Below are 112,356 nucleotides of genomic sequence, written 5' to 3'. Positions count from 1 at the left end.
GTTAGAACGCTATGGAATTAGGGGAGTAGTTTCTGACTGGATGAGGAGTTATTTAAAGAGCCGAAAACAATTTGTGAAATTGGGAGATGTGGAATCTGACTGGCAGGAGACTGTCTGTGGAGTACCACAAGGATCAGTATTGGGACCAGTTTTATTTAATCTTTATATAAATGATATCAGTAAAGTGTCCAATGTGTTAAAATTTATCTTATTCGCTGATGACACAAATATTCTAGCCTCTGGCGACAATTTAGAGCATCTTCTCTCAACAGTCACCTCAGAGATTAGTAAGTTAAAGATATGGTTTGACCATAATAAATTATCCCTAAATTTGGACAAGACGAAAATCATGGTCTTTGGGAACTGTTATAAAAATACTGAAATCCAAGTTCAAATAGAGGACGTAACTCTAGAAAGGGTTTTTGCTAATAAGTTCCTCGGTTTAATAATAGATGACAAAATCAGTTGGAAACCTCATATTAAACATTTACAGAGTAAACTCAGTAGAAGTATATCCATATTGGCTAGAGCTAGACATGTATTGAATGTTGAATCACTTCATATTCTATATAACTCTCTGATTTTACCATATCTATCATATTGTTGTGAAGTGTGGGGAGTTAATTTCAAGAGCTCTTTACATCCGGTAACCGTCCTACAGAAACGAGCCATTAGAATCATCCATAATGTCGGTTATTATGAGCATACAAACCCGCTCTTCATAATATCCAGAATTCTCAAATTTGAGGAGCTTGTAGAATTTAAAATGGCTCAATTTATGTTCAAAGTATCTAAAAAGTTGTTACCTGAGCACATACAGAGCATGTTTTCTGAAAGAGAAGGGGGGTATTACTTAAGGGGTCACTCAAACTTCAAGATCCGCAATTTTAGAACAACAAGAAAAAGCTTCTGTATTTCAATTAAAGGTGTAAAGTTATGGAACAAGTTACATGAAGATTTAAAACAAAGCAATAGCTTAACACAATTCAAAAGAAAGTACAAGGAGGTAATTTTCAATAGATACACATATGGGTGACAGAAAGCAATAAGGTGTGTATTGCAGATAACAACTTGGTGTAAGGGTTTAGAAAGACAAACCAGCATAAAATGGGAAATGTATAGGTAAATATTAGTAACTGTTACTTCTGACTGCCACTTTGATTTTGATTTTTTTAATGACAGTAGGACTCTAAAGTTTCAAGTGTTTAGGGGGTAGGAGTTTATAAGTTCTCACTTCTTCCTACCCCATTTTGAGCATGATATGTTAACTGAAACAAAAAATCTGTGTTTTCTCTTCTTTTTTATGCACTTCTTGTTACTGTGCACTATTTTATTTTTATATTTGTATCATGTTCGAATAAATTTCATTTCATTTCATTTAATTCCATTCAAAAAGTCAAACTTTAATAGATTCCAGATTCAGGACCCACAACTTTAGACGATTGGAAGTATTTCTTTATCTTTACACAATTTGGGCTATCAGGAGAATTAAATGCAAAGGTTACAGCACTACTACAATTTTTGTTTTCATTTCCACAACAGTATGCATATTGACAGTTTTGAACTGTATACTTTAGATTAATTATACATGTAAAAATTACGATATACACTGCTAGAAAAATTATAGTATATTTTTGTAATTGCCACAGCAGTATGCATATTGAACAGTTTCGAACTGTATACTTTATAATTATTGAATGCAAAAACTACGGTATACATTGCTAGAAAAATTACGGTATGTTTCTGTAATTGTCACAACAGTATGCATTTTTAACAGCTACTAACTGTATTATTTAAGAAAGATGACTGCAAAAACTACAGTATGTACTACTAGAAAAATTACAGCATATTTACTGTTAAAAGTATTACAAGATTTTTTTTAACAGCAGGGCAATGTAAATTTTCTGAAAAAAAACCCCCAGTAAAAATTACATTTTTTCCTAATTATCTTATTTACGGTAATTACTTGTTAAAGAAACAGTCTAAAACTGATTTCCAATTTACGGTTTTAAATTTTCATGGTTTACTTTATTTAACTGTAAAATTTACGGATATTTTTTACAGTGTAGGAAGAAAGCAATGTTCATAGTATGGTTTTATTTTCGTCTGAAATAACACTTTGTCTTTTCTAGCTGTCATAGTAACTCAAAGCGGAAAAAAAGAGCCGCATTTGCGCATGCGGTTGTGAAGTCAGCGCGGCAGGTGCAAAGAGCCCACTGTAATAACAAAGATGATTTTCTTTTTGTTCCTCTACCGCCCTCTTGTGGTCGCAGCTGATAATGATCCATCTAGCAAGCAAACGCTAAGATGACGTTCGGCGTCCAAACAGCAATGAGAAGAATCGTGGATGAAAAAGCCAAATTTCAGCACAAATTTTAAACATTATTCAATAAACTTATTGTTTCTATATTCTGTTTCACATCTTTCAGAAAGTAACCGATAATAATAACTAAATGTCTATAATACTTGTGGTTTTCTTTACATAAGTTCTAAACAAATCAAATCATAAAAACGCTGATGACCGCAGACCGCTTCTGTACTCAGAAGCTGAGTTGATGCTTCTGAGTACGATTCGCGTATTTAAAAGCGAATCGTGTCCAATTTCCAGCACCGGGCTCACTTATAGAAGTGAGGATTTTTCTGTTCTAATTTGAAAATGAAATGAGAAAAGAACTGGGAACAAAAACAAGATAAAAAAAAAAAAAAACACAGAAGGTGCAACAAACCTTCAGCAGCCTCATCTTGTTTATGTCAGCTAATGACGTCATCATTTACAATAACAAATAGCCCATAAAAGCATGACTTGGACCCAGAATCTACCTGACTTTTGTCAATCGAGTTGTTCTACATTAAACCCACAGTCCATTTCTTATTCTGTGGTAAATACCATCTGGGGCCCGATTGTTATCCTGACCGTATGGGTCCGATTTGAAGTGCTGTTATTTATTATTTAGCATTTGGTGAAATATGCATTTTCATATCAGTCAGGTAATTATAAACCCTGTATTGTTAACTATTACATCATAAATATACCATATATGATGCAGTTTTTTCCTATTTCTCTCTTTAATGACACACTTCCACCCCTCCTAGATGAATTCGATGAATCGGTTCATTTCTACAGCAGGTAGAGATAAGAGAGAACCAGCAGGACACTGACCAGCCAATCGGATGTTCTCCTGACTGAGAAAGTGGGATAATATCTCATCTCTGCGGTAAGTTGGGTTTTTAAAGCTCTTCGTAGCCTCTTAAAACATCCTGATGAAAAATGAATCAAACCTACTTTAGACAACTGAGAATCAACAACCAGACAGTCAAGACATAATGTTAGATATCACTGTTTTAATTTAGGTGGGTTTCCTTTTTTTTTTAAAGAAAAAAAAGGAAAACTAGAAAGAAAATGTATTTATAATAAAGCAGATGTTGAGTTTCTCTAATAAATGAAACCTGGACTCTGAAAACACTGATATAAAGGTCTAATAAAAACACAAGACATTTATTAAGTTTTATTGTTACAGGAGCAATGAAGAAATATTTTAGTAAACAATTATATGGTTTCATTTCAACGGTTAAGTTTTAATGTTTTAAAACTTTCCTCTGACAACTCCTGATAGTTTTTTGTGTTTTCTAAACTCTAAGTGTTTAGAAACACTAACATGTTGTACATATGTGTAGTTGTAAATAGTTGTCTCAGAGCTGAATCCTCTTTGGTTCTGATTGGTCCATTCAGAGAGAAACCAGCCGCTGAGCTGCAGTAGCGTCAAGGTCCAGTTCTCCCAGTGCAGTAGTTCAATCAGCCACTAGAGGGCGCCGGACGTCTCCATCTCCTCGTGGTTCTTCTTCAGCTGATTTTCTGCAGGTTTTCTGCTTTCTTGGGTTGATAAACAGGAAGTCTGAGGATGGCAGCTTCACCTTCATCGTCCTCCTCTTCCTCAGCTGCAGCATCAGTGATCCTAGAGGTCCAGTTCATCTCCTGCTGATGCTTCCAGTTCTTCTGGGTTTCTGCTGCTCAGCTTCTGATCTGCTTCACTGACAGCTTCAGCTTTTCTGTCTGGACCAACAGATGATTGATTTGCTGCTGGAAACGGTGATGGTGCAGCAGATCCTGCAGGGGGCGCTCTGGGGCCTCAGTGTTCAGGTCGGTTACAGTCACATCTCCCAGACTCCTGAATCTTTTGGTTCCTTCCTGAAACGATTTCCTGCAATAAAATGTTGGCTGGCAATGACCTGAACACTGAGCAAAACCTGAAAAAGTTCAAATCTGACCTACAGTTTTACAGCTCAACTCATACAAAAGGAAAACATGACAATAAAGGTGTTTGTTGTCACCTGAAAGGGGGAGGAGCCTAAGGTGTTGGTGGTTTCAAACAGACCTGGAGCTCAGGGTCTGAAGAGAGCAGCGCTGGCCGGCATCCTGACCAGGGTAGGTTAGGATTCATCCTAATTAATGTGAAGTTTTACTCATCTCTGTTTTTGTCTTCCAACAGGTTGTGGATCACAAGCTGTATGGCAGCAGAGCTGAGTTTGATGCCACCATTGACCTTCTCCTTAAAGAGTTTGGAGTGGAACTGGTCTGCCTTGCTGGTTTCATGAGGATCCTGACTGGGATCTTTGTGAAAAAATGGCATGGTAAAAGTCTGTTTATGTGTAAAGTTTTATTGTGTTTAAAAATAAAATGTATTTTTGTGCTGGTTTTTTCTTTTGTACCCAAGTAACTGTAACTTTAACTTTAGGGAGGCTCCTCAACATTCATCCCTCCCTGCTGCCTTCATTCAAAGGGGTCAATGCCCAGCAACAGGCTCTCCAGGCCAGAGTGCTGATAACTGGGTGCACCGTCCACTTTGTAGCTGTAAGTGTTGCGCTAACACATATAAAGCTCATCAAATAAATCCACACAATAAAAGTTCTTCTGTTCTTCTAGGAAGAGGTTGATGCAGGCGCCGTCGTGGTCCAGGAAGCCGTTCCGGTGTTGGTTGGAGACACAGAGGAAAGTCTGTTGGCCAGAATCAGGGAGGCCGAGCACAAAGAGTTCCCTAAAGCTCTGGAGCTGGTGGCCAGTGGAGCGGTGCAACTGGGACCAGATGGAAACATAGTCTGGAAGCAAGAGCGTTGAACTGTCTCTACTAATGCATGTCTGACTAATGATCAGAAACCATAGTTTACAATAAAGTACATCACTGTCAATTGTATTCCTTACATTGAGGACTCTTACCTGTCACCTCTGCTGGTTTCTATGGAAACGCAGGACCGACAACCTCTCATTCCCAGCTCTAGTTGACAGGCGGGTCTCTCCTTCCAGCCCAAACTGGCTCATTAAACTGATAATCTCCTCTGTGGGGAAACAAAGCCTTTAGTTTCTCATTAGGATTAGTTTTTGCATCATAAGCTATTCTACTGACCTGGCTTGTTCTCGGCGATGGTGACGAGGTAAAACAGGCCTTTACTGGAGAGCAGCTGAGGAACCAGAGGGAGGAACCTGTCGGTGACCCGTCTGCCTCGCTCTCCTCCGGCCCAGGCCGCCTCTACACCTCTGCTGCCCACCTGAACGGTTCAACAGGTCATTAGATACTCATCTAAGAATTTATCTATCTAGCTACATACATACATACCTCTTCTGATGGACTGACCACATATGGAGGATTGAAGAGGACGACGTCCACCTTCCCACTAAGCCTTGGCAAAAGACTCTGCACCTGCAAAACAGAGATCATTTTACTATTTCAAACATTACTAATTGCTTCCTTGGACTTACAATGACACTGTGTAACTCTTTCCTTCATAATGCTTTGCTAAAGTCACACTTTCATTAAAAAACATATGCATAAACTTCTGGAACTTTTCTCCGTGATCTGTACCAGGTCTGTGATGACGGGCTGCAGGGCGACCCGGTTACAGCAGGCGGTTCTGGCTGTGCACTGAGCTGCAGCTGGATTCACGTCGGTGCAGCTGCAAGTCACAAATAACATTACAAGAGAGCTGGTTTGACTTTACTGTCATCATGCAGCACTGCTTACTTTTTTAGTGAGTTTCTACATTGCACATCTTCAGTTTTTGTAATGACGTTCTTTTCTGAAGCAAACCATCATACTATGTCATTCTTTATCTGCATTAAGAACATGGCACTGTCTCTTCAACGATTCCTATCAAAGTAGGCTTCATTTCACAAAATAATCTCCATGTTCTTAAAGAGCAGATTATGCTCTAACATACTTTAGTGTTACAAGATTAATACGTAGCTCTTCCTGAAACCTTTTCTGGTTATTCTTACTCTATTTGAGGAATTTCTTTTTATTTACTACATGTATTGATAACAGAGTGAAGTGAGGTGAAGGAAGCAGTAACTTTAACTCCATCTCTTTTACTCATTTGGAGTCTAGAGGCCCACAGAAAGAGCTGAGACCACATTTGACTTTGAAACATACTTTAAGGTAGATCAATGACAAAATAATATATTTACACCATGGCCTAAACAACTCTACATACAGAATCCTGACGACTCTCAAGAGGGAGGAGTTTGTCTGCTATCCCCAGGCTTTGTGTTAATTGTTGCCTGCCACCATAGAGCTACTACTGACAGTGAGAGGGAAGCTGTGAGGTCACATGAAACATCTCTGGACCAAGTCTATTGAGTCTTAATGTGTGGTAAATTCACTACATATTTATGTATGTAAAAGACACACTCTACTGTGATGACACTACACTTTTATATAATAATAGATAAATACACACATACATAGACTGCTCTAATCCTAAATACACAGAGAATCAGTTGTGTCATTCATAGTGAAAATGCTGCGCTGTGGCTACATATATTAACATTAACTACCTACATTCATATTATTATGATCTTCAGTATTTGCCAATAAACACCACTCATTATTTCACAAGCTGGACTCAAACACAGGATTCATGTGTCCAAAGCACAGACAGTCTCCATTGTGCCAACCGAGCAACTGAAAACCGATCGATTCAAACTTGTACAAGTATCCACTGAGCAGATTTTGCTTACAAAATTATGATAACAGGTCACAAGCTGGACTCGAACACAGGACTCACTTGTCCAAAGCACAGACACTATCCATTGTGCCAACCGAGCAACTGAAAACCGATCGATTCAAACTTGTACAAGTATCCACTAAGCAGATTTTGCTTACAAAATTATGATAACGGGTCACAAGCTGACCCAGGGTCACTCACTCAACCTAAGTAGAGGGAGAGACCCAGGGTCTCTCTCTCTCTGCATGCGTGCATGGGACTCGAACCCGGGCTAACTGGGCCGCATGCACAGACTCAAACCGCTGTGCCACCAGAGCGCCCAACACATGCATCGCTCGAACGTCTACAAATACTATGCTGCTTGACATAAGATCGAAAAACCATGCAAGGACCTGGACTCGAACCCAGGATGCATGTGTCCAAAGCACAGACGCTATCCGTTGTGCCGACCGAGCGATTGACAACTGATGCCTTCAAACTTCTACAAATACCACCACGTAGGTTTTAAATTTTCACAAGGAAAACTGGCTATGTGGTATTGGTAGAAGTTCGAGCATCAAGGTTGCCAGTTGCTTGGATGGCACACTGGATAAAGACTGTTGTTTGGTCCCGATGATTCTTAGTTCAGGACCTGCATGGTGTTGAATTTTCACAAGGAAAACTGACTATGTGGTATTTGTAGAAGTTCGAGCATCAAGGTTGCCAGTTGCTTGAATGGCACACTGGATAAAGACAGTTTTAAATTTGTAGTAGCGTCCAACAACACAGAAGCAGAGATAGTCACTTTAACATAAAAACAAAAAGGAGGAAAATGTTTACCTGATTTAAAAAAAAATTAGAGTTTCTTTGATTCTTGCAAAACCTTTTTATTCGTCTTCCAATTATTTTGTTACCAACACAAAACGGACCAGAGGATGGGAAAAAAGGATCAATAGCGCCACCTGTTGGATGACTAAGAGAGGTTTCAGATGGGATGGTGTGGTCAAGTGTATATGAACAAAAAAAGATTTTAACACAAATAATAACCATAGCTGGGAGTGATACCCCAATGATATTTTTTATAAATAAAATAACTGAAGGTGATCTGGTTTTTTTTTAATAAATCTAATTAAACCTTTACAGTGAAAATAATAAATAATAAAAATAAACCTTAAGTGCTGAGTATGGGAAATAAAAATCAGACCGCCACATTTTATTTCACATTTAAAACGGGGAAAATTATACTTTTACACAGAAGATAACGAAGGAAGACATTTTTATTCAACTGCAATCTGAAATAAATAATAAAACTATGACAAACGATATTCTAGGCCATATCACAACCTTTCATATTTCCATGCATAGTTTTTTAAAAATATATATTAAAAAGAAAAAAATACTTTGGCCTAAGCCGCTGAAAAGTCCCAGTTTGCTGTGCTGAGGGTTTTAGCTGCTTGTCTTTAGCAAAAACAGAATTCAGAATTGTTTCTAACTTTCACGAGATAAAGATGTGCTACATAGAAGACTAAACAACAGATGGTGAGCAGGAATCTGTTTTCATTATTCATTTCACAGCTGACAGGTTCCCTCAGATGCATGCAAGGTCGCTAAATAGATCTAACATAGGACAGATGTACCAAATCGGCCTGCATGCTGACAACATCACAGCCCACACTAACTTAATCGGAAGTCACTTAAAACTAAATGCCAATTATTTAAATCATCTATCTGTAATAAGCATACCTGAGCAAGTTTAGTTGCATGTCAGAATAAATAGTGACTTTAATACAGTTCTGTTGCAATACCTAAATTATGCATTACGATGCTGCAATCCTTTCTATGTGCACGGGTAAATCTGTTTGTTGAACACTTCAGTAGTTTAAATGTGTAGATCACTAATATTTCTAATATAACTGTATGTTTTTCACCCTTTAGATTTCCATGCTCTACTAGTCTGTGTCAGAACTTCTAAATTACACTAGTGTGGGAAAAAATAAAGGTCAACCGTAACCAGTTCCTAGTTTTTTAACCTTGATCAGTGCACCTCGATGGGAGGCTATACTTTATAAGGCACATGCAGTTACCTGACTCCAGGGGTGGTAGCTTTAGGGAGGGATGAGGGGGCACTGGGGAGACATTAGACAAAGTGATTGATCCATTGTACATGAGCAAATGTTGAGCCTGTTCCAATCTTACGGAGAGAACAAAGAGTCCGAGCTGCTCCCGTTTTCTCAGAGACACAAGCAGATGTACGACAAAAATCTGCACATTGACATTGGTAAAGTAAATAGTTCAAGAAGTCATGCTATGCTTTGGTTCTTTTGACATCTTCATCAAACTGGATTATAAACGGTCTCTGGCATGGTTTGCTCACAGCGTGTTCAAAGCAACTATGAAAGAACTCTTCTTCTTTACAAAAAAGCCTTTTTTAATAGTGGACCGCCGAAGGGGTCGTTGGGTGTCTTGGTCTCATCTTGAGAATGGTTTTCCTAATCTAGGATGTACACTTTTCAAACAACTTATGTTCTAGTTTTTTTTATTTTTTGATGCCAAGATCAAACAGTCTTATGTTAATAAAGTAACCGGATATATAGTCATGAGAAAAGGATTTCTCGGTTTCATGCCACTGGTGTCATTATTCCTTCTAATAACACTGTAAACACTCAATTAAGGTGGCATTTCCTCCTTCTAGCCACTTGTTATTATCTCTAACCAGGTCATGGTCCTTTGTACCAGTTTGGGGAGTGGTGGGTCTATTAGGGCTGGGTTTGTAAACATGCAAATCTGAGCACCCGACATTTGCAAAACTAAGCATCTTAAAATGAAATGGCGACATCGCCACCTATCAAACACTAACCATTGTTTTCTATAAAAGAAAGGAGTTTTTATGTTTTCTTATTATGTCCATTTTAACTAAAGTGATGGTTGAGCATCCTTTTAAAAAAACATCGTCTCTGGAGTAACATGCATAAAAGCTGCAGAGCAGATTATGTGGTGCTTTAAAATGCATAAGAAGTTCCAACAATCAGCTGCATTTTTACTTGTTTTTTTGTTCATAATTTGTTTCTGTGCCTTTTTGGCATCACACTGCCATACAAAGTGCATACAATTCTGAGAAAAATCCCTGGGATTTGATGCATAGGTTACATAAAGTAATATTAGCATGCAGTCACGTTATTAGTGTTTAAAATGCCTTCCAGTCCAGCAGAAATATGCAGGTTGCTGATCAAAAATATACAGATGCTAAGTCACAAAGATTCCTCTTCTGCTTTCGGTGCCACGACCCTAGAGGCCATGACTATGTCGTGACTTTTTATTCTCGTCTTCGAAGAAGTCGGAGGCAGCGAGAGTCTCCTTTTGGACGACAGCAACCTGAGGACTTCGCTCACTTGCGACTCGAGGAGAGACAGTCGACTGCTCAGTTTCCTAATGTCTCCTTTCAGCTCCAGCTTGGCCTCATGCAGCGTCGTCTGAAGCAGGGATTGTTCAGACACCGGCTGGAGGAAGGAGTGCCTCAGGGACACCTCTGTGTAAACCCCCAGGCTGTGCTCGAAGGGACTCCTGTCCAGTGGGCTCTTTTCCATTGGGCTCCGCTCAAAGGAGCTCCGGGAATCTCCAGCTCGGTCGATGCGCAGGTCACTCTTTGTGATGCCGCTGTCGCAGGAGTCGGTTTTGTGCAGGATGCTCGTTTCCTCTCCTGCGTCTCCTGCCGTGTTGCCGCCCTCCGTGCTCCCCGTCTGTCCTCTGCCTTCTGATTCCTGGGTCTTTTTAGAAGCTGCAGGCTCCTCTGAGGCCTGTGGTGCTTTCGGACACTCCTCTGCTTTCTGTGTGTCTTTTTCCTGCTCAACGGCAGGAAGCGCCGGTTCAGCAGATACGGCGCTCTTGAATCTCGCCCACCCTCGCCCCCCTCTGCTGCTGGCTCCCCCTGCACCCGTCCCACCACTCTGTGCAGGTTTTAAACTCCTCTGACTAGGCCTCAACTCCATGGTTACTTGGGTGCATAACTCCTCTGACTTTTCAGAGTCATTGCACTCTTGGTGAGGAGAAGTTGTGCTGCCTCTCCTGCTTCCACTTCCTGCTTCTGAGCGTGGCGTGGTGCCGTGCTCCTGCTGCTGATTGCAGGAGTTGGAGTCAGTGTGACGGTGGTGCTGCAGCTCCATCTGGATGCAGTTTTGGTCGGAGTAAGGGTGCGTTTCTCCTGGCACTTGAGAGTCTCTCTGCTGCCTGAACCTCTGGAACAACTTGCGAACAGGGTGATCCTCAGGAATGGAGAGCGCCACCTCACTCCTCTGCCGCTCCTGCTCTCTTTTCACGTCAGCGATCTTCCTGAAGATAACCTGCAGGGCAGAATTGAAAGCAGTCAACAAAGGCAATCTGTGAGCATTAATATGCATTTTGACAGATGCAGCTATGACGAGAAATTGAGTCCAAGATTAATCCAATTATTTTATTTTGTAAAGTATTATATATTTAGAAAATATACTTTTTTTTTTTTATTACAAATCCAAATATGTTGTGGGCAGTAACTTTCAACAACGCCTTTTCTATAGCCAGTCTTGTCTCCAGGTCGTCTTTGTGGAGCATAAAACTAACAGTCACCCCATATATCTGAGTGGTTTGTCTTTGCAGCTCTTCTGGAGTTACTATAGGCCTCTTAGGTTCTTCCATAAATCTGATGTCAGCTACTTATTTCTACTGAGCACCATGTACTGTTTTCTTACTGAGTAAAGGATCTAAATTACTTGGGGGTCACTTCCTTTCTCTATTTATTTTTCATGCTACATCTTACAGGATTTTTTTTTTTCTTTTTTTGTGAATCAGCAGGTTTTGTCCTCACAAAAGCAAACTAAACACATCTAAAAGGTTTATGGGTAAAAGTTAAGTCCGTGCAAACAACAACATCAACAACAAAAAAAGCGCTTAAAGCACCTTGAATTAATAATATATGATATAAAATCTATATAATACAATCAAAGTGCCATGAATCTTTTAACATGCAGCTATTTGTTTGGATTCAGAGCTGCTTCACTGTGCCTGGAACTCGATGTTATTTTGATTTGTCTGCTTTTGACTTGTTATGAAATAGCTCCTTGATGTATTCATGACTGAATTGTCTCAAAATGTTTCAGTAGCCTCCATATAAGCAGAGACCTGAATCGACTTTGTTAAGGAAAAATCCGTGAATAATTCATGAGATGTTGATTAAACAGGGTATGTTACAGGATCATCTGAGCAACTTACCCTAAAGATCAGAAAGTAAAACATCTTACATGTACTAGGATCTTAGTAGAATAAATAATGCAAGGTGAGTCTGGAAAAACCAGTGTCTCCTGTGCCATGTTTTTTTTTTTACCCGTTTTCGTAGGTTACAGGTCAAGATGAGATTGCGGGAGAAGGAGTTGGCAAATGCGGTGTAAAAGTCCAGCACCCTCATCAGAGCTTCTCTCCTGATGACGTGCAGGTCGCAGTAGGTCAGCGCTCGCACGTTGGCGCAGGCCCGGGCCGGCGTGGTCTCCTTCCAGAAGACGTCTCCGAACACGTCCCCTTTACCTGGACGGATCCAGACATCGTCAGTTTACAAGTAAAAAGACAAAACATGTTTTCATGTGAAACCATGTTTTCTCTTCTCCAAAATTAACTATGTAGCACCTTGCAGAAAGCGTCATTTATTTGTATATACTGAAGTGTCTGTTGTGATAGAAATGGCATGAAAAAAGAATCTTTATAATTCCGTATCCAAAATAAGATGGTAGCTCTGGAGGAGCTGCACAGATCCACAGCTCAGGGGGGAGAATCTGTAGAAAGCAAAATTATTATTAATAAACTTCACAAACCTAGCCTTTATGAAAAAATGGGTGAATGAAAGTCATCGCTGAAAGAAAACTGCAAGAAATTTAAAGTTTGCCCCAAGTCATGTACAGAATTCAGTAATTCAGTCTTGACCAATCTGATTCAGTTTGACCTATATTGGTAGAAATGTTAGTTTCTAGGTGAGTATGGCGCTTACATTCTCCTAAAAGACTTGAAGCTGAAATTGCAGCAAGATATGGTGAATCAAGGAGGTAGGGTATACATGCACGCCACACTTTTCAGATTTCTATTTTATTTTCCTCCTACTTCGTCAAACTTAATTGTTTATGCAACATGTCAAAAAGTGGTGAAGCTCATTGGAAGTATTCGTTAACGGCAAGATCAAAAGTGGATGTTTACTGGCGTAAATATGACATAATGAAATCTCTAAGTTTGTAATTTCAACATAGGTCCAAATAAAACCCAGCATGGAGTTCGTCAACAAATTACCGAGTATTGCGATGACCTCGTCGTCCTGGATGACTTCGAGGGAGCCGGAGACAACAAAGCAGAGCGTGTCGACGCTCTCTCCGATGTGGAAGATGAGGTCTCCCGGCGCGCAGTGCGTCGTCTGAAACTCCACGGCCAGGGAGCGTAAGCAGCCGTCGCTCGCCAGACGAAACGCCGGATGGTCGTTGAACACCTGCCTGTTGAGGTGCACACAGATGTCGGCACGCATGTCTTTAGGACAGATGGAGAGGACCTTTGGGAGAAATGGAGAAAAAAAGGACTGTTGTTAAAATTAAATTAAAAAAAAATAGTCAATTATTGCAGATGGGGCACTCACAGAGTAATTACTGATGTTTTGTTTTGGTCTCATCAAAAATGACATAGATGAATAAAACCGTTATAATGGCTGCTTTTATGTGGTTCCTTAACCACAGTGTTTGTAAATAAATCAACTGGCAATATTTAGGAACCCTCACTATAAATTACCTCCATTTTACAACAAACAGAAAATTATGCTTATATAATAATATATAATACACGGACTATAGCACTTCAATAATTAACAAAATCCTCATTAATAAGAGATATAGTACGTGCAAGCATTTAGGCAAAATTGATTTTTTATGCAAATAAAAAGACAACCTATAGGTACATTTTGGGAGAGAGGAAGAGAAAAGATGATGTTAACAGTTTGTATTGATTTTTTTTTTTGCTTCTTGTTGACTCAGCTTTGAATAGACATACCATTTTTTCTTTTTTTTTTTTTTTTTTTTTGCTGCCTAAAAGGATTAAATAGTTGCTGTCGGTGCTGTGAGTGTCGGCCTGGGTACCTTGTCTGTGTCGATGCCTTTAGACATGGCCCAGGTGGAGACGATGAAGTCCATGACCCGCTCGCTCAGACCTTTGGGAACCTGATAAAGCTTGAGGAAGTCGCGCACATTGTTGAGCATCTCATGGTATCGGTTTGTGTTGGTGTACATCTGCTGGAAGATGGTGGTCACGTTTCCAAAGATGGTGGCATAGAGCAGCGCTGAGAGGGAAAACAAGGGAAAATCAATGCACACATCACTGCTAGGGAATGAGTTCTCATCAGGTTTTTAAAAGAAACGGGTGTCTCTGCCACATCTAATTTTGTACCACAGAGAAACACAAGATCACGATCTAAGAGGGTACAAGTACTAGGATACACCAAACATTTTGAAGGGAAAGAATACATTTAAAATATACTCCTGTTACATTTACTTCATACTTCTAAATGACTAAATGCACTTGAATTAAACCCTGGATTTTACATCGTTTCAGTCAGAGATTATGCTGCGGCAATGATACGTATATTTAAGAGCTTTTTAGAAATACTTACCAGTTGACAAAAAATGTGTGGCATGTCAGCTAAACAATTCTTTCATCTCATGTTAACAAAAAAACTGTTTTTCAATTCTTTACACTTCATAGTTATCTCTTTTACTCTTATAGCAATCATTTTGTGCACATTTTACCAGAAAATTTGAAACTGCATTACCAGTCGCATAAACCCAGTGAGTGCTGCATTAAGTCTTTATGATATAATTTCCACTGAACGTTTCTTCGGTGAAGAGTGCTGCGCTGCTGTGACCTAAAAGAGTCAGTCAGTATCTCATATAGTGACGTTTTACCCACTCAAGGAGAAAACTTTCCACTCATCACAGCAGGAGCACAGAGGTTAGGATGCATATCTTTCGTGAAGGCTCATTGTCCACTTCCTTCCCCGTGGCCTGCAGGCAACTCTCCCTCTCTGCAATTGTTCCCGTGGTTAATAATCGTATCTGTAGCAGGAACTTCATCAGCTGCAACTGAAGCGGACATGGCGTTGTTTTTGGACGGGGTCCTAGTCCGATCGGGCCACCAACAGAGCAATGGGTGTGAAGTGTGGGATGCACAAACCTCGGAGTGTGGCTGTCACTTTCTGAGTCCTCACTGGTTTTGCTGCATCACTTTTCATGCGGTTTTACTGGAGTCGTTTAAAGGTTAAAGGTACAGCGATGCTACTCAATGGATGGTGAAATTAAAGTGAGCAGTTGCTGACACCAGTTTATGTTGCAATTTTTCTCTTTGGTGGATCTTTCTAATATGGGTCTAATGTCACTCCAACCTCCGCAAGATTTAGTCTCTGTGCTTCTTAGGAGCAGTTTGTGATTCCTTACAACAAATTGCAAATCCTTTTGGACTTGCATCAAACACTTCCATACAATTATCTTCTGTTTTATAAAATTACAATTTTTTTTATGTCACGTCAGTCAAAAAGAACTACACTTATGGATGATAAACAGTCATTCACTCTAAAACTAGTTGTCTTCATTGCTTGGGTCATTATAGTAGCTGTCAAAAGCTGTCAATTTTATGCTTTTCGCCATCATTCTTTCCTCAATATTTATCCCAAATTCAATTAGACTTTCTCTTAGTTAGACCTCAATTTTCACTGATTATACTATTTAACATAGTATAATTGTTAATGTTGTGCACAGCTTTGGTCAACGGGTCTTTCTTATGTTTGCTTTAAATACATGTATATTTTGCATCTGCAAAATGCTGTGACCAAATTAGAACCGCGAGGAACATATGCAGTAAAAATGCAGTAAAAATGACACATTCAGTGTCTGACATTCATTTCCCTCACTGTAGATTGGAGACATTCTGTAGATTTCAAATGTCTGCGCAAATAGTCCGTAGCACTGTGTTGAGGGTTTTCAGCAAGTGTCACCAAGATCTGACTTTTCTTGCATGGGGACGCACTTTTAGATGAAAACATAACAAAGCCGTCTGACTGCCTCGTTCATAAACAATACTGTCAGGGCTTTTCATTTTGATGACACTTGGCATTTTCATTGACAAGAATGCTGGCTTTTGAGGAGTGAAGCATCTATTTTGAGCAAGTGACACACTCTTGCAGATAAATGTGGATGCTGGTGAAGGTGAGAATGATATCACCTCATTTCTGTAAGCGAACCAAATACTCATAGAGTTGCATAAGCAAAGAAATAAAACTTATAGAGCGGCGTATATGCTGAGTTGGATACGAGTGACGTTACGCAACAGCACAGAACATGATCTGTGGTGTGATGAACTGCATCCGCTTCATGCTGGTCTAAAGGTTTGAGGTCAGCTTTGTGAAAAAAAAAAAAATAGCTGTTGTTTTTGATCACAGGAGAGACTTGCAAAATAAAATCTGATTTAATTCCTTGTTTGAAAGTAGTTTGAAAAAGATTAATATGAGAAACTTAGCACAGAGACAATGGTTTTGTTTGAGATGGAGGAACCTTCAGACAGACAGGCTGTGATGGGCGCTGAACATGTCACTTCTTATTATCAACAAAATGACTCTTAAAAACTCAACTGGGGTTTAAAGCTCCAGTGAAAGAGGAGAATCCTGTAATTCTCTTTGTTGAAATAAGATCTTTTAAAATTTGTGGAAACTTTTGTCAGGTTAGTATAATTATATATATATATATATATTTTTTTTTTTTACTTATTCTTAAAGCTTTGCACATTTGTGTCACTTATTTTCGACAAGCACGCCTCAGTGTTTATGCATAAGCTGATTTCAACTGCAGATCAATATATACAGTATATAGGTTAAATAAAACAATCTGAGCACATAGTTCATGTAGTTTAGGCATAAATTATCCACATGGTGATAAGATGATTGTAAGAAGATATACAACCTTCCCTGTCTAACATATGCACCATATGTTGCTTTACTGACAGCTGTTACGTAGCCAGCAGGACCGCAGAGAGCACACTGCCGTGTGCAAGCAAGTGTGTCCAGACTGTTTAATCTCTTTTTTAAGATTCTGCTCACTCATTATGAATGGGTGAATGCGTGAATGGGATAAAAACAGCATCAACGAATGCACGTTTGAAACCAGACGTTTAAGTTCATCCATCATGAGCATGTAATAGCATGTTAAGTTTGGCCTTTAGTTGATGATTTTCAACCATTTTTCCAGGTAATTTAAGAAGAAAAACGAGGCTTTTGTTTGAATTTGTTGCGGATTTTTCTTTAAACAAACCAGGATTAAAATTACTGTTACAGTCTAAGCACACGAATCCCTAACTTTCTTTAGCAAGTTATAGAGAAACTAGACACTTTTTTGTAGCCAAAAATGAAGGTTCTGGCATCATTTTTGGTGGATATTTGAACTTTATTCTTGTGGGAATAGAATTTAAATTAGTTGATTTCCTGCCGCAGACCTGATTTTTTTAAAGTCTAGTCCACAAATTTTTAATTGGTCTGAGTCTGAGTCTTTGGCGAGACTATCCAGGAAGCTTTCAAACATGTGTTTAGGATCACTGCTGGAACACACACTTCCAGTCATATTCAATAAATTACAGTCTTGTTTGTCAGATCAAAAGTGCCTTTGAAAATAACTATCTTTAAGTCGGTATTAAAATAAAATTTTTAATTAAGCCCACATTTCCACTTTTATAAATAGCATTTTCTTTATTGGTCTGACGTAATATTCTAATTTTAAATGTTTTCATTAGCATCATAAAGGCTTTAAAACTCCAAACACTGTGTAATTAATCTATTCAATGTGATAAATTCCTGACATGACTGGACTTATTCTAACTTATTGAATAGGTCTGTGTATCTAAATTTAAAACATCTCACACAAACTGGCACCCAGAGATGTAAAGAAATGGATTAGGATGTTCAGGAACAACCCAGGTACCATCAGGTTTCAAGCCTATAAATAAGTGGAAACTGCCAGGAAGCCAGGCTCACGCTTTAACAAGACAGATATTGAACAATTTGAGCTATTTTGAAGAAGGTCAGGGTAAGGCTTTCACACCGCAAAACTTAATGCATGGTGGCGGCAGCGTCATGCTTTTGGGACTGTTTTGGTTTAAGATGCACTGCTACAATATATAAAGATACTGTAGTAAGATAATGAAGGAGGGCTGAATCCAGATTCTTAAACTTTACCACAAAGCAACAGCTAGACGGGAAGCCAGAGGACTGTTGGCCAGAAAATCAACCAACTGAAAGGAGCGTTACTACTTAGGGTTGAATTATTGGTTAAATATCCAGCCAAAATAATGTCAGATGTTTGCTACTGTCTATGAAAGCATGTACAATTTGCTACACATTTAAGATATTTGATATCTTAACCAAATATTATGTTTGTATATTTGAGCCTGTGAGGATGAGAGAAACAGTTCATGATGACGATGGCTACAAACAGCTGAGTTGTATGCTTTGTGTTTTTCTAAATGTTTATCATTTTTCTAAATGAAATATCTGCAGATGTTGTTTCTAGATTCCTCCTCTGACGAGTTTAAACATTTTGTCTCTGCCTCTGTTTATAGCGGCACAACGTTATATCACCCATTAATTCCTTGACGTCGTCTCACTATCTCCACTTACAGTCACTCAGATCAAGCTACGGTAATGATGGTACTGTAAGACCATTGCGTAACATCAGACCTATTAGATTTAGTTCCACTTCAGCTGACGCATTGCGTCCCATAACGATCTATATGAAGGAGTAAATATATTCCAGAGGAATTTCTGCAAACTTTAAAAGACTGTGGATAAATGAGTACTTACAGCCCACCATCATCATAGCCACGGAGAAAATCTTCTCTCCATCTGTTGTTGGCGCAATATTGCCAAATCCAATGGTGGTGAGACTCGTCATGGTGAAATAGAGAGAGGAAACGTACAGGGTGTCTTTGCCGGGGCCGCCTTCCCACCGACCCGTGCCGCTGGCGTTGTAACGGTAAGGCTTTCCGATGCTCAGGGCCAGCTGGTAGAGCCAGCTGTCCGTCTTGATGCTGTTGGTGGTCTCGTCGATGACCTCGTAATCCCCGATGCTGTACCAGATGCAGGCGAGCCAGTGGGCCACCAGGCCAAAGACACACACCAGGAGGACCAGGACGGCCGCCCCGTACTCCAGGTAGTGATCCAGCTTCCGGGCCACTCGGCCCAAGCGCAGCAGGCGGATCACCTTCAGGGAGCTGAAAAGGCTGCTGAGACCCTGCAGGGCAAAAACACACATTATTCTAAAGGTTTGATCTGTTCTGGAGAGAAGAAAATGAATGTCTTCTTTAATTTACGGTGAGGCCTTGCCTTGTTTTCTTTAATAAATCACTTTATTCAAGATATTAAATTATTTACAGAAACTGTAAACCCAAAAGAAGCAAATTTTGCACATCAGCGTTTAAAAATGAGTTATCAAACAGAAACCTATTATCACATCTGGCAAACAGGGAGCAACAGCTGTTAATGTAGCCACCTGGTGAATATAAGCTCAATATTGACCCTTTAGTTAGCTCTGTTTAGCGTCCATCAACACCAGTTGGCAAAACATATATGCTTCTTTCATCCAGTCTGCCAACATAAATGGCTGAGTCACTCATCTGTTCCTGCTGTCTCATTCTTCTCATATGTTTTTAAATAGCACACAAGTGTTTCTGGCCTAACAGTGAGCAGTAGGTTCTGTATAAAGAAGAAGAAAATGTTTAAACTTTTTCCTCAGTCAAGGTAAAAATATTAACCAGCCCATGTAACTGCAACAGCTGATTTGGTAAAAAGTCTTTTTTGCTTTAACAACAAAAATTATGAGCTTTTTAATGCAAGTCTGGAAACTGGAACTGGAAAAAAGGACTTACTGGAAGAACAGAGTCCTCTGCGCGAGTTGTGTTTCTGTGGAAATTTGAAAAGTCACGGAGATGACTTGCTGGCGAGGCATGAGGAGTGACGTCCTACAACAGAAAATAATAAATAAAATATGTATAAATATCCATGACGAGATTATCTCAGAAAGAATAATTAAACATTAAAATTCTCCAGCAAACAACCGCAACAGCAATTTTCTTTTGATTAGAAAGCTAATATTCATGCTTTAAAACTAATGAAATACATTTTTAGAACTTTGCACTTCTCAATATATTTTTCTTGAATATTTTTCTTTTGTAAATATTTGACTTTTTAAAATGTTGTCTTAAACTCTTTAACGTTCTGAAAGGCTTTGAAAATAAAATTTAAAAATATATACTAAATAATAAAATGTATAACTAAAGCATTTGCTTTGTAAAATCAAAGTTCCCTATTATTATGAAAATTTGATAATTAAAACTGAATTAAAAAAATTCAATGCTCCGTGTAAAATTTCCAATCTCTGAGCAGGTAAGACTACCTGAGCTGACCCTTGAACTCTGAAATCTGACTCGGTAAACTAGGTCATTTTCTTTTCAAACCTGACTTAAAATTCAATATGGCTGCTTAAAACATGGTAAAAGCTGTGGTAATAGGCTGTTTACTGCTTCAGAAGTTACCTCTTCTACATTTTCAAAGGCATTGATGATGTCGTAGGGCAGACAAGACAGCAGGTCGATGACGAACCACGTCTTCAGGTAATTCATCCGGATCAGCTTTGCGTCCGAGATGACTTCTCCAGCCGGACCTACGAAGGTTGTGTGGAAGTTGAGCACAATGTCGATCAGGAAGATGACGTCGACCACGCTGTCCACCACCAGCCAGGCCAGGTTGTTGTGCTTGGTCCTGAAGGAAACGTTGTAGGGAACCATGATGGCCGTGTAGAACGTGAGGATGAGGATGACCCAGTCCCATGTGGTCTTAAAGGTGCAGTAGTGAAGGATGATGTGTGGAGGGGTCTTGGGCGCTTCTTGTTTATACTGAGGGAGGATGTCTGAACCCAACTGGAGAGCCTGTTATTGAGAGGAAGCACAGGATCATGTGTTAAATGCAGGCGATGCAGAATTATTTTCTCACGTTTTCAAGTGGGATTTTTCTGCTCACCTCAACCAGTCGGGAAGGCTTGTGGCTGACCTCAGGCTTGTTCAGAGGCGCTAACTGCTGCACCAGGTTACGATTGTTGGTGAGTGCCCTTGTGAGCCTGGCAAATTTGGTCCAACCTAAGGAATAAGAGTTTCATCAAGGCAAATGTACTTGAACATGTTCTCATTTTGTCAAGTTACAATCTTATTAGATTTTATTAGACAGACAGAAAGATTAATTTGCATTTATATTCACTAATGGCTGCTCCGATGCCTTTAAATAAAATCCAGCTGCCTTCACCTGATCAGTAAATAGAATTCATCTGTGAGTTCTGTAATATCAGTATCAATAAAGCTGTTCATGGAAGGCTTTGGACGTTTGTTTGTTTTTTTACCTTGCTGAACTAATAGAACAAATAATACCCCAAATGTCAAACATCTCAGGGAGCCAAATTCAATATGAAGTTACTATTATTCTAAAAATGAAAAAGTATATACCTGCAAACCTACCAAGATGTTATAGAACTGAATGATTTCATACACAAAAGGAACAAGAAAATATGTCTTACAACCGTGATGTTACCTGCAAAGATCTTTAACATGAGAATTACAATAATGTCACAAGAACCGTGTAAAATTGTTGTTTTAGAGAATAGGAAATAGAACATCGCTTTGTTTATAAAACTGTGATTCAATGAGGCTTAATGAAATATAACCAAAAGGGGAAAAAACATTTTGACAGAAATAAATCACTGAATAAGTGATTCCAAATCCACTTTTACACTTTTGAGGATGTTCTGAACCTTACTGGAGAGGACTGCATTCTGGCTAAACCTGCTCTTGTTTTGGGTTGTTGTTGTAAAACCTCTCGACAGTATGTTCACACTGTTTTCTTTCTTTAAGCTGCTTGATAAGCACTCTTCCTCCTCTCGGAAATGGCCCTGCGGAGACCCTGAAAAACCCACTGTTCACTGACCTGAACACACAACACCTGGCCAGTTCTGTACTAAACACCAGGAGAAAAACGTCAGCGAAGTCACCCATGTGTGATCAAGAGGTCTGAATGGACTTTGTTTTCCTTCTTTCATTCAAGTAGTTGTGTTGTTTAACTATGTTTTGTTAAAGCAAAGTGAGGTAAAACCCCATTTGAACTCACCTCTGGCTGAATCATCTTCTATTGGCTGTTTAAAAAGTGTAATGTCTCTGAAGGTGCACAGGAAAAGCACCACCTTGTCATTTTCATTCCTGATCGGTGCGATCTGCATGTAAAGCCATATTGGTGTTCCTGTTGGGGAGCAAAACAGAAACAAAGAACTGCTTTGTGAGATGAGTAAATATGAGTTAAGTGTGATTTTGTTTTTAAACAAACATGTTCAGACTCACTGTTTTTTGTGTATAGAAGCACCTCGTGGAAATTGGACTCGTGGCTGTCAAATGTTTGCCTTATTTTGTCTATAGTCTTTTTGTCAGTCAGGTCACCGTACATGAAGCTGCAGGAAAGGAAAGAGAGAGAAAATTTAAAAGGGACAATTTTTTAATAAAACAACATTTTCAAAATTTATAATTGCGAGGTTTGGTTGTCAATCATACATCATCAAAAGGATTTAAGTAAATTTAAGTTGAATATCAGAATGTTTTCTTTCCTGCCTTACTCATAAATATACTTGATTTGGCTGGTAGGAGGAAGCTGTAATATTAATGTCATGCATGCACAAGGCCTCCCTCTGAGATTCAAACATAAGACCAGGCAGCCATATGAATTCTACATGACCTAAACTAAACAAAACATTTATATCAATCACAACCAAGATCAGAAAAAAAACATTATTTAAATCTGTGCACTTTATCGGAAAATAAATGTGCAAACCACTCCCAGCTTCTGGATTCAGATATTTATTTTATAGTTTATTTTGTTTAATGGATTTAATTGTGATTTTATAAAGGTTTTTAGCATTCACATCTGCATACGTTATAGGTTTTCTGTTGGAATATTGCTTTTTTTCTTATTCAGTTTCCTAGTTTAGTTCGGACATGATTCATCATCATAATACCTTTCCTCTGTCTGTGGCTTATGGTCAAACTGCAGTGTTGTATTTTCAGCAGTATCTTTTGTTTCTTTAAAATAAATTTGACTTTTTTGTGATCCTGGAAGCATACGGTGATTTAGTCTTGGCTCAAACACGTTTCATCTTTAATCACATGGCCAAATAGTCACTATTTTTACTCTAAAACAGTAAAAGCCCTATTTTGGGTAAATGAACTTCTCTGTTGTAAAAACCAATATCTGTTTTTTATATCTTTATTCGCTAAAGTGGTAAGGAAACACCTTGTGTTTGATGTAAAATTATGATTCAGAGCTAAAAATTAAGTTACTCTATTTGTTCTAGAGCTGGATTTGGATCTGTAAAAGTGCAGTGGATTTAGCTGTAAACTTTAGGCTTAATTATCACTTTTCATGCTTCTGATCGTTTGATTAACTTGTCTTAGTTAATTGAGATTAATAAAGAAAAACCAACCTGGCTGTAGGAACTCAGATCCTAAAAAGTTTTTCGACCCTAACATCAATCAAAACATGAGAACTTATTCTTGGGGGAGATGAAAACTTAAAGATATATAGTACAGCCCGTCCACTCCAGCTTGACATTCAGCTTCATTAAAGCACAGATGGTGTCTTACTTGCATGTGCTGCTCTTGTGCATGACCTCAGCTCTGTGGTAACCGGACAGCTTGCAGAATCCATCGTTGCTGTACACAACTGGCCAATCTAGGATCTGCGCATTCCCCAAAAGGAAACTGGTTTCTGACAGAGAAGTAGAAAAAAAAAAAAAAATTAGGACTGAACATCCAGAATACACCTCGAGTGTCCACAGCATTATACAAACTCTGTACATTATAATGTGCAAAGAGTTGCAAATTATAACATAATCCAGCACTGACCCGTCAAATTACTCCACCTGACATACTTAATGGCGATAAGAGGCCATTCATGTCTACAGAAAGCCTAATCTGAAGCATCAGTGAGCAGAAATATTTGCTGATAAAAGGCTTATGTTCCAGCCTTAATGCAAATTAAATATTGATGGCCAGCCTAAAGGTTTCCCAGCCATGTAACAGTTAAAACACAGACTGCAGAATAGATAAGTAAAGATGGCAGAGATAGAGCACAAAAGATTTCTAATATCTGACAAAGACCTCCACATTTAAGGTGTTGAATTAACTAGTACTAGAATAAGCACATGCTCTGCCAGCTTAACTGATGAGATCTACATTTCTATTTGCAACTAACCTAATGAGAGATACAAACAAATACAGTTATCACACAGAAGGCATGTATAATAAAAAGGTTCACATGCATCATCCAGAGACTCCCATGAAGACTGTGTCTGCCATGGGATGTTGCAACAGCAGAATCATTAAAAAAGCATTACCGTAAGACATTGCTCGACTGAGGTGAACAAGTAGAGGCTATATGGCATAAATCACATTAACAATCCCTTAAGTGGAGAGAAAGAAGCACTACTTTAAAAATGGCTGCAAGTTGAGTCTGGCAGGGCATGTTTTCGTATGTGCTCAGTGACTGTGGGCGCTTATCTAAAAGAAACATAAATAAATAACAAAGGAAATTTGCCTTGATGCTTTTATAGTGCTTATTTACAATGCCTTTAAGTTTTAAATTTTTAAATTTTCTAACTTAATTATGAATAGTCAAAAAGAAACCAAATAACAATAAAGCAACCGGTGGAGTAAAACTTATTTCTATAGCTTACACTTGTATGTCAGGAGCAAGGCTTTAATGTAGACAATACAAATAAAGAGTGTTTACTGGTTTTATTTCACTGATTTCATCCGGTGAGTTTGAACACCAGAGGTGGGTTATTACATAATTAATCAGAGCGCATAAAAGTCAGGATCCGGAGAAAGAAATGTAACCGCTTAACTCACGAAAGAAAGGTTTTTGTCCCCTTGAGAAACATTAAAACATACTTTAATATCATAGCACCTAACACGCAACAAAATAATTAAAAAAAAAGATGCAATAGAATTTTAGACAAAATTAAAAGAACAGCACTTTTATTTATTTCTCCGCTTTTAAGTATAAAACTCACCGCTCGAGCGCCTGACGATGTTTTCCAGGAAAGTGTTTTGCGGAGCCACCAGACCCCTCTTGCCTCCATGCATGGTGGAGGGATCCGGGCAGAGACTCGCTGATGCGCCGAGGTGGTGGTGCTGGTACCCACAGCCCGTCTCTGCAGACCGCCCCGTAGCAACTCACACCACCCACGGTCAAGCACATCGCAGAGGACACAGCACATCCGGTGGATAGTTTAAAAAAAAATAAAAACTCCCATCCTAGAATGAAAAAAAAAGTGTCCACAAGCAAACTGAATCAAAGGTTTAACTGGATTAAGTTATCCTGTCTCCACTAATTAATGGCCTGTTTTCAGACAAATAGCTTGAAAAAAAATCACTATTTTATATAATAGGGCTTGTAAATAATATGCTATATAATGCTCACTGATTCATAAGCTGTTATCATCTTCTTACACAAATGCAGACATTTTTTTCCCCAAGGTATAGCAGATAGAATCTCTCAAAAACAGATTAATATAGGTAATAAAATATAATCTGACCTAATCTGACCTGATCTGTACACATGATCTGTGTACAGATTCATGTGTTTTGAACATCCAGCACCACACCAGTAATATTGGCTATCAATAAAAATAATAACGATGCAAATGATATTAGGAATAGTTTTATTTTGAAGGTATCCCCACTTGTTTTCCGGCTCTTTCCGAGTGCACTGTTTGATTCTTTTTCTCTTGCATTTAACAGAAGAATTTTTTTTCTCTTCCACAAGAACATATATTTTTGTAGCTATGGAGATGACATAATAAGAAAGTAAAAGAGTATATAAAACGACATGGTTTTGTATATGTAAAAATATATTTAGAGCCTTTAAAAAAAATTTTACTAAAAAGAGAAAACTCAAAGCATTCATTACATAAAGAAAACAATTGTTTGATATAAAAAGGATAATTAAACAAATAACATACATATTAGTTGGGGGGAAATCTATAGCTTTTACTTGTTTTAGTGAACATGTCAATGTATGTACTTTGCACTCATTTCTCATTGTAGAGTATATGGTAAGCATAAGGATTTTTGTTGTGGAAGTGGGAGGTCAGACACCCACACACCACCTCTCCCGCATGACCCCTCACACACTCCTACACACACACATGCAGCGCACAAGGCATTTATGTTGTGAAACCTCTGACTATACAGATTTAGGGACTGAAGAGATAGCTATGAGTAAATTTTCCAATTTCAAACTTTGAAATGTAGAATTCTAAGTTAAAATAAAATGCCTAATTACACCACATGCTTCAATTGACCAACTAACCAACCTGCTTCAGATGGTTATGCTTGGAAAACCTGGTTGTTGGGGATAGTGATAAAACTTTGGAGATTCACTGCTTGTGACAACACTATTAACAATAATAATACAAATAATATAGATGATATATTCATCTTTATGTTTTGCATTATTCAGGCAAGCAACATTGACATGTTAAACGTTTTTTTTTCTTTTCTTCTTTCTTTTGGTGGTAACTCAAAATGCAAGGAAATAAATAAATACTACATCTTATTCCTAGGTAGGTTTCTTAAATGTTTCCATTTAAGGAGATCACTTCTTTGAGGTTATTTTGAAGTAGAGTAATATATGAACTGCACCCATAAAAAACTTGCCAAATCTTCTGTCCCAGTCCTAAGCAATCTTAGGCTGTATTTCCATTGTTTGGAGCCTTTTTTTTTTTTGGAACACTGAAGTTTAAACAAGCAACACATATTTGTTAAATGAACACTTTAATAATTAAACAAACAGAGACAGTGTGTGAGAGAACTATACACAGCCACAACTAAACACTGGTGTGGTTACATACTGTTGTGGGATGGTATTCCATTCAGCAATTCAGTGTGGTTGTTTTGGCCACTCAAGCATGCTGTTTGAGTGAATATTCAATGATTGTAACGTCAGGGCTGAGTGCAGAACATTCCGTTTTCTCAGTTTTCAAAATATTAGAGGTCGTCTCTGATAAATCTCACTATGTGTGGACACAGGCCCTAATTTGACCCACATGAATTGAGATATGGTGCTGAACTTATACAAAACTATTTATCAGTTTTGATAAATAGTTCAGCGCTGGTAAGAAAAGTTGTAAAAGGCATAACAGAGTTGCAAAGTTGTGATGAGATGCAGAAGGCGCAGTGTTGGAAGGCGCAGTGTTGGAAATAGAGCTTCTTAGAGAAACACAGCCCAATTTTATAGTGTCAAAATGCGAAGTCAAATTTATGTTTGATATATAGAAGATTTTTATGACAACTGAAAGTAACATATTTGTCTGATTGTGCTATAAAATGGCACTACGCTGCTGTAAAACAAATCATATTGCCCCTTTAAGAGTAAATCATCAGGCTTTCTTCCCGTATAAATGAAACATTACTGCAACAAAGAAAAAAAAAACAAACAAACAAAGATAATGTCTTTACATTGAGTACAGGACATTTTTATATCTCGTATCCACTGTGTGTAATATGGTATACGTCCAGTAGGAGGCGGTGCTTATACATTTTGGAGAGTGAACAACAGAAAGTAACGCCAGAAAAAGAAGAGGAGCATAACTATTGGAGTAGAAGGAAACGGGAGGGCAGATAAAATGGCAGGGGGCAATTCAAAATCCTATTAGTTTTACAGTTAAAACGAGTAAATCTGAGGGAAAGAGTATTGTTTTACAAGAGTATTGAGGGAAAGTGTCATTGTTTTAAAATTGTTTTATTGTTTTATACTTGTGCATATGTATTAATTGTTTTTATCTTGTAACCAGGTTGCTATGTATTGCAAATGTTTTGCTCAGGTCCCTCTTGAAAATGAGATCTAGATCTCAACGGGGTTTACCTGATTAAATAAAGGAATATATATAATATATTGTTTAAAAAAAACTGACAAAAAAAAGGCAAAAAAAAAGGTGGGATGAAGAAAAAATATGAAGATGGTTTTATAAAATTCAAAAGATAGTAAGAGAAAGTAGAAATGGAAGAAGAAATAGGAAGGAGGAAAGAGTGATAACAAGGTTGAGATTTAGACATACAGGACTTAATTATACACTTTTTAAAATTCAAAAGCATACTACTGGCAGATGTGATTACTGTGGAAAATATGAAACAATAGAACATGTTATATTAGAATGTCATAAATACGAAAGAGCGAGAAGATATATGAGGAGTGAGTGTGAATGTATTAGGGAAAAGGTTAATTTATTAGAAATTTTGAGGAAGAATTTGGCAGTGACGTGCGGTCAGGGGAGGCAGGTGAGGCTCTGCCTCACCTGTAATCATGGAAAAATAATAATGATAAAATCATTTATATTGCTATTTTCACCCTGTGGTTTGTACTATACCTATTTTTCATTTAATTTAAAAAAGTTCAGATTATTTTTTCTTCAAAATCGCTGAATTTCTGCATTTTCCCATTCAAATGCTCGGAAGCGAAGCTGGTGAGGCAGCAGCGAGCTGAGCCTCACCTGGGATTGCGCAACTTCTCGCTAACTGCACTGGCTGCCATTCTGAGAGCATGTTCCTCCTGTCTGTACATCGCCAATAAAATGGCTAAAAAACATTTAATGTATGAGCTGATTTTCCATAATTTAGCTTATGTATATAATGTACAGTGTTATTTTTTTTGTCACCAATTGTGTGCGTAACGTCTTTCATGTGCTGAAGAGCGATCAGAAACGAGGTGAGGCAGGCAGTTCTCTTGCCTCATGGCAGGGGGCGCTCATGATCCCAGACATTGTGACTCCACAACTGCAGAGTAAGATACTGTAAGCGAGCTAGCCATGGAGCTAGCCATACAACAAGGTCAAGTGCAGCGATATATTTATAGTTTTCTCCTCTTACCACAGCAATTAATTAATAATCGCAAAATAATACTAAAACAATACTACTGCAACAGATTGAATGTTCTGCTTTTTGCGTGGGAAATATTTGAGTGTTTTTTATTGTGGCGTTGTTGTCAGTTGCTATGGCAACGAGTCTGCGCGTAGCTGCGCTGATACCGAGAGCGACAAAAGACGTGGTTTTGAGTTGTACTTTAACGGTTTTTCCCTTCGCTGTGGAGCACAGCACGAAATGAATAATATCTACATGTCCAAGTTTGATTGAGTGAACGGAAATAGTCTTTTTGCCCTCCAGCGTTGTCCACATGCGCGAAATTTCCTTACGTAAACAATAACATGCAGGGGGTCTATATTTGTACATCTGAATATGATTAAGTCAGTGCCTCACCAGCTATGAACCTCACCGCACGTCACTGGAATTTGGGGAGTAAACATATGCAAATAGTTATTCGATTTTTACAGAAAACTAAATTATTTCATAGAATTTGATTATAGTAGGTGTGGTTGTGAATGTGTGTATGATATAGATGGGTGGAATACAAAGTTATGTATAAGTATGTATATATTTGTGTGTGACTATATATATATTTATATGTATAGGTAGGATTTATTTATTTATTTTTGGTAGAATTATATATATATATATATATATATATATATATATATATATATATATATATATATATATATATATATATATATATATATATATATATATATATATATATTCTGTATATAGATATATAGATAGATAGACCATCACGAACCGCCAGTTACTGGTCTCCATACCAGTAAAAAAAAAAAAAAGGTTTGTTTTTTTGTCTGGTCTCCATACCAGTAAGTGGCGGTAATGCTACTAAAAGTTTGTTGCCAACCGCCAGTAAATCCAAGAAGAAGAAGAAGAAGAGGAAGAGGAGAATAAACGGTCCCAGCGGTCTGACGCAATTTGTATCTATGAACGCATCGCCCTGTAAACTAATGGTTAACTGTTACGGACTTTGGATGCCGCTGTCTCTAATAGGACCACGCCACCTAACAAAGTCGGTATTTTAAATGCCGTAAGCAGGACTTAAGAGAGGTCTTCTGCACCGGTCTTCCTGTTCAGAGCGTTTTTGTTTTGTTTTTTTTTAAAGGAAATGACCCGACCATAGTTAGCTTTCCCGGTGATGAATTACAACTGAAAACAAACGGTTTTGTGTAACGAAGGATACGTATTTATAGACATGGCAAGCGTTGCTGTAAATAAGTTTGTAGAGATTTGTAATTATCTCCAAGACCCCATCCATGTCGCCAGGTTTCAAAATTTCTGCGGCGTTAAAGGGACATTTCCGGAGAAGCGGACCCAGCCGGACAGCGGGCAGCCGGACCCGGACTGTCCGGGACTCAGGCAGAGGGTCCAGCAGAGCTCGGATGAAGATGTGGGGAACGGGGATGCCGCCTTAGCTCAGGTTAACGGGAAGCAGGAGGAGGACGCGGCCAGGCCCGATGGTCCAACAGCGGCAGAGACTGTCAGAGCGAAGCCCCTCCGGAGGAACTCATTGACCGGGGATGTGGGTCAGGAGTTCCTGATCCACAACAAGTTCCTCTTCTACCTGTTCACCTTCGGGACAGAGCTTGGCAACGAGATGTTCTTCATCGTCTTCTTTCCCTTCCTCTTCTGGAACATCGACGCACTGGTCAGCAGGAGGCTCATCGTAGTCTGGGCCTGGAACCTGTTCGTGGGACAGTCTACCAAGGACATGATCCGCTGGTCCCGACCGGCCTCCCCTCCCGTGGTCAAAGTGGAGGTCTTCTACAACTCAGAGTACAGCATGCCATCCACGCACGCCATGACGGGGACAGCCATACCTTTCTGTCTTTTCATGCTGACCTATGGACGGTGGGAGGTCAGTATGTCCATTTGTTTCAGAAGCAGGGTGAGGATATTATCAGAGATAGCAGATGCTTCAGGGAAAGGATGGTGTCTAATGACATTCATGTCCAGATGAGAACAGCTGCAGTTTGACTGCAGACATGCCAGAAAAGCATCATGGAACCTGCAGACCCCCAAGGGCCACTAAAAGGTTCACTGGCCTCTTGGTTTAGTTTAAATTGCTGAAGGTTTGTTTTTTGTCTAAAACCTTCAGCTGAATAATCAGGTCAGGGATCAGTTCCTCTTTTATCACAGAAATATCCTCACTTATTAGGTTCTGACTTCTCAACTTGCTTTGCTTTTTCTTTAGATTCCAGACTTTTTACATTGGAATATAGTTTTTGAAACGCAATTTTTAGAATTGCTTGCAGACTGAACACAAAATAATTATCTACTGTTCACTATTAACATTTATGTCACAAATAGAGATTTAACATTAGTTTGCCTGGAGATGTGGGTATCCCAGTTTTCTGTTGATCAGTGGCTGGTGGGGGAAAATACAGAAAAACCTTTTATTGTATTAGCTAAATGCTTCAAAGCAAGAACTTTTTTTTCCCCCATTTTTGATCTATAAGTGTATCAACCAACATCATGTACTTAGTTTAATGCATTTGACTTTCACTTTAGGAGAAATCAGGCAAAGGCTAGATATGCTTTGTGTATAAATGGGGAGGATCTTGTAATTTCTTTCATAAAGGTTGCCATGTTCATTAATGCTGAAATGCTACAAACGGTCCTAGAAATATAATTTTTTACATTTGTTGTCTTTTGTCAGTGTATCTATATGCCAGTTTATTTCTATTGGTATTGAATGTTCTTCTAAGAATTAAGGAGACATGCTTAAGAAGAAATCTCAAAAGATTTCTTGGTGTATTAAAAAATATATATATATTACAGGATGCAGCATATTTGCTCTTCAGGATGTCCCAGCAGGGTTATCTGATCAAAATGAACAGAAAGCAGCTAATCCCAGATTATCTTCTGTTTTCAGTCATAAAGAATACCAGTAGCTGTGGAGAAGAAGCTAAAGATGAAGAAAAATTGAAATCTCTCTCATGTGTATAAGAAGCTAATCCTGGCCTGTTGAGGCCGACCAACAGGTTGTTTGAGTGCTTGTTATTTAAACTCACTTCACTACATTCTAGTCAATGTGACTGGCAGGAAGAGAACATTTCGTCATTTCCTGCAATTGAAACTCATGACCAGTTAATCCGGCCATGATTCTGTTGAAGTTTTCATAACAATTCAAACAATAGCAGTGCTCAAAGAAAGGAACTGTCCTATTTAATAATTCTACACAATAAGTACATTTTTAGCCCTGCGATGAACTGATGACTTGCTTGGGGTGTAAGGAAAAAAGTGTTTAGGAAATGGATGAATGGATGGATGAAAGTAAATTTTTGCATATTGATAATAAATGAGAGAAAGGTTTGATCTGTGTAGGCATGCTTCTTAGAAACAGATTGCCCAGAATATCAGACACACCTCTTCTTTTTATTAATGCTTACCTATTTGTTTAAGCTTGTTCTATACAGCCTGACATATATTGGGTATATTTTCCAATATGAAAACTATTTGAGAACCGTCTCAAAACATGTGCTTTACCATTTCCCCTTTGTGGTTTCTTGCTAAATTATTTGCTGACATGCACAATCATGCTGATAAAACCTCCTGACAAGTGTAAAGATCACCCACGCAGGAGATAGGCGAAGGCAGAAGCTGTTGGAGTTCAGTGGGAAGTGACATAAAAGGGAAGTTTGGGGGAAGAGAAGCAAACACACTGGAAAATTGTGCTGTTTTTTGTGGTGTAGACGCAGAAAACACATGCCGGGAGACAAAGCACAAGGTCATCAGTAGGAAGAAAACTTTCAGGGCCTGAATTCAAGGTTTTATAGTTGAGGAATCTGTTGACGGGCTTTGAACTAACCAGACGCAGCTGACCTGGTTGAACTTTCTCTGCTTTCAAGTGTTTGGTGTGGACATGACAAACGAGCTAAGGAACCAAAAAACAAAGACAGCGGATTTTAAAGCTGTAAAGAGAAACAAACACTGCTGACACCTGGCACTTAATTTATGAAGTGAGTAAAATATTCCACTGAAAGCGCGATAGATCTTCAAGAAATAAGATCAGTACTCACTAATGTCCATTCCATGACCAAATGTGAATTTATAGGCAAAATGATTCAGATCTTTTATTAAGCAGCTGTTATAAGTTTTTATTTTATTTTATTTTGCTAAGACAAAGACTCAAATCTGTCATATCACAGAGCTGAGAAAATAACTAGAAACTTCTGATCTCATCATTACTATTTCTCTGTAGCGATTTAAAATGTTTATTTTTCTTCTTTCTATAGAAATGTGTCTTCAACTCTGAATTAGCTTGAAAAACACAACATTTTTTTTGTTTGTTTTCAGTTCAACTGGTATTTTTTGCATAATTATAAGAATAATTAATTATTTTTTATGATGTCCTTTAAATCAAATTGAGATGGTCTGCAGCAGGCACGGCGGGTGACGTGTCTTGCCCAAGGAAACAAATGACGAGGGTTGGCAGAGCGGGAATCGAACCGGCGATCCACCGATTGTAGGGTGAACTCCTACAGCTGTTGCAACAAATCTTCAATATAAATTTCAAATCATGATGTAAATCTGAATCGCAACCTGTCAGCAGTGTTTCTCACCTCTCATCGTGACAAAGAGACATTGCAAACCTGTGTACCAACACAAATGTATGAATCCCTGCACCAAACACACACACTCTGCCACCTTGTAATCCACCCTAGTGCTGCCTATATGACACTTTTTTTAAGGTAGTTCTCTGACATTTAAATAACATTTGATCTTAATGACTCAAACACTATCTATGCCTCAAGAATTGAGCAGTGCGTCTCTCTGAACTTTATCTCAAATTGCTGTCAGACTGTTGCTAAATGCCATAACCTTTATCTTTACGCAGAACTTTCTTAAAGAAGTGATGACTTGTGACTAGGTGTCACTGTTAGAATGCTGACATCGCTCATTTGACTGAATGCACTGCGGACATCCCTCCTCACACAGTGACCTCTGCTTAGTTTCTTACCTTGACAGAAATGAGCCAAATATTCAGAGTTTTTAGAAGATGCCAAGGACGACAGGATGACCATATGGCAATGCATAAAAATTTCCATTCTGCTATCAGTGTCCTGTTATCATTGCTGCTGTCCTTCAGCGCATTGCTGTGACTCGTCAGGAGAAACCCTGATAGCAAAAACCACAGTCACAATACTTGCGTTTCTATGGGATTACCTGTTTAATAACGCGCTGTTTTAACCTGTGTGTGCTCTCCTCTGCAGTACACCTTCCTGTTTGGATTCTCTGTGGCTCTCAGCTGGAGCCTCCTGGTCTGTGTTAGCCGAGTCTACATGGGCATGCACTCTGTTCTGGTAAGGTGATTAAAATAATTTAATTAAAATGAAACTGATTCCTGACATGCCTATATAAGTAGCTGATGTCTCCCATCAGCTACTTATACTGAAGTCCCAGTTCTTAAAGATGCATTATAAGTGTGGGCTTGAACGTCTGTGGTCTCTACTCATGAGCTGGTTGTAAATGATAGAAATATAATCTGTGTTATGACTATCGTCTGGAAAAGTTAAATCGGTTTCAGCTGTCATGAATGACCCAGTTGAATTCTTTCCTTTTATTTTAAATATATCACACTCTTGGGAAAATTGCTCAAATATGAAATCAGGGTTAAATTGAGAGGGTTTTGCCTTGACTTAAGCTTTGTTTGTGGAAGCAGGATAAAGCCTCCAGGAATGGCAAGCATTCATGCAAAAAAAACTTTACTTCAGTTGTTACAGCTCCTTGTTATCTTTTTGCTTTGCACAAGCTATAAGGAATCCTCACACAGACCTCCAGTTTATCTTTTTAGTTTGGGTTTAAGTTAGAGCTGCAGAATATATCAAGTCTGTAGTGATCATTTGCATATTAATAGGTACTGTATACAATCACAAAGGACTGCTTGGGTGCAGTATCTGGTAAGTTATGATATATCAAGTTTCATGCATTCCCTCTGCCTACCAGTAGTTGGTTTATCCAGTTTTATGGAGTTTACTGCCTTTAATACCCTAGCCTGACATGGATTTTAGTGACTGAGTTGGTTACGCTAGTAGCATAGCAAATCACACCTAATATGTTATTGTAATATTCAACAAAAACTATATCAACTGCATCTGTAACAGTAACTGAAGCACATCATATTGGTATGATGAAAAAAGCAAACTAAATCATCAGTGGTTTCTAAATTTATAATTAAAAGAAAATGGAAAGTGAATTATTTTCCTTTTTTTTGAAAGAAGTGTAATGCTGTGGTTAGTGATCTGCTGACAAACTGCAGCGTTATTAGTTTTATATATGTTTGAACTTTATCAGTGTTTAGTGCTTGATAACACTGTATTGCACAGAACATGATTATAAACATATTAAAGCCCGTAGATAATGTTGGGTCCAGTGGTGTGACCTCACAACCTGCAACCTGGCAGCTGATTTGTAGATATAATGGTTATCTTCTGCATTGTTCAATAGTAAAACAGGTTAAACCATCAGCACATCACCTGATTTTTTTTCCCTAGAACTTTTTACTACCTATGCTGAAATAACAAGGGAACATAGCGCCTCCTTCAGGGCGGAAAGCATCATTGTTTCTTTTGTGATTTTTCAGGATGCTGAGCTAACGCTTGCAGTTTTGACTGACTTGTTCTTTTTTTTTTTTGTCTGTTTTGCAGGAAGTGATCACTGGCTTCCTGTACAGCCTTCTGGTTCTCGCCTTCTTCCAGCCGACCTTGGAGAAGATCGACAACTACTACATGACTGACCACTACGCTCCTCTCGTCATCATCTTGTCACATGTGAGCCTGGGACTCGTAGCTTTCTCTTTGGATTCGTGGAGCACCTCTCGTGGCGACACCGCTCAGGCTCTCGGCACCGGGGCCGGCGCTGCCCTGGCTTCACATGTGAACTACCAGCTGGGTCTGCTGCAGGATCCTCCCCTGTCCTCACTGCCGCTAACTCTGCCGCCGATCACCACGGGTCTGGTGTTACGCTCCGTGCTGCGCTTCGTCATCGGCGTTGCCGTCCTCCTCGCCACCAGAATGGCCATGAAAGCAGTGACTATCCCGTTCTTGTGCCGACTTTTCGGGCTGCCGTCGGACGACGTGAGGCAGGCGAGGCAGCAGATGAAAGTAGAGCTGCCGTACCGTTACATCGTCTACAGTGTTGTAGGTTTTATTTGTGTCTGCTTTGTGCCTGTCCTCTTCTGGATCTTAAACCTTGCCTAGGTTTTTCTGTTCAAACTGTTTGGACATTTTGACGGACGATACCATTTGGGAACATGCTGCTCGTTCAGGCAGAATGCAAGTTGTTTCCGGAGCAACCGAAGCATAGTTAAAGGATGAAACTGATATTTGGGTAAATAAATCCAACCAGAAAACCACAAAAGGATGTAATTATATCAAGTGTTGTCTCAGCCAAAGAAAATCTAAAAAAAAAAAAACACAGTAAACCCCAACAATAAATTAAAAATAAATCTTCCTTTTGTCCTAAGAATCTATATTTAAATACATGTGGCCCACTGAAGCACTAGTTTATTTTTTTAAAGATGCGCAATCTCTCTTTTTTTTTTTAGTTAGTGATGCATTTCTAATTAAAAGGAGAAACCTGATTTACCTTCATCTATGACATTGACCTACAGAAACAATGGCAAATCCCAATTCTGTTTTATTTTTTAAATAATAATTTTAAAGTATAGAAGAAATGTGTTTCAAGATATGTTTATGTTTATATGTTTTTACTCATATCTTTTCTTTTATCTTTCTTTTTAAATTCACATCTTTCACCATTATTATTGACAAACATCTCTCTCTCGTCTTTTCCATTCTGCCGAATAGCTAACTGACTTTTATGCCAGTAAATGCAGAGTGCACTGTAAGTGAAAGAAAGTGAAGTATTCTGCACTAAATCCAACCAGATTTAGTGGTACTAGTAACTTCTACACTGTGTGTAGAAGCTTCTATTTGTTTTTCCTATTAAAAATGGAAAAGATAAGAGAACATGTCCTAAAGTTACTAACTTTAAAAGTTACTAACTTTTAAATATCTGAGCAAAGAAAACATTCAGTTTAAGACAATAGTAAAAACAACTATTGCTATCTATTAACATGGTTAGCCTCTGTTTTATTATATCAAAAACAATATCACGGTCTTTTAAAGATTTCCATATTGTCAAGGGGTTTAGATTTCAAACGGGCCTATACAAATACACTTTTCAAATGTATTATAACTGTTTTGAGTTCACTGTTGAAGATCCTTTTTCACATTTCCAAAGGTTGTTAAAATATACATCTGTATTCTTTTAGAGATCCATATTTTCAAAATAATTCAAACCACAGGAGAGATTGTGGCAGGTCTAATTTGCTACAGTGTTTTAAGTGAATTTTAAAAGTATTTAAGTGCTCATGCATCAGGGACCTTTATTGGTTTTTGACTTCAATGATTTTTCTACTGATTATTTAGCCCAAATATAAGTACACTCAGAAATAATTATTTGAAGAAATAAACATATTTTTGATAAATTACCTGAATTTTTGCTTTCGAAACAAGTAATCTGTAAAATTGTCTCTTATTTATTGTTTTGGTTTCCAAAGGCATCTCATTTGACATTTATAAACTGCAATATATGACAACTTTGACTCTACTTTTGCCGTTGATATTACTGTTTGTATTTTGTTGTAGAATAGGTTAATTCTGGTATTAAAACCAATATATTCCTTTTCGTATATAGATGTTTTTCCATCATCGACTCTTTCTGTTTATACCAGAACAATGCACATTAACCCGGAAACAATGAAATAAAAATAAATGTTTCTTTTGTTTGTTTGTTTTTGGGTCATGTATGTTCATATGTGCTCTTATTTGGGGCTAAATTACTATCTGTAGGCACCAAAAAAATACCCAACCATCATTACGAGCTCTCTTGAAATGAGGAAAGAGTTATAAAATTAAATCAAGTTTATTGCAGTGGCATAGAACGTTTTGGAAAATCCAATTTCTAATTTGAGCATTTGTTCAGTGGGGAAAATAATCCTACATAAAGAAATATAAGATTTTTTTAATGTAGTATAAATTTTGCGTCGCACTGTGTGTAGAAGCTTCTGTTTGTTTTTCCTATTAAAAATGGAAAAGATAAGAGAACATGTCCTTAAGGTAAGGTAAATATCTGATTTAATATCTAAAAATGTATCATCAGCCAGAAATGTAGCTGTGTACAAATTCTACTATTTTAAAGAAAGAAGTTTTAAAAAATATATACAAAAATATAATTATTCATTAACAAATTCAGACAGAGAAATACTTTTCCAAGTCTGTTTTTTCTTAAACAAACTATGACATACTTACAACCATATTACATATGTTAGAACATTGTAAAGGACTTGTCAATGTTTAACTTAAGCTGTAGGTGTATCTTATATTTTTTGTTTTTTCTTCATTCAGCAAAGTTTCTCACAGTTGGCAGAGCATCCAGAATCTTTACTCAAGTAAGATTTAATACTTACCTAAGTATAAAGTAAAGTTTAGTAAAATTACTCTTAAAAAGTATATATTTTTTTGTCTTAATGTGACTGAGTAAATGCTAGTTACTACCTACCTCAAGGAAATGTCTACAAGAAAATATTCACTTAAATTTGTCTTTATCTTGGGAAATTTAGGTGAATATTAATAATTGTTGTTAAATTATGAATTTGCAAGAATTTAAGTTACTATATGAAAAAGATGATATTCAATAGCCACAAGTTAAGCATGAGAATCTTCATGAGAATACGTTCTTCTAAAATTGCACAGGTGGCTATTTATATATTTTCTTTGAGGTAGCGATACAATTATAGAAGTGCCTCTCATTAGAATAACATACTGTATTTTTTGGTATAAAAGTTGGTCAATCTTGCTGGGCCCTTTAGTAGGATTCTTATAATTGATTTTTTTCTTTTAGTTTTTGTAAGCAGTTATATAAAAAATATTTTTACTGTGCTATTTTACTGTGATATCAACAAATATTTTATATTACTTTAAAAAAAAAAAAATAAATCATGCAAAACTTTTATTTCGAAAAACCGAAGAGGAACTCGGGAACCCGGAAGTATGACAGTTATTGACCAAAACATTTGCTTTCAGCAGAAGCGGAGGTTGACAGTGAAGCAGCAACGCAGACTTAACCGGGATAAGTTAAACTTTCTTTAAACTACATAGTCTTGAAACAATAATAAGGGACACGATTTAACATCCATTTCTAGTTACATGTTTTTAGCTGCACTTGCTAGAGGCTGTCAGTTCATCCGGATGTTGCAAATCTGTTGGTTTCTAGATTACCGGGAGCCCTAGTTGCCCTCAGGTTTGCCTGAACATTTAAGGAATATTAATTGACACAAATAACCTATGTGAGCTGTGATATTGAACTGAATTATTTCCCAGTTGCTGGTTCAGATGCCTTCCCTGGAAAAGTCAAAAGAAAGAAGGACAAATAGGTAAAAAAAAAAAAATATATATATATATATATATGTGTGTGTGTATTTACATAGACACTACTAAGAATCTTTTTTTTTTTAAAATAAAGTTTGGTGTTTCTCTCTGCTAAGACCCAGCAACATCTCAGTGTTTTAGCTTTTGTAGAAGATAATCCAGAAAATCCAATTAATATAATGTTTTATAATTTTCTTCTCAATCATTCAGGCCAAAACTAGACTGGACGTTTGTCCAGAGGTTCTGCAGCATCCAGAGGGTTCTGTTCCCATCATGGTCCAGTCAAAGTGTGCTAATGTTCGGGACGTTGCTGGGTGTCACTCTGACAGGTAGTTATGAACCCATTTGAGGAACCACAGACAGAAAGAGGAAAATGAATCGCTTCAATCACACTGGCCTTGACATTGCAGAAACTTCTTGATAAAGAAGTTCCTTTTGTGTCTGATTGCAAAATATCCCTCCTGTTGCTGACCTTTAGCTTGGGTTTAGCTGCTTTACGACTCCCTATCTGACCTGTCTTTCAGCATTTCAATGTGCTAACACATCCTTTTTCTACCACCAGAGCAGCTGATCATTTACCAGGTGGGCATCCTCCCCAGTCACTTCTACAACGTGCTGGCAGACAAAGATTATTCCGGCTTCAGGAGTCTGATGGGAACAGCTATGGTGCTCATTTTGCTCAACTCCACGGTAAATTGATGTAGTAGTGATTGCTGGTATTGTCCCCTTATCTTTCATTCCCGTGACCACATGAGAATAAAGTCACACTGATTGGTTTTCCCATTGCAACCTGGAATTTGGTCTCTGTCCAAAGTCATCGGATCCCCTATCTTTTAAACCGTTTGATCATTGTCTCTCAGCAGATGTTTGGAGAACGTTTCATGTAAATCATGTTATTGATATAAATTAAAGTAATATCTGTTTGTTTAAATCTTGACATATATTTCCATTTTACTGAAACAAATAATTTTGTCTTCCTTTCTCATTATACATGCTTAATTTGCTATTTTGTTCATTTATTTGTGCATTTTGTCATACAGTCATCTAGCTGTCCGTCTGAGACGCCATATGACTTTGCTATAAAAGTTTGCTATAAAATTGTGTGACTGTTTCATCTTTGTGAGGTCACCCTGACATGTACTTTTTTATATATGCTTTTACACTCTTATTTGATTCCCAGCCTAACTGCAGTGTAGTGTCACAACACTTTCATGGATTTAAACTCTTTATTTATTTTGCTTTCCAGCTTAAAAGTCTTGACCAGTACATTTGCAATCAAATGTATGTCAGCTGGAGGACGACCCTGACTGAGAGCCTTCATTCGTCCTACTTCCAGGGCAGAGTTTATTACATACTAAATGTGCTCCAAGAGGACATTGATAACCCGTAAGCATAAGGGTTTTTTTCTCCCTTACATTTCTACTACCTAAATAATTAAAATATGCATTCACAAATAAAATGTTCAGTTTTATTGTGCACATCGGTCTTGAACAGTAAATCTCAATTTCTAAATCTTTTGGCTATTAAAACAAGAGTTAATTTATCTGTTTTTCTTTTGCATCCATGTAACTCGCAGAGACCAGCGGATCAGTCAGGATGTGGAGAGGTTTTGTAAGCAGATGAGCACCATGGCCAGTCGCTTGATTGTCTCACCGTTCACAATATCTTACTACACCTACCAATGCTTTCGCAGGTCAGTGTGCAGGAAGACAACGCCCTATTGCTACAGTATATATGTTAGACCAACTCTGAAGTAAGATGTTGTAAACTAACATGATAGGTACAGTTGCACTGCAGTAAAAGATGGCTGGTTTTAATTGTATGAAAAAAAGAATGGAAGAGAGCAGCAGAACGATGTTTAGTAGCTGAAATAAACGGCAAACTTTAAGATGAGGCTTTTATCCTGGGAGAAATTTTAAACTTTTTTTTCCCAAGCAGATTGTCAAATGTTTCCTGATATTTTATTTATTTCCTTCATAAAGTGAAGCTACTGAAAGAAATTTTTACACACATTACATTCAGTGTATTAATTTTATTACTTTCATTGATTGTTCTTTATGTTTAGAAATTAGATGAAGGATTTATCTTCATAACAGGCAGGAAAGCAGGAAAATGATGCAGTTTTCACATCATCTCCAACTCTGAAAATATGTATCAATCAATCAATCAAATTTTATTTGTATAGCACATTTCAGCAGCAAGGTATTTCAAAGTGCTTTACATCATTACAAACACAGAAACACAAAGCAATATAGAATCAATCATTAAGTCAAGTTACATCAATAAGTTTGTAATTGATTACATTTCAAATACAATCCTAAACAGGTGGGTTTTTAGTTGAGATTTAAAAGAAGTCAGTGTTTCAGCTGTTTTACAGTTTTCTGGAAGTTTGTTCCAAATTAGTGGTGCATAGATGCTGAAAGCTGCTTCTCCTCGTTTGGTTCTGGTTCTGGGGATGCAGAGCAGAACCAGAACCGGAAGACCTGAGAGGTCTGGAAGGTTGATACAATAAAAGCAGATCTTTAATGTATTGTGGTGCTAAGCCGTTCAGTGATTTGTAAACTAACAACAGTATTTTAAAGTCTATTCTTTGAGCTACAGGGAGCCAGTGTAGGGACTTTAAAACTGGTGTTATGTGCTCTATCTTCCTGGTTTTAGTGAGAACGCGAGCAGTATGTATGAACTTTATTGGTCTTGATAAACAATGTAACAGATTCTTAATTACATTTATGTTTCACAAAATGCCTAAAAATAAATTCCCTTTGTTTATCAGCACCGGATGGATTGGTCCTGTGAGTATCTTTGGATATTTTGTTGTTGGAACTATTGCCAATAAAATCCTGATGGGGCCCATTGTGTCCACTCTGTTTGAGCAAGAGAAACTGGAGGGAGACTTCAGGTAACTTTTACACAAAGTGCTGTGCACACACAGCTACTAATGCACATAAGGCTTGTTGTAAAGGAAGTTTCTGTGGACTTTGGCGCGGTGCCTTTTCCTTTCTAAGTAACACAGGATATGCGTCAGCTTGCAGTTTATATTTGATCTTTTTTTAATCTCGTTAAAACCATCAAAACAAAATAAGTGCTTCCTTAATGCTTAAAATTGATTGGATGTTGCACTGAAATAAATGTGCTGATTTATTTTCCAGATTTAAACACATGCAAATTCGTGTCAATGCAGAGTCTGCCGGTTTTTACAGGTGAGTCCAAACAAATAATAATTTGTATCATATACACACACAAAGCAATCAAACTCTTTTCATTTACAGCATCTTCCTATACTGTCAATTTCTTAGATGCTGATTCTTTTTATTTACTCAGATTAGATTTTTCAACTTCAAGTTACATCGGCCATTTACGTCTTCAAATAAAAACAGAACGATGTAAAATGTGGGGACTAAAAACTAGAGTTTCATCTTAAATCAAGTCTTTAATAAATAGTTTTAGACATTCAAATTTGTGTTTCTGTGCTGAAAGACGACCAGGTATGAAATTGGACAAAAGGATCAGTCTGTGTTTCATTTTTAGAGCTGGTAAAGTGGAGCACATGAGAACTGACAGAAGGCTGCAGGCCCTGCTGCAGACCCAGAAGACCCTCATCAACAAGGAGCTCTGGCTTTATAGTAGGAACATCAACTATTAACACACTTCACCTCTGGAGTATTTCAAACTTCTTCGCTTAAACTGTAACTCTTCTTGCCACAGTTGGAGTGAACACCTTTGATTACCTCGGAGGGTTCCTCAGCTACATTATAATCGCCATTCCCATCTTCACTGGTGTTTATGATGGTCTCACTCCAGGTGAACTCAGCGCACTCATCAGTAAGGTGGGCCTGTTGTTTTAAATGCTCATGCACACCTTTTTCTTTTATTGTAACCTGTTATCAGCTCCTTCATGAGGAAGCAGCTGCAGAAATTAAATCATTTGTTCTTAGTTCGTCCACTAGATGGCAGAAATACTTTTCTTTCAGTCTAAGAGCTAAACGCCTTCTAAATATTTTGCATTTATTTCGTCGCAACACCTCTATTTGTCTCAGGTTTTGACTTTGTGCTGCATTTTTTTTCTTCCATTTAGTCAGTAAAGTTGTAATTTTCATTCCCTGCCTCTCCTCTTTCTCTTTCCCCTATTTTATATGCAGAATGCCTTTGTGTGCATCTACTTGATAAACGGCTTCACGCAGCTAATAGACCTGTCTACTACTCTGTCAGATGTGGCGGGATACACCCACAGGTATCACGCTGCATGTCTAACGACAGCAGGTTTTTGTCGGTGGGATTTGGCCTCCCGTCTCTGAAGCTTTGTGTTGTTGTGGTTAGGATTGGGGAGCTAAGGGAGGCGATGGAAGATATCCTTCACAAGCAGTGCGATTACGACCCTGCATCCGGGGAAAGCTACGACTTCGACAGGTTAGAGGGAGCGGTTTCACACAAACACAACGAAAGTGGGGAGCAAACTGAAGTGTAGAAAAGACAATCTGCATTTAATTTTAATACAATCTCCCCAATCCAGTGACTTTAATGTCCATGCGGGCCCTGTGGATACGGCTTTCATCCTGGACCACCTTTCATACAAATCTCCATACTCGGACCAGCTCCTGGTGGAGGATCTGAGTCTAAAAATCAGCCAGGGGACTCACCTGCTGGTGGTGGGGAACACAGGCACAGGGAAGACGTCCCTGCTGAGGGTCCTCAACCGTCTCTGGGAGGCACACAGCGGTGAGACGGCAGGAAGACGGCGACTCTTGTTGAACCATTAGGGTATCACAAACAACTCCAGACACAAGTGCTCGTTTTACCTGTTCCACATAAATGTGATGATGCATCACTTTCAGTTGAATCAATTACCAGCAGAACACAGATGAATGTTTAAATAGTAACCTAAAAAAAATGCGTCAGCATGTGTATTCATGCATGTATTTTTTGTTGAATACATTAGTACAAACATAAACGGACTGACAGCTCAATGTGGCACTTGTATAAAACAGCGTTACAGGTTGCTAATGCAATAATTTCTTCAGTTCTTTCTTTTTTTTTTTCTGTGCCTTTAGGTTTTGTCCAGATGACCACATGTTTTGGTCCCAGAGGAACCCTCTTCCTACCTCAGAAACCTTACATGACCGACGGCACTCTGCGTGAGCAGGTGACATTTCGTTTATGATTTCAAATAACAAGCATACTGTATGTGTGTGTTGGTGTGACTTCTCATTTATTGGAGCTTTTTTCTCAAACAGGTGATTTACCCGCTGAAGGATATTTACCCTGCATCAGGTATCACATATTATAATCTAACAGTTAACTATAATACAAAAACTGGTGAAAAAAATGTTTGTTTAGGAATTAAATTAAATTATCTTTATTTATATATCGCCATCTCATAATATACCATCTCAAGGCTCTTTACAAAAGAATAGGGAAAAAAAATAATTAGAACAAAGGATGAAGAGTTTATTATAAAGCACATTTCTGGGACTGTTTCCATTTCATCAAATGCTTTCTGTCTTAGTGCTACTTCATGGCTTCTTTATTAATGTGACTAACATGAGACGATAATATTTATTAAGCCTCATTTTCAGGGTCAGTAGATGATGATAGAATTATACAATTCCTGGAACTAGCAGGAGTGGTGAGTAACGGTGCAGTAATAAAACGTTTCTGAGATCTTGGGGACTTTGTTAAAAACTGGTGATAAACCCCGTTTCCTATGCATTCTACAGTCAAGCCTCTTGAAACGAACTGGTGGTCTGGATGAGAAGGTGGAATGGAACTGGTATGAGCAGCAAAATAAAGTAGAAGCTATGAAAATGAAAAATAAAAATGATGGTTTCTAATATGTCTTTTTTATATTCCTGCAGGTATGATGTTCTGTCTCCAGGTGAAATGCAGCGCCTCTCCTTTGCACGACTCTTCTATCTGCAGCCAAAATATGCAGGTGAGTTCCTCTGTGCTCTGCAGCTCAGGTGTGGCCAGCTACTTTTGTCTAAACCCTTTATTCTGAAAATGACATACAGTGCCATTTAGAGGTAAGGAAACATTTTTTTTTCTTAATCCACTAGTTTTAGACGAAGCCACCAGTGCTTTAACAGAGGAAGCAGAGGCTCAACTGTACCGAACCTGTAAACAGCTGGGCATGACTTTGATCAGTCTGGGACACCGTAGCAGTCTTGAAAAGGTAAGCTGAATAATCATCAGGTGTACTGCAAACCTATCATTTCTTTATACTTTGCTTCAAAACAGCCACATCGTCTAATAATCTTTTGAAGTGGCATAGGCAATTGTTGTTTTGGTTTCATAAAGTCTTTCGGAGTTTTCCTTTGGACCTTCGCTGCTTTTTCATTTACTTTTGTCCAGCTCATTTATCTGTACACAACAAAATTTTGGAGTCAAAGTCCAATACAAACTTTAAACAGCCTCAAGAAAGCAAGGAAGCAGAACCAAGACCTCTATGAGGGCAGCTAGAACAATATGACCTCTTTAAAGTAAAAGTCAAAGAAATGGGTTAATTTTTAACACCATTAAATCAGCAGCTTAACATGTTGTGATGGTGAAAATAATGATTGCTTCATCAGTTCTTGTGCCTTCAAATCTTTTTTGCTTTGCTGTCAATTTTGGTGCCTGCTTCGTTAACATGTCATACCGATCTTCCAGTACCACGATATGCAACTGAAGCTATGTGGAGAAGGCCGATGGGAGTTAACCAAGTTAAAAGGAACCAGTGGGACCCTCAGCCTCAGACAAGAAGCCACGTGAACCCGCTGACATGCAGGAAACCTCGAGGTTTCTTAATAACTTATCATTCAAATCTTCCTAAATATGTTACAATCAGTCCATGTGGGCAGCCTTGAATAACAGTTTGATTATTTTCTTATCTAAAACAATGAAGGAATGCAGTATTTTGCTAAAAAGACTTGAGATTCAGAAACTGGACCCAAAAAACTTTTTATTGTGTCACAAATCACATAGAAAAACACTTCTTAAGTGCATTAAAGTTATTTTTGCAACGGTGTTATTCAATAACCACATCTGAAAGTTTCACAGTCTTATAATGAAGATACATGGATTGTTAAAATAGATTTATATGTACAATCTAATGAAACGTTTGGTGATTAAAATAAGTTTTTCTTTAAAGGCACGTGTGGTTGATGGGAATGTGCAAGTTATCCTTCACAGCCTCCTTTACATTTCATTGTTTTCAGGAAAGTTACTCCGATGCTTCTTATTTACTTAAGAGCTTTTCATGGCCTTCGATGATCTCCTGAACCGCTGCTGGATCGTCCAGCGTGCTCAGGTCCCCCAAACCATCCAGGTCAGAGTCCACAACTTTGCGCAGAACGCGCCGCATGATCTTTCCCGAACGCGTCTTAGGCAACCGTTTAGCCAACTGCGTCACAGATATGATAAGGATAAAGAAACTGAGTGAAGCCTGTTTTAAATGTAAGCTTGTAATTTGAGCCCAACAAAGAGATGATTTACCTGAATGAAGTCAGGACAAGCATACTTGGCAATCTTTTCAGACACCATGTTGTTCAGCTGCTTGGACAGATCCGCCTCCTGTATGTCTACACCCTTCTTCAGGACCACGAAGGCGTAAACTCCTAACAAATCAGAATAGACGGGTCTTTATATCAGTTTTACTGCAAAAATCTCAGCTTGCACTGAGAGAAATCAAAGTTTTAAATTTACACTATAATTTAAAAATTTGATCCGAGAGTTGAAGAATGTATTCTTGGTAATCTAAGACTTCCTGTTTGGCTGGTGCATGAATATCATTTGACAAAATGACCTTCAAGATGGGAAATACAGGAGAACATGCCATTTCAGAAATCTTTGGATAATGAAATTAAGATATTGCTGAAAAGCACATATATTTCATTAACTTTCACTAAGTGAAATACATTGTATAGATTAATTACGCACAGGTGTGTGTTGGAAAGAATTTATTTCTGTTAGTTATCATTTTCCACTTACAGCTAAAGAAAACATATTTAAAATTAAAATGGTACTATTTTTAAAAACAGAAATGTGGGCTTAGCGAAAAGTAGCTTTAATCTGATAAATGGGCTTTATCTGAACGAATATTCTAACTTACTGAATAAGACGTGTACATGTGGAGGACACACTGGTACTTGCCTTGACCCTTGATGTTATGAGAGTATCCAATAACTGCAGACTCAGCCACTGCACTACACTGATTCTGTCACAGACATAAAATACAAACTTCCTTTTATATTCAGTGATTTAATAAAGAGTTTTGGAATAAAAAAACATGGCTAAAAATTTTATCCTAACTAGGTTTGTTTTTTTTTTCTGGTTAGCAAACAAATTACCCTGACTTTGTTTTTGCTAATACTAACGAGTGCAATTATTTGGATGTTTACAGTAAATCTAAGTAAAACATTTAACTGGCTTCTGTTAGAGGTCACCTAAATAATGTTTGTGTGTTTGATTTAACGTGAACTCACCACTACGTCCTCTATCTCTGCTGTCCCGATCCTGTGGCCGCTGACGTTGATTACGTCATCCAGACGCCCTGTGATCTGGTAGTAACCCTCCTGAGAACGATAGGCTCCATCACCCGTGAAGAAGTACCCTATAGTTTGTTACAAATAGGTTTTTTTATTTTCCATCTTTAATGTGAAGAATGAAAAAAAGGCTGAAAACATGAGGTTGTTTCGAACACTTTTTTTTTTTAAGATAAGATAAGATTTATTTGTCATTGTCATCAACAGATTACAACGAGATTGAGATTTGCTCGACTCGAGTTAAAATGCAGGTTATGTGTATATACATAGTATATAATATACATATACATACATACATACATAAAAAAGATAAAAAAATAAATAGTACAAAATGAGAAATAAATAGACTTTTTTTTTCTCCAATGGCGGCGCGCGTAGACGCAGCGGCTTTGTGCTCTCAAACACTTACGACAGTACCTGGATAAGGTTGGAAGTAGGTCTCAAGGAATCTCTGGTGGTTGTTGTGAATGGTTCTTGCCATGCCGGGCCACGGCTGAGCCATACACAGAGCTCCGGATGTGTTGTTGGAAGTCAGTAACTTTCCCTGCAATAACAAAAGATGACAAATCTGTTAATGCAAAGCAAAATGCTACAGTAAGTTGGAAAGAAGGAGGAAAATTTGTATTCTTAGCAAATTTAACTGCAAATAATGTAAAAATCGGAGTTCATGGGGAAGTTGGGCTGTTCGTAATGTAACAGTAAGCACTGAGTGCTGAAGTTGTTTTGGTTTGTTTCCGCTGTAAAAGAGGAAGAAAGGTCTGCTGAAACGCGTCACTCCAACTGTCTGCACAATCTGTGGGTTGCAGGCAGCATATCAGTGTGACTGACGGCTGAGAGCAGGGTGGGTATCAAAAGTGACACAGCTGGTGGTGACTGTTTTATAATCCTAATCTGACCTTCTCCCCCAGGCGGCTCCCAGCCGCGCGGCATTTGTGGGGGTAGGACACACACAGACGCACACGCTGCTAAGCAGTTCACCTCAGTGTCCATGAGCACCGGCTTGATGCCAAAGAAGGGTCTCATGGCCATCCCCGGGACAATCTCTGCGTCTGGTTCTGACGGCTTTGGGGCGATGCAGATGCCGCCTGTTTCTGAGGTCAAAACAAAGCAAATAATAAAGTAATCTCATCAAAACCTTGTCATAGTGTAACAACTGACATAAAAATAAACAAGTTTTATTCACTTTACATTCCCAAACCTAAAGAAAATGACGCATGAATACAAAATGCTAACAGTTGGAGAATATAGTAAGCGAAAGTTTGACAGTACATTTTTGTAAATAAGCCGGGTTTTTGAGAGGCACTTTGATCTTTTGCAAACTTTTTCATTTAGATTACATTTTTGTTTAATGAATAATGACATTGTAGACTCAGTAGTGTGTTTTGCACGCTTGATGTTGAATTTAAATTATTTCATCATTGGATAAACAACAGATCACTTGTATATTAACACCATTGAGTTGAGAGGTATGCTTCCTTTTCACTTGCACAAAGATAACTGACTTAGATAAATCAAACTAACCACAGCATTTTAACTCAATTATACAACCTAATTTTTGTAATTTGTAGCTAAGATACTTTAAATACTACAATAATTATTAGATTTATGGGGTTCCTCTGGGTTTAAAGTTCGGGGCACTGTTACTTTTATCATTCAGATTTTCCTCTAATACCCAAAGCGAGATTTAATGTTCGGGCCACTTTTAATTTAGTTATTCTCACTCTAAATCAAATCATTATTTAAGTACTATTCTTTCTTTAAACATTGGAGCCATGAAACCTTAACAGGCATTCAAGCAATATTTTATATTTTAACTAGTTTAGCAATGCTAGGTTGCTAAACTAGTTAAGCAATATAATCTGTCAGCCAAATTAACAATCACAACTAATGTATAATAAAACTATTGCAGTACTTTATATTTTGGTGTTCACATGAAAAATGTTAACAAAAGTCTGATCTATTTATCTCTGTTTTTTTTTATTTGTCACATTTTGCCTTTCCATATACACTTTTACATAACATCTTTACCAATATAGTTAATTACACTAAAAATACAAATTGAGAGTAGGCTGTGTATGCTGAATGTCACACGGGAATAAAGGAAAAACAAGTAACGGATGGAGCTGAGTAATGTTTTGTGAATCCCGGCATAAGGCTTTCTCATGACTCCAGATGCAGATTGTGGTATTACCATCATACTAAGTAAATTAAATGCAATTAGAGCCTCCCAGGCCTCATGGACTCTGGTAATCCACCTAGTGGTGGCACCAGTGGTTGCGACAGCAGAGGGGGCTGCTCTAAAGTAGGACACAACAGATGATGCCACAATAGCATTAGACTTGTGTGTTGTTCTCATTGACTGTAACTCTGAGACTTGTGCTCAAAACTGTCTCCCATGAGTAAATTCATGTTTCATTACCTTTCTTCTACAGAGATTAAATGCTGACTGTAAATAAATCTTTTGTTTATTTAAAGTTTGTATTAAAAACTTGGAAACAAACAGAAACCCCCTCGACTGACTTCCACCTTAAATGATTTTGAGCTATTTTGCTGTTTGAGACATTGATGCCCTTTCACCCTCTCACCTCTCCTGCCCTGGGTGATCTAACACTCGACTCAGATGCCAAGAGAGGATAAAAATCAAATTTTCCTCTACTAAACAGGCTACTTGCTGCCTGATCAACCAAATGTCATTTATAAATAATGCCACTTAGCCGTAATTGAAAACATTAGTTCGGAAAAATACCATAACAACATAATCCTTTTTACAGAAGTAGGGTATTTGGGTCATATCTGTGTCTCTAATTCTTAAGCTCATGATGCTCTAATGTTTAATTATCATCAGTAATAATAGGTTTTCTACCATTTGCATGGTAATTACCACGGGTGTGCGCCATTTGCTTATTACTCGATCTGATTAGGGTGAAACACATAGTGTCAGATGGGTTCAGCAAAGTTTACTTTATTAGCAAAATCCGATGATTTACAGCATGCTGTCATTATAAGCTAATGTTGTGGAAGCATGGAGGATGTTTTCTTGCGACATTAAAGTTGAAAACATATTCTAGAAGGTTTTCTTATGTGAGACCAAGTGGAATCCCTGTAGTGCGTTTACGCCACATCCTTCTTACAGTACTATGAAACAGTACTTGCTCCCTTACAGATTTCTTGTTTTTTTCTTGCTAATTCATGATTTTGCAGTGATTAACCACACTTTGAGTTAAATTTCCTCAGCTACACCCAGACCCAAAACTTGCCAGACCTAGGAAAATAAGAAAGCACTTGTCTGACAGCATGAAGTAGGATCAAAAAGCAACACATCATGCCCTGATGTGAAGAAATTTAAGAACAGGTGAAAACCAAATTCATCAGTCTTGATTTGTTGACTCAAGCGAGTCACAGCGACAGCACAAATGGAGACAACGTGGAATAGCGTTGAACCTTCCCAGGTGTGTGTAAGTTATTCCGAGAACCCAAAAAAGACTCATCCAGAATGTCACAAAACTACCTCACAATAAAATAAGCTGCCCTGCAGGCCTCACTTGCCTCAGGAAAAGTAAGTGTTCATGAATCAACAATAGAAAGAGCACAAAAAGACATCCATTTGTCCAGAGCCAAAAACCATTGCTGACCCAAACAAAGCACAGAGGCCCCTCTCACATTTGAAAAACACACAGTAATCCAAAACACTTTGGAGGAAATATTCTGGACGGAAGAGACAAACGTTGATCTCTGGTGATAGTGTGTCCTGGTGTAGAACTAACATAGCAATTAAAAAAAACAGTTGAGCGTGGTGTTGCTGTTTCTATACCTGGTAATAAGTTGAAATATTCAAGTGTGACAAAAAAGTAAAAAAAAGAACAAATAAGCATTGAATTATTTTTATTGCATGTACTGTGTGGTAGCGTTACAGTATTTAGAACTGATTATAAGTTCTCAAGGTCAAAGGAAATATATAGATATATATAGATCTACAAATGTAGATGTTCTGGACCTTCAACCACATAACACTGAAATTACTTAAACTTTTGCTAATTTATGAGTAAATCAACTGAAAATGTGGCCAATCTAATTCCTCTGGTTTCTCGCTTTGTTACTACATTTCATTTAATCAACCAAACTTCATTATACAGCAGCTTCCAACAATGCCTCACATTGACCAAAGTGCTTTACAAATTAAATCCGGCTTCATTCCTGTTCAGAAGAACACATTTACACAGCTGATTGCTGTAACAGTCGTTGTGTTTACATGCACACACAACCACAGTCCCACACGTTATGTAACAGTCCCCGTTTGGTGAACAAAGCCAATGGTTTTCCCCTTTAAGATGGACTGCTACAGTGCAGACGTGGCAGAGGAGTTTGTGAGGCTAGTTTCTCCTCCAATAAGGAAGATAATACTTTTAGACTCCCAGGATCTGACATTAACACATACTGTATATAGATTCCTCTGACATTTACCTGACAAGACAGTGTACAAACAACAGATGTACACAAGTAGCAGACTGAAGTCAAGCTTAAAAATATACCACATGGTCCACTTGTTTGACTATTGACACCTGATGATCCCAACACAGCAAATAAAGCTCTTCTCTGCTCAAATGTAAAAAAAAAAAAATTATTAAAAAAAAAAAATCATTTTTTTTCTGTTTTATTAATGAAATAACAATACAGTTTTGTGAAATAGGATCTGACTCAGGTGTCTGTTTTTCTTAGATCAAAATCAATCAATCAATCAAATTTGATTGATTTCAGCAGCAAGGCATTTCAAAGTGCTTTACATCATATCAAACACAGAAACACAATGCAACATAGAATCAACAATGAAAACACAACATTAAGTCAGGTTCCATCAATAAATTTGTAATTGATTACGTTTCAAATACAATCCTAAACAGGTGGGTTTTTAGTCGAGTTTGCATCCATAAAAGGTTTACCGGAGATGACAGATCGGCCATCATGGCTGCTAATGAGATGAAGATGATTATTTAAAAATAGCCTCAAGCTCTTATTGATGATGTTTTAATTGTAGGTCAAACAAGCTGTGATATGAGGCTTTTTGTTTTAAAGTTAGGTAAATTCCTACAAAATTTTAGATTATAGGATCTGTATCTTACCGGTTTGCCACCAGGTGTCCACTACAGGACAGCGTCCTTCGCCGACCACCCTGTTGTACCACTCCCACGCTTCTGTGTTGATCGGCTCACCCACTGCAGACACAAACAACCATCAATTACATTATGTCGTTATACGCTGGTCCAAACTGCTTTCAGTACATGAATATATGGCTATGGAGTGCAACACAATGTTTTCAGAAAATATAATAGAATTTAATTCAATTACAAGAGAGCTTTGGACATTTTAGAACTATTTATCTCCATAGTTTCTGAAAATTCTTAATTAAAAAAAGAATTAAAGTCATGTCTTGATGCAAGAACATGGCTACTAAATGGTTTGTTTGCGGGTACGAAAAGGGATGAGAGTAGTCCAAACAAGTTTTTTTTTAAAATGAAACAATTGACATTATTAATGTCCACTATCTGTTTCAGCGGCACTCTATCTGGCATCTGTTTGAAATAAAGCCAAAGTACATAGACATTAACATGTGAATATGTGAATATTTATTTATCACAGGTCATACTGTCATCAAAACGTTCAGCTTCTTCATCGCATCTAACGTTTCTTCCAGATGTCATGCAGCATTAGCCCGGAGCCATTTTAATCTCATGTATTTGCAGATTTTCTCTGGATATACAAAACAACTGTTTTGCTGATCAGTTAGACTTGGAGGCAAATAATAATCGGTTCACAGGTTTTTAATAATTACAGGCTGATGTGAATAATTACAGCACATGGTGCTTAAGGAGATCAAATATCCAAAACGAAGCCAAAAAGCTTTTATCCACAACAAATAGTGACTCCAAATTAGTAATAATATGAATATAACTGTATGCCTGATGCTAGAAAACTGGTAATCTGCAATAGAAACAGCATAACCTTCCTAAGAAATGTGAACATGTACCTGCATTCCCTGCAGTTGTTTCCTGTTTGCAGTCATACATTCTTGTCCAGTGCAACTCTGACTGTGAAAAACGCCTACATGTTTTTTTACACATAAACACAGAAAACTGGGGCAAAGGTGAAAGTCATTCAGGTCGAGGCTTCATTTCTTTCTCAGCTCTCTACCAACCCCAGTTTGGTTTTAAATAAACTTCAAGCCTGCATCAGCCTCTGTTTGTTCTTTCAGGGCAATTTGCAGCCTGACTGCTGAGGAAAAAAGGACATCATGTGATTTTCCACTCTGTGCTTAACAGTCATCTTGCTAAAGTGTTGTAATAAATACACAATACATGTTTACTTTTTGTTATTATTGGCAGAGTAGTTGAATGCAAACAAAACAAATCCTGTTTACATTTCAGAAGCTGAGAATCCGTGATGAATCTGTTGCATAAATTAAAGACATTTACTAAAGGGCAGGCAGATTTTTAAAAATAGGACTTGCTAAAGTCCAACCTAAAAAGATGAAAGCCTGACAAAAAAAAAACAAAACAAAAGTCTTTTTCCGCTAAGGAGCAAAGTGTTTCACATACCAGAGCCGAGTGTGGTGAGGGAGGAGCGGTCGTACTTCTTCACCCACTGGTCTCCGTATTTGATCAGGAGGCGGATTGCAGTGGGAGCGCCGTAAAACTGGTTGATCCTCAGCCTCTCCACCATGTCCCAGTATCTCCCTGTGAACCAGACATTTACATATTATAGGATACAAATAATTCCACCAACAGTGTTCTCCTTACACATTATTTAGTTTAAAATTACTCACTTTTTTATCTTAGATGTGTGAGTGCAAAATATTGCAGGCCAAACAAAGGGTAAAGTTGCCATTTTTATTCATATTTAAATGAGTGTGTAAGTCAGTAGCTAAAATACTAATGGGTAAAATTAAGATTTGAGTAAGAAAATTATGTCAAATTAATAAATCAAGGTGAAAACCACTATGTTTATTAAGTCGTGTTCAACTTTTGTTCTTTAGAAATGAAAAAAAGAAACAAAACTGGAAAGAAAATTTGCCAACTTCATTTCCTTTTTTCCAAAGCAAGCCAGATCTGGAAAGTGATCAATAGACTAGAATAGAAACAACCTTTTATTGTCCCGCAAAGGGGAAATTCAAAGTGGATTTCATAGATTTTCCAAACTTTTCACGGCTGTGCAGAAACTCTGTACCAATTTTAAATTTGAAACATTATTTTAGAATTCAAAACCTGGGTCAGGATACACTGGAGTGCTCTCAAACAGAACGGTGGTCCCTCCATTGGCCAGGGGCCCGTACACTGTGTAACTGTGTCCAGTAATCCAGCCTATATCTGCCACACAGCCGAACACGTCCCCGTCATGGTAGCCGAAGACGTACTGGACACGAACCGGAGGGAGGAGACAAGTTAAGCGTTACGTTGTAGAGACTGATCAGCAATCTGTTTGTGTTTATGGGATTGCTGCTCACCCTGTGTGTGAGAGCAGCAAAAAGCAGGTATCCAGCCTGCGTGTGGACCAGGCCTTTGGGCTTCCCCGTGCTACCAGATGTGTACAATAGGAACAGGACGTCCTCGCTGTCCATAGCAGCTGGCTCACACACCACGTCCTCCTTTAGCATCTCCTGAGCAGAACAGTGAGGTCATGACAGGGTCAGGAACATGAACTTATCACAGCAGTTCAGGAGCAACGCCTGGTTTTATCACATCAAAGCAGACGGGAGTTTGCTCAGCTGTTCCATGTTCGATTTTTTCAGACAATTCCCTGAAAGTCTTTTCTAAAACATGACACCTTACTTTATGAATAGCATATCCTGAAAACACAGAGTCTAACCTCCTCCAAGGCGAAGTCCCTGTCTGTCATCTCGACTTGTTTTTCAGTTCTCATGGCCACAAACACCTGCTGGACAGTCGGACAGCTCTGGACGGCTGCGTCCACCGTCCTCTTCAGCTCTGTGATCTTCCCGCCCCGGACGCCCTGGTTCACGGTGATGACGGTGCTGGACTGAGCTACAGACAACACAGGGAAGGAGAAGTAAAGAAACGGCTGCACGAAAGGATTTATAAATGCGTCAATCAGAATCAGCTCTCAGTGTTTTGATGATTTTCTTCTATCACAAAAAAATACAAAGAAGCACAAAATACAATTTTCAGTGTCTTTAAAATATCTGTAAAACCAGCCTGGAGCAGGAACGGTTAGTCATCACACAGTGAAAAAGATCAGGATTTATCATGTTTGCAAACAACCTAGAAATAATGAAAAAAATTATTAAGTTTGGAGTCTGAGTTATTTTTTCCCCACTATTGGATTATTGAGACATCAATAAATCCAAATTTATTTTTAGAAATATGATTAAGCATAATTACACTGTTTTTATTCCACCTAACAATTATGTGCTACTTTGTGTTGGTTAATCCAACATGATGCACCCTTCAAAAATGACGAGACAAAAAAAGGTGAAAAAGCTGAAGGAGCATGAAGACATTACACGTTTTTACACTCCAGTTTATAAAAATTGAAGTTTTTGGATTCGGAAACATACATTTCTTTCACTAAATAACAATTCGGTTAACAAACTAGTGTAATGTGATGAATGTCACCTCTGCTAACTAAGCTAAATGTCAGCACATCTCACACAACCCTTCTGAAACCCAGCCTGAGATGCCTTCTCCCCACCTTGCTGGGATTTCTGGAACAACGGAGGCTAATTGAAGGGATTGGAGACGATCCCCTGTTTTTGCTGCATAATTTTTTCCTCTTTTAGACGAGTTGGCAAGTAAGTGTGAAGTGGGTGGTTGCTTCATTTTCAGTAGCACCGAGTCCCTCACACTGCTGGTTCCGCTGTGTCTACTTTATTCACTGGAGGACACATCATCACAGGGCTTGGCCAGCTCAAGTGGGTCATTGTGAATAACCAGAGGAGGCTTTAAAAGTCTCTGCAGCCATACCATAAAATCCTAAAAAAATAGGTTTTATTAGACTCTCCTTTTATATTCTATCCAAACATCCTGAGAACTAATTTGCTCATTTTTATCTTTCAGCTGGGTTTTTATATGAAATTCTGCAGTTCTTCATATTTTCTATGAAAGTAATGTACCCTGAATGTGTGCCTTTAATACAAGAGGTTCAAAAAATGGTTTATGTTGCATTTTTTTGTAAAAATGAGTGCACATGGTCAGACTGTTCTTATTTTATCTGGGCATAAATTTAAAAAAAAATCCATGTCCACAGTATCGCAGGCATGTATTCCTACATTCCTTTCTAATCTGCATGCAGAAATATTATAATCTAAACTGCTTTACACGATATGGAATTAGAAAATAAGTTTGATAATGGCTAACTACAATCCCACATCATAGTTGTAGCAGGAGAGTTAAAAGGAAAATTGACTTTGTAGGTGTGAATTCAAATATTTGCAAAACGTTTCAGATTTCTCCCTTGTAAAAATGTTGAATGAGTTTAAATTTTCTTATAGCGCATTAAACAAAACAACATACTATCATTTGTACACATTGCAATGTTTAACTTTGGATTTCATGTTGTTATTTAAAACATCTAAAATATTGCTTTTAACTCATAAAGTTTGATCATTAATGAAACAAGAAAAGGCCATAAGAAATAAAGGCATTTTTATAGAGTTCTAGCATTCATTCACTTTTATAGATGCATCTTTCTTTCCATTTTTATGGTGCAGTGTCCCACTGTTAAAAGAGATAATAAAAAAAGTCAGTCTGAGCAGCAGGATGCTTCCAAGTCATATGACTCTGTTAGAAAATTGACTAAGTCATGAAAAAAAAGACTACTCAAATGACAGTGAAGTACTCATGACTACAGGAAGCTAAAAAAAAACAAACTTATTTGTTTATAGACAACCCTGAGATCAGCTGTTTGTTGTGTAAATCTAACCGGGCTCAATTTGCATATCTCACCGTCTCTTATGCGCTCTGCCAGGGCTTCTGAACTGAAGCCTGCAAACACCACATTGTGAGCAGCACCAATCCGGGCACAGGCCAACATGGACGCCACAGCCAGAGGGCAGGTGGGCATGTAGATGGTGACGCAGTCCCCCTTCTTTACGCCGTACCGCCTCAACAGGTTCCCCAAGCGGCATGTCATCTCCAGTAGCTCCCTTACAAAGATAAAGGTCAATCACATCGTAATAACAGAAAAGAAAAGCTCGTGACTATGATGATTCTAACATCCTCACCTGTATGTGTACCTGACCTCTGACCCCTGCTCATCCCTCTCCCATATCAGGGCCACTCTCTCTGGACAGGTGTGCACATGGCGGTCCAAGCAGTTCACTATACATGTGCACAACATAAACAAAGCAGCGTTAACCACGTGGTGCGTTCAGGGCGCACATTATTATCAGTTTGTCATCTTGTAAAACGGTAAACCAGGGGTCGATACGCTTTCAATTTGTCTCGCTTTCAGCTATAAAGTGAAAATAATCTCACCGGAGACGTTCAGCTTTCCGCCCTCGAACCACTTAATCCTCCCTTGGCTCAGATCGCAGTCCTGCACAGCGTCGAAAGGTCGGATCCAGCTCAGCCTCTGGCGGGCCACGGCGTCCCAGAAGCTCTCGCCGTGGGAGACCGAGTAGTCGTGCAGAGCGTCGCGGCCAGAAACGCCCTCGAAGCCCGCCGACTCCGGCATGAAGGCCGCCGAGTTCCAGCTGCTCCTGCCGCGGCGCAAAACATGAAGAAAAGATGCCGAGACGCCACGTCTGATGGCAGCCACATACTTCGTAGTGCATTTGCAAGGAAGCCACATAGTGTTGCTGAACTTAGTCCGAGCTGTGCAAAGAAAGCGAGCAAACCATTTCCGCAAAAGGAGAAAAGTTTGATGATGAAAGATTGGAAATGTTGCGCTCGCTGTTTTTGCGCTGGAAATCTTGGAAAGTCCTGAGAGGAAGGGCTTGGTGAGTTAAAGGGCGGTCACTAAAAGAAAAAAAAAGGAAAAAGAAAAAAACTCTCTACCGATATTTCGTTCCTTTAAGAAAAATACTAAACTGTGTGGAAAATGAATATTGAGCTCCTTTCGCATTAAATCTCTCATCAAATTAATATTAAAAAAAATTTTTCTAAGATGATCACAATTACTATCTACGTAACAACTTGCATGTAAAGCGTTTGTCAGTGTTTGGGCAATAAAGGTGTGGCCATAACTTGTAAAACACCATTTCAGTGAAGTTTATTGGCTGTAAAAAAAGACTCATTGCATGAAGAGGTCAGGTTGAGGTCAGACAAGCAGCTCTGTTTCTATGCTAAACACATACAGGTCTCAGCCAGCAGTATTCATGAAATGGGTGTTCGCCCAGGGTGCCAACTTCCTGAAGAGGCGGTGCAAGAATAAAACAAACAAAAAAAAAAACAAAAACAAAAAAACCCCACAAAGACAAATAAATACATCAAAATAACAATAAAAAACAGCAACAATGTGCGATTGTGACTGATGCTATTTACTCATACTCTGTACACTGACAATAGCAAGTCTGTTTTACATGTTTCTGCAAGACTTCACTGCGTCAGAATTTAAACAATTTCGTGCATTTTGATTTGGCAAAGGGAAGAGAAAGGGCTGACTCAGTTACTGCACTGGGAAATGAAGTAGTACTTTCCAGAATGTGCCTTGAGGAGGGTTGCAAAACATTTCTGTTTGGTACGTATTGTACCAAACAATATGGATTTCTGTAAACAGAAAATGTATTGTTTTGTTGACAAAAATCAAAAAAGCATTTCAATTTAGAACATGCTAAAGGGATGTGTAGTCACTTATTAGCAACATGATAAAACAACGGTTTTCAACCCTGGTCCTTCATGCTTTAGGCCCTGTCCACTCGGAGACTAATATCTGCACAGATATTTAGACGTTTAGGCTGTGCATCCATAAGGATCCCACATTCTGGGAGACCAGAAACGATCATTTTTGAAAATGGAATCATGAATGGCAAAATTTCAAAAGGCTGGTCTCATGTTTCTGTGTGTACATGTGAGTCACATCTGTTTTGAAATAATGATCCACATGCTGTGTTACACCACCATCACTTGGCCACAGTATTTTCTGTGATGATGCATCGCATTGTACGAACGCACATTTTTTATTAATCATTAACCAAAATTTCCAGTGTTCGTCTCCAGCCTAGATGTTTAACTATTGCTACATAATTGTGTGAATTAAATGGGTCCTCAACAGGCTTCTGCTTATCCTTATGGTATGCTGAGGAGGTAATGCAGTCATCTGAATGACGTGGGCTGAAACATTTAAAACCTGCAGGACTTTGGATCCTGAAGACTAGGGTTGGCCAACTTTAAAGGACGGAGGGAGAAGTGTATATGGAAAAAGCAGCTGGAATTAAACCAGTAATTCCACTCTTCAAATTTTCCTCCTGCATTATTTTTCAATCTACCACAATTAGCTGATGCTCTAAATCTGCTTTTCTCAGTGTCTGAGCCAAATGAATGTGAAAATAAGAGTATTTGACTGGCATTCATGCCTGAGTTTCCCTCTTTGGCAACTTTCAGCTGCTTTGGTTCTTTCACACTGTTTTACAAATTTCACAACTTCATAACTGAATATAACGATTGTGAGCTGCAACCTCAAAAACAACTGCAAAACAAAATGTGAAGGCGTCCTAGTGGATGTTATTTAGAACCAAATAGAGATTTGTGGAAAGAAAAAGATGCCGATGATCTTCATTACAGATGCACATCAGCCGATTTTTGAACTGGAAACCACAGCAGTAACGATGCTATTTTTGCAGAATTTTTCAAAGAATATTTGTCAAAGAATACATAACCTTCAATTGTTTTTTTTTAGGCATGCTCAGGGTGTTTATTCTTTGCAGTTGAATAAGTTGACTTTATTGCCACCCACAGGGCTAATCAGTGTTCTTGATTAGGCAAAGGGAAGAGACTATTCATTTTCCCTTCACCTCACTAATAACTGTAAATAAAAATTCTGCTGGCTGGGAATGTTTGCTCTTTTGACATATTTTTTTTGCAGTTCACAACAAGCCAGATCTCCCAATTGAGATTCTGTAATGAGGTTGATAAAAAAAACTGTAGCTTTACCATATATTTTGAAGTGAAAGAAAATCTACATTATATTGATTTTCAGCACAGTCACCCTCATGGAGGATAGGAATCTCAGTCAGAACAAAAAAAAAAAGATTTTAAATATAAGTAACTTTTATTTAAACTACAGTCACATTTATAAAGGGACAAATAAGTACATGTCATGGAACCGTCGGACACTTTAAATATGTACACCACGCTTTGATCGTCTGAAAACAATGCTTTAATTTTGTAATGTTCCCAGGATTTGGTACCCATATTTGCAGTGGCACCTATAGTAGTGCCAAACAGGAGTTCGGAGGCCAGGAGTTGATGGGAGGTCCAGGACTCAGTTCCACCAATCAAACAACATAGCAGGCTCATCTGTTGGTATTTCACCATCAATCTGTGTGCTACAGTCTTTTTTTTTTTTTTCAGTTGCTCTTCTCCTGCTGTGCCATCTCCTCATGTTCCGCTTCCCCTCTGTGCACCAGGTGGCCGTTTGCTCTGTCTGAAACAGTCTCCAGCATCTTTGCACTGTGCTCCAGTGCCTTTGCTCGCAGCACAGCAATACTGCACTCCCTCAGTTCCTCCTTAGAAATGGACAAACTGGTGTCTTTACTCTGTCTCTCCTTCTCTTCTTCCATCATTTTGTCTCCCGTTTTCTCCTGCCCAGGCGGCGGTGTTGGCGGCTTGCCACTTATGGTTTTTCCTTGGGAGGGGTGTGAAGGATCAACTGACTTCTTGTGCATACCTGAAGAGTAAAACAATAAAAATAGTTTTTGAATTTAATATGGGAACAGCTTTGGGGATGAAAAAAAGAGTCTGTGAAAGTTAACCCCCCCCAAAAAGTAAAGAAATTAGGGCAGAAGTTCTTATTCAATTAGTTTTTCCTAATTGATTTAATCTAATCAATTGACATGAGGTGACATGAGGACTAATCTGTCTTGATGAGGAGGGATTATTGCTGTATCGACTTCAGGGTGAGCCCCTGAGTGCATGTCAGAATACAGTTCAATTTCAGCTCTTAATTACAAACTCGCAGCCAAAGGTTTTGACTTTTTTGATCATGCATAAACATGTAATATTATTTTACATTATTGATAGAAATGTGTTGGCATTTGTATCATTAATAACATCTGTTGCTCTTAAATGACTATATTTATAGGTATCTTTAAGTTTGACAGTCTTTTGCAACTATTATTACAAGACAATAAGCGGTTGAGGAGACAAACTGGACGTGAATGGCAAAAAAAGCCAAAAAACCCTAAAAAACAACAACTTTAAAACCGTTTTATTTCCTATATTTGAGTGTATGGTCACATACCCAATAACCATGGAGCGTAAGAGTCTGAGATGCCGTCCTTTGCTGACTTGAGGATGGACTCAGGCAGGGGGATGGAGTGGCGGACCATTGCGCCGTACAAGCCGTACTCTGCCATCACACTGCTGCGCCCCCAACACTTCTCCCTCTTCCTCCACTTAGCTCTGCGGTTCTGAAACCACACCTGCAGAGACAGGAACAATAAACATGATGTTAAAAAAAAGTGGATTAGTCTGAAAGTGTACCAGAGATAAAAATGTATTTTTCACCTTAAAAGATTTGTGCTGCTCTTGTTCATTTGCTACTCTCAAGTGTTTCAGATTATGAAACGAATTTAATGTCAAACAGGTTATAACCAAAGTAAACATAAAAAAACTGTTTTCAAATGATGTTTTTGTTAACTGGTGGAGTTGAAGCAGCAAACCAGCCACAGATCATCACACTGCCACCACCATGTGGTACTTTTGGTATGGTAGACTTTTGAAATGCTTTCATAATCATACCAGATGTATTCTGCTTGCAGATATGCAGACCAAAATCTTGTTAGTCTGAGAAGACTAACAAGTTGCTTTAACAAGTTGACTTGTTTTAAAAACAAGAAAAAAAGCTCAACTTTCCTAGCAAGCAGAAAAATTGTGTTTCAAAGATGCTCTCAGCCAAAGCTTTAAAAGTAACGGAAATCCTTATTGGATTTCTCAATAGCCAGAAAATTACTGCAGAGCTTGTGTTCAGCAATCTTGCTGAGAATGTTGCTCTAATATTAGCGATCAACAGCTACCATGATGGAGGTCAACAGACTGTCAGTGTCTGTTAAAAGCACAAATAGCAAAACACTCTTGCAAATGACACACACTTTTGAAATAATATCACAGATTGTTCACGAAAAACCTTGAAAGTGTAATCTTTTTGTGCATCTGTAAATATTCAGTAACAATCTCATGGTACTGTGCATTAGACAGCTTTGATGCGATAACAGTTATTTCTGGCCTGCTTATCTGTAAAAGTTGAACCAGGGTGCTGTGAATGCTGCTGCATCCGAAGGATAACGACATAAAGCAGAACTTTTTGCTTTAGAAAATGAAAGAGCACCAAATAGCAAAGTTATATTTCTTGATATAAGTGGAGATCAAAAATCACTGCTTCCATAGTTGGAGAAATATTTAAGGTTGTACTTTGTACCGTATTAGCTTCACACAATCAATCTGTTCTGCTCCTATTAAGCAATAACATGGACACTTGAAATATTTCAGTGTTAAAATCTGACAAATTATGCTGTGGTTTGTATTGTAATTGGACATGTAATGCGGAGGGGCCGATTAGGTGTTTTCAACATTGTTTCATGTGAAAAATCTAAACAACATCACCGCTGAGTGGGACATTTTGTGTAAGAACACAACATTCAGCTATCATGATGCACTGCAGCTAGATGCATGTTTGGTTCATTTTAAAAGAATGTGTAAAAAGTTCTAATTTCTTAAGCAAAATACCCAAACATTTAATTTAAATTTAATTCTTTTTGAAGTCTTGCGATGTGTTTTGAAAAAAATGGTATGGGCCTTCAAAAGCAAATAAAAGAAAACAATTTGTCGATGTAATAAATGACATAACAATGTCAGGTAAATAAGAGTTTTGAGACAAACAAAAATAACAAATAAATAAATCAATTGAAAAGAGAAGCAGAAGGCAGAGTGCAGGTTGTCCTATGTGGTTGAGGAAAATCCTTTAAAAAAAGAATTTCTTGCATCTAAAGAAGCCTCTTAGCACAAAAACTGAATGAAAATGGTCTCATAGATGAGTCCTTTCAGAGCGAGTAGGCTTCTGACTCTTCAAGTGGTTAAATTGATTTCCACCACCTTGTAATAGTCTAGTGAATATGGATGAGAGGGAAAAAAGAGTGATACTTTAATGTGTATGTGTGAGAGAGAGAAAGAGTGTGTGTGTTGGTTTGTGGAAAGATGGGCAGGTATAATATTCATCTGAAATTGAAAGGCCCCAGATGAGCAATCGACCCTTTTCTTGTGAGTGAGCGCTCCTGACAGCTTGTGCGTTTCTACTTCCAGTGAGAGGTGAGGAAGGAGCAGGGAGCCTGATTGGAAAATAAGTTAATTTCCAGACCTGGTCGATCGGAGACAGGCGCGTCAAATTTCATGGGAAATTAAAACACTTTGAGCAGCCGGGTGCAGCCCTCTGCTCAGCCGCTGACCTCCTCTAATTAATTTCTTTATAGTTACGCTTTCATTATAGGGCTGCGGCCTGTTCATGCTCAGAAAAGACGGGATCATTCTTTCCTCTAACAACTAATTAAAGTGTGAGGGGAAGCTGGCAGCTGAGAAAATCTCAACCTGATGGTTTCGTTTTGATAGGCCCCATTATCACTACATCCACACACCAGAGACGTGGATTTTTAAAATTTATTTATTTATTTAACATTTTGTAAATAGATGAATTTCTTGCGGTGAAAAAAATCTGCTCACCTGTATTCTGTCCTCTGGCAGCTCAGTTTTCATGGACAGCATTTCTCTGGCGTAAACATCTGGATAGTGAGCTTCATTAAACGCTTTCTCCAATTCCTCCAGCTGGTAGGATGTGAAAATGGTTCTGCAGACCAAAAGAGATTATTTTTAGTTCATTTTGCATTGTACTTCAATAGGCTACTTCTATTACTTTACTCAAAATTCTTAGATATAAATTATTTTTTACTAGCTTCAGTTTTAAATATAAGTTATTTTACTTGACACCTCTTTAAATAGATTTAAAAGGAACAATGCATAAAAAGGTGAAAATTTTAAAATATATATTTTTTAAATGCATTTTTTTTAAAGACCCCAGTGCTGCTGTATCCAGAAGGTTCTCCTCACATGTATTAAATTAAAGTCAACAAAATATAAAAATGAAACCAGCTACAATTAAACGTTGTTCATTCACATAATAATAATAATAATAATAATAATAATAATAATATTTAACTAAACTTCAAACATTATCAGAGTCTATCGTAGAATAAATTGAAGATAAAATATATAAAACATTTTAAATATATTAAGTAGATATAATAAATAAATAAATAAAATTTACCTGTGTCTTCTTTTCTTTCTCTTCTTGCTTTGACACATCGATGAGGTGGAGAATTTCGGATCACCGGACGAACTCAAGTCATCTGAATCTGTGATCAAACGTCATAAAACCATTACAGGTAATATATTAGCATATCTGTCGTTTCCACAAAAAAAAAACCAATTACAAATATTGTCTGATTTACTTAAAACGGCATAACGTTGTGCATCTCTACATTTGCGCGCAGGTTCGTTCAAAAATTAAAGTGATAAAATCGAATAATTACAGAAAAGAAAAGATAGTCCCCCATTTTCGGGGAATTTTATAATTTCCATTTCAAATAAATCTATGAAAAACGTTTTATACTTTTAATAAGATAAAAAAAAAATAATATTAAATGCTTAATTTCTGCGCTTCTCTTGTGTCTTTAAAATTATGAGTCAAAAGTATAAGGAATACTTTTATCTGGACCGGAGACACTCACCGGAGCTGGCACCGGAGTGTTGAGCCTCCACTTGGGGGTCCATCTGCGGCGCCCTGTGCAGTGGCTGCAGGTGCACATTTTGCGCCTCTGACAGCACCTCCAGAAAAGCAGGTTGACTGTAAAACGTGTGTATACTCTCCGGGCCCAGGAAACCCATGCCGACTCCGAGCCCTGCGTGTCCGAGGGCCGACCTGGCGGCCAGGACGTGCGCTCTGTGCGGCAGAGTCTCCAGGGGCCGCCGTGGTGTGGTCGCCGGAGGCTCCTTGTTGAGGCCGAGCAGCTCCTGGATGCCAAAGCCGGTGCGCCGCTGCACAGTGGGGGCCATCTTCCAGACCGGAGGCTGATGTTTGGAGTCCCCCTGGTTTAGGACGTTCAGCGAAGCTGTTTTCTGTTTATTCTCTGTGTCTGAAAGCACAGCTCCGTCCTTCCCAGTCATGCTGTTGGCCTTCTGTCTCCAGCAAAAAATACTCCTGATCGCTGGTACGCAACAATGTGATGCTTTTTTTTTTTCTTTTTCTTTTTTATCTCTGTGCTCGTCTGCGCTGCGCCTTTTATTCAACGGGCAACAGGCGGCAGCCAATCACAAGAGGGGGGAATTTGCTGAAGTTTCTGTCAGATCCGTGAAGCCTTATGGGAGAAATCACTGGCAATTAATAGAGAATAAGTAGATATACATTTATTTTTTAATCGTGAAATTGTTGATAGGATACATAAAGAAAAATATTATTGATGCTATATTTATTAGAACTTATTGTACCGTGCCCTATGTTATATGTAGCTATAATTTTAATTAATTATTAAATTTTAACGTTATTGCATTTTCAAAATCTAAACTGTGCCCCTCTAAACTTCTTTACATATTTTTTCTTCATTACATAAAAATAAAAGGAACATTATGTAACGTCATCATTATTGTTGTTGTTGTTATTGACATTATTGGTCTTAGATGCTAAATAGACCCATTAGAAAAAAAGTAACGCGTCAAACGGAAACGACGCCAATGCTTACATGAAATCATTCATGAATGAAAGAGAAAATTAGCATTAAACACAAGACATTCTGCAAATAGAAGTCTAGAATACTAACATTTTCACTCGCGAACGTAAAGAAAAACAACAAAATCCCGCCAGACTAAACATTTCAGCTTACTGAAGCAAATCTAAGCTGAACGCAGGGTCCAGCTTTCTTCCCAACGTCCCGCTGTGATTTGCATATTCTAATTAGGTTTGCGCACTAAACGTTTTGTCTTTGTGGCCACAGTCTGCGCATCTGTTGATTAGTTTATTATTATCATTCGACGGGTCGCATAATAAAGTTGTCCCAGTTCGGTGTATTTAGGACACACCGCGGCGGTAATTAAATATGAGATCAACAACGAAAGCAAACGACAACAGATTTATCCTCCACCCCCTCCACTCCCTCTGGGCGCACTGGTGCTACCTTCACATGCGTTAAATAAAAATAAAACCGATACACGCTAAAAGGTTACAGATTGAGTGATTTAATCCAATTTGGAAAGTGAGAGCAAACGAGGACGTCAAATTAAATCATCAGTCAGTTATAGAAGAAATAAGTTGATTAAAGTGGAAATACTCTCGTTCCTTCGCCCTTTTTTCTTCAAGTCTAATCTTGTCTAATGAGCTATTATTCAATTAATGCGGGGAATTTCAGTCGTTTGGAGATAATTTGCGGCACGCTTTCGGACATCTGGACAGACAATTGCGCACAGGAGAGTTTTATGGAGATGAGGAGACGCGCTGGAAGGAAGCGGCATCGCTGGGACATGTGTGGCGATGAATAAATAAATAAATAAATAAATGGGAGGCTCCCACGGGAGTGCCGCGGGTACCCGCCGGCCTGCCACGAGAGGAAAGACGCCACAACAGATTCGGACACGATCAGAAGATTTGGCTTCAACCCGAGAAAATCGATTGTCAAATGTGTTTCATGCGCGCCATTTTTCCGGTGAGACCATAAATAGAATCGAATGAGCTTTTATGAGGTCAAAAAGTGACTGTTTTTTGTGAAATGTTTAATTTTAAAAACAGAAGAAAGAGAAAAAAAGCTTCTGATATAATAAATAAATAAATACATACATAGATGAAGGACAAGAAACAGTAAAATGACTCCCAGCTCCTTAGATTTCAGAGTTCCATATGGTATCATTTGTATTAACATACAGACTGTGGTGCATAGGGCCGGTCAGAGGTATAGGAAAATATGCCTGCTTAGCATTGCTGCTGACCATTTGCTACACAAGAAAACTTACTTTTCAAGAAAACTTGATTTAGAACTGGGTGATATAATGAATAGGTTGAACTTACTGTGTTTTGTTCCATTAGAGCTGTGTAAAATGACAATATTGTCATCATGGTCAGACTTGATTACTGCAGACAATCCTTATAAGTATGTGAGGATCCCCACATATCCTCACATGTAACGACATGTATGAAGGCCTACATACATGTTTCACAAAAACATGTATAAAGGTTGGTATAATATATGTGTTTGCACACTCTTTAGGAAGTTCTATATGCCATTTATCTGAACAAGAGCAAATATTTCATTTTTCATTATGTAAACGTAGGAAAACTCCCTGGCACCGTACTTGTTTAAGTTTTAACAAAGGGTATGAAGTGTGTTCATTACATTTCTTAATTAGGTTTAAAATTGGCTGTATTGCAGATAAATGCAAATACTTTATCTATGTTTTGTATTCATGTTAATAAGAAAGGATACAAGCTGCCCTTGGTGGATGGGTTAGGGTGAAGCCCTAAGCCATCCAGGGAGGCTCAAAGTGGAGCTGCTGCTTCTCGGCGTCGACAGGAGTCAGTTGAGGTGGTTTGAGCATCAGGTCAGGATGCCGCCTGGTCTCCTCCCCATGGAGGTTTTCTGGGCACATCTCACTGGGAGGAGACTCCAGGGAATACCCAGAACTCACTGAAGGGACTATTTGTCCTGTGTAGCTTGCGGACGCCTTGGGATAACATGGAGGATGTGGCTGAAGAGAGGGAGGAAAGGGGTTTCCTCCTGGACCCTATCTCAAATAAGTGAAGTACAATACATGGATGGACAGATGATCGAACAGACAGACAGATGAACAATACAGTACTGTGCTTAGTTTTGGCCACAGTTTATGTGTCTGTTATATAAGGTTGATGAATTAACTTTAGATCCATTTCAAAACCTTTTCATTTAACAGGCTTCTGGTATATGCAGAAAATATTAGCATAATATCGCTGTAGTAGGAGATCTGCATTAATTAACTAAAATTAACAATTGACAGTCACCATCTCATCAAGTACTCTGCACTCTTTCTTGACTTTACCTACTTCACGTTTCGATTTGACGTCTAACGTTTAAGCCACAGCAAATATGACTTCTGGACATTTGGCAGAATCTGCTTGCAGTTTTTTCCTGTACCACACTTTTGGTTTTCCATTTGTATTTTTGCTTTCTCTTAGCAGTGAACCCTAATCCGGCCATTAAGAATGTTCTCTTGGTAATAACACCATCATTTGAAGTGCAGTTAAAGTTTTGTGGTTCCTAATTTAAAAGGGAGGAACTGGCCTGAGAGGAAAACAGCAACATTTTTTGAAGAAAACATCAAGGTTGTGTTACACACAACCTTGTGGGAGAGTGTGTAACGGACTGACGAACTGTTCCAAAAAGTATGTTCGCAGCAAAAAAGATAATGCAGTGGATCATTACAAGAAGACCAGAGGAATATGAAATATCCATATTTCAACATGATGGTGGTTTCATATGACAGAAAAACAGAGGGAATACCTGAATCTGAACAATAGATTTCAATTCAAATGTGAAGCATATGCATTAAACTCTTCCAAAAAGTGATTTATACGATCAACGATAATGATCACTTTGGAGGAAAGGTGTTCCCTCTTGCTTTCACATTCTTGTATTTTTATTAGTGAGAGATTTAGAACTTTTTCTGCCTTTGGTCCAAAGGTTTGGTCGGAGTTTGTCTTGTACTGGCAGTTTCTGAACCATCTTTAGCTTTGTCTATCTTTATCTTTGTAACGACTCCAGAAGTGGCCCTTCTAATCTAGCTAATTGCCATTTTTCCTGAGCTTGGCCTTTAGAAAGAGGAGCCGGGTCACCAAACAGCCGTTGATCAAAACAACCTATTAGGGCGAGGAAACAAAAAGCTCTCACAGTCTGAACAATGCACCATCGGTTATTCACTGGTTCGCTTTGTGGGCTCAAAGCATTAATTAGGGCAATAACTTCATGCTAATGCCATTCTGTGGTCTCTATTTATGCTCCGGAGTTTGTCTGGGATTCTCTCCCCTGTTGCTTTTGCACATGTGTTGTTTCAATAATCAGAAAAAAATAATAAAAATACTGAAAATGTGGGAGACATGCCCTGTAATGGCAAAACTTTCTTGCCAAAACTAATATTCCTCACCAGGGCAGCTCCTAACAGGAATTGACATAATTACTCAGCCTGTTTCTTGTCTAATTAGCACCCTTCCGCAGTGGACAGGGACTAGCACTTTGGCAGGACAGGGGAAGTGGACAGGCATGGCCGTAACAACAGGAGAAGGGGCCCCTGGTTTCAACGTAATTAGGTGAGACAATGCCCCTGACTGTTTTTGAACTATGGCAGTGGCTCGGAGTTGGGGCCAAGTCGGCGAACAGACGCCCCGTGAGGTACATCTCGCCAAGACCCTAATAAGCCCCTAATTGTCCTTTCTTGTTTCACATGGACAGCACTAGCAGACATGAAGACAGCCTATTCCTGGTCTCCTGTAGAGAGCGTAGTCCCAGATGAGGGGACAGGGGTCAAGGTGCCCCTGAAAGCTCATTGAGGCCATTTAGCATTTGGACGTTAGATTCCAGTCAGTGTCTGTTAACATCCTGCAGGCACTTCTAAAATAAGCAGCATTATAAAGAGTCATATTCTTCAATAACTTGTGTCAAATTTTTTGTCATATTCCCCCAGAGACATTTGGCTACACAAAGAGAAAAACGCCGTATTCCAGATATATTTGTAATGGTGCCTTGCGACAACATCATACTTACTGAACCTTTTCACATTTCTTCATGACATAGCAATAAACACCAATGTATTGTAGCATAGCATAATTTAATGTGAAACACTGACAAAGTAGTTCAGAAATTAGAAATGGAAAGATAATGGCAAATATTTTACAAAAAAAAAAATGTGTGTGGCATGAGTTTGGATTCTAACTCTTACTTTTCTACCCCAGTACAACCAACCGCCTTTGGATATGATATTTGTACATATCTGTGTGTAATTTAATCACTGTATCCATACGGCTGTTATGTGAAAGCGTCAGACGATTGTCCTCAAAAAGACCCAGAGACCCAATGGATATGTCAGGGAGAAAGTTATCGTAAGCGTGGAACGTCTAACAGAGGTCTGTTGAATCCATCATCTGATCATGAGAAAAAATACGACAGAACTGTAAACCTACCCATTTATTGTGGAAGTAAACAGACAAACATTTTGTCTTTCCTCCAAACAGATTTGATTTTCAATCAGGAGTAGCGGAGCTTGTTTAAATTGGCTTGTTTCCTTCCAAAAATCCAGATTTTAAACATACTCCACAGATTTTTTTATGGGATTGAACTTCGTGCCATTCCTGATGTAAAAGAAAATGCTAGATTTTGCTATTAATCTTCTGTCATAATACCATGTATTATATTTGCAAAAAATATACACAAATAGTGTAAGTAATGTTCTTTTTTATTGACATAGTGTGACAATATATATTTTTAAAACATTTTCCATGAGAATTGAATGTCCAATTAAAAAAATGTATTTAATCTAAAATCTTAAATATATTATTTGCCGTTATTTAAGAATATAAACACATTTTCTATATCAGGCTTTATCAATACAAGCTATTTTGTTTAAAAAAATGTATGTTGCTTTGGTATTGTTTAGCTGGACTGAAGGCAAAAATGTCTCTAATGTCTGGTAAGGTTGCTGACTCCTGCTTTTACAACAAAATTTGACAATTTCTTAAACTTAACTTGTAGTTTTTGTTGGATATGCCACCAAACATGTAGCTTTTTCATGGATTTGCCATCGTATATTAGAAAGTGGATGTGACCTCTGATCCAAAAATACGTTTTTTGTAAGCATTTTGCTAAAAAGATTAAAAAGCGTTAAATTGACAGATGTTTCATGTCCACCAGGGGTCAGAGGACACACCTAATTAGGCTCATATCTAACCGCAACATTAGTGTTGATTTCTCCTTGCTATTAAGCTCTGGTTCCAAAAGATTTTCAGCCACATCTTTTAGATTTGTGCAGATACTTTCTTATTTCTGGGTGTAAATGAAACGCTTGTAGTACAGGCAGCTGGGCTCAACAGGCTGCATTTCAGCACTGCAAGATGAGCCCGTTTAACTAATCACACACTCAAACACACACAGAGCGGCCCATATGTTCAGGGCCACTTCTGACGGCAGGTGGTGCTCAGAAGATTCAACATTTCATAATTCCCTCTCCGCAACATCCCCTGCGGTCAAAGTGCCGCTCACAGGGACGTCAATCCGATGTACCCTCACTCCTTTAATTAGCTGTCAATTAGTGCAAATGAATCAACTCTTCGCCTAATTAAGCAATGCCACCAGGCAGCTCACGTACAGGCCATTGTGCGAGCAGCATGAGAAAACCTCAGCTAGCAAACTCGTTTTGGATCATGAGTGCAACCTAACGATCACACTGACAAACTCTGTTTATTGAACTCTGTGTCACAGTAACCTTGCTGCAGCTGCCAGATTTTGAACTAATTTCCTTCTTTGGCTAGAGATGTCAAACATCTTGATGTCTTTTATGTGCAAAATTATGTAATACAAGGTGTTGTTCTGCTCCATTTTTAAATCTTCTAAAGGTTTAGATGATTCTTAAAATGTCTAATATACATCTTATGCGGATTTAAATGAAATAAAACATTAAACAACAACAATGTTTTTGCCAGTTATAGTTCCTATTTTCTTCACTACGTCCTGTTTAGAATCACTATTACCAAAAGTAACTTAAAAAAATCCCCAAAACAATTTCATTGTCCAGTTTTAGGAGAAAAGTGACTAGCTGATCCAATAAGCTTAATGAGAAAGGCAATACAAATCTTCCAGTAATTCTCCATTCAAAAATACTAAAATTAAATGTATTATTCCTTTAGATAAAGGGCATGCAAAAATGATAAATTGAGGAAATCATCTGTTATTGACTTTTTTTAGCCTCTATTCCCATCCTAACTGTGTGATGCGAAAGAATTCACTCCTTTTCCAGCCTTGTTTGTTCATCTTCCAGTTGTTTTAAACTTTTCAATTATTGCTCTGACTTCATTTGGGCAAATTAAGATCAGTAAAAAAAATTTTTTTAGCTATTTTCTGACGTTTTTTAATCTAAACACATTTGCCTTACTTTAAACATATGTTCTATTGTCTTTCCCATGTTGAAGAGTTGCTAAGGGAAACAAGATTCTGTGTCACATCATATTTTGATCCTGAATACTAAGGAAGTCATGGTTTACTAAGGATACATCAGAAAATGCTGCACAGATTGCAATGGAATATTCACCAACTGGGACATTTGATTAAAAAAAAAAGAAAAAAAGTAATAACTGTAGAGGATGCTGCTGCTGCTGCAGCAAAAAAAGCTTCACCTATTTTGATGCTTTTTGCACAACACAACAAACAATCCCACACATCTGTAATGGTAGATGATCCCCCATCACGCGACAATTTTAGCCTGTGTGTGTTTGAGGTTTAATCAGCGGGATGAGAAGATTCACCCAGACTAGGGGCAGTTCAGTCGTCTCACCTCTTTCCACCAGCCACTCTGCGCCTTTACGGGCCACAATTGTCATTTAATGGATTAAACATTTATCCTTTCCTGTGCAAAGCCCCTCAGAGAGAGATGACAGCATCACCATGTTCACACAGCTAAACATCCCCCATCACACACACATCCACACGCTTACAGAAGCACGACAACGCCTCTTTTGACGGCACTGTTTGTGCTTAAAATTCAATTACCCACTTATTGATAGCTCTCTGGGGTCGTGGGGAGGTACGGATGATTTCCCACGAGACTCTGGGCTCCTCTGCACATCTCCAGCTGGATCTATTTCATGGCTTTGCTCATCAGCAGTCGGCGCAGATGGAGCACAGGAGGCCGTCGTACGCCTGCACACACCACCGCACGCTGACTCTAAAACACACACACACACACATCAAACACACACACAAAACAAGAAGAATATGTTGGTAACAGAGTGAAAGTGTTAAGATAATAGTAATAATGAGATTTATCTTTGAGTTTTACTACCACTACTACTTCTGCTACTGCTAATAAGAATGAAATTAATAACATTGCCTTCATTTACTTCACTTTCCTGCTTAATGGAGATAAATAAACAACTCGGGGGCAGGCTGACCATGACAGAGGATCTGACAAATACTTGACTGAATAGAGATGTATTTATGCTGGAGAAGTGATTGATGGATTGCTACACAGGTGAGCCTGATGACTGGATAATAAACAGCTGAGACAGTTGACAAACAACACCGGCAAATGCAAGGGAAAATACGCTCAGAATGAATTTCAAGAGATGAACATATCTGTTCTTATTTTTCTTCTTCCTCCTATATTCTTCGGTTTATATGCTTTACAATAGAAAAAAAAAAGTGAAATTGAAGTTGAAGAACCATCATCATCCCCAAGGAATAACATTAACTTATTAGGATTTTTATATAAACATAACAAATTACATAGAAAATGTAAATCTTCCTTCAAACTGTGGAACAATTATGGAATCACAGCTGTTAAACAATGTTCGAACTCTTTTTTAAAAAAATGTGGCTGCAACAAATTAACAATCGTCATACATGTAGAAATTGCAGAGGTTCCTTTTCAAGTGCTTATTCATACATACATAAATAAAAACATTTAAAAAACAAGCTAAAGTCACTGTGAATGTGAATACATAGAAGGTAAAGAAAAGGTACATATGAGAAGCTGGCTGTAAAATATACAAAAAAAAACCCAAAACAGTAAAATAACTGTTGTTTGGTTATTCAAGCATTATTATTCAGTATTATTTAACTGCTGTTGTTTGATATCTCCAAAAGCCACTAATTGCCTTTTCTATTTTATTTATTTTGTCCTACCTGAACATAGTGCCTAATCCCTCACCTTTAATATTTTAGACAGAACAACCCATTATATTTCATCCTTTTTGAATACTATTCAGTCCTAATAACGCAGATGAAACCATCTCTTTCACTGTGAAATGCCTCAGTTAGAGTGCTACACATTTATCATTAACTGGTTTACCAATTACACAGTTTCTTGAGCTTTAAACGAAACTAATCACCCCTCTCAGCCACAGGTAGGACCCTACAGGTTTGCCACGCGCCTCGGTGTCCCCAGAGGGTTCCAGCGGAGCCAAAGGAACGCTTGGTGAGCCACTGGCCTCGCCACGACGCTAATTACAGTCCTCATCTCTACTCTCCCACGGGACGCCACAAACCTGATGACAACACACAATAATCACAAGCATCACCAGGAAACAGCTGCTGCCTGCATGTCAATACCTTGAGGGTCAATGAGTGGAGTAGGATGGTGAGCTGCATTCCCAAAAGCAGGTTGTCTTGAATGTTTTTACCACACCATATTCTGTTTCGTTGGGATTTTAACACAAAGTAGTGGACAAAATCTGATGTAATGCAGAAAATACAGTCTGTTTCTACAAGTGATCTTTTAAAAAGTGTTCCATGCATTTAATCATCCCACTGAATCAATTTTCTTTAGAAACACATTCTGCAGCAATTACAGCAGAGCTTTTGGACTGTGTCTCTATCAGCTTTGCACTTCAAAATAATTTTATTTTCCCATGTTTTGTTGCAAAAACGGCTCAAGTACATTCAGATTTAGATGCAGAGTATATGGAAATTAATTTTCAAGTCTTGCTATAGACAGTTGGATTTAGGCCAGAGATTTGATGAGGGGATTTTAGCATATTGTGTTTGATCTAATCTTTCCAATGTAGCTTAGGCTGTGTGTGAGTGGTTATTGTTTTGCTGTTATGTGAACCTCTGTCCCAGAGTCAAGTGTTTTTGAGCCTCTGACTGGTTTTCTTCCCTTCAGTCAGCTCCACCTCTGTTCATAATGCTCCCAGCACCATTTTCATCAGTATTGTGTTCGGGGTGGCGTGTAGTGCTGCTTTTCCTCCACATGCAGGATTGTTGAACATTGGCCAAATGACTCAGTTTTGGTCTCTGAGATGGTAACTGGAGTGCCATCTTCTAAATGTTTCTTCACATTTTGCCGACAAGGAACAAGACTCTCTTTTCCTCTCTTAAATAGATCTTGATTCAGAGTTCAATGGGAGAAATTTAGAAACTAAAAATGAATCAAGACTTTGAGTAGCGTGGCACAAAACTCAAAATGATCTAAAATAAATTCTGACCAGACAATGAAGAGGAATCTTGCCGTCCTTTAATATGACAGGGTTGGAGTGTAGTCATCTTTCATAAAGTGACCCTGGATTGATGAGATCCACAGATTCCACTCAGTGTGATTGTTCATTAGCAGGGTGCTGAGCTGTAATAGCCTGCACACTTCTCTCAGCTGTAAATCTCTATCCCACTCTGCACCCCGGTTTGATCTCCTGTCTCATCAAAAGGGCTGTGAAGAATGAAGTCAGCTTGATGAAAAACAGAATGAGATTTATCTGCTCCACCCACCTACCGCCTCTTCACACTGAGACGAGCTTCGAGGCAGTAAATGGAATAAGGATGTGAGGCCCAGAAATGTGCTGGTGGAATGTGGATGTTTTTGAGATGCTGATGGGTCTAAAAACACTTTGACTGAAAGTCCCTTTTCTGTTTGAAATTTTTCCAGTATTTAATTGACAGGCAGCAAGGCCAAGACAGCTAAGGAAAAATAGGAACAGGCAGGAGCTCTCTGTTTTAATAAAGATATAAATTCAACAGCTAAATTGTAATTTTTAAAGGAAGTTTCAGACTCTGTTTGACCATTAATTACCCTAATTGCAAGCACCAGTCTCACTAATAAATTCAACAAATTGCTCATTTTGTTTTAAATATGCATATGATCCAACCACCTATCATAAAGCCTAAATAAAAAATCTAAATAATAATTTAAAAAAACATTAAAAAATTGTTTTTTTTATGTAACAGGGCCATGTTGTTCAATAGTTTCTGTGGGAAACTGATCCTGTTGGTTCCAGAGTTTTTCATTCACACTGTATGTGTTTCCCTTGGATAATATCTTGTTATCCTGGTGATTCACTGATCTAGTGATCTAGTGATGCCACTTCTGTTATTTCTAACCTGAATATTGTAAACAAGCCAACATCCTGGTAATTGTTTTAATCGTTAAAGCTGAATTATTCTAAATTTCAAATGCATGTTTTGTTTTATTTGCTGTGTGAATGACCACAAAGTTGCATCATGTGTTTTAACGATTAGTTGATGTTATATGATTTGGGAAAGAAAAAAATAAAATAAAATAAAAATTGCGATAAACCCTAATGAACTTTATTAAAGTCAGAGCAGGACAAGCATTTGTGCCAATTAACTTATTTTGAAGGGTTCTGGAAACATATTACTGTAACACTTAGGGGGAAATGAGATGAGGCTTAGTGTTTTTTTGTTTTTATCCTTTCTGAGAAATACTTCAGTACTAAAACTTTCTGACAGTTGGATGAAGTCACAGTCTGCCCATCGAGGGTGAAGACTCTGCTGCACAGCGTCCCATTCAGTCTGACCGTTTTCCTTGCAGTTCCATGTCATAAAATTTAGGTCAGAGAACAATGCAGTCTCTCTGGTAGACCGTAGCACGGTGCCAGGACCCTTCACATCCTCCTCTCTGACCCTCATCACTGTAACCTTTCAAATCCACCCCTCCACACTGTGTCAGATTGCAAAACATGCTGCAACTCAGTTGTTTCTTATGCAAAACTCAGAAAAGTACATTTACAGTTGGCGAGCCACATTGTGGTCAGATATACAGACAACACTTTATTTATGAATCTATGGATTTTTCAAAGATCTATGGATTTTTTTGCAGACGTGTCTGAAAGGTATTTTCATTTGTTTTGTCTAGAATATTGGATTGTACTGAAAAACCCCCCACAAAATTAAAGCTAAAAGAACAAGAAGTCAAGAAAAATTAGACATTTTTTATTTACATGAACATATTTTGCTTGACGGCTGCACAGTGGCGCAGTTGGTAGAGCTGTTACCTTGCAGCAAGAAGGTCCTGAGTCTCTCCAAATTCTCCCTAGGTGTGTGTGCATGGTCGTTTGTCCTCTCTGTCTCTGTGTTGCCCTACGACAGACTGGCAACCTGGACCTTGGACCACCAGGTCTTCTAAGGAGGGGTGAACCGGCCCAGGTCTGGAACGGAGCAGGTCAAATCCCCCGTACTGCTCAGTGGTGGGATAGATGCTACAGTTCAGCCTGAGCAAGATAGTGAGACCCAGTCTTTTTGCACTCATTAATAAACTACTGTCAAAACCTTATTCACATTTGTGCATCTTAAAGCTGCTTTAACACTCATTCTTGCTTCTTGTTTCATCGAAATCCTTCAAAATGCAGTGGGGATTCTTGTCTAACACCGCCTCCTGGTGGAGGACAGCAGACACTAAACTCTTTTGTTAAGTATCATAAACCTGCAACCCCTGAAACTTTAACTTACTTTTGCTGAAGTGTGACAGTTGAATGAACACATCTCTGCTTGCTCGTTGTTTACTAAGTTGACTTTATCTGTTGAACATACCAGAATGTCTGAAGGTTTTAAGTTGCACAGGGTTGATGTAGTTTCTGGTGTACCCCAGAAGGAGGCGGTGTCGGACAAGAATATCAGCTGAAGTTGGAAAGATTTTGATGAAACAAGAAGCTAGAATGAATGTTAAAGCAGCTGTGTGATGCAAAAATGTAAATGTTCGGGTGACACTAGTGTATTATTGAGTATAAAAAGACTGGGTCTCACTGTGTCACTCAGGCTGAACTGCAGCATCTATTCACAGGGGCGATCCCACTACTGAGCAGTACGGGGGATTTGACCTGCTCCGTTCCCGACCTGGGCCGGTTCACCCCTCCTTAGAAGACCTGGTGCTCCAAGGCTCCCCCAGGAACACCATATCTATACTGAACTTAGTGTGGACCCCCATTCAACATAGCCCACTGCAGCTCAGAGATCCTGAGCTCAAGCAATCCTCCAGCCTCAGCCTCCAGGTAGCTTGGATTACAGGTAAGAGCCACCTCACCCGGCGACAAGCAGCTGCTCTGACAAGAAATTGACCAGGAGAGACCAGATGATAGCAGGCGAGGATAGAGAGAGACACCAAGTGGTGGAAGATATTACTGCATGCGATAAAGTTAAATGAGTCAGGTTTTTTTTTTAAAGTGCTACTTGTATTGTGAATATTTAACCGTCCAAAGTGACTCTGCATATTTTCATAAAAACTGAAAGGATAAGGTCTGACAGGATAGATGAATGGATAGATGGACTTGTTTTTAGAGAATCTATTTTCTACAATTTTGCAGCCTCTTCTCTGTTATCTGTCATTTCAAGACGACTTTAAGAGGACCTCCAAATGTTCAGAAATAAAATGTAACGTTTTTAGCTTTAGCAGCAGACACCAAGCAAATAATTATCCTTCGGTAAATTAAACTTAAGTATCGACATGGTTTCAGCTAAAAACACGACAACCAGTACCTAAAGATGTACCAATATTCTTGTAGGTTTTCTGTTATGGAAATAAATTTGATCTGTGAAGATTTAGCTGTTGCCTTTTCATATTAAATGATTCACAGGTCATTAATAAGTCCACTTGAAATGGTTAAGAACAAAAGACTGAAAATTTGAAGACACCAGTCTGTCTAAAGAGAAATCCATTATTTCATCCATCCTGCCACGCCAACCTTACCCTGCCAAATTTTGTGGAAAAGAGGTTGAGTCACCCTGGATGCTTGAATATTCACAAAGAAGACCTCAAGAAAGCTTGAAAATGTTTTCGAACAACACTTAAACCAAAAACTTTTAAACTTGTTCCCATGTAGTTCGCTACTGTGCCACTCAGTGTCCCTCTCTTACAGCTCCTGCTAGTATCTCGTCTCTCCTGGTCAATTTCTTGTCAGAGCAGCTGCTTGTCGCCGGGTGAGGTGGCTCTCACCTGTAATCCAAGCTACCTGGAGGCTGAGGCTGGAGGATTGCTTGAGCTCAGGATCTCTGAGCTTCAGTGGGCTATGTTGAGTGGGGGTCCACACTAAGTTCAGTATAGATATGGTGTTCCTGGGGGAGCCTTGGAGCACCAGGTCTTCTAAGGAGGGGTGAACCGGCCCAGGTCGGGAACGGAGCAGGTCAAATCCCCCGTACTGCTCAGTAGTGGGATCGTCCCTGTGAATAGATGCTGCATTTCAGCCTGAGCAACACAGTGAGACCCAGTCTTTTTATACTCATTAATAAACTACTGTCAAACCCTTATTTACATTTGTGCATCTTAAAGCTGCCTTAACACTCATTCTTGCTTCTTTCTTCATCAAAATCCTTCAAAATAGCAGCGGGAATCTTGTCCAACACCGCCTCCTTCTGGACTTTACCATACACTACATCAAGCTGGAGAAACTTTAACGCTCGGTTCAGTTTCAAATGACCTTTCATTCGTCGTTTTATAAAGACGATTTTATAATCGTCTTTATAAAATGAAAATTTGTATTGTGGCATTAGTATGTCCGTATTGTTTGTTTTTTTAAAAAAAATTGATCCGACTGCGTCATACTGAGACATTAATATAACTTCATCTCAATAAAAACAGAATAATATAATTTATCAATTAATTCAGTTTCTCTGTATCCCTGCAGAATTAATATATTTTCTCAGCATGGTGCTACCACCATTCCATAAAGGTCAGATTTGTGCAGTGCATGACTAATAGTTGTCTTGTTAGCAGTTCGGCCAACAGGACAACTGTGTGGTTTGGCTGTGTTCAGTTTCTTCAAATCTATTATAGCCTGTTGGCTGCTTCGCTGATGAATCCTCTCCTGGCCTTGTCATGGCATGGTAGGTTTAGTTGTGCCATACCCTTTCCAGTTTAAGATGACACAATATGACTCTATGAGGTTTTGTAAACTAACCTTATTTTAATCGTCTTTGCAATTTAATCCCTGACCTGTCTCTTGTGTTTTTTTGTTCACTATTGTTCTCTAACAAACCTTTGACTTTTTCACAACACAGATAAATACATACTAAAATTGGATTACAGATGGAGGAGCCTGTTTACTAGTAACCTTTCATATTGACTTTTCAAATAGCATCTCATTAAAATGAGCAAAACTCTGTTTTTACAACATGATCAAAACGTATAAAACTTCATGATGTAAAAGCAGTTTTCAAGGCATTTTAATTATCCAACATTACACCTTGATATTACTCTTTTACTGCACACCTGGTTTGTGAAAGCAAAAATAGTAGCTATAGACACTGTCACTGTCTGGACTTCACACATTGGACACGACGAGTCATAAATGTCATTCGTGTATGAGTAAATACTTCATACATGATAACAGCAGTGTTGATATTTTTATGCTCAGAAGTGTTTCAATGATCATTTTCCCAAATCAGAAGCTTAAAAGAAACCCTCCCCTCAGCTACTTCCAAGAAACACTGACCACTTATCAGGGTGCTTAAAATGCTTCCTTAGCAAATGTTTTTCAGAAAGATCTACTTGAGAGAGCAGATTGTTGCTGAAGTTTGTGTATTAGAAGAATGCAGATGACTACACACACATCATATTACAAGAGTGTGTACATACAAAGTTCTTCAGTAAGTAGGTTTCTCAGAATATTCTAGAAGCAAACACATTTTGGTTAGTATTGAACCATGTTGTGCTTCTCTCCTGGTTACCACAAAACTGGACAAATCAGCTTTTCTCCTTTCTTTTCTTTTCTTACACTCTCAACTCTGTTGGACAGCCTTAAATGCCAAGTATTAGAAATGTCTGCCCTTGCCCAAGCTCTTCAAAATTCCTGCGATGGTGGAACATGTTTTTGTGTGGGAGGACTGTTCTGCCAAGCAAAGCTGTTTTAGTCCTGATTCTTTTTTTTTCTCACAAGAAAATCTTGTTCTTGCGCCGCCAAATGCTTTCTCGTGACGGGGGCCAAACAAGAAAGGGCCTATAACAAGTAAAAGGGCAACTGCGGCTTTTAATTAGTCTATCTCTAGGTTTCACAGTGCAGTAAAAAAAGAACAGATATTTTGTGTTTTGTGTTCTTTGTTGTACTACTTAAATGTTTTAGTTAATCAAAAAAGAACATCAAAAATTACCTGAGTGAATATAAAAATGCATTTAACAAAGGAACCCCTCTGACAAAATAAAGTAGGATAAAGATCTCTAAAAGCAGCACATCACTCCCATGTCTAAATGAATTCAAGAAAGGACCAGAAACAAGACATTAACAGATATTATACTGAAAACTGTTCTAAAACCAATTAATTATCTTTTAGCCTCCAACAAACCACATTGAGAAAAAAGTTCACAAAAGTAGCTGGCTTACGAAAATTGCTCCTAGAATGCTTTAAAACTCATCAGGCTTTGTTTGCCACAGTCAAGGTCAGTGTTCATGTTTGAACAATGAGAAAGAGGAACAATAAGCAAAAAAATGCCTCCATGGGAGGACTCTAAGGCAAAAATGGCTGCTGACCCCCTCAAAAAATATATGTCTTACATTTCCCAAAAGCACATACTTATGAGCCCTTAGACATTTGGTAAAACCTCTGGTGGTCTGACAAGATGACAGTGGAGATTTTTGGAGGATATGCATCCTGTTACATCTGTTGTGGAAAAGAGAAAGACCATGCCTTCAGTCAAACATGATGGTGGTAGAGTGATCGTCTGGGACTGCTGTAGCTGACAGAACGACAGACCTTGAACAATAAACGATACTGGGAAATCCTGACAGAGAATATCCATTCATAACCTTAAGCTCAACTACACTTGAGTTTTGCAACAGGGACAATAATTACAGGCACACCGACGCCACCTCTGCTTAGTTCCTATAAACCAAAGTAAAACTTTTAGAGTGGCCTAGTCAAAGACTAAATTTGAATCTGATTGAGATCCTGTGGAGTGACATTAATGCTCAAAATCCCTCCAGTGTGGCTGAATTGTCATGATTCTGCAAAGAAGAGTGGGCCAAAGCTTCTTCACAGCGATGACTCATTGCCAGTTATCACAAATGCTTGAATGTCCTGGCAGGGGTTGCAAAACCAGCCACTAGGTTTCGGGGGCAATTATTTTGTTTGCGCAGACCCAGTGTTTTTGACAGCCTTTAATAAAATTATTTTTCCTTATGGACTCAAGTTATCTTTATCTAATATCAAAATTAGTTTGATAATCTTAAGTATTTAGGTATGACAAAAAGGAAAATCAAAATAAATCTGTAGGGGGGACCAATAATTTTTCAGAAAGAATGCTTGGATTTGAGGGCAAAATTCTATACATTTCCAGTATATTTTGCCCCCACAGAGGCTGCAAACATCCACCAAATTTACATTTTTCTCAGACAATCCCCACACTTGCAGCATCATTTACAGTGAAAGGCTACAAGGGAATTCTGAGTGGGTTTTTGGGGAGCCCCTTTAGCATTTCTCAATGCCGCGAGGCCTCGATGTCGCCCTCACTTATTCGCAGCTGGTGTGTCGCAAAGCGAGACGGCATGGCGCAGAATGTGGAAATCACCATAAGACATGTCGATATTCGAAGCCCAGTCACCCATGCCAGAGGTTTGGGATGTGGAGTCCCTGGAGGACTGAGTCGAAACGCAGCATCATATGAGACTGCCAAAAAAAGGGGAAGAAGATATACCCCTAATGTCTGTTTGATACTTACCTACAGACATTAAAGTAAGGCTGCACAAAAAACAAACAAAACAAAACAAAACAAAAAAATAACATTTGTCTCCTGTAGAAAGTTGATTGTTTTTAAGTTGTTGTTTTTTTTAAAATTAATTTTACACAAAGTTCCTGATATCCTGAAGGTGTTGATGAGTTAAAATGGATGTGATAAGTTATTTCTCAGGAATTTACACAATTAGTTTGAATTCAAACTTTCCATCAGACATGTGACTTCCAGTCTAATGCAACTTACCCAGATTCTTACCAGAAGCCACATCAGATATAGATAATTAGGTATACAACTCTCACAGTGTGTGTATATGTGTGTGTGTGTGAGACAGAGAGTGAGAGAGAGAGCGAGAGAGAGAGAGAGCGAAAGAGAGAGAGAGAACGAGAAAGAAGGTGAAAGAGGAGGAGTGTCAGAGAGGGAAAGAAAAGAGGGAAGAAAAAGACTCATTGCTCATTAAGCGGTAAGCCAAGTTCTGCTCAAAACTAGCTCTACAAAGACTTTCTTTACTGACACACACACACACATACACACTTTTTCAGAAATCCAAAGCAGAAGTGGACAGAGACACCGGTTTTCAGTCGCTGTGGTTGGCTATGGCTCAGGGCTCTGACAGCAACGACGCAAGCTACAAGTCCCCATCACCTGGAAGCAGACCGGTAAGTGTGTCATTTTTTAACATTTTTTGTTTACCTTTTCAGATAATCTCCAAATAGTTTTACTGAAAGAGTACACATATAAATTAAACATGTGTCTCTTAGATCGCTCTCTGTGTTTCATGCACACTTTGTGGCCGTCGAGGCTCCTGTCTTTGGTAGCTCTTTTTTCACAGCTTGTCAGGGTGTTTCACTTGCACACATGGGCTGGAGGCATGACTCGCATCAAGTGTAGGCTTTTTTGAATTGCACAATTCATCACTTGCCCAAGCTGTGGGAATCCTTGTTTTTTTTCTTCTTTTTCTTCTTCTCCTTTTTTTTTTTTGCAATTCTCGAAAGTGTGAATGATCTAAAAGCTGCCAGGAAAAAGCATTTATGTGACCATCATCCTTCTGCCTTCACGTGTGCAAGCCTTTTTTCATCATGGCAATTCATATGGGAGTGTCTGGTGACTTTCAGGCTACATTACCAGACAAACAGAGAGAGAGTTGTTATCTCTTTGATGTACAACTGAATCAGCATTTAGAGATGGATTAGTTATTGTGATACCAAGAGCGTTAGGGACATGAAACAGGGTGTGCGTTACAGCTAACCGAAGACTCAGCCACTCCCTGACCCTACCCTTCATATTGGGCTCTATGCAAACCCAATCTCATTTCAAACTGCCATTAGCATACATAACACTCCAATTTGTAGCCACCAGTGATAGATAGAAACTTTTGGGTGGTATTGTTTTTGTATGCGTTGCATCGACTGAAAGGTGGTTGTGTTTTTGCCAGAGCTCCTCGGATGACGTGAAGAAAGTGATGAGGCGAGAGAAGAACCGAATTGCTGCACAGAAGAGCCGGATGAGGCAAACTCAGAAAGCTGACAGCCTTCACCTGGTGAGGAAGCTAAAAACTTTGTTACAAACATCACACCCAGCAGTAGAAGCATGAGCTTTAAGCCCTGCGGATTATCTTATTTTGCAAAACATGCTCTAACAGACAAAGACTTAACTACAGGACATGTTAATCAATGCCCAAAATATCTAGCTTTACCTTAACTTACAACATTCCCATTACGAGAGAACTTTATGTCTCTGGGAATTGGTTTGTACTTTATTTACAAAATGCTACCTGACCATGTGGTGATGTGTCATGGCTTCTGTTGGGCTGCACACTTGGGCGCTTCTCTATGTGTTTGCAGAAGATTAAGGAATAAATTAACACGTGTGGGCAATCAAATAATCCAGCGCCAAAGACTGCAGCCCTGCCGAGCTCAATGGCAGGAGTGTGTGTTCAGTCAGCTAATTTTATGTGATATTTGTCATCTGTGTTGACTTACATGGATCTCCAGGTTCGGGTCTGCATAACATCAAAAGTAGCTAAATTTGATTTCCCTCTGTTTAACTTTTTATCATTTTTTTTAAAAAGGACAATTTGTACCTTAACACCGTGCTCTGCTGCCGCCACTCTGTTTTCAGAACATTAACTTCTGTGAACTTTATCTGATAATTTGAAGAGATTTTGACATTCAGAAAAGCCACATCGTAGGCCGTAGTAGATTCTGTGAAACAGATCTGAATGCATGACACTACTTCCAGTGAAACATGCTGCATTTTATCAATCTCTTTAAAACCCTGTCACATTCACAAAGAACACCAGGGGACCACAGAACATGCTCTGTGGTTTTGCTTTCATCGTCTCGCTAGATAAACAGGAAGGTGAATTTTTCCCTTGCTGTGACACAGTCTCTTATTTCCTGTTTCTTCTGTAGTATTTTTTTCTCTGTAAATGAGTTTGAATGTTGTGTGTCGTGGGCAGCAGGGGAGAAAAAAAAGGCTGTCACTTCTTGTAAAGCCCTGATAGCAGTGGGCTGTATTTGGCTAAGTGACGCAAGTACATGGGGTTTACCCAGAGCTTCTCTGACAGTAAGGACCTGAAGGTTTTGGTCATGGTGAGATGACCTTTATAGTACCTGAGTGGAAGATTTTTGCTCCACAATTCCCACACAAAAACGGTAAAGAAAAAAAAAAAACACAAAAAAAGGAAAAAAAAAAAAGGTTTCTGGTTGTGACGTACAATTAACTCTTTTTAAGCTGTTTTGGAAAGTCAAGCTCTCAAACCCTTTGAATGGCAACTTCTCACACTGTGATGCTGCTGCAAGACTTTACAGGTGGTTTCTCTTGTTTTTCCAGACTTCTGCAACGCAGTTGATACTCTATCTTACAGAATTGTAAAGAAGACTAAAAAGTTACCTAATTTCTTTCCTTAATTTCAGTGTAGAAGCAGATTTTATTGACTTGTTTGGCTAAAAAAAAACATGTTTTGTCGAAATGAATAATACTCTCATACCTAACAAAATATTAACATTTTGTACATATGGCTTCCAAATGAAAACTGTGTTCTTAATAGGATAAAATAAAATTACAAAATATAAACTCTTGAAATTTGACCTAGTAAAAAGAATTAGTTTGTTTTATCTTATATGACAGTTTGCTTATAAATGATGCAGACCATTTTAGGAAAAATATTAACACTTGAAAAGTACAAAACTTTGACAACAACTACATATTTAAACAACATCTAGAGCCTGTAAATTGTTATATATGGGTTTCATTATATTAGGTAACTTGCATTATATTGTCATTTTGTTATGTAGCTCAGACGTTTACCTGTCTATATCCTGTATATGATATATGCTTCATTTCATTCACAATAATTGTGTTGTAATGTGTTTTGTAGTCAGAAAATGAAGATTCTTGTTCATATTTAGGCTAAAGTATATTTGATGTCTAATGCTAGTTGAAAATGTCAGCTATTATTTGCATGATAGTCCACACACAAGGAACTGATAAGTTGTTCTGGGCTGAAATATTTCATGCAAAGTGGTGGTTTTTAGTAGAATGTTAAAACACTATCCTGTTAACAGGATAATAAGTCAACAAACTCCTGCTGAGCAAGATTGCTTTAGTATGTCCTGTAACAGTTAAAGGCCTTTGGTTTATTCAGAAAAAAAATGTTGTGTGATGACGGCATCCCCTAGGGGACTCCTCAGAGTATCGGGGGAGATTCAGTGACTAGCAGGAAGGAAATATCTTAAATTATTTAAATAATAACTTAAGCGTCTGTGCAAGATTCCTTTTTGTGCCTATATATTGTGGAAATTTGGGTTGGATGTACAGATTCGACAACCAAGATGTATCAAACTGTAATAATTGGTTTTCTTGGAAGAGTTGTGTTGTTTATATAACTTTACATTTCGTGGTTATGATGGTCCAGGAATTTTGTGAGGGAAGTTAGAGATTTTCCAGCTTTATCAAAAGAGTACTTTACCATTCCTGAAAAACCCTACTCTGAAATGAAAGATCTTCAGAAAAGGAGAAATGAAATTGTGACCTAAATTTTAAGAAGTACTGCATCATAATGTGTTATTTTTTCTAAAGGTCACACAAAAAGAAATTCCTCATAGTTGTATTTTAGCTAAAACAAATGCAATATGTTGTGATACAATAAATTGCTTTTAAGACACTGTTCTAGATTTCAATAGCATTTTAAAGGTATTGCACTTTCTTCTTTTTTATGCATGTTCCTCTTAAAAAGACCTCACTCTTTACATTTTTGGAAAACTGTTAAAACTGTAGCAATAAGAGGAAGAAAACGCATTAATAAAACATATACATTTAGTAACACTTGTGTTTTTTTTCAGTTTTGACGTAAAAAGTCAGAGAGAAGTTGAAAAGAAAATGTAACCATAGCCAAATCCATTCAAAAGCACCAGTACCAGCAGCAATGTTTATGTGAGCTCTGGGTCACACTACTCCTTTGGCCAGTCCCACCTCTCCATTTTAAAAATACACATTACCATTATGTAAAAACTGGTATGAAATGCCCCGGTGCAGTGGCTATACACGATAGCACACCGGCAAACACAAATATGAAAAACAGAATGGTATGACACAATCTAAGTGTTTTCATTTCAAACAAAAACACAACAATTATCCCAACATTCATTGGAATAATATAACTAGTTATAGTCCTATTAATGTTATTTATATTATTTATTAACTATGTCTTTTGCAAGCATAACTTTCCAAGCAACTAAAGGTGGCTTTTTTTTTTGCAAGTGTGTGAAAAGCGCACCAATTATGTTCAGCAACATCTTGGGAAGGGGCACTCCAATCCATGCTCCATCCAGCAGACACAACTTCAGTCACTCTGACACGTTTTATGGCATCTTAAAACAGACTTTGAAACGGAATATTGAAGCAGTGTGGTTTTGAAACCATGACTTTTTACAACCTTGATGTGGTAACCACCCAAAGCTTGTTGTGCCCTCATTAATAGAGTCACAGGACATTTCATTCTTGCTTTGGCCAAGACGTTTGAAAAGACATTTAAGCACAAGATCATGTAAAGTAACCTAAAAAAGACTGGTCTGGCTGTTCATTTATCTAGCTTGGCATAGCAGCATAGAACCACTTTCTGTTATTTTGAGCTCAGATCGAACATCCTGTTCCTGTGTGTTTCCAGGAAAGTGAAAACCTGGAGAAGGAGAATGCCGCCCTGAGGAAGGAGGTGAAGCAGCTCACAGAGGAGGCCAATTACCTGTCGTCCGTGCTGAGCAGCCACGAGCCCCTGTGCACCGGGCTGGCCCCGCAGACCCCGGACCTCCTCTACCCTCCCCATCAGAGCAGCTACCACCGCCAGCACATCGCCGTACCACACTACCAGCGCTGACCTGCCCGAGGGCCTGTGGCTAAAACAGATGACTGACCTCAACAGACACAGACTGACAGGAGACGTGTGTCTTTTTTATTGTTAAAACATAGTTAAGGCAAGACAGGCTAACTTGTCCATCATACAACGAGCCCAAACTGTAACCGGTAGAATTCAAGACATATTTATTTTGCTTCTTCATGTCTCTTTGCTTTCTGATTGTAAATCCATATGTGAATTTAAATGGCTTGGTAAGTAGGTTTATCAAATAGTCCATGTTTACAAAGAGAGAGGAAGAAATATTGTGCTCACATTTGCAAATGCTTATTTTTAGTATTTCATAGAGCACCTTTTGTCATCTCATGTCTTGTGTTCTTCGTGTTTGTAATGTTTTTGTGTGCGTGCATGTGTGTGTGGGCGTGTGTGTGTGTGTGTGTGTGTATAAATGCTCAGGAGCCTTGACAGTGTTGATTGTGGACAAAAAGAATGTAAATGTAAAAAAGAAGGCTGGAAATGAAGGAATGGTTAGTGAGAAGACCCAGTGGATGTATTTATTAAATTTTATGCTTTTTCTTTTTCTGAAACATCATCTGTAAACCTTCTGGGTTCATGTTATTCTTTTGTTTGCTAGGACAGCTGGGTGTGCAAAGTCTGCACAGGTGCTGATAACACGGACACGTGACAGACGTTTTATTTCTCTGCTCAGACGCCACTAGGTGGCACTGTTTAACAGTGTGTGAGATTGAATTACAGTAGCTTATATTTATAAAGCATAAAATAAATCATTTGTGGATTGATCTGTGTGTGCGGATAAGGGTTCATTATGGCCCTTGAGCTCCACTGTCACCTTTTGCTTGTGCTCCACTCCTGGTGGCCTAAATCAAACAATCTGTTATCTGCAGTGTATTAAAGCAGGAAGTAAATGTAATAAACTGGCTTTAATTGGTTTAATTTTTATCACTGACTCTTTTGTAATAAAGTAGATAGGATATCTCGCTCGCTCACGGAGATACCAAAGCGTATCTCATTATATGCTATGTAGTTTGGACTGAACTGTTCAAACGGCCTCAATGAAGTTCTTTTTTGTATTATTAAACTCCGCCCTGGTGGCCGACTTCAACCGACTTCTTTTAAGATTTCAAAGCGGCGAGTTTGAGTCCGGGTGGAGGTTTAGAGCAGGCGTCCAAACACGTGTTACATTGACCTCTAAATCTATATCTAGTCATGAAATATTCCGCTGATCTTTTATGTTTAGCTTATTTATAGTTTGAGGGGAACAGTGTGACTACTGTACTTGTTTTCGTAGAGGAAATGCGCTGTAAACTTTGAGCAACACTGTACTCATATGTTATACATTTGCAACAAACAGAAACGTTTTGACTTGAACTCGTTGGTTTGTTATATATATATTTGCTGAAAATAGTCATTTGTAACGCATTTTGATCGTTTTATTTAGCTTTAGTTGTTATTATTATATTGACGCGACACTACTGGAAAGCACTGCATGATACTCTATGTACTCTATGACTGATTCCACTGAGAAGACTTGAACATGAGCGAGAAACACGCGCAGGAAGACATTAAACTAGATCCGGAGGACTTGGCGAACCATGCGAAGCTCGAGACGGGCGACGCGTCCAAGCTCCCCGGCGACCAGAGCCCAGAGGACGGCCACGGGGAGCCGCAGCCGACCCGTCTGTACAAACGCCGCTGGATTATCGTGTTTCTGTTCAGCTCCTATTCGCTGTGCAACTCGTATCAATGGATCCAGTACGGAATCATCGGAAACATCTTCATGAAGTTCTACAACGTGGAAGCGTTCACCATAGACTGGATGTCGATGATCTACATGCTGACGTACATCCCGTTGATCTTCCCGGTGACCTGGCTGCTGGACAAAAAGGGGCTCCGGGTGATCGCGCTGGTGGGCACTGCGCTCAACTGCGTGGGGACGTGGATCAAAGTGGCCAGCGTCCGGCCCGATCTGTTCGCCGTCACTTTCCTGGGACAGTTCTGCTGCTCCTTGGCGCAGGTCTTCATCCTGGGGATGCCGTCGAAAATCGCCTCGGTGTGGTTCGGTTCGGGAGAGGTGTCCACCGCCTGCTCCATCGGAGTCTTCGGGAATCAGGTGATGCAAATCTAGTAAATAGGTCAAATTAATTATTCACCCATTTTCTGATTTGGTCAAAGATTCAAAGATTTTCTGTCAGGTCCTTGCTTCACTTTTATGGAGCACCGGGTCTGCCATAATCAAAAATCAAAAATATAAATAACTCAATAAAACAATCATTATGGCAACACATTAACCAAAAATGATAAATAAACAAATAAATAAATAATAATAACACAAAAAGCACAAATCTACAAAATCTTGTAGTATACACCTCCAGTCTCTAAGCTATATATTTTTTTTCAAATACTTCAAAATTAGTACTGAAATGGCATCACTGGCGTAGATATTTCATTTTTAGTTCAACAATTGCATTCCTTTCATTGTAATTATGGAATAATTCATCACCAGATTATATGGATTGTAAAAGTATTTGTAGAAATTAATGACATGCAAAACTTTTAAAAAAATAAACATTTTATTCAAGAGAAAAATGCATTTGTAAGAATTAAAACACCATTAATAAATTAGTGATACATGATGCATAGATAAATCAAATTTAGAAAAAAAAGAAGGGAATATTATATACAAAGAAATTTAAAGAAGGAAAGAAATAAAGCAAATAAGAAAGAAAATAAACAAATGAAAAAAAAAACTAACAAAGAAATAAACAAGATCTAATATCATAGTGACTGTTTTTACTTTTTTGGTCCATTTTTATAGGATAATGATCTCTTTGTGCTTTTTTGTAGTTATTTATTTATTCTTGATTTTTGGCTGATCTGGTCTTCCATATAGGTTAACATATTTTAAACATTTAAAATTGTCATCAATTAGTATTTCTCTTTTCTCATAGTCATATCCCTCGATACATACATAAATAAAAAAATTTCCCATTGCATGACTTAAGTCTCTCCTCTTCCATTGGTTTATTTTCTTTCTCATGGTTTCATTTGGAGAACTAAACAAAACACACTATAGAATATTACAAGCTTTACCCAAAAACTAGGGTAAGACTCATCTTACAGGTATGATGCAATCATCAACTGCAATACAGCTGGCAAACTGGAAAATATGTATCTACACAATTTTTCAAAAATATTTTACACGTTACTTTTTCACTTTTTGCACAAATTGTACCTGTGTGCTATAAACTTATATTGTACTATTTCAATTGTTCTAGTCAATACCACAAGGTATGAGAAGATCTGCTGGAAATATATATTTTTAACACACTCAACACTAGAAATAACAGTAACAGTTGTCTGTATAAATATCTCTTGAGTCAAGATTTTGACATTAAGAGGACATCATGTAGTACTGGGGTGTTGCAATTGAGAGCAGCAGCTCAAGTTCAAAGAGAGATTCAATAAATAGGAACAAAACATTTTAGCCGTCAAAAGCTTGAAAAATGTTTAAAAAAAAGACACACGCACAAACACTGACCAGGGTGAATGACTTCATTTTCAGGATCTTAGAAAGTATGGTGTAAGTTTTTCCTTAGAAACATCACATAGACTGTTGCTTGCAGTTTGTGGTGAGAAGTAGCAAAGACTTGGAAATATTAACATTTGAAGCAAGTTTCTGCCGTCTACAAGCATTATTTTTCACAAGGGTTGTTTTGACTTTTATGTTTAAGAGTTATTTTCACTTTTATTAATGGAAGTCTGGATTGGAAATGGTTTATAAGAGTTAGACTTTCTTATTTAAAAGCATCACCTGACATGGTGGATGGTAATGAATATGTGGACATTGTAGTACGATCACATGCAGCGTAACGAGAAAAGAACGGACCAAGGGACACACCACTATTCATTGCAGCTGCGCTCGCATCATTCTGCAGTGTCCAGACAGGAAAGCAAGCGGTTGAGAAGCACAATCTGGAATCCTAAGACAGCTCATTTTGGCTGATCCAGGCAGGGGCCCGCTTCAGGACGGCTGAGATGCCTCAAAACAATACCTTGAAAGGAAACCGTGCAAATTCTGAACTCACCGTTGAAGAATGGCTGCAGTCCAAGGCTGCAAAGGGTCCCTCTCCGGGCCTTGCTTCTCTGCAGTGGAGCTCAGGGTCCCATGGCAGAACACTCTCCCCTGGCTCCAGATTGGAAGTTGGGACTTCAGGTGATCAAGCTGAGCTGTTCCAAATAGCCAAAACCAAGCTTTACCGTCGTCGCTGGGTCATGCTTTTTCTCTTCAGTGCAGTCTCAGCTAACAATGCCCTCATGTGGCTCCAGTATGGCATCATTAGTAACATTTTCATGCGCTTCTACAACGTCGATGCCCTGGCCATCGACTGGTTATCTATGATCTACCTGCTCACATACGTGCCCCTTGTTCTGCCCGTCCTCTGGCTCCTGGACAATAGGGGAATCCGGGATGTTGTCCTTGCCGGGTCAGCCTTTAACTGCATCGGTACCTGGATAAAAGTTAGCAGTGCCAGTCCGGATATGTTCCTCGTGACCTTCTTTGGACAGTTTGTGTGCTCAGTTGCCACAGTGTTTGTTCTTGGTATTCCTTCTTACCTTGCCTCAGTATGGTTCGGAGAGAACGAAGTTTCAACGGCTTGCTCCATCGGGGTTCTGGGAAACCAGGTGTGTCTGAAGAAGTCAACTGATCAAACATAACCTTTCTACTTATTTTCACAAGTTTAAGTTTGGTTTAGTTTGTGCATTTTAGCGAGAATAAAATGTTTGATTTCGATGATGATTTCAGGAAGAGGAAACTGTTTGAAGTCTAACAAATAATTTGCTTACGCTCACACTTTTAAACAAGTTTTGGGTGAAAAAATGTAAAATGTACAGTTGTCTGAAAGAATTAGGACGCTTGCATAAACATTTAATTTATTCAAACATGTTCATACCTATTATATTATTGTTTTCAGGAAGCTAATTTTAGTTAATTTATAGTGGACACCAAAAAAGAGAACATTTTCCTCACTAAACAAACTATAATAACTAAAATATGGAAAAGTTTAGGACACCCTGGTGTAATTTTACCAACTTTAGCTGAAAAAAAGCCCTTAATCTTGTTTTCTCACCTTCAACTTTGAGATCTTTGAGTAATTTCTGGCAAGTTACATCACTGCATCTCAGTGAGATTAAGATCTGGACTTTAGTTCTGAACAGAAGAGTTCAGTTCTTCAGCTTGAGTCCTTTTTTTTTTTTTACACAACTCACGTTTTACTGCAGCATGGCTGGCTCTGATACATATCAGACCTGTCCAGATTCTGCTTCAAAGCAACCATAACACTTCTACTTCCATGACTTAGAGTTGGCATAAGTTTATTTTTCTTAAGCCAAACATGTCCTCTGTTCTGGTGATAGCAAAAACTATTCTGCCCAAAGAAAATTGTTTCAGAAGTCCTGGTTTTTGTCTTCATGTTCTCTGGCGTTTGTGTTTTTCTTAGAGTTCAAAGGCTTTTTCCTTGCAAATCTCCTATGAAAATTTGACTTGTGCTCTCTCTTTCTGATCTGACAGGATGTCGTACTCACAAAAGATTATGGCATCGTCTTCACTTTCACTTCAACATTCTGGAGCACACCAAGCTAAATGTCTGTGTGAGGAAAGTGCAAAATGTCCTTAAAAATGCAGAGTAATGACGCTCTAATTGTGTGCTCCTCACGTGAAACGTCTCCGTTCAAACTGGACCATTTTAAGTGATAATCCTTTTTTGAGGGTGTCCTAAACTGATTTTTACCAGAAATAAAAAAAATTTAAATTACACTTTACAGAAAGTTTTGCAGGTTTTTGCTTCAGTTTTGATTGAAGTTATATTTTTGAAATCCCCTCTATTGTTACAGTTGATGTTAAATATCTATCTAGACATATATTCAAAAATGCAAGCAAAACCTATATGAGGACATAGGTTGTCCTCATATTTTTGATGCTTGTGCCAATTATATTTGTAAATTTGTAAGGTAATATATTTGTTGGCCGTTATTGAAATACCCCTTAGAGTTTACATATTGATTACAGTATTTGGTACTGAATTATCTGTTTACCATAAGGACTTTTATTTTGTTTGAACTAGCAAACATTAAATTAAAATTTCCATTTTCAATTCAATTTAGTTTAATTAAATCGCTCCAGTTCAAGGCATTATACTATCACGTCATTTCAATTCAATTACACATACAGTACAGACCAAAAGTTTGGACACACCTTCTCATTGAATTCAATACATACATTCCAAGTGATCCTAGTTTCTTTTGGTACTGCTTATATCACAATAAGGTGGCACTTGTTTTAATTTTTAATTTTGTGTTTCTGTGTTCTTTAACACACAGATGGGATGTGCCATCGGGTTCCTCTTACCTCCAATCCTGGTGCCTAACGTGGAAAACATGGACGAGCTGGCAAAGCACATCAAAACCATGTTCTACATAACAGCAGGAGTGGCTACTTTTCTTTTTATCCTCGTTATCTTTGGTAAGATAAATCTAACACATAAAAGTAAAGTCTTTTATGTGCCAAGTCACTACGTTCTTATCTGGCTATAAAACAATTAAGAGTTGATTTGTTTTCAGAGTATTTTTTTTCTTTTTTAATTTAATTTAGAATGAGTAGAAAAGATGTCTTTAGCCTTATAACTTCCATAGAGTTGTATTTCTCAACCAGGCAACAAGGTTATTAAAGATTTTTTTAGATTCTGAATTTAGGCAAATATTAACTTGAATAAATGGGATTTTACTGTACAGTGAAACGGCAGCTTTCTACGAGTGAATGAAGAAGTAAATCATCAGTGACAGGCTCAGGCTCATTGTAGAAAAGACTTTGCATCATTCTCCCTTAAGTATTTTTTTTCTTTCCAGAGCTCAGACATTTAGAGGCGTATTGTGTGGGTCTGTTTTTGACCGGGCTAATGGGGAGTCCTTATTGAGCAGATCTATGCAGGGATGGTTTTAAATTCCATGCTCTGACTGAGAGCACAATTCAGTAAAAAGGAAAAACCGATGACATGTGTATCAACTGGGAGATTCATATCTCCCAGTGCGTTAGTCCACTCAGGAGAAATGTCCTGGCCGAAAAGCTTTCCTGAATAGAAGTCAACAGTATTATTTTGTCGCAGCAGGGTTTGTTACTGATGTATTAGAAACAAAGAAACCAAAAGCCACAGGAAAATTCAGTACATTGTGGTAAAGGGAAGTGGCGCGACATGGGCTGATGCACAGGATACATGATGTTTGGACAAATGGTAACGTATAGTGATCTTTGAATTTCTGTGAACCGCCTATTTTTTCTTCCTGATTTAACATTTTCATCCAGCTGTAAGGCCTTTTTATAAACTGGCCATCTATTTCACACACCTGCATCTAAATGCTCTTCTATGGATTGTAAATTAATCACAATGCAAAGAAACAGGAAAACAGTTTGTAAAGCAAAGAAAAACAGTTCTCAGGAGGGTGACTGTCTTCTGTTAGCGGGAAAAGAGTGGGCACACTTGTAATCACTCTAGCATTCCTTTAAACAAAAGGATGTTTGTGAAAGCATTTCCATCTAGTACCATGAACAACATTCAGAATAACCACTGTGTCAGTGTGAGTTTGACACAGTGGTTATTGTGTGATAGTCTCCTGTTGTGATTAACTGCAAACTTCAGCTAATTTCTTCAACATGTGACCAGCTGAATGCTGTGTAATGTGCATTTTTCAATCTGACAACGTTGAATGTGGGGTTAAAATGATATAGTTATAGACAATAACTATATGAACATACTTTTTCTCTCCAAACTCATTTTACTGCATCATGCCTATCAGTTGAAAAGTTTTCAAATGAAAATCTGGTAAAACTAAAAAACAACTTTTTTTTGTAACTTTCTTTGTCTGCCTAATTTGTTTAAGATTTTTTGTCTTTCTTTTCTTGGGTCAACATAACTAAAGTCACTGTGCAATTTGAAATCAGGTCACATTTTCATGGCTTAACTTTTCAGTGAGAAATTTTGCATACCAGTGCACTAAGCTTGAGAAACATTGCTTAGTTTAGCATTAAGGCCACGGAAAAGGGTGTGTGTGTTAAATCAGTTGAGGCATTTCACAATATGGGAATTGTCTCTTTTAAAACTGACACATTGCACTTTTGCTTAATGTTCCTTTTATATAGTTTTACTATTAATTCAGTGGGTTAAAAGTAAGAAAAATGCAATATCTAATTAAATAAATATTTACAGCTCCTTCAAATTTTATTTTTATTTAATTTTTTAAAGTTATTTAGCTTGATATGTTGCTTTGTTTTGCTAAGCTAAACCAAGAAAGAACAACAGATCAATATAGGCAACATTAAATAATGCATTCATTGCAAAAAAAAATCATAAAAAGATATGAAAAATTTTAATATTTACTTATCAATATCAATAGAAAATACATCCAATAGAATGTTCAATCATTTTCAGTGAACTCTAATCTAGAACCGTAGGCAGAGGAAATGTTTTAGCAGCTAATTTCCCACGGCCAGCTAAACAAGGTTAGTGCCATCAACTAAATAACTTGCTCTCTGGTTACCTAGCAACAACCTGTTGAGTAACTTGTGCAGCAGCAGTTTCATGACTGCTTTAAAATGAACTACAGCTGAAAGTAAAAGGAGAAAATGAATCTAATAGCTCAAGAGAAAACTCTGGATAAAACCAGATTGACCAGTGGATTGACCAGTTCGACATTTTTTCAAATATTTAAAACAATCAATAATTATCGCTATTAACTGACATGAATCGCTGTATTGTGATACAGTTTTCATCCATATTGTTCAGCCCTAATCGAAAGTGCTTATTTTTCATTACACTGGATGTACTTTAGAATAGTTGAGTTTTTTTGTTTTACTTGAAAATGAAAACAAAGCTCAAACTAAAGTATACTTTGACTTTTTCCACTGTTAGCACTACGAACATGTTGTGTAGAATTTCCTTCATTTATTTCAAGATTGGCAATTTTTTAAGCAACATATGGATCTCTTCATGTTTTCTGTGAGACAATTTTATTCCACTTAGTTTCATCATATGACACATACACACATAACACATCCAGGCTTCCATGCAAAATGCCATGTGTGAGGGCCGTCCTGCTGGGAAGGCCATCTGTAGCCCCGCAACAGTCCTGTGAGTCAGCAGGGCGGACAAAGTCCCGCGAATGAGAAATTTGCATAAACTGTGTGCAGAGAGGTGAGAGAACAAGTTTGGCTGCTGCACTAGTTTGCTAAAAGACATTGACCACACATGCATGTAAAAATTAACTTGGTTTACAAAATGTTCCTGTTTTAAATTTTGATTTTTAAATTTCCAGCAAATATAAGCAACTGGTAAAAACAAACAAACAAACAAACAAAATAAAAAACAAGATTGGCGCATTTCAACTCTATTTTTAGCTATGTTTCTTAATTAGCATAGTAGCAATTACTACAAACTGGTTACATGGCGGAAAAGCTGTCAAAGAAACACAGACACACCTATCTGTGTTTTTTCACAGCTAATACTGACAGTAAGAAGATTATGCACAATGCAAAAATGTTCTGAGAGTTATTTATAAAAAACAATGGGAGACATGACCACAAATGACTCGGGATGGACCAATACGAAAATATAATCAGATAAAATTCGTATTAATGTTATGGCTGATACAATATTGATATGTTGTATCATATTACATTTGTTGACCTAAATGTTCAATACTATAAAAAATATGATATTGCTCTTCGGATTTAGTTTTAATACCTCACAATCGTCACTGTCACATGTCCAAACAAATACCACACGACTGAAACACAACAACATGACAAGTTGGACATAGATAGACATTAACAAATTCAAAATTCCACTTATGGGATCAATACTTATATGTTACAAGATGACTACAGATATGATATGCATCCCTACAAATGACCATAGTGTCATAGACCGTTTCCTCAGTTTATACTTGATATTGTGACTCGTTTCATGTTTTTATATTGTTTCACAAGAAAGCAGTGTCTTGAGGTGATGTCTTAAAATTCATCCATGTGTGCTGCCATTTAACTAAAATGTTAATATTAGAAACTTCCAGAGTATATCATCATCTGTGCTTTACATGAATTAATAAAATGTAATAAAAACACCAACTGACTAAAATAAGAAACATTTAATCTAATCTAATTTCAGACAGGGACTATTACTATGGTAATATTTTGATTAAACTGTATCTTACCTTGTTTTCTTCTTAATATATGTCAGTTTTCCAGGAGCGCCCGAAGCTTCCCCCGACTCTGGCGCAGGCCTCAGCGCGCTCAATGCCACCAGAGGACTACTCCTATATAGCGTCCATCCTCAGGCTGCTTCGAAACAAACCCTTTGTGCTCCTCATCGTCAGTTATGGTCAGTGAACATGTTTTATTCTAGTATTATAGCTAGTGCTTGTAACCACTTCTGTAATAAAGTACATTAAAAACATTTAAAATTGGTTATTGATTTTAAAATTCTAAAATTTGGGCTCACAAAAAAACATAAAATAAAATATCTGGTAGCATTATACCGCTCATTGTTTCCACAAAATATCAAACTGTGTTTATTCTCTTCCTTGATTAGCATTGATTACAGTAAAAAAAAAAAAAAAAAAAAACTTCCAGGAAGGCCTGAAGACATTCTGTTTATTGACTGACGAAGTACATCTTATCACTCAGTCATGGATGTATCCATACACGCAATTATCACCGTTATTGGAAAACCCATTGAGATCATAGGGAACACATGTTGGAGTGGTGGAAGGTTTGCTCATCTGCTAATGTTTAACTACTAGCTGGCCTCAGTGTGACTGAAAGATCACACCACAAGTTCATATTTTAATCCTTGGAGCTCCAAGGAGAAATCAGTGACAAAAGGAGCGAATAATTACAAAAATCACTTTTCAAATAAATATTTTACACCAAAATGAAGATAATCTTCTTCATAAAAAATATTTGACTCTTCACAAATCATGTATTGTCTTAGACTTTTCTTAAAATGTGATTATCCTCTGGGTACTTTCACTTCTGTCTAAAATCTATAAATAGTTAAAAGAAAGTTTTTTGTTTTTGTTTGTTTTAATTCAAATGACAAGTGCTGGACAAGAGTTTCCTGGCACTTCCTTCAAGTGAACCTTTGGGTCACAGGTCACTGGACTCAGCCTTCACCTGTCTATGTCACTTCACTGAGCTCTTGTTGTTCTTCATTTGAGTCCAACTGGATTCAAGAACCTCCCTCTCTTTATCATTATTGTAATATAAAATTTATTGTAATATAAAGTTGTTATAATTGTGTTGTTGTGTAATTGTTCATCAGGAAATATAGTGAAGAGTTTTAGATAGAGGGCCAGGATTGGACAAAATCAAAACATTAAATAGTTCCATAAATACAGGAAAAAAAATGGATTGATTTTAAAATTTTAAAATCAATCATTGATTGATTTTAAAATCAATCAATGATTGATTTTACATTTATCATTTATCTACATTGAATTGTAGACAAATGTTTACTGGTAATGTCAAAGTCAATGGTCTGCAGCTGAGCTAGATTAGCCAATTATCTTATAATGGACTGCGACACAGGCAATATGAAATAACTAAACTATTAGTAAATTAGAGATATGATTATTTGTGGAAAATCAAATAGTCTCCCCTTAATCCATATGTGGGGGATTAAACCAGCACAGGACCAGCGAGGTAACATTTATCACATTTATTGAATACAAAGATATATTCTTGGGAACATCTGACAGCAAAATGCCCAAAGTGATCAGAGGTGTTACCCCCAACAAGAGTTTTTATAAAGCGACTACCCCACCCAAATCACACAATGACTTTTCCCCTTGAATCTGCTCAGCTCTTCCCTCTTCAGCTGCAGGTGCAAGCTTTGTTTTCCTGAGCTGACACACAATAAAGCCACTACTTGGAAGAACTGATTTTCCACTGGGATTCACAGAGTCCCTGTCCTCACACTGTTCTTCAACAAATATTTATCATAAGACACTTGTATAACAGGTATCAAAGGTTAAATGTCAAAGTAAAAACCTGAATCTGATTACAAATAATCATTTCATTCACATTTATTATAACATTAAATATGTATTGTGTAAGTAATACATTATTGTTCAACTTCAAGAATTATTGAGACTTTTATATATATTTAAATACATTTTTATGTCTGTTTAATTTGTTAATGCCATTTTATTAAATTTTTACATTTACTAAAATAAATGTTATTGATTGGATTGTGGTACTTTTGGCACTAGATAGTTGTCAAGTGCAGGGTCTGATTGTCCAGAGTATAGCTTTTGATAAGTGGGTTGATGAGGAACTTGATGTAATGGTCTCTCCTGACAGGTCTGAACGTGGGTTGCTATTACGCTGTAGGAACTCTCCTGAACCGCATGATCATCGAACGTTACCCTGTGAGTTCAAAAATCATCTGCAATTATCTCTAAATTAATTTATTATTTGAAAAGTTTATTATTTGAAGAAATGCGCTGATCAATCAGCCCAGACAGGGTAATTTTACCTTGACTGGCTCTGACTAGTTGCCAACGCTGACTAATCTGTTTTTTTTTTTTTTTTGAAAACTCCCACAGTTTTTGGTTTTACGTTTCAACATGTACGTTTCATATGTAATAAATAAACTAAAAAAATTTTTTTACTTTTCCATTTAAAAGATAAAAAGGCAACATTTCTTGATATTAGAAAGGTATTTTTTCATAAAATGGATTTAGTTTGAACGTCAAAGTATTGAGTCACTGGTTTCATTGTGTATGTATGACTCAATGAACAATATCTCATGGTCTGCTTTTTTTTTAATCAATTATCTTATTTGTCTTTTTATGGTCGTACTATGGACCTTTCTTGCATCCGGAATAAATATCGATCAATTGGTCGATTGATTATTGAGTTTGCTTTTGTTTGGCATTTTGTGAAATGAGGGTATTGATTACGAGCTGGTTTTAAAGAAGTTTGTGTACGGATGTCTGCTCCATGTTTTCCTTAGTAAAGATTTTAACTGATTAAATTTTGGCCGGATGCAATGAAAAAGCAAAATGTTCCTTTACTACATTCCTAAATCGAGACCTACCTTTAAACAGTTTGTTAGTTTATAGATTTGTGGGGAAAACCCCCCAACAAAAACAGGGAAATATTTTATCCAAATGTCACCAATTTAAAACAAATCCACCAGAAAGTTTTGAAAACTCAAGTGAAAAATGTAAAATTTTGAAAAGGAACTACTGTAGAAACTTTGTACAACCTAAGCATTAAATATAATGTAGCTAACTGCTACATTAGCAATCAAAACTATGATTTACACTATTTCGTGTTTTTTTTGTTGCATAAAATCCCAATAAAATGTCTTGAAGTTTTGATTACCTTGCAAGGCACTGTTAATCTTAATTATTTTTTATTAAGATTAAAATACGAGGAACTTGTTAGGAACTTGAGCTCACTTCCTCTTGCTGTGACAGGGTGAAGAAGTGAATGCTGGGAGGATTGGGCTCACAATTGTCGTTGCAGGGATGGTCGGCTCCCTTATCTGTGGAATCTGGCTTGACAGAACAAAGACATATAAGTAAGTCAACATCCTGAGAAAGGAGGATGTTTGGTTTATGAAATTAAAGAGACATGGATAAAGAAAAATATAATTAGAAGTCACATATAGCCAACTTTCTAAGACGTTATTAAATTTTTATTTAAAGTCAGAGTCCCATATTTAAATTTTTATATATGGCATCTTCACATGTTGTCTCTTCCTTCCTGTTTTCTTCTGTAATGTTTTATCTGTTGGCTGTTTAGTCTGCACGGCTGTTTAACCAGGTGCAGCCTGCTGTTACAACTGCGACCTCTCTGATCTTCCTCATGAGCTCTCCAGCTGTGCGAATAATGATGCTCATTATTCTCAGCTGGTCTCCTTAAAAAACTTTTGCCCTGCAAATGGGGAAATACAGAAAAATTGTTTCCCCTGAATTAAAAATACCCGCTAATGCACAGTAGCATCTGGCTTTTTAATACAGTGGAAAATGTGGAACTCGTTTGCTGTTTCTCCAGTAATTCGGCTCTAAGACGTTTATTAGCTTTATCCTCTGACAAAAAAGGCACCAATTTCTAATGTGGCTGGAACAGTGAGCACAGCTCACCTTTGGTGTACAGAAAGCATCAGCGAAGTCTCACTGAAAGGCTCTGGAATCTACATCTAAAACCTTTTGGACCAGAGAAAAGCTGACGTTGATGTTAGCAGTCGGTGAGACAGCCGGCAGCTCCCCGTCAGTCCTGCTGTGTGGGTTGACTTCAACAGTGCAGCATAAAACAATAAATCATCTCAAAGCTTTGCACTTTCCAGTTATTGTGGTGCAACACACTCAGTGTGGCTATTTGAGTGCCATAGTGGAGGAGAAGAGTGTTCGCTCAACATTGAGTCCATGTAGGTCTGATTTGACCATAATAAGAAAAGGTTTTTCTAGAAAAAAGACATTCCCACAAAGTACTTTCACATTTTTTGTTCTATAAAATGTTAGATTTTTGAGAAGATGTGAAGCGAAAAATTTCTCATATTTGACATGTTTATTTTTTACAGACAAACTACTCTGGCTGTGTACATCATGACTCTGGTGGGTATGATCATATACACGGCAACACTCGACCAGGGACTCCTCTGGGTGGTGTTCATCACTGCTGGATGTCTTGGGTATTATGATTTATAATCTTCTGGTGTATGGGTTGTGAAGAGAATTTCAGATTATGGAACAAAATATGACAAAATCTTTCTGATCTACATTGAACTATTGAATTTCTTTGCTCATATGTTAGTTTAAAAATATAAATCTAAATTAAGGAATTTTGACAAAATATATTGAACAAACTCCTACTACTTTCTGTATTAGTTGCTAAAAAAAATGTTGTCCTAGTAATACCACCCCTTTGTACTGTTTGCACACAAAATTTTCCAGATAAATTGTTCCTGTCTAACAAAAACTCATATGATTCTGCCTAAAAAAATTGAGTTAATTTGAATTAAAGCAAATTATTCTTAATATTTTGTAACTACAAACAAAATTAGGTATGATTAAGAAAAAAACAAAAAAAAACTAACACATCATCATGTTTGCTGTTATCTTATTTCTCTCTCTCAAAACATATTGGCTGACATAGAAAATAGAAAAGTGTACTATCTGAAAGACCTTTGCTTGCTGTCACTTCTGTGGAAGGAAATAAACTTCCTACAGTTGCTCAGTAAAAGTATCCGATGCCAAAACTTTGCTGTTAGGTCTAAAATCCCTACTGCCATAAAGCAATAGAAAGATTAGAGTACATTTAGGAGGTACAAAGTTTTCTTCCACATGTGAAGTGTCATGAAAAACTCTCCAACAGTTCAGTAGACGTAATACTGAGACTGAATAAAACAAATATTGTCAGTTCAATGAATCAGATTGCAGCTGTTTTTTTTTTTTTTTTAGCATGATGTAACACGTTATGTAATTTTTTTTGCATGTGTCTGGCTCCAGGTTCTTTATGACAGGCTACTTGCCTCTCGGTTTTGAGTTTGCAGCTGAGCTGACGTACCCGGAGTCAGAGGGAACGTCTTCGGGATTGCTGAACTGTTCAGCACAGGTGAAGCTGTGACTCATGCAAGCCTTTTATGACACAGTAGTAAGAAAATCTAAAGAGAGGAATACATCTTAGGATAAAGGTTTACAGAAAACCATTTTTTAAAAAGTTATCCCAATAGATCTATATTGTTGTTTTGTTTTTATTTCTAACTGAACACGTTGTGCACACATAGGTGTTTGGCATCATATTCACGATCTGCCAAGGGAAAATCATTGACAATTTTGGGACGTTGGCAGGAAACATCTTCCTCTGTGTATTTCTTCTGATTGGCTCAATAATGACAGGTATGGCTTTTGTGAATATATAAACGTGTGAAGCAATTTCAAGGTATTATTTTGAAGTCATTCACACTGAGGTGTGCAACGCCAATGTTTTCATTTCTCTAACTCTGTTATTGGTTTACTAAAGCCTCTGTGGAATGTGGTAAATTCCAAGAATGTTACTCTTTGCTTCTGTGTATCTTGAAGCTGTAAAAGGTCATATTTCAGGAAACAAATCATTTTTTTACTGCATAATGTCAGTTCTGTATTATTGTAAAACACTATGTAAAAAGACATCAGTTTTATTGGCAAGGAATAGAGAATAAAAGAGGACACAAGAGGACAAGATCTTTTAAAGGCACCATACAATTATTTCACAAAAACAAAGTCTTGTTTTTCTACATATCTGCAAAGTCAAACTAAAGAAAAAAAGTAAAGAATATGTGAACATGTAATCACAAAAAGCTAACACATCATCTAAAGGTTACTATTAAAAAAATGACTGTAATTCTCAAAAGCATTTATTCCGCTTGATTTTTTCCACATTTTGTCACATTGCAGCCTAAGAAAAATTTATTAGAAGTCTTTATGATAGATGAACACATTAGTCCATGTGTAGTAGTGAAAAGTAGTGCTTTTAGTTTTAGTTTTTTTTCTTAGAGAAAACCTTCCAAGCCCCAACTTAAGAGTTAAGGCTGCCATAGCTGCAAAGGACAGGGTGATGTTAAAGTCTAACTCATGCTTTCATACACACAACAGCAGACGAGCGAGTACTTTTGACAAAAACATTTCGCTGTATATTTATATTTTAGGTATGCAACATTTTGTTATCGTCTACACTTAAGTTAAAATAAAATGTTTCTTGTCGCTGTTTGTGTAGTTACTGTGACGTTGCTTTGTTCTTTAGTCACCACAAGGGGGCGACACGCTACAAACTCCGCACGTTTTACTATCAACAATGAGGAAATTTGAAAGGGATAAAACAAAAAGTAGATAAAAATCTGTTGACAAGTGTGAAAAAACAGGAACCACCCAAACAAAATGTGGCTTTAAAAGAATCACATGGGGAAGCAATTTGAATTGCATGCAGATGATGTAAGGTGCACAACAGGTTATTCAGCTGCTGTGCAACAATATACACAGCAGCAGAGTGTTTTCAGTAATTGTAGGTTACTGACCTTCCTCAGTCAATACAGAACGCTAAAGTGTTTCTTTCAAAGTTTATTGAGAGCTTTATGAGCAATGTGTTACTTTTAACAATGTGCATTAGGCACTGAGGTGATAAACCTCGTGCTCGCTAGAAAAACAAGAATGAGACTTTATGCTCTCAAAGGTCAGGAGACTGACTCATTTGTTTACTCAGAGTTCAGACTATCAATAACTTGTTTTGGTCATAATAGTTTTAAAGGAAAATGAACTGCTTTTCAGAAAACAAAAAAACTTACATTTGATTTAATTTGCTTTCAAACAAAATTTGTCAATTATTCTCTTCTTGTGAAATAAACAGAGCTGTAAAATATTTTATATCTGTCGAGGATTTGATATGGCTTCAGTGTCTAGGTTTTTGCCATTTCTCTCTTTCTGCAAAGTCTTTGAAAATATTCAGCTTATGGGGCACCAGTTAAGAATTTAATGTGTCATTGTCTGTGAATGTATGGCTGCCTATTCTTTCTCTCGCTGCCATCGTTTATGCTTGTATACAGCATAACATTTTACTTTTATAAAATTTTTTTTACAATATAATTTTATGGCATCTCATGATCTTGTGATGCATCTTTCTGTGTTGCAGGTTTGATCAAGTCTGATCTGCGGAGACAAAATGCAAACCGACTGGCCAAAGAAGAGGTAAGTGGTGAAGGAAGGTAAGGGGATGGTGCTTGTGTAGAGATAGCCAAGGAAAATTGATAATGGGAACATAAAGTGAAAATGACAAAGTAATGAACTAGGTCACAATAAAAACACAATAAAAGATTATTTATCATACCTTATACATATTGAATATGTCTTTATTTACAATAAGATTAGTAAACGCAGAGTCAAAGCTATTTTCGAATAATAATTGTTACTATTGTGACTTTCTTTTTGTGTGTTTTCTTGTAAGGCACAGAGTCACATTTATACCACGTTTCTCTAGAAATAACCAACTATGTTCCAGTGTTGTCTATTTTTTATGCCATATGTATTTTGCATCCAGGTGTGTTCAGACATAAATGCCAGATCAAAAATAAAATGACAAGAAGATATGCGATGCCCAAGTCTCAGCTAACATACACTGCCCAGCCAAAAATAAAGAGAAAATAGAGACAATATCAGATTTTTGTTCGACCATCTCTATGTTTGATGACAGAACCCATGGTGCTGCTTTCAGCATGACATGAAATATTAGTACATTGATTCCCATCATACATTGTCTTCTTTTTAAAACGTCAGTTTGAAAACCTAAAAAAAAGTTTCCTGATACACAAAGTTGCAATTTCACCCCCAGAAATCCTCAAATTCACAACGACTTTGTCATTTCAACATGTTAATGTGTTTATCAAGTTTTACACATTCAATGACTAAATTCAGTGCATATACAAGATTTCAAAATTGCATATACAGCAACTTAAACACAAAATGTAGTGTTCACTCTGTCAAAGCGAGTTGCTCGCATCATGTATGAGGAAGAAGAAGGATGAGGAAGGGGAAGAAACGGTATGAACAGCGAGTCACAGGGTTTACGACCCACATTGTCAGAGTGAGGCATTCTGTGCAGAACGCCTTTTTCATCCTCTTTGTGCTGTTAGTAAGTTGCTGAAAATAGTAACACTAACAATCATAAAAAAAAGTCACAGTTTTATTTATAGTTGCCTTCAAGACCCACATGTACATTGAACAGGATAGAAGCAGTCAAAACAGCATGGAATACAATAGACAACACAGCAGGCAAAGACCTTGTGTTTGAGCCTTCACTGCATGGCTGTATCTCATGGTGGGGGTGCAGGAACTTCCCATAGTTAAAGGGAAATTACTTAAACTCTGAGAAGACATTTTGGTGGGGCTGTGAAACCCTTGATGATGCCATTGTGGTTGTATAGCCAGAAAAGCTTCAGGAACAACCTACGTTGTTTGGCGAGTATGTATAGCAGACTAGCGTCATGATGCCCTGAGACTAAAATTAGTTTTTCAAACTCCCTCCTGTCTAGCAACAATTAAAAGGTCTTGAAGGCCTAAATACATTTTCGCTATCTTCATCTGGTGTGAAAGTGGGCTTAATGAATGAAAAGCTGCTCACTGTATTGAACGGAATCAAATTAAGGTGAAAACTTAATGATCAAGACTCTTCTAAAATGAGTCTTAACTGTGTGCTTTATTAAATGTCTTTAATTGGCTGGGCAGTGCATGTTTCTCTACAGCTGCAATCAATCCAGAGATACTGCTCTTGTGATTCACGCTGTTTTCGAACTGTTTAGTCATCGTGTGTTTCTAATTCTGGATGGGCCTCCGAGCTCTGTGGTGAAGTTGATGCTGAGTGCTGACAATAAAATCTTGGGTTTCATGTGTACACATTCCTCACTTCGAATATAGATGTGCCTGAGTCACCTTAAGCTATACTTTTGGCTTTTGCAAACTTGCACCTTTGCACTTTCTGCAGGACAACGAGGCGCTGACTTTGGATTTTTTTTTTTTTTCTCTTTAATTCAGTAGCTTGATCAGAGAAGATTCAGTGGCTTTTATGAATAACGGCGCAATATATGATTAATTAAACCTCCGTCAGTTTCTCCTGAACTTCATCCCAGACTGGAGCCTCATGCACCTGTAAATTGCTGAATGAGATGTGATTGGCAGCTGTTGTTTTAGGCGGAGAGGCGGATGCTGGAACAAGACTACGGAGCGACAACCCAAATCTCATCCCAGCCACAAACTCCTTCCTCTCAAGCCTGATCAAACAAAAATTTTCTGTGTACACAAAAAAAATCTTCTCAAATTTTAGCTCAACACACAGCATTAGAAAGGTAGGAGCACAGAACAATCACACACTATTGTTGATTATCTTGCCACCTGCTGTACACTATTTCACTGAGCACCTTTAAATCTCTCCACTCTCTCTCTGTTTGTAAAGATCAATGCTTAATCAACTGTATTTTTTCATTCTTTCACTGTAATTGCTTGAAATTATTTTTTTCCCCAGAATTAGCAAACAATCTGAGCGAAATGTGTTTTGCTCAGATTACTTTTTTCAAATGTATGATTACAGACACTGCAGGAAATACATTTAGCCAACTCACCATGTAAAATGTACTTTTGCAAAAAGAAAAGAAACATCTCCAATAGATGAGCATATTTGTTAGTCTTTTAAAGATTTTTCTTTCACATCTTCTTTTAAATAATTTAGTCAGGACGGGAAACACTTGGCGTTTCCTGTTGAAAATTTTAATTTTGTGAGAACCCATAAATCAGGTATTTTCACAAGCATCCACAACTTTAACAGACTTTAATTATGCCGTCTGCATTTGAAGTGTGAGGTATCTCAAGCTGTAGACATCCTGTCAAATCCCCAAATCTATGCACTTGTTGTATATGAAGTACCTTGTTAAACCGATATAACCCTTGACCTGCTCGACATTTTGTTATGGAAAATACCACAAACTTTGCATTTTATTGGGATTTTATTTGATATAACAACACAAAGTAGTGCCAGATTGTGAACTGTTAGAACTTGACAGTTTAAAAAAACAATCTTTACAAATATACAAACATGTCAGCCTTCCTCATTCTCCTTTGTAGCAGCTGAAACAAAAGAAGCAAAATTAACAAATATTTTTTGCGCATCCTCTCTTTTTGCTCCCCCTCATCCTTTCGTCCTAATAGAGAATTAATCTTTTTTTTCCAGATTTAAGCAAATTAATGTTTGGTTCTTTATCTCTTTACTGTTAATGAATTAGCATTAAAATGTTCTCATTTGTTGGTGGTAAGAACCAAACGTACTCAGTGTGAAGCATTATTATTTGGCATGTTTTTGTGTAAATACACTTATGTTTGGATAAACATGCAAGTTAATTGGCTAATTTTGGTGTACATATAGACATTTATATTAAATTAACACGTTCTTTAAATTTACAGGAACCTCCTGATTCCACCATGGGAAACTTGGACTTACCCACCATCATCAAAGAAGTCCGGTTGTAGAGGAATTAATTTAATCTCTGATGATACTTTCAATATGAAGTATTGATAATCATGAAACCGTCAGATACTTTTCTCTACTGAATAGACTGAGACAAATCTGTGAAACAATGCTGCCTTGACAGTTTGATCTGTCAGTATTTTATTTTTTATGTTTATTAATATTATCTGACCAAAACAGAGCAACAAAGTTTGATATTTTGTTGATCCACTTTAGATTTGATTTAATTACACAGTAGTTTTGAGATTTAGGTGTATGATTATGTCCAGAGATGCTGTGAAAACTGAAATTGTAATAGTGTTTTTTTGGTTTGTTTTCTTCTTTTTTTTTAATTTTTTATTCTTCTTCTTATTATTATTTTGTGCAAACCTCATGAGGTGAAGGGCAGTGTTATTACCACTAGAGTTTATTTGTCAAAACCCAACTAATGAAGACAAAGAGAAATATCTACACACTTTATGAAAACAGTCACAACTTGTGCTGCTATAGTAGAATCCAATAGTAGAGACTGATTTAAAGGGGCAGTATTATGTAAAATTGACTTTCTTGAGCTTTACACCATGTCAAAATGTTATTCCCTCATCAAACACATACCTGAAGTGTTGCCCTGATTCTTTCATTCGTGTTTGAGAAATCCTTCAGTCTCCCATGGCAATCATTCAGCTGTGCACAACGCCTGGGGGGACCTAGCATCACCTTTGAGATGTAACTTCACCTTGGTGCTGCAGTTTCGAAGCTTCTGAGCTTCTGCCTCACAGAACAGCCCTCCCCAGAAACTGCCCCATTCAGCTCCTTCAGGCTAGTCAGCAGCAATTAGTAAACCCCTGGTGGATCAGCTGAGCTTGTTATATGAGCTACTTCTCAGTGCAACGCTGGTAAAACTGCTGTTAAAGGGTTAATACAGTAGAAGAGTGATGTTGTGATTACTTCCTGAAGGTGCAACTTCAGAAAGACAGTTTTTAGAGAAAGAGGCACAATTTCAAGTCTTTAAATATTGAAGTCAAATCTCTTTTAAGTAATATTTGTTATATGCAGCATTTTTATAACTGAAGGCAAGATAGTTATCTGATTGTGCCATAAGATTTCACTATGTGCCTACAAAACAGATAATATTGCCCCTTTACCGGAGAAAATATCCATGTAATTGTATCAGTGAACAGAGTGTTCATTTCAGTTTTCAAAGGGCTGAGTCTATACAGGACGTTTCCAGTCACACTGACTATTCAAAACATTTTACACCATAGCCAGATTCAACCAATCATGCTCACATTTGTACAAGACGTAGATTGGTAGGCAGTTTGGGAGTACGGGTCTTGCTCAGTGGCACATTGACAAATGGCAGAAATCAAACCCACAACTGTCGGATTGCAAGACAATTAATTTGCTGCAGAGCTGCAGTTGCCCTTTGGCCACAATCACCTATGAAGCCCTCTTTACCTTCTGTGAAGGCAAGTTATCACTCTCCTTGCAGACTTGTACAGTGGCCTGCAATTATTGGTGCCCCTGGAGAAGAGGTGAAGAGGACCCTCACATCAATTGTTATTAGGGACATTTGGCGACCCTGAGATTTGTCTCAGGGTCGCTACCTAGTTTTAGGTTTTAGCCTACCTAAAACTAGGTAGGCTGCTAGTTTTAGCAGCCTACCCTGTTCAATCTTGTGTCTCATAGTTCCAGCGACTTGTTTTTGTTATTTCTCTTTATGTTGGTAGTTATTTTCTTTCAACCACTCTAATGACTAAAGACAAATTTCTCTCACATCAGCTGAGTGTTTTTTGTCTTTAACATTTTTGAAGAGCGTTACTAAATCTAGCCTCTATGTTATATCATATTTAAAACACATTTTGAAAAAAGGAAAAGATGGGTTTCCAATTAAACACTAATCAGTGCAGTGGCTGCACAGTGGAGCAGCTGGTAGCACTGTTGCCTTGCAGCAAGAAGGTCCAGGGTTCAATTCCCTGCCCAGTCTTTCTGCACGGAGTTTGCATGTTCTCCCTGTGCATGCGTG

At 37.9% G+C, this 112,356-nt stretch overlaps 10 protein-coding genes across 19 annotated transcripts; 6 read left to right on the top strand and 4 right to left on the bottom strand.

Moving 5' to 3' along the window:
- Positions 1 to 3,469: 3,469 nt before the first annotated feature.
- Positions 3,470 to 6,468, bottom strand: LOC116734144 (methyltransferase N6AMT1-like). 3 transcript variants are annotated; one of them, XM_032585325.1, is made up of 5 exons: positions 5,856 to 6,468; positions 5,610 to 5,693; positions 5,400 to 5,541; positions 5,213 to 5,331; positions 3,470 to 4,199 (listed from the first exon to the last, which is right to left on the bottom strand). In XM_032585325.1, the coding sequence occupies exons 1-4, from the start codon at positions 5,964 to 5,966 to the stop codon at positions 5,216 to 5,218; spliced, it is 453 nt and encodes a 150-aa protein (XP_032441216.1). In that variant the 5' UTR covers positions 5,967 to 6,468; the 3' UTR covers positions 3,470 to 4,199; positions 5,213 to 5,215. The 3 variants fall into 3 exon arrangements, with proteins under 3 accessions (XP_032441216.1, XP_032441217.1, XP_032441215.1); XM_032585326.1 differs by having other exon boundaries at positions 3,470 to 4,166; XM_032585324.1 differs by lacking the exon at positions 3,470 to 4,199 and adding an exon at positions 4,636 to 5,094.
- Positions 4,173 to 5,189, top strand: LOC116734145 (trifunctional purine biosynthetic protein adenosine-3-like). The gene is made up of 4 exons (XM_032585327.1): positions 4,173 to 4,423; positions 4,488 to 4,629; positions 4,734 to 4,849; positions 4,922 to 5,189. The coding sequence occupies exons 2-4, from the start codon at positions 4,590 to 4,592 to the stop codon at positions 5,111 to 5,113; spliced, it is 348 nt and encodes a 115-aa protein (XP_032441218.1). The 5' UTR covers positions 4,173 to 4,423; positions 4,488 to 4,589; the 3' UTR covers positions 5,114 to 5,189.
- A 1,766-nt stretch (positions 6,469 to 8,234) lies between the features above and the next one.
- On the bottom strand, positions 8,235 to 25,309 carry LOC116734136 (potassium voltage-gated channel subfamily H member 5-like). The gene is made up of 12 exons (XM_032585317.1): positions 25,161 to 25,309; positions 23,731 to 23,854; positions 22,438 to 22,544; positions 22,211 to 22,339; positions 21,077 to 21,192; positions 20,593 to 20,985; positions 19,927 to 20,019; positions 18,863 to 19,292; positions 14,106 to 14,305; positions 13,276 to 13,528; positions 12,329 to 12,525; positions 8,235 to 11,312 (listed from the first exon to the last, which is right to left on the bottom strand). The coding sequence occupies exons 1-12, from the start codon at positions 25,231 to 25,233 to the stop codon at positions 10,224 to 10,226; spliced, it is 3,204 nt and encodes a 1,067-aa protein (XP_032441208.1). The 5' UTR covers positions 25,234 to 25,309; the 3' UTR covers positions 8,235 to 10,223.
- A 4,600-nt stretch (positions 25,310 to 29,909) lies between these two features.
- On the top strand, positions 29,910 to 37,841 carry LOC116734139 (sphingosine-1-phosphate phosphatase 1-like). Its single transcript, XM_032585318.1, has 3 exons — positions 29,910 to 30,901; positions 34,260 to 34,349; positions 35,694 to 37,841. Exons 1-3 carry the CDS (start codon positions 30,239 to 30,241, stop codon positions 36,243 to 36,245), a joined length of 1,305 nt encoding a protein of 434 aa, XP_032441209.1. The 5' UTR covers positions 29,910 to 30,238; the 3' UTR covers positions 36,246 to 37,841.
- A 1,257-nt stretch (positions 37,842 to 39,098) lies between these two features.
- abcd4 (ATP-binding cassette, sub-family D (ALD), member 4) lies at positions 39,099 to 46,604 on the top strand. Of its 5 annotated transcripts, XM_032585536.1 has the most exons (20): positions 39,099 to 39,351; positions 39,432 to 39,484; positions 39,690 to 39,808; positions 40,042 to 40,169; positions 40,726 to 40,865; positions 41,056 to 41,172; positions 42,253 to 42,378; positions 42,629 to 42,679; positions 43,008 to 43,102; positions 43,185 to 43,306; positions 43,619 to 43,710; positions 43,797 to 43,886; positions 43,990 to 44,195; positions 44,528 to 44,619; positions 44,711 to 44,747; positions 45,041 to 45,102; positions 45,194 to 45,246; positions 45,332 to 45,408; positions 45,533 to 45,648; positions 46,125 to 46,604. In XM_032585536.1, the coding sequence occupies exons 2-20, from the start codon at positions 39,444 to 39,446 to the stop codon at positions 46,224 to 46,226; spliced, it is 1,866 nt and encodes a 621-aa protein (XP_032441427.1). In that variant the 5' UTR covers positions 39,099 to 39,351; positions 39,432 to 39,443; the 3' UTR covers positions 46,227 to 46,604. The 5 variants fall into 5 exon arrangements, 4 of the variants coding, with proteins under 4 accessions (XP_032441427.1, XP_032441428.1, XP_032441426.1 ...); XM_032585537.1 differs by having other exon boundaries at positions 39,099 to 39,484; positions 45,053 to 45,102; XM_032585535.1 differs by having other exon boundaries at positions 39,099 to 39,484.
- On the bottom strand, positions 46,397 to 59,113 carry acss1 (acyl-CoA synthetase short chain family member 1). 2 transcript variants are annotated; one of them, XM_032585534.1, is made up of 14 exons: positions 58,483 to 59,110; positions 58,230 to 58,326; positions 57,952 to 58,151; positions 55,856 to 56,031; positions 55,494 to 55,646; positions 55,255 to 55,402; positions 54,589 to 54,726; positions 53,116 to 53,208; positions 48,977 to 49,089; positions 48,416 to 48,542; positions 47,939 to 48,066; positions 47,607 to 47,670; positions 46,950 to 47,071; positions 46,397 to 46,857 (listed from the first exon to the last, which is right to left on the bottom strand). In XM_032585534.1, the coding sequence occupies exons 1-14, from the start codon at positions 58,796 to 58,798 to the stop codon at positions 46,693 to 46,695; spliced, it is 2,040 nt and encodes a 679-aa protein (XP_032441425.1). In that variant the 5' UTR covers positions 58,799 to 59,110; the 3' UTR covers positions 46,397 to 46,692. The 2 variants fall into 2 exon arrangements, 1 of the variants encoding a protein (XP_032441425.1); XR_004342193.1 differs by lacking the exon at positions 47,607 to 47,670 and having other exon boundaries at positions 58,483 to 59,113.
- A 2,082-nt stretch (positions 59,114 to 61,195) lies between these two features.
- Positions 61,196 to 66,444, bottom strand: LOC116734259 (visual system homeobox 2-like). Its single transcript, XM_032585539.1, has 5 exons — positions 65,943 to 66,444; positions 65,480 to 65,567; positions 64,879 to 65,002; positions 62,408 to 62,588; positions 61,196 to 61,834 (listed from the first exon to the last, which is right to left on the bottom strand). Exons 1-5 carry the CDS (start codon positions 66,376 to 66,378, stop codon positions 61,515 to 61,517), a joined length of 1,149 nt encoding a protein of 382 aa, XP_032441430.1. The 5' UTR covers positions 66,379 to 66,444; the 3' UTR covers positions 61,196 to 61,514.
- Positions 66,445 to 84,257: 17,813 nt separating this feature from the next.
- On the top strand, positions 84,258 to 90,184 carry batf (basic leucine zipper transcription factor, ATF-like). Of its 2 annotated transcripts, XM_032585391.1 has the most exons (4): positions 84,258 to 84,340; positions 84,420 to 84,536; positions 85,313 to 85,417; positions 89,048 to 90,184. In XM_032585391.1, the coding sequence occupies exons 2-4, from the start codon at positions 84,474 to 84,476 to the stop codon at positions 89,252 to 89,254; spliced, it is 375 nt and encodes a 124-aa protein (XP_032441282.1). In that variant the 5' UTR covers positions 84,258 to 84,340; positions 84,420 to 84,473; the 3' UTR covers positions 89,255 to 90,184. The 2 variants fall into 2 exon arrangements, with proteins under 2 accessions (XP_032441282.1, XP_032441281.1); XM_032585390.1 differs by having other exon boundaries at positions 84,322 to 84,536.
- Positions 90,185 to 90,328: 144 nt separating this feature from the next.
- flvcr2b (FLVCR choline and putative heme transporter 2b) lies at positions 90,329 to 112,105 on the top strand. Of its 2 annotated transcripts, XR_004342185.1 has the most exons (11): positions 90,329 to 91,361; positions 95,630 to 95,771; positions 99,538 to 99,678; positions 101,661 to 101,728; positions 102,785 to 102,888; positions 103,891 to 104,001; positions 104,819 to 104,924; positions 105,097 to 105,208; positions 106,974 to 107,029; positions 109,025 to 109,179; positions 110,288 to 112,105. XR_004342185.1 is itself a non-coding variant. In XM_032585387.1 (10 exons), the coding sequence occupies exons 1-10, from the start codon at positions 90,786 to 90,788 to the stop codon at positions 110,351 to 110,353; spliced, it is 1,482 nt and encodes a 493-aa protein (XP_032441278.1). In that variant the 5' UTR covers positions 90,329 to 90,785; the 3' UTR covers positions 110,354 to 112,105. The 2 variants fall into 2 exon arrangements, 1 of the variants encoding a protein (XP_032441278.1); XM_032585387.1 differs by lacking the exon at positions 109,025 to 109,179.
- Positions 92,113 to 94,472, top strand: LOC116734180 (feline leukemia virus subgroup C receptor-related protein 2-like). The gene has a single exon (XM_032585388.1). It carries the CDS (start codon positions 93,287 to 93,289, stop codon positions 93,965 to 93,967), a length of 681 nt encoding a protein of 226 aa, XP_032441279.1. The 5' UTR covers positions 92,113 to 93,286; the 3' UTR covers positions 93,968 to 94,472.
- Positions 112,106 to 112,356: the final 251 nt, after the last annotated feature.

The sequence above is a fragment of the Xiphophorus hellerii genome, chromosome 15 (genome assembly GCF_003331165.1).
Source record: "Xiphophorus hellerii strain 12219 chromosome 15, Xiphophorus_hellerii-4.1, whole genome shotgun sequence".
In the NCBI taxonomy this organism is placed as follows: Eukaryota; Metazoa; Chordata; class Actinopteri; order Cyprinodontiformes; family Poeciliidae; genus Xiphophorus; species Xiphophorus hellerii.
Note: the sequence above shows the minus strand (reverse complement) of the source record. Positions and strands in the feature narration are given on the sequence as shown.

Coding starts and splice junctions, on each gene's coding strand:
- LOC116734139 (XM_032585318.1), top strand. CDS start 30,239: ATGGCAAGCGTTGCTGTAAATAAGTTTGTAGAGATTTGTAATTATCTC. Junction 30,902..34,259: donor TGACCTATGGACGGTGGGAG/GTCAGTATGTCC, acceptor TCTCCTCTGCAG/TACACCTTCCTGTTTGGATT. Junction 34,350..35,693: donor TGGGCATGCACTCTGTTCTG/GTAAGGTGATTA, acceptor TCTGTTTTGCAG/GAAGTGATCACTGGCTTCCT.
- LOC116734145 (XM_032585327.1), top strand. CDS start 4,590: ATGAGGATCCTGACTGGGATCTTTGTGAAAAAATGGCATG. Junction 4,630..4,733: donor CTTTGTGAAAAAATGGCATG/GTAAAAGTCTGT, acceptor CTTTAACTTTAG/GGAGGCTCCTCAACATTCAT. Junction 4,850..4,921: donor GCACCGTCCACTTTGTAGCT/GTAAGTGTTGCG, acceptor CTGTTCTTCTAG/GAAGAGGTTGATGCAGGCGC.
- LOC116734259 (XM_032585539.1), bottom strand. CDS start 66,378: ATGACTGGGAAGGACGGAGCTGTGCTTTCAGACACAGAGAATAAACAG. Junction 65,003..65,479: donor AGAAAGAAAAGAAGACACAG/GTAAATTTTATT, acceptor TTTGGTCTGCAG/AACCATTTTCACATCCTACC. Junction 62,589..64,878: donor TGCCAGAGGACAGAATACAG/GTGAGCAGATTT, acceptor CTGTCTCTGCAG/GTGTGGTTTCAGAACCGCAG.
- acss1 (XM_032585534.1), bottom strand. CDS start 58,798: ATGTGGCTTCCTTGCAAATGCACTACGAAGTATGTGGCTGCCATCAGA. Junction 53,209..54,588: donor CCTCACCACACTCGGCTCTG/GTATGTGAAACA, acceptor TTGTGTCTGCAG/TGGGTGAGCCGATCAACACA. Junction 46,858..46,949: donor CTTGTCCTGACTTCATTCAG/GTAAATCATCTC, acceptor TCTGTGACGCAG/TTGGCTAAACGGTTGCCTAA.
- LOC116734136 (XM_032585317.1), bottom strand. CDS start 25,233: ATGCATGGAGGCAAGAGGGGTCTGGTGGCTCCGCAAAACACTTTCCTG. Junction 20,986..21,076: donor AGCCTTCCCGACTGGTTGAG/GTGAGCAGAAAA, acceptor TCTCAATAACAG/GCTCTCCAGTTGGGTTCAGA. Junction 12,526..13,275: donor CGAGGTCATCGCAATACTCG/GTAATTTGTTGA, acceptor GGATCCGTCCAG/GTAAAGGGGACGTGTTCGGA.
- abcd4 (XM_032585536.1), top strand. CDS start 39,444: ATGCCTTCCCTGGAAAAGTCAAAAGAAAGAAGGACAAATAG. Junction 40,866..41,055: donor CAAGAGGACATTGATAACCC/GTAAGCATAAGG, acceptor TGTAACTCGCAG/AGACCAGCGGATCAGTCAGG. Junction 45,103..45,193: donor TCCTGGAACTAGCAGGAGTG/GTGAGTAACGGT, acceptor TGCATTCTACAG/TCAAGCCTCTTGAAACGAAC.
- LOC116734180 (XM_032585388.1), top strand. CDS start 93,287: ATGCCTCAAAACAATACCTTGAAAGGAAACCGTGCAAATTCTGAACTC.
- flvcr2b (XM_032585387.1), top strand. CDS start 90,786: ATGAGCGAGAAACACGCGCAGGAAGACATTAAACTAGATCCGGAGGAC. Junction 99,679..101,660: donor GCTCCTCATCGTCAGTTATG/GTCAGTGAACAT, acceptor CTCTCCTGACAG/GTCTGAACGTGGGTTGCTAT. Junction 107,030..110,287: donor ACCGACTGGCCAAAGAAGAG/GTAAGTGGTGAA, acceptor TTAAATTTACAG/GAACCTCCTGATTCCACCAT.
- LOC116734144 (XM_032585325.1), bottom strand. CDS start 5,966: ATGTTATTTGTGACTTGCAGCTGCACCGACGTGAATCCAGCTGCAGCT. Junction 5,694..5,855: donor AGCCCGTCATCACAGACCTG/GTACAGATCACG, acceptor TCTGTTTTGCAG/GTGCAGAGTCTTTTGCCAAG. Junction 5,332..5,399: donor CATCGCCGAGAACAAGCCAG/GTCAGTAGAATA, acceptor GTTTCCCCACAG/AGGAGATTATCAGTTTAATG.
- batf (XM_032585391.1), top strand. CDS start 84,474: ATGGCTCAGGGCTCTGACAGCAACGACGCAAGCTACAAGTCCCCATCA. Junction 84,537..85,312: donor CATCACCTGGAAGCAGACCG/GTAAGTGTGTCA, acceptor TGTTTTTGCCAG/AGCTCCTCGGATGACGTGAA. Junction 85,418..89,047: donor AAGCTGACAGCCTTCACCTG/GTGAGGAAGCTA, acceptor GTGTGTTTCCAG/GAAAGTGAAAACCTGGAGAA.